Below are 116351 nucleotides of genomic sequence, written 5' to 3'. Positions count from 1 at the left end.
TATCAAAGTTGTTGGTCATTTGAGAAGACCATCTCACTGAACAAAACTTGTAGGTAAACTTTGTTTGCCTTAGAGCTCACTTTTTGCAATCATCCAAAATCCAATATAAAAATACTATTGGATATCTGTCAAGGGAGCCTGCTAACATCTTGGCTGGCCTACAAATAAATGTCATCCCAGCACTATTCTATTCTGAGCAGAGTTTGAGTATGTTGTGGATGTACTAAAAATGCAAAATAGAGTATACTCAATGCAGTCAATATGCATTCTAAAAAACCCTTGATTTTTGAGTGTGCTGTGGGTTGAATTTAATTCAGACTATTTTTGATGTTGGAAAACAGCTTCAGGAACACTTCACAATACCTGTGAAGTTTTGGACAAAACATGCTGCTGCATCTTTGATATGTTTTTTGGCAATTGTACTATATGTGTGATGTGTGAAACTGAGACATGGCATTGGCTTGACTGATTTAGCACCAGAGAGAGAGAGAGAGAGAGAGAGAGAGAGACAGACAGACTGTGTTGAATGTTGCAGGACTATAGAGAGACCCTGTGTCCCATCAGTTGCTGGATTCTCCCCAGTCTGCATTTTGAGACTAAATATGTCCTGAAAAGTCTAGTCTATCCCACTGCAAAGGCACACATCTGTGAAATCCAGCCCTCTGTTGTTAGAATTCGTAGAACACTGCTGATGTACTTTTTGAGGCCAACATTACTTCATAAATCCATTATGAGCCTTACAATTTTTTCATGCCACTGTCCCTGCATATAAGGCCAGGAAATGTGTACATTCAGGTAACCATTTGACACTAATATATTCTACCTACACTATTTTTTCTTTTTTCATCAACACTGCATTTTCTGGGACTTCATCCTTATTTTATAACTTTTTATTGTATAGTGTCATTTTCTCAAATAACATTCGTATACCATGCCACTTTTCTTTCATAAAGTCATGTTTAATAATGTCACTTTTTATTTTATAATGTCAGTTTTCAAAAAGGTGGTGTTGTCAACATCCTTTCGACTTTCAGTCAGTCACATGTCACCGACCTCCAAAGATGCCAAGCCCAGTTAGCACCTGTTAGCTAAATAAAAAACAATGCGTGCTTGTTTTTTTATTCAGCATCCAAGTGAAAAGACAGTTGATGGCAATTGCTAGCTTGTTAATTTAGAGACACTCTCTGTCCCGTAAGAGGTTCCTCTAATAAAGACAGCTTGTGAATAAAAAGACTTTTTTTTTATGTGGTTGTGCAAGCCAACACAGGCTAGATAAAAAAAGCTAACACTGACTTTTTGGAAAATAATTCATTGTTATAGAACCTTAGCTACTTAGCTCAATGCATAGATATCATGAGCAGCATTGCTAAGCTAAGGCTTAAAAGCTAATGGAGTTTAGTAACTATGTCTATGTACTGTGTAGTTATAGCAACAGCCACTAGATGGTTGATTAGGATCAACTTTAACATTAATGTAGTGAACAGGTGCTAACTGGCTAAATTTGAAAGCAGTTGTTTCCTTGCATAGAGGAGTTTCCTTGCATAGAGGAGGGCATGTGATTGGCAGAAAAGTACGGGGGCTGAGACATTGCTACTATCATCACTATCATGACACCATGGGAAAAAAAGTGTTATTATTAAAAGTGACACTTTGGAAAAAAAAGTAAAATTTAAAATTTAATTTAAAATTAAAAAATTTAAAAACCCCACTTGTTAATCAAGTCTTATGTCCTCAAGCTCACTTATCTCTTGTCTCTTATAATTATTGCTGTTATTTTGTTTATTCATTTATGTTGTTTTCTTACTCTGGAAAGTGGCCTGGGGTACCTTGATAGGCAGTTCATAAATATAAGCTATCATATTATTGTTATTCTTATATTATTATTATTATTATTATTATTATTATTATAAATTTATATCCAATCAAATTATGTCTTGATGAAATGTCAGCTGTGTTTCACTATTTTATTCAGTTATTTCTCAAATTGTTGGCTCATTAATTTATTTTACACAAATATCATTTATTTAATGTCTTATTGTTGTCGTTTATTTTTAACAGGGTTCCAAAGTTTTACACTGGTTGGCAGTTGCCTGCTGTAATTTCCCACTGCAATTCATCAAGGCCATTTGAGGTCACAGACTTAAAAATAACATTTATGAATTGACACAGAGTGCCCTACAGCAAATTTGGAAAAGCCTGAGGCTAGACTGACCAGTTAAGGAGGGCAGCACAGAGGTTAACCTGGCCTCTTGGTCCATCGAGGGCCACATCCTACACAGGATCCAGCCCCTAAAGTCGGACATGCATTTTAGCTTTAACACTGGTTTTACCATTACACAGTGTCTACATCAACTTTTGTTAAAGTAGTCAGAGGTTATATTTTATGCTGCTACACTTTCAGCTCCATGCAGAAGTGTTAGAGCTGGGAACAGCTTTTGCCAGACTCAATGTTACTTTGGGTTGCTACAGAGTAACCGCTTGAGTGCTTTGTGCTCATAACTCTAAGCTCCCATCTCACAGCAGCCAGCTGCAGGGTTCATAAGCAACGCAACGTAAAACACAAGTTGAAACCCCCAGAAACTCAAGACTCTGGGGAAAGCACTCCAAGGGCAGCCAGCTCCAGACTGCTGCGCAAACATTGCCACTCCCTCCAGGGAGCTCCCAGTTCACACAATCAGAGGTCTGAACATGTGCAGAAGACCTGCAAAGAATGAACTGCAGGAAAAGGCTAAAGACATCAAATAAACACAAATTAAGGAGCAATGCATGAAAAAAGCCAAAAAAACAACAACCAAAAAACTACTGAATCCATTCCACAACATAGAATAATGAACTGCCTCAAAGTTCTCTATATAGTGCAAATCAAAGGCCTGGCACCATATAAGTCAGTAAAAATTAAAAAGAAATAATCATGTAACACTGAATTTATGTGTTAATAAGCAACATTTTCTTACATATCAAGCAGAAGTAGAGCACCATGGACACACAATTGGAATTCTCTGTCTACTAAACATCAAAGAGTCTCATATTTCTTTTTCTTGCCACAGATGGTTGACTTGGGTACGGATGTTTTCTGCCATTTCATGCTGGGCAGTCAGTGCAGCAGGACAGGTACTGTCTGTTTGTCTGAGCTTGTTTGCAGGAAACAGCTGTCTACAGTTTCATGTGAGGAGGTTAATGGGAGCCTTTGGGAGTCAACTTTGTTGTAAATACAGACTGTTGAAGCAAAACAATGAGCTAAAAGTAGCTAAGAACTCCAAAGAGCTGCAGAGTTTGGTATTGATTCTCAATGGGATTTGCGGTATGAGCGACCCTTTCAGTTTAAACATATAGAAATGTAAAAAAAGAAATAAATAAAATAGTCCTTATGTACAAAACAAGTTGTTGGTTATAACAAAAATGCAGATGTGTCAGTTTTAAAATGAAGTAGTAACATGAAGGAGAATAAGTGATCATAAACAGCTGTTATGCACTTAAACAAGCCTTATGATCTTACACTGATATAACAATGCTGAAGGAGAACGTATTTAACAAACATTTTTCCAGTCACCAATCTGACCCAGTTTTACTTACTACTTACCTTCCTGTCTGTCCTGCCACAACTGCACACTCGAGCTGCCTAAAGGAGATTTGCACCCACCCCTGGGCTTTACAAAAGGAGGTGGCAGTTTCTGAACAATAATGAGGATTGCCCTCATTCCAGTCTGAAAGCTTAGTAGGAGGAAAAGGGAGAGGATATTACCAGCTATAGTCGTCAGGTAAGTGTGACGTTAATCGTGCCATGATATTTTAGTGAGCCCGACCCCTCACCCGCACACCTCCACACTGCTCATGCAGAGAGAGAGCAGTATGCAAAGCAGAGCACTGCACCTGCGGCAACACAACATCATCCAAGGGCGAGGAGCAGCTTCCACACAGTCATCAGTGGCTCCCTAAACACACAAGATGATACAATCAATAATACTGATCTTGAAAAGAAATCGATCATCAACTTGATAAGAAATTGCAAGAAATTAGATTTATTTTTTTCTGTCCCAGGAAAAAATAAAAAACTAGAGAAAAATAAATTTAGAATTATCATAATTAAACTGAATAATTTCGAATTATGCTACAAAGTTATTATATTTTTAAGCACTTTTCCCAGGTCTTGTTTACCTTATTTGTTTGTTTTTTTTTTACTTTCTTTTTTTAAAACAAAATTTCCCTACTAATTTTCTTTTACTTCTGACAAATATATTACTATGTTTTGGGTGATTTCTTCTTTCTTTGCTCATTGCCTTCTTCCCATGTTTTTGAGAGAAATCAAGCCATTTTTTTCCAGGTTTTCCCAGGGTTAACCCAGTCAGTAAGGACATCAAGATCACCAATAACAAATGCACCAACACTAAGTAACCCTTACAATCTCTGTACCCAATTTACTGAGTTTTCTATAGATTCTGGTTTACACTGTGACGTTTTGCATTTGTTCCTGAGACAAATCCTGATTGGTTGTTTGTGAGGTACACCTCGGTAACATATGGGTGTGTGTCCTTTGTGCTGGGAGAGCAATGTCTTACCAGAATTAGACCTGACAGGGTTATTTCATTGGGGTTCTGTGGGTGGACCAATAAAGAGGGAGCAGGATAAAATTAATATAGGAGATTCTCTCTTCCAGATATGTCCACTAGAATTTTCATTAGCAGAAGAGAGGATGAGAAAAACTGTAATGGGACTGCCGAGTTCAAAATTTATGCTTTCACTGAAAGTTCTTTGAAATACTCTAGTTTCTTTACCAGGCTGTCACTGTTGCATTATATTGACATGATTGGGTAATTGATTTCACAGTGAACCAGTCACCTACGGTCACAGTGTATTAGATAGTGGATTCTAGAGGGCCGAGGAGGATCAGTGGCTCCCCCAGAATTTTTTTAAAGGGTTGGCCAGATGGGGCTGCTGAAAACCGTGCTGTGGCACACCAAAACCGTACGCCATAACTGAATTTTAGGATTTAGATTATTTTATTGTAAAGTAGTAGTATATAGGCAAGTTGAAAAGCATAGAGTTGAGGAATTGCATACTGATATATTTTGGTTCATTTACTACAGTTTGTGGTACTGATTTTCTGTATAAGCATGCATTTGGTAATCAGCTGTTATTCAAATAGCCTTGTTAGGTTGTCTAGATGATACCACCAACGATGCGCTTGCTTTAAAACAGTGATCCATTCTAAAAGGACTGCAAGTGACACATGAATGTGTCAAGTTTGGGAAAATAAAAAGTATAGTGAATTTCTGACACAAAGCTTTTATTCTGAAGGGCCATTTCTGTTTATTCTTGCAACATGTTTGTATATTGTTGTGTTAGCCCCTGTGATTGGAACAGTTGGTAACCAGTGCTTGCTTGAATTGGCCATGACCGCCCAGACCCCGTAAACCCCCGTTAGGAGAGCCACTGAGGATCCGCTGCCAAGAAGAGAATGTCAGACTTATATATTACATATGGTTGTGGATATGTGACAAAGTGAAAGAAGGTTAGAAAATATCTGTGAAGAAATAATCTCTCTGATCAGACATGCTTCAACAAAAAAGGCATGGTGGTGCACCTCAAGATGTGCTTTGTCTGATCGGGAGTCATTTGAATGTAATTACTGTCAACATTAGTAAAAAATATAATTCAAGTGGGATTTTTTAAAATATTGCAAAGAAGAAGAAAATACACCTTGTTGGTAATAATTAATCTCACTTCTAAGACACTAGGTTGACATTAAGTAGCTGTTTTGTTTTTGTTACAATAAAATTAAGCAACTCCACTGATTAAAAGCTGTGCCCTGAGAGGTTTAGTCTTGACAAATACTCAAGAGTGAGTGTCAAAATATTCACCAGCTAAAGACAGTCTGATCAGATAACTTAAAACACCTGAAATTAAATTTGATTTGTGCACACCTGTGTTTAAGTATCTGCGTATTTAATAAATGCAGAACAGAGAGCATTCATTTTGTGCTCATAAGTGAACCCACAAAGCAATAACCCACATTAGTATCCAGTGATTTTTGGCTGTAAACGAAAAAGGACAGTATTGACCAGGACTTTGTTTTTGCACAGCGTGTTTAGTCTGGAGTCTGCCACTGTACACATTTTCCATTTCATCTCTTCTCTGAGAGCAGACCATTTCATCACTTATTTAGCTCGTTTCTGGTTCAGCATCTGTCCATCTCCCCCTGTCTCTCCATCTCTCTCCCTGGGTGTGCTTGCAAGTTTGAGTGTGTGCATCAGAGTGGCTGTTATTCACTAAAAGTTGTCTTTCATTTAATGTTCTTTTTATTTATTTTCTGGCTGTCTTGTTTGGTAAATTCATTGTTGTTGTGATGCTTGACTCTCCCTGGTGAGATGTTTACTTTTTGACTTTAAGGGACAGTTCACTCCAAAATCAAAAATACATAGATTTTTTTCTCTCTTTTCCTGTGCTGCTTTTTATAAACGTGAATTGTTTTGTGGGAGCTGCAGAGTGTTGGAGATAGAGATTTCTGCCTTCTATCAAATATAATGGAATATAATGGAACTATGGCTGTCAGCTTGTAATGCTCAAAGCACCAAAAAAACTACATTTGATAAACTCAACAGTAATGTTTCTTTCCAGAGATCATGACCTGATTACTCAAGATACAGACCTTGTTATGAGCAGTTTCATGTAGGAACTATTTTATTTCTACTGAACTACAGTCCCAAAGCATATTACTATGTAAGGAAGCGTCCATCTTAATTCAATACTGCTTGCTCACATTTGCTTGTAGTTGTCAATATTTACGTTTCTGATCAAGTCACAATCATACATCTTGGTAACTTTTAACCAAGCAACAACAAAAAGGGCCAAACAGCTGAAGGAGGGCATTTTTGACACACCCAGCAAATGTAATACTTCTTAATCAACACACTAAATGATGTGACTGTATTAGATCATTCATCAGCTGCAGCCAAACAGTGAGTACCTGCAACGGCAGTAAGATGAGAATCTAGGTCAGTAACTGGGGCTTGTGAACTACAGGAAAAGAAGGGAAAATCGTTGGCTGTATCGAAGGCTGCTACTGGAGTGGATGTTGTTCTACACATTGTGATTGAATGGGAGCAAGAGGTGCTGTCTTAGAGGACATGGCTGATGTGTCTGTGGTACTTAAGGAGCACATTGTTCTTCTTGAGATGGCAGATCTCAAGAGACTTAAGTATTCAAGGAAATTCGATTGATGGTCTATTTAAAGTGTTAATAGTGTACGCAACATATTAGGCACAAACGGGTATGCTATATCACATTTATTCTCACATAATAGACTTACATTCAAATTATAATATGGGGTAGGTTTGAAAATATGAATTGCATTTGGTCCTGTTATATGAAAATGCTTTCTGCTGTACTATGGACGCATTTGAAGTATGCCTTGAATTAACACAAAATTTCATATGTGTTTTTGGCATATTCAGATTATACTAACAATACATCTTTAGTTTATTTGAAAGTATGACGTGCTAACTTGATACACCATATTTAAATACGCTTTGTTATACTTACTTTACACACAGGATAAAAAGCTTGAATCACATTTTTAGGTATTGTATTAGTTTAAGAATGTCAAAAATCTGTTTATTTCTTGATTATACTCACATATGTGATATGATTTCTGCCTCTAAACATACTAACATTGTACTTTAACAGAATAATAATAATATAATGATTAGCTATTTCAAATAAACACTTAAGTACACTTGGCTATGCGATTTTAGACACCATACATTTTTAACTATGTGCAATAAACTTTTTGGGACATACATGCATTTATTTATTTATTTTTTAATTTTTTTATTTTTTTACAAGCTGAATTATATTATACTTATAGCTTCTTTGTAATTATCATTAAAGTGGAAGAAAATGTGTTTCATGCTGGCCTATATACAAAACATGAAAAGTATATAATTAAAAAGTCATATTAAAAAAGATTTGCTTCATTGCAATCTAACAATATATCAAAATAGCACAGTCAAATGCAGTGACATTTACTTAGTTATATTTTGAATTGCACCAATGACATATAATTCATGCATTAACTACACTGTCATTGTGTCAACATTATTAATAATAATAATAATAATAATAATAATAAACAATAAAAATAAATTTAAAAATAGATCAGTTAATAATAATAATAATAATTATGATAATAAAATAGTAATAATAATGATGATGATGATGATGATGATGATGATGATAATAATAACAATCATGAATGCACATAGAAGTATGAAGAAAAAAATAGAGCAATTTATTTTTTGCAAGGTTTAAAAAAAAAAGACCAAAAACCTACTTGGTATATGTAAATGTGGGGAATTGTGCTTAAAGTAAAGGGAGCTCTGTCCTTTTATACAATATCCAACATTATAACATGACCCGGGAAAATTTGTCACTGGATGGAAAGTGTCTGTTAACTTATTAGTGTTGTCTACTGTTGAAATCAGACAACTAGTACAAAACTTCTGGTCACCATAACAACAGCAAGCTAAAGGTTGAATTGATTGCAAACAAGCTTTTAAACATCCCCCTAAAATTAGAAATAGTCTTTATTTTTGCTTGTGACTAATCAATCTGTATAAGATCAATAATACACCAAGAAGTGTCAAAAACATCATTATTTGATGCTGTCTCGACAGATTTGTCCATGTGTCCATTGTCTCAGGAATTAAAGTCTAGTCTAGTCTTATGACCTGTTTTTTTTTCTGTTTACACTTTATAATTTTATGAATTTGCTGTCAATTAGATTCATGTAATTATTTCTAAGTGATTCATTTCTATTAAATTAATTTCACTGCACTTGTTTATTTGACTGTTGCACAGACGCACACACATACTATTATACACACACTTGCACACACACACATGCTCTCACACAGACAGACACAGCCACAGAGGAGAATGAGCCTTGGGACACTGCTGCAGGAGGAATTCCAAGGTGTTTCTCTCCACTCATCGGGCTTGAGCGTTTTCTCCAACCTGTCTCCTGTCACAACACTTATTTACCAGGGGAGAAATTGCACCTGAAAGATCCTCCACAACGAAAGCTCATGGGTAGCCAGGGACAATAAAAAAGAGGAGAAAAAAATGAAATAGATACAGATAGAGTGAGCATGTGGAGGTGGGGAGGAGAAGGCAGGAGCAGAAATGGCACAGAGAGACACAAACAGCTTGGGAGGCAGTGCAGCGGAGATGCTCTGGGACCCCTGGGGATGGGCAGAGTCAGCACCATCCTAATTTTCATTTCTCGGTGTGCAACCCCAGATGATTAGGGCGTAATGATGGTTATTCTAATTGGCCCTTTGTTTCTCCAGTTTCGCATGAACACATGAGCTCCTGGGAACATTAACATACACACATAAAGGGACACTTTGCACTGATAGTGCTATAGGCTCTCACACCCTCAAGGTGGAGATGTCATGTGTATTGCACTACTAAAATGTTTCTCCAGCAAAAACTCAAATGAAACTAAATTCCGATGTCTGATTTTCAATTTGGAAACTGGAAAAAAATCCAAATCCAGCTGCAGTTTCTGTGCTCTACTTTGAGAGCCATTCAGACGAGTTCAGGGTTAAATAACATTATTAAAACTTTTCATGAGTGACAAATGGAATTGGTAGAGTTGTAGTAATTGGAAGTATTACTTTTTTTTTTTTTTCAATAAACACCTCTACCAGGTCATCAGCAATCAAAATTTTTGTCGACAGTGCAAAATTGCTAGTTGACTGGTAAAATGTGTCTGGAGCATTTCAGCCCAGAAGTTGGTGATTTAAATCTTATTTTGGTGATTACTGGAATCTTTAACAATTCACGTTATCACCGCTAATAATTTCAGTTATTACTAAATATAGTGATGGTTGAAAATAAACAAACAAACCTTTTTGAGCAGCTCTTTTCGGTTGCTGTTGTACGGCACTGCTCACAATGCCTGCTGTGATTCATGAATGAGAAACAATTGAATAGAACTCGAGTTAAAGGAGTTTGGCAGCTCTACTAAAAGAACAAGACTAAATGATCTGTTCTCTCAAAGGGGGATGTCTGTTGCTTGTCCAAAAATAAAAACAAATCAATCGTCAATTCACATTTCTGTAATATGTTTTGGGCTTACATGGCCTACTTTTATTATTACAAAATGTAATAGCCTATGTATAATATGCGCAACTTAGCATTCTGTTAGTCCCAAAATATTATTTTATAGCAATAATCACCCCCTGTTGCTTATAATACCCAATGAAAGCTAGCAACTTAAACTAGAACAGCATTTTACCCAAATTGCACTGTTTTTCCTGTTACTCATTTTGTCGTCATGTAGTAACATAGCACAACAATAAAATGCCTCAGATGATGTTTATCTGAAAAATGCAGCATTGCACTGGTGCCCTCATCAAAGAGCATATTGGATTTTTTCATTGGATTTTGGATCATTGCAAAAAAAAAAAAAAAATCTTTTGTGATGACTTTTATGACTTTGGAAGCCTAAATGCAAAAAGGTAAAAAAGCTAATGTTTCAGGGGGCAAATGGTGAGCCAGTGCTTTGTGCATAGCCCACAGATTTTGAAATTTGGTTGGGGCAGTGGACGGGTCACATAAAATGAGAATTTCACAGAGGAGACTGGTATTTGGAACTGTGTGAACTTAGAGTCAATTTCGAGTCATGTTAGGGTAGGTTCTTAGCATATTTCTTGTCCTAAACCTAACCACAGAAACTTTACTTGCCTAAACCCCAAACCCCAGTCATCTTCCATTAATTATGTAACGACATTAAGGACCAACATTTGTAGGGCATAAGAACTGAGCCACTGTATGAGGATACGTTGCAAAGAGGCATCCAGCTTCTCCTCGGTTGGCTGTTCCTTCAACTTCAGGGTATTCATGAGCTTTCAGTTGAAATGTAGAAACAATATGGACTCTACCAAGAATATGTGTTGTATTTCTAAGACTTTTAAAACAACACAATGATTATGAAGAGCAAAGAAAACTGATCAGATGAGAAATATGATGGGGAACTCATGATGTCTAAATATTACAATACTTACAAATGCATCACTGGGCTGCAGAGGTAAGATGTAGACAACAGATCGTTGGCCAATATCATTTCTGTAACATAATGTTGAGCTTACATAGCCTGCCCACATACAAGTGGGATGCTGTATCAATGATTAAAATAATTCATTTATCCTAATTAATGTAAACCTCTACATGACTGGTAATGCACTGAAGAGAGGATTTGTGTTCTGTTTTATGTATCAACTTAAAAGAACCAATACTGTGAAATAAATAGGTTCACCCATCACCAACTAAGTGTCAGGATGAAATGTCGGTGAGTCTATAATCTTCTGTTGACTTTGTATCATTTTTGATGCTGTGCTCATTGGCACGAGAAAGCCTGATTCTACCCTATTGTCCATTGATTTCTGTCTCTGATAATGGCCTACCTCAAGTCATCTATTGTGAAATCTGAGAGGAGGTGGATGACTGCTGTTATCAAACCATGTCATGAAAAATGAAAGAGCAGGAAAAAGCAGATATCCTGCAGATCAATTCACACAGACTAATACATATTGCTCCTCTGGGATTTCTGTTGGTAATGTTGATGTTTGAGTCTCCCTTTTCTGACTAATTAAATCCAATCTGTTCTCAGAATGACATTGGTGTCAGCCGGAGCAGTCAGGTATGTTATGCATATTCAGAATTCTCTCAACCAAGCACACAGAAAAAAGCAAGGTTAGATGTGCAGCTGCTAGCAAGCAGGAGGACCGGTTGTTGAAGAGCGGCGCGCTGAGCGGAGTTAATCCCACACCTACAATCATAAGGGCACGGTGTCACATGAAAGTATGCACTAAACTTAATGGATACTAGTTTTACCATGTGCACCCATGCAGCTGATGCGCTATCTCTTGGGAGCTTGTTATACCAAATGCTCTATAGAGAAAGAGGCATGCACATATGTAGGGACTGGCTGTGTGAGATATGAGGTTGATTTTTTATGCAGGCTTCAATTTTAATGCATTTTTTCCCCCGGAAGAGGATCCTGCATTGTTTTCAGGAGCAGCTGTTTCTTCTGGGTTCAGTGCTTTCTAATGATGTAGCCCAAAACACATCACCCATGAAAGTGGGAGCTGGAGCTGGCATTGCTAAAGGGTTCTGTGTAGGCACTGGGCTTCAGCGCTGACAGTCATCTCTGTGATGTTCTGGAGGCCTCCCAGTCCTTTATCATGCACAAGGGATGAAACCCGGCAGACTGATGGTAAAGGAAGGCTATCATCAGAGGATGCATTTAATTTCCATAAAGATGACTTTGTTTCCTAATTAATCTCCTGGCTCCGTCTCCCCGCTTTGCTCCTGTCACTTCTTCAGAATGAAACATGGCCGGCAATTTGTTAAATCAATTATTCCGGGGAGGAAGCGAGGCTTTCGGCGAAGCCCGTCCACACAAACACACGCGTGTACAGGCATGTACACACAGACGAGGCAGGCGAAGGACACTGATTGTAGAGACGCAGACTGGCCTTCAAGTGAAAAGGTGGACGGCGATGTTGGAATTTGGGATCTGGGAAGCGAGAGAGAGAAACAGTTTGTCCTTGTTGACATGGCAGAAAGCTTTATAAACACTTGGCTGACGAGGACTCTCCTTGGCCCTATGCCCTGAACTCCTGCAGAAAAACAGGACTACTGAGCCCCGAGGGACAAGATACACAGAGAGAAAGAGAGGCAGGAGGAATGAGGGTGAAGTGACAGAGAGGGACATGAGTAGGGAAGGAGAGGAGGCTACAGGGAAAAACAAGGGTGCCACAGGGGAGAAGAAATGAGAGCCAGTGATAAAAGTAGAAGATTTTTTCTCTCTCTTTTTTTTGTTCCACCTATGTAAGAGAAAACGAAAGCCCATATAGTCTAGTATTTTATTTTATGTTCTCAGTTTATTAACCCTTTAACACCTAGATCCACATCAGATTACTTGTCATTCAGACAGCTCTCAAGCATTTAAACCTCCGAAACCTGACAAAATTGGCTTGATTTATCACTTAAAAAAAAAAAAAAGAAAAAACTACAATGGGCGATTTGGCATGAAAAACTGGGAAAAAATATCCAGAAAAGAATATTTTTACACAGATTTTTTAAATAAAAATTTTTAAGCATCTTTTTAGTACATTTTCTCAAGAAAGTATTTTATTGAAACCTTTTTAATCATTTCTTGTTAAGTTGTTTATCACCCTCCTCCCATGTTTTTGAAAGAAATCAAGGTCATTTACTCAGGCTTAAAATCCTCATTTAGAATAAATAGTTTTTAACCTGACAAAATGCTGGAGGTGCACTGGAGCAAAAGATGAGGCTGGGTCTTAAAACAAAAAACAACAAAGCACATTTTAGATCAAGTTTGACTCGTCAATGATCTACAGGTGCACAGAATAGCAGCATGATTCATTCTGGGGGCGAGACGAGAGACAGCGGATTGGTTCCAAATGAAAAAGCTGACTTTCAAATAGGAAGACAAACATAGAGAGGGGCCTGATGGTGGCATCGGCTCTTTCTGGCTGTATTAGGGAGAAGAGGAATAGCGTGGCAGGATGTGTTTAAATCAGAGCGCTCTATCTTGTAGTGGGACACATTTCATTAAGCCCAGCAGCTGGGGCCGCGGCTCCATGCGTCCACACATCTATCATACAAATCCATCAGGCCTGTCTCCTTCCTGCACTGACAGCATGTGTGTGATAGGAGCCCGTCCTCCTGATCAGACAACTCACTGACTGCCCGCACTTATTCATTTCCACTTCCATCTTCTCTTTTCTCTGTTAAGATTTCTCATTTGCACTCTTCTCGTCTCTCTCTGTCTTTCTGTGTTGCTCTCCATTTCTCTCCAACCTTTGTCCTTCATTTCTCTCTTTTGCCATTTTTTTGGGGGGGACAGATGTTGCCCAGCTCTGAATGGATTCTGAACCCTGCTGTTTCTTCTATGTTTCATTCCATTCCCTCATGCGTTGCCTATCTCCCTCGCACAGTGGGATGAGAGGCATTCAGATCCTTTACCATAGTAAAAATAGAAATACAACTACAATATACCGCAGTGCACCTAAAATTCTTGCTTTCAAAGTAAAACAAATTATATATATATATATATATATATATATATATATATCAGTAAAATAAACCTTGGTTTAAGCTGATATGCATGTCATCACTTCATGTATGGCAGATCAGATAGCTGGGCTATCAGATATCAGAATAGCCAAGTGTAAACCAGTGTCAGAAACTGCACTTCAGCCACTTAAGGCTGCCTTCAAAAGCGAGTCAGTCCCCAATGAAATGTCCATTTTTACAGCAGAAAACATGTTTACAGCCTACAGTTTAATGTCGGTTTTTTGTTGTTTGGTTGTTGTTGTTGTTTTCATTGTTTTTTTCTGTTTTCTTTCTTCCATTGTTACATTGTAAAAAAACACCAAAAAAATTATTATTTTTTACCTAGTCTATTGTAGAAATGCATCGAAGAAGAACTAGATGTTGGCTTTCCATCTGAGTAACATTCTAGCTAAATGTTAAAAAATTGTTTAGCAAATTTTCATCACATTTCTGGGTTACTAATTAACCCAGAAATGTGATATTAACATAACTATTCAATTACGTTTAGTCTGTTTCCTGTTTTAACTTGTAGGTTCACTCCTTGTGTGCCATGTTTGATTACTTCCTGCCTTTGTGTGTTTTTCCCGCCTTGGTGATTGTGTTCCCCGCCCTGATATGTTTCACCTGTCCCCCGTCAACCCTGCTGCCACCTGTCTCTCATTATCCCCCTGCTCTTAGAGTGTATTTAGTCGCTGTGCTCCCTCGGTCTTTGTCAGTCTGTCTGCATTGGTCTGCTGTGCTCCTTGTTAGATTCCTTCCCTGTGTCTCTCAATTACTGGATTATTCCCAGTGTTGACTTTATGTTACTCATTGGTACAATTGGTCACTTCAGTCTGCTCCCTCAGCTCTGTTGCCTGCTTGTTTTTGTCTTTAAAAAAGGGGGGGAAAAGGCAGCTTTATGTCATTAAAGCTTGTCTTTTGTTGTTTCAAACCTGCCTGCTTGGTGGACTGCATTTGAGTCCTCCTTTGAACTGTGAAATGTGATAACTATCAAAGGGGGAAATTCTCAAGGGATCCCCACTACCTGCAAGACCAAGGCCATTTATTGATGTTTAGCCAATGCTAAGAAGGCTGTCATACTGACATGTTCATTTTCTGTAAGTTTTGAGTTTGCTAGCTGTTATTGCTAACGGTTAATTGCTTTATCTAAAGTGTTAATTCTTCGTCATGCAAATTTTTGTTAGTAAACAGCTTCAGTGCAGCCAGGTGTCACTCCCAGAGCGTCAAAATATGCTGCTTAGGCAGGGTCAGTATAATGACTCTGTGGGCACTCTTCAGTGTCCATATGAGACACACCAGATTTACATCTAATTCCAGTGTAAACCTATCTGATTATTATTAGATGCCAAAAGCACCTGATAAAAAGTGTGAAAGTCTACTTTGGACAGGAGTTGAGGTGGAAAAAGAGGTGGGTGGGCCCAACAGTCACAAGACTTTATCCCAGAAGACCTGTGTCCATGTTCTGTGTGAATGTCAGCTGTGAGTTATTTTATCACAGTTGTTGGTCAGTTGTTGGTCACATGATTAAAGTCAACTATGCAAGTTGATTCACATGACTAATGTCAGCCACAATCTTTTCCTAAATCTAAGTAGTGCTGCTGACTAAACTTAACCACCTACCCATTCTTATTGAGTTAACTGTCATGACATATCTGATGATTTCGTTTTTTAAACTTTGTTTAAAAAATGACCAATAAATCTACCTTACCTTATCTTATCTTACCTTACTATACTGCTCACTCCTTCTGCAAACATAAAAGTCTTCCACCCAAGAGTCAAAATATGACTAGAGGTGATGAGATCAGGTTGACTGAAGTTGGGCTTTTGCTGATTTACCTGTAGCTTCAAAAATTACAGACCAGCTGTGATCAAATTTGGAATGGCCAATAGAGACATATTTATGTAGCTGAGTGAAATCAAAGGTGTAATAAGCTGCATCTGTATTTTATCCAGATGTGAAATGACGAGTGTAAATGGAGCCTTTGAGGAAGCTCCTTGCAGAACGCAAAGAGAAACAAGGATTCTGCTGCAAGAACTAATTCCACATCAATTAACATATGAATGAGCATAAGATCTCAGCTAAATGAATATACACCCTTCGCAAACTAGGAGGCTGCTAGGATGGTAAGGGGGGCTGCAAATAGTAGCATGAGTGTATCTGCAGGTTAATAGTGTTAAAAGTGCCAGCATGTAATGGCTGTGTGTGCACCTGCATGAATATGATTGGGCATTACTAGTCAGCTGGTAGCCAAGAAGCTGGTGAATCAAGCAGCCGAGGCCAATCTGCTAATGCAAGTCTGACTTCAGTGCTCTGTCTGAGCTAATGCTATGCTCCAAGCCTGGTGAAAAGCTTAATGTAACTACTTTATATTTTGGGTCATTTAACCTCCAATATATCCATCATAATTTACAAGCCTACAATGTTTTGTATGCAAAATATCAATTAGACATAAAGTACTTAATGATATATATATTTATATATCATATATATTATATATCATATATAAAATATCATATATGTGTATGTGTGTGTATATATATGTATATATATATATATATATATATATATATATATATATATATATATATATATATATATATATATATATATATATATATATATATATATATATATATATATTAATATTTCAATTTTTAACAAATAAATGCATGCCTCGGGTCTTATGCAGCATGTGGTTGGTTGTTTTTATGCCATTTATAAATCAGTTTATTAAAGAGCAGAAGTGTTACATGAAAATTATGATGCAATATTTAAGTTAAGGCTGTTCTCATGCACTTTTCTTGGGTACCTACAACAAATAATGCACCAAAATCTGACATAAGAATATAAACTGCATAGTATTGAGCCAGTAATTTATAGAATTCCCTCATAATTGTGAAAGCTAAGATCATGTGACCAGTGCGCTGATGGGAGTGATTAAGGAAGTAGTATAAGAATTGAAAAAAGGCAGGGGTGGTGGATGGGTCAAACAAACATTAGTATGACAGTCTGATGTTTGTGGGACTGAACCACCACCCTTCCCGCCTGCCCTGTAAGCGCACTCATGCTCCTTAAATTATGTCATCACTGGCATCATGCAACCTGATGTCTTCCTTCAGCGTTTCATGCACACACGGCCGGTTCCTTCTGGCCTTGCTCACAAGTGATTCCATCAGTTCACCAATCATGTGGACACACCTGGTGGCATCCACCCATCCACTGGTGTATAATAACAACACCATTGGTTCTGTCCAACCGCGCTCTCAGCTAACATCATCCAGCTCTATTTTAGGACTTTGGCCTCACACTCATACACTGAAAGCACTGACAGAGTGGATGTATACGTATTTGACAAGTTTGGATTGTCATAAGATACCAGGATATATAGGAATGTAGCTTAGGGTTAGTGGTGGGTATAGCATAAAAAATTCTCATACTTAATATTACTACTGAGTAAATGCACTCTGTGTCCTCCTCTCTATCTCCATGTATCTTTATGTCTTAGCTCCATCGTCTGATCCCCTCATCTTTGCCTGATCTGTCTGCAGCTTTCCACTGTACTCAGCAGCATGCAAAAGCTGTAATTGGAATTGGTAACGCACTCTGAGGGGGAAAATCAGCCAATTAGGGGCCTCTGGTCAGGGAGCTTTGGGGTTAGGGGTCACGGTGTAGCTCGTTGTCCCGAGCTCACTCTTCTGGCAGCGCACCAATCCATATGAGCTGCATTGAGCGTGAAAGCTTGGGACTATGCGGGTGTGACTCAGCAAATCAAAGGTCCTCTCTGAGAAGATGAAGTGCATCAAACGCTTGACCTACAAACTACTTATTAATGCTGTTGTTAATGAACCATCAGGATATTTCAAATCCAGTAATGAGGGTTTTTGTGTAAGGGTTAAGATAAATGGATAGGGAGCTCAGAGGTGTTTGTGGCTGGCTACACTGACTGCTAATTCTGCTTATTTCTGATTTTTTTTCTTCATTTCTGCCACTGGTGTGATATACAGGGGTGACCTTCACTCTGCCTGCTATGTCTTAGTCCTGAGAAAGAACTCTCTTGAGCCCCAGATCTGTTTAAAAGCTTAATAGAGTCGAGTCTTTAGAGATACACAGTCTGAATCATCCTTTTTTAACTCCATGCATGCAGACTCAAGAAAAATCTCAAGAAAAGATTAAGCTACACTGACATTTTATGACATCTAAGTAAAGCAGGAACTATTTATGCATGTTTGACTTTATTTGAATCTGTAAAGAAAATAATTGCACATTCATTTCATAATGAGTTCTTTATCCAGTCTTTCTGAAAATAAATAACAAAAGTTTATTTTTCATGTTTTAATTAAGACAAACAATTTTGCAAGGACAATTCAGTTTCAAAAGGTCAAGAGCATATTGCAATGCATGATATTTGCTGAATGAAAAAGACAAAAGAAAAGGAAAGAGAGTCTAAACAAATGATTATGTGTAATTAGCTAAACTAAAAGAACATGGTGTGTGGGTGGACACCACATAATAAATGGAGAGAAAACACTACCAATGTTTAAATCTGGGCTAATTCACATGACTGGCTGACAATTCAAGTGCACACTATGTGTAAAATGAAGGTTTTATTTTAGCATTATTCTCCAACTATGGACTAGTTTGTCTCTGCCTCTTTTCTGGGTGCTCACACTTGGCCTGAAACTGTTTTGTCTTATCTGGCACGGTTGTGTTTTTGTGTCACCAGCATTTTCTCCTGCGATGCAACACTGTCACCATATATTGCTTGAAATGACACTGTGAGCAGATCACATAATAAGCATGACCACTTAAGCTCCAGCTCATCAGATTAGAGTAATATTCAACTTTGAGGCATCCAAAGGCTACTTTATGTTGGGTAGCAACACAAATTATGATAGTCACTTTAGGGAGCAGATGCATCCCAATATTTCTTTTGTAATTTCAACTCAATCTCGCCTACTGTAGGCAGTGATTGGCCAGATGTGTTTAAGTGTGAAAATGTGTCGGGTGGTATTCTGTATACATTCTTCAAACAACTGCTTCTGCCGCACTGTTGACTGCTCCCGTTGCTTACCATAAATAGCTTTGGGGAAAGGCTCCGCATGTGGGGCAATTTTAAATTCAAAGTGAAATGAGTTACATTCTGCTGAACATCACAAAACAGTCCTTTTCACAAAAGCAGAAGGAGATTCACTCCCTCTCATTTTTGATCACAGGTGCCCCAAATATAATCTCTCTTTATGTTGCTCAGTAAAACAGTATCACCAGCACCATACTTTCACAATCCAAACCAGTTGCCAGAGTGAATATTGGCATTGTACATTTCTGCAAACCATAGATATGTTATATTTGTCAGATATGTTGAAACTTCACATTTCTTTACATTTCAATTTTCAAGTGTATGTTGTGACACTGTAAAAACCATGTGGTTACATTTAGGCAGAGGTGGGACCAAGTCATCGTTTCGCAAGTCTTGAGTAAGTCTCAAGTTTTGCAATAAAGTTCTGAGTTGAGTCCCACGCCAAGACTGGCAAGTCACTATTCCTAAATTCTGAATTTTGAGTTATAAGCAAGTCACAATGCAGCCTCCACAAAATGTAATGTCAATGTCATCTAATCATGAATGCTTTTTTTTTTTTTTAAATTATATTCCTTTGCTAAACAAATTTGTTAAAATAGGTGCAACTGAACGTAATAATAAAAAAGTAGTGCTGACATTGCAGTTTCATAGCATACTGCATAATTAACCAGCATCACAACAGAATGCATTTTTAGTATTATTCTGCCCTGTCTTTCGTAAAATGTAAACATAATTGTTATAAAATAGGCATTGGAGTAAAGTCATTGCCTGTCAGGTGTTTTTGCTCTCATGGGTCATCTTATTCACCAGTGTGGCTAAGCACTTTGTAAACCTAGCAAAAATATAAAACAGTTCTATATAGAATGAATAAAATGTGTTTATGCCCAAAAGTTTAGAATAACAACTGAAATAAAATCAGGAAATAGGTTTAAACAGATGATCCCTGGAATCTTTCCAGGTCTTCAGTTATAGAAATCATTGTGCACCATACTGTGCACAACAAGTAGCATTTAGAAGTGAATATTTGCCACTGTGGCTGGGAAAAAACAATCCAGGCAGCAATGATCATAACAATAACACCTGAAGGATATAAGACACTTGCTCCACTAAAGACAGTTCAACAAGCATCAAACGTCTCCCCTGTGCTCTCACATTCAAGAGGCAAATGCTCCTGTTTGCTGTTTGAACACGTTAGTCCCTAAAAACTCTGATTAAATCTCTGATTAAAAGCAGTAGCTTATTGGTTTTATTTACCAGCAACCCATCAGTATGCCTGATTCAAATATTTGCTGCTTACTGAACTCATCTCCTGCGTCATGCACATGTGTGGGTGAAATTTTGCATCTGCATCAAAGTCCACGCAATATGTTAAAAAAATGTTCTTTTCCTCTGTGACTAACATTGCTGTTCTGTTGATGAACTCTGAACAAATTCCAAACAGTGTGCACAAATGTGTTCACTTGCCTGTTTTACAAAACCCCACATTTTCCAGTTAATCAAGTGCACTGCGTTAATTAAATTTAATTAGGGTAGAAGTGTTTGAAAAAAATGTGTCATTTTCAATGGTTGAGTGTGTGTTTTATTAATTTGGTTAACTCGATATGCTTATGAGAAACCACCGCAGCGTTGATCTGCATCTAGGTCAGACCGCACAAATTTCACCTCACCTTCTTGCATGGTTGCATTCATTCATTTCACTACCTGAACTGTCTCTCTGGCTCTTCTGCCCTGTCGCTCGGCACTCTTTTACCTCTGGGTCACAGAGGTTAAAGTTGAACTCAGATTCTTACTGACTCCCTCTTTTCCACCGTGTAATCCCCCAACCATCTGTGGCCCGATTCCTTGTGAGCGGCAGATGTGAAGCTCATCTCAGACAGTCCCGACACGCTCTCTGACTCCATCTGTCTCCAAACATGTCTGCTTGGTGAGCCGCTGTATTGCTGTGAGAGAGCGCTGTGGTTTTAGTGATCTTGAGCCAATCAGAGGATAAAACACAGCATCAGTACCTCCAGGGCGGAGAGTAGGAGTGTGCCCCCTGCTGAGAAGACTAAAGCGATCAGTGTTGTTAGAGTTGAACTACAATTTAAAAACAGTGGTGGAAAAAGTACTCTGGTCTTTTAAGTAAAAGTCAACAATGGGGAAGGGTTTGCACTCTCGACCCCCAAAAAAGTGGTGTCAGATGTGTGTAGCTAAGGTGAACAATCCCATCAAAAGGCCTGAACACAAGTTATTTCATGTACAAAAAGTCACACAGTGAAGAAAAAAACACTGTAGAGGTAAACATTGTGTTTACAGGGCCATGAAAAAGAAAATATGTATTTGTGAATTGTCTTAAGGTTTTACAAAAACAGTGAAGTTGCTCATCGCCCTTTTGCCATGTTTTTGAAAGAAATTAAGCCAATTTGTCCAGGTTTCAAAGGGTTAATGATTATATATGCACATATGCATCCTGGCTCATAGGGTGTTAATTAGTATGTAGTAAAAATGAAAATGAGGAAAAGCATGTGAAGTAATACTACTACAATACAAAAAGAATAAGTCATGCATTTAAAATTTTTGTTGAGGTCCCATTTGAAAATGTGCTTTTCTAATGTTAATGGCCCCAAAAATAAGTGACCTTGACTACTGACTTGTCTATACAGAATTTGTCAGAGGATAGGTATTTTCAAACAATAATTTACAAGAAAAAAAAAGCATTACTGTAATGACCACTCCATTCCACAAGGAGTCCCTACATCCTGGTACTTCTCTCTGACTGTGTGTTGCAGGTGCCGAATGGAGGGTCGTCAGCAGGATGAGCTACACCTGGGCCAGGTGTGCTCTGCCCATAAATGCCTCTCTCCTTTTGGCAGTTGATCTCTCTATCCTTCAGACACAGCTGCTGTTGTTTTTGGTACTGCAGACATATCCTCACACCCATACCTGCATACACAACTGACTGTTAATGTATCTGGTCTCCCGTATATGCCTTTAAGCCAGGTTGAAACAATTGTAAATTTCTATAGATACATTACTTTTACAAGTTACCATCTGGGGGATATGTCAGATCTTTGCCTTTTAACAGAAAAGTGGTTATTCTTAAGAAAAGTTCATTTTTTTTTTTCTTTAAATACCCAGTTTGGGGGGCACAATCACTGTGTGAACAGCAACAATTTCTTGCTTTTTGTGCCCAAAAAGTCACTTAAAAATCAGTGATGAGTCACAACAACATGCTTAAGAAAAGATCATGTTTTTTTTTTTTTTTCCTTTAAATACCCAGTTTGGGGGGGGGCACAATCACTGTGGGAATAGCAGCAATGTCTTGCTAAACTACCACTGCTTTTTGTGCCTAAGATGTCACTTAAAAAACAGCGACGAGTCACAACAACACTTGAACAGTGATCTGCAGTGGTCTAGGGCTCAGCAGATGTCTTGCAAAGGTTTTCAGGCTATCCATCTTGCCCTCCACCCTCAGATTACAAATGCAGTTCACATTTACATGACTTCAGAAAGGTTGATATGTAGCCCATTGCCCAGCTCTGTGAATCAAATGCTTCTGCTTTGTTAAACCCTTTGGTGTTTATCACACACCGTCTTTGGTGTGTTTATGAGATGCACCAGGCTTTTAACAAACTCCAACAAAAACCCATCCTTGGCAATGGCTAACATCTATGTATATTGGGAGGGAGGCTATAGGTAGATGAATAAAACTAAACCAGACTTTCAGCCAGGAGACCACAGTTCCAGTGTAAAACAAAAAGTCAATATTGCCTTAACATGTCATTAGGCAATTTATGTATGGACATCACTAACACTGTAATATATTTCCGGCACATTATGTTCTAATTTTAATCTATCTACCTATCCATCTATACTTAATATTAATATATAGTAGCTCTTTATTTATCTTTTTGTTTTATTTACAACACCCATTTAAAGAACAACTGAATCAAAATCTGAATAACAGCAGCTGACTAAGTGTACTTTACACAATCTGGTTTCCCCCACTGGTTATAAAAACCTCCCGCCGATAGCCACGTGAGGACTCAATCTCTTCCTTTTTCTTTTTCTTTTTTTTCTATCTGTCTCTCTCAGTGACTCTCTGTTCAGCTTTCACTCCCAATGAATCATTATCCATCTCCCTCCCTCGCACCCCCGCTCGTGTATGGGCAGTATTATAAGACTACAGTGCCCTTTCAGAGAGGATAACCAAATCCCCACTGGAGATGCTTGAGTAAATGACCGTGGGAAATGGGTGTACTTTAGAACACAGTGATACTCTGTCCACGTGGAGGGGGAAGCCTTTGCTGGCTAAATCCTCTAGTCCCCTGCCTGGTGTTTACCCCTGGCACCATATCGCTCCAGATCTAAAATCCTGACTATCCTCAAAACCCCATTACAGACGCTAATCCCCTGCCGTGCACACTCTACGCTCCTCGCTCTGGGAGGCATTATGGTTAGACGGAGTAATTTCATTTCCACTGAACCCATGCAAATATTCCCCGTGTCAAATATTTCCCACAATGCATTCCGTCTTTATTTTCCAGCCTTGATCCCACACATGGCCATAAATTACAGGTCTCGTCACAGACAGGCTCGTTTTTGCTAGTTTGCTGGGCTTTATGGAACAGCAGGATGCTGCTGCATGTGGCACCACATGCTATAAGCGAGCGTAACAGCGGCAGCAAAAGAACAGAGAACAAATGCTATAATGAGAATATGATATTCTTGACGTGGTAAAAGTTTTTTCTGTTTTCTACAAACAGGGAGGAAGAGAATATGGAAGAAAGAGTGAATGATGATAGAAAGCACCCTTGGGGCCAGTCAGACTCATTTCTGCCAGATATATCTAAATGGATTTTGCCTTGGTGTTAAAAAGTCTTACGGGAAAAGAGAAATACAGTATGCAAGACAAGATAGGGGCTGTAAACACTTAAAAATGAGCCTACAGATGAAAGGATGGATGCAGCATTTGCCCAAAATCCTACGGTGTTGTCAGAAGCAATGCAGACGAGACAAAAAACTGCACTCACTTTGGGGCTGTGTACTCCTTTGCATGGCACAACAGGGCATTGCTTTTAGATTTAATATAGCAAAATTGAAATAATGAAAGTGAACCAGAAATAGGACAAACATATGCTATCACTTTTGGAAATAGGCTTAGGGTAAGGGAGGGAAGCTGAGTTCAGGCAGCAAAGTCAGATATAATTTCTACAATTAGGATATGTTCTATACTTGGCTCACTGTTTTATTAAGACATGAGGAAATCAAAATAAGTAGCCCACAAAGAAATTACTCATAAGAGATTCCTGTTACATGCCGGAACAGTTTTATAGTCACAAGGGCTCAAGATATGAATGTGTATGTGGAAGAATAAATGTGTCTCCTGACATAGATATCTTTAGCAGTCTGACTAAGAACTGGATTTAAGGCTTTCTCTGTGCAGTTGACCCCAGGGGAGGGAGATGTGCAAGAACAGAGAACTAAAGAAGTACTAACTTTTCAAAAACATTCACTTTTCGTAAGCACAGAAATAATGTTGTATTAATCGGGCTCATTATTATTGATTTGGGTTTAAAATCTGGAGTTTTATGTGTATTTGCTTTCATTTTAAACACTAGTTTAAGCATTTAAGGTTTCCTTCTTAGTGGAACGTAGTAAGGGATGTACTACAAATTAAACTCATGGGGTGTAGTGCGAAGAACATAAAGGTCTGCTCAGGGAGTAGAGGTGGGTCAAAAAGCACAAGACTTTGACCCAGGAGACTGCTGTTTGTATCCTGAACACTGCTCTTTAACGCTGAGTCATTTTATTGCGTCAAGTGTTTTTCATATGATTAACCCTGCTACCTAACCCTAACCGTGGCCCATATTGCAACAAGATACAATGCAAAAGGTTGCCCCCGACATCAGTATAATAGAACTGGAATAGAACTGCTTCTGCCTAAGTGTCGAAATATGACAAGAAAGGATGAGATCATGCTTTTTGATTTTCTGGCCTTTTAGCTGCTATACAGATTTTGATTTTTTTTTTTTTTTTTTTTTTTTTGTTAAAACAGCAGCACACAGTGGCTGAGAACAGCATAAGAGCAGTGAGAGTGAACCAAAATATAAAAGATTTGGGCCATAACACTAAATCTGTGAACCAAAATGTGCTAAACAGCTCCTTAAAACTGCTGAGTTGGATGATAGTTATCTAATTATAACTATCTGAGTGACCCCTTTCACATTTCGCATGGTCATTTAATCTAATGTTATTAAATACATAGATTATATCCAGCATAAGTATTCAATATTAGAAGTACTATATGGGTAAAATGGACATAAAACAAAACATTTCGATTCAGGTCACATTCTGCTGTGAAGCTCTCGTCTGAGCAATGCAAAGCTCCCCATTTTCCTGCAGGAGCTTGCACTTATATAGGATCAACAGTTCCATACAGGCAAGATCCACCTACACTCTAATGCAACAAATGCCTGATAGGAATCACTCAGAGATTTTTGTTTTTTTCTCTTCCTATACAACATTCCATTCCATTGCTTGTTTACTTTTTCAGATGTTATATGCATTGAAATACAAAGAACAGAGTTGTTGAAATGCTTAGAAGAAACCGGCTTGATAAACCAAATGATTGAATCCACAGATTTAGAAATCAGTAATGTCCACATATAAAGGTGAAGATGTTTATTGATCTAAAAGTGAATAGGTCATGGTCAAACACCAAATGAGGGATCTGTCACCCAACAAAGAATCACTAACAGATGCACTGAGGCCTGCTGGCACACTGCCTGTATTGGATCCTCTCGGACCCCCTCTTAAGCCTCCTCAGGGGGCCTTTAATGGAACAACAGCTGTGCCGACGCTATTTCTCATTTAACTCACTTAGAGGCTGCCTTCTTATCACAGGCTCAGAACAAAAACACCAGGTCGCCCTTCCAGCGCTTCCCTCTTTCTCTACAGCTCCCTAACGTGATTGTAAACTTTCAAAATTTAATTGTGCTTCTGGAGAATTGCTTTGTGAATTTGATCGAACCCACGCTAGAAAGCGAATCTGCTGGTTTCCTTGGAGCAAAGCTCCTCCTGGCCGGCCCCTATCCCAGTGCACAGGCAGCGAAGGAACACAGAACGCTCGGCACACATAATCATACACACACCCAAGAGGGCACTCTAATATAATTAGGTACAAACCAATTATTCAAGCAATCAGTCTCAGTTTGATGATGTGTCAACACTCCTTGTCAGTCCTATTTCCCAAACTGTTCTTGAGCTGCATCACTAATTTTGTATTCATACTCCGCATCCATAAAAGCTTGCACTCTCTCCTCAATTTTAATCATTGTAGTCTCTGCAATCAAGAGTGAGGAAACTGTTGACAAGAGGTCACAAGTCGAGTTATGAAATATTATAAAAGTGTGAATTTAAATGAGCCACTCTTCTAGTTATCCTCCCACAGCAAATGCCCAAAATGGACTACTTAAATGCATATTTCTGCCTTATCACGATGGGTTAGGAGGCAGAGCAATTTAAGCAGGGTAGAAATTTTGGAGACAGAAATAAATGTGGATAACACCTTTGAAAGGAAATAGACTACAAGTGATAAACAGTAATGTACCTGTCAAACAGCAAAATAATTTTCAAAGTATAAATGGAAAATGGGTAAAGACAGTGAAATAAAAGATTGAGTGCTCATTAAGCACACACCGTAAACTACTAACTATTGCTCATTGGGCTAAGTTTAGATCCTCTTGTTTTCCCATTAACTGTATAATCATTATTGAGGATGTACTTTTGAGGCAACTTAGTACGACATCATTAGTATATATCTAAACAGAAAAAGACTGATTTTTTTAAAATTTCCCACCGCATAAAATAAGTTTAGCATGTTGTCATTGCTGGCAGCCGAAAACTTTCTAAGTTTGGCAGATTCAGCACCTAAACTTCAGCCATGCATTCATCTATGGAGCATCAGAAATATTGAGTTTACAAAAATTTTTTAAAACTAATTTAAATGACCTGAATTGGTGATCCCATGGTTATCAAGAAAAGCACGAGTTCAGACTTTCAAAAATCCTTTGACACCTCAACGGTGTGGTCACTAGAGAAAAGCAATATGTGTGTTAATACCTGAGTTATGAGCTTTCCATTATACTTTATTGACAGAGAGAGTGATTCTTCTTTCTTTTTGCCTTTTCTACAGGATTGAGGTCAGAGGTCAGCTACAGAGGAGCAAAGCTGTCAGCAGATAAGGATTCAGCATCTTGCTTAGGGACACATCAGAGGAGGATTGAGCCATGGAAATGGAGTTAGATGGGGAAATGCATTTTAAGGATACACAGCATTCTAGTGGTATCCCTCTTTGGGTTTTTATATATTTTAGCCACACTTGTGGTTTGGCTCCAGGGATGGAAATGGCTGTTATTCAATTAGAAAATTAACCACTTTGGTCCAGCCTATGTTCCATATGCTATTGGTTGGATTGCACAGAAATTCATGGTCCCCAGGTGATGATTCCTAATTACGTTGGTGATCCTCCATTTCTTTTCTTTAGACCAATCAAATAGAGCATCAATATTTTTGTTGTTTTTTTTTAAATGCTTGATTATTGAGATAGATTCCCATGCAATTTGAAGCATATCTTTATTGTGCCTGGAGGATAGATCCCAATGGTCTATGACCAATTAAAGACCGAAACTAATGATAACCTCCAGTCCAGTCACCAGAATAAAATGTTGGCACTGTACATTTCTGCAAACCACAAATATATAATATTTGTACATTTTATGTACAGAATGCCGTAGGCTAGTTTATATATGAGCTAAGTCTGTCATCAGGTGATAGGGGCCATGGTGGTTGGTGTGATGCCTCTGTGAGATGGTTGGCAAGCAGCAGGCCACTGTTCAATAACAGCAGAATTGGTATTTTTTTAACAAGAGTCTAAGACATGTTTAGCTTTGTTAGTAGTGACCAGCAGTGTATTTAAATCATAACAGAATGTTTTCCAAACCATACAAGTGGTTTTTGTGCCTAAACATAGCCGCATGTTAACCACTGCATTGTTACGACATAAAATTGAAATTTTGAACCTTAAGTTTTAACAAAGATTTTGTTTATGAAATGTACAAACATAACATGTCTGTTTGCAGAAATGTACAACTGTGATGCAGCCTCAGCTATAGTATGTGTTTACTGCTAATTAGCATGCTAACAAGCTAAACAAATGTCACGAACATGGTAAACTTTATACCTATTCCAGTTAGCAATGTCACTGTGAACTTATTAGCATGCTGACATTTAGTTTAAAGCACCTCTATTTCTATGTAGCTTCATCAGTGTGACTGTAGACTCTTAGTCTTGTTTCCTTGCATTTGGTTATAAATAGATTTGCATGTATCTACAGTTGTTAAAACACTGAATTTAAATAGTCTGATATCCATGCAATTGTATACTCAATGAGAATGATTTCTTTTCTACCTTGCCTTCCTCCTGGCCAGAGTATTTTTTCCTGACACTGCTGAATCTGTACTCTACTTATGTCCACCGCTCCAGCCACCTTTAATGACACTTGAGCATCATCTGGTTTGCCATAAGTCCTCTATAAGCTCTTTCCTCATCGCAGCGTGACCACCACCTCTCCTCATCTCAAAACACACACACTGACTGTGACTTACTCTGTCAACAACCTTGTCTACTCAACTATAGCCTACACACTTGTGGAGGATCACTTGTGCTTCCCATATCACAATTGAAACCCACTAATGATGATGTTTCCAAAATATCTCAGCAGGCTATGTCAACTTCTGTTGACATGCTATCCAGCTAGTAAGTGATTATCCCTAAAATAGGATGCTTTGGGGATCTTCCGTTCAAAGCATCCTCCCTCTCCCAACATCACAGTTATTCCCCAGTCCTCTGAAACAAGATCCTAGGATCCTGAAATAAAGATGAGCGAAAGATCAATCAAGTGTAAAGATGACTGACAAACAGCAGCTAAAGCAAGCTTGCTGGAGTTAGCTTGCTAACTTTTTTCAAATACAAACATTTTGACAAGCTCCACTAGAGCTAAGGCTGTTGGCTCCAGTTTGGTACCAGCCATCTGAGTCTTTTGACAACACAGCCACCTCTTTAATTCAACCACTGTCAGGTCGGGGCTGCATGCAAGTCAGTGCAGCTCCATTTATTTGTGTCTTGTCAAGAAACACCAATGCCACCATTCTTTTTGAACTGACAAGAGCAGACGATGACATATTCGTGCACGTCACCGTGGGACGGTTCTGGGGATTCGGAACAAGATCACATCAAAAGGACTTTCTGAACCTTTGCCATGAGTTGCTCATTTGGGAGATGAGTTAAATTTGCCCTCTATGAATAACCTCCTTTGGTCCCTGATGTAACTCATCCCCTTTCTGTCCCTCTTTTGCTCCCTTATTTCTGTCATCCTTGTTTTCCTTATTAGAGTTTTAACTTGGGGCTAATATAAACAGTTAAGATTCATCAAGGGGAGTAAAATGATCAGTGACTTGACTGTAGAACTTGAAAGCTTTTCTGAGACCAATTACAGCGCAAAGTGCTCCCTCTGCGTTTTGCACATGATTTGTTCCGATTCCTACAAGAAAAGGTGATAAATCACGAGCGTGTAACTCTTGGTCCGAGTAAGTAATCTCGGATGTTTCCAGTGGACTTGTTGCCACCAACAAATTACCAACACAGACACCTTATTGACATGCCACACCAGCAGCACAGGTAAAATGACAGCAGCTCCCCAACTGCTTTGCAGCACATTGCAGGGCCCTGCTTTCATTTTGAGTGGCATAACCCTCCCACATCACCAACCACCCCCCCAAGTGCACACATACACCAACACATACACACACACACACAATCATATGCACCCTTCACACCATCTCATAGCCCATGCCCCTTTTGCCATTTCTCATTCCATTAAACCCTGAATTATTCAAAGCAGATGAAATTGATTTCTTGATAGTTTAATCGCAAATCAAAACCGAACCTTGGGCCCAGTTCATTCCCTTAGGGCAATTTTTGACAATCAAATATTCATGGAGAAATGAAATGTTAGCAGATCATTTCTGCTTCTGGCTGATTAGGCAGACACAATGAAATTCAGATGGAGAAAAGAAGGAGGCATGGAATTAACTTACGCCAATATGCCACGGAAAAAAATTGAAAGTGAGATAAGATTTTCAGACCTGATTCTATGATCCAGCAAAAGCCCTTGTATAGAAGGCATGCCCTTTTCTGTTACACCAAGCCAATTTGCTGCACAGAGGAACATAAGATGAAGTACATGTACATCAAACCTGTTGTTAATTCTTTTTATAATGACTCCTTAAGGTTTATCAAATAGATAAGTTAAATAAATTGTAATGAATCACAATGATGGAAACAGCACAAGCAGCTAATACATTACATTACAGTGTTGATAGTAAGGTATTAAGAGATACATTTTCAGAAAAGAGATTCAGCAAGTTATCACCTAGATATTTCCTGCCATCTCTCGAGTGTAAGATTTATCCCTGACCTGTTTGACCCCAACCTCACCCCATTTCTGACCCCAACTCCAACTCACCTTTATACATTATTCATTAGTCTGTTGATAATAAGTTGGGTTACAGCACCAGGCTATTCAAATAAAGATGAGATTCATCAAAAATGATGATTTACTTATTTAGCTTGTATTTCAATAGTGAACAAAGGCTTTTGAAATGTTTGAGTCCAGGATGGAGAATAAAACATATCACCTCATAAACCTGTATGAATTTAACATTTATAACATTTCCAAGACAGAAACTGAGATATGATATTGTCAGAGCCAGCTAACATCTGAGCTTTTGCATACACCAAATCAAAATGTTTAGTAGATTATTCAAGATCAGGTTGATTTATGATTTAACTAGCATTGTATTGTGTACCAAAGAGGCTCTAAGTTAAATAGAATCATTTCATTGGGATATTGCATTTTTCAGTGCCACATGAAAGGCCCACTGTGTAGGATTTTGTGGCATCTTGCAATGAGGTTGCATATTGCGACTGACTGAAACTTCTCCGGCGTTCCAATTGTGTAGTTCAACTATGGGGGCTGTTGCAAAAACGTATACAGCCCTCTCAAAAGCCAGAGTTTGGTTTGTCCTTTCTGGGCTACTGTAGAAACAACATGGCGTAATCTGCAGAGGAGGACCCGATCTGTACATAGATATAAACAGCTCAGTCTGGGGTAAAGAAAACGCAGTTCTTAGTTTCAAATGGTTAGCTCTCAATTCTTAGTATCTCGGCTGTATTTTGTCAAGGCCAGCTGTTTTCTCAGTCTATATCTAGCTAACTGTTAACTTATAAAGATGAAAAGCAGCAAAACATCCTTTTAGTTTATAGTTAAGGGTGAATAAATTATGTAAATTTGCCAATGTTGGAAAAGTGGTTACATACGTTTCAAAACAAGCCACAACTTAGCTGTGTATGTACATACATGTAAAAGTAGGGGTGCTGTGGTTGTTAAACAAATAGCACTATACCCCTGTCCATATTCGGATTTACAGTAAGCCCAGATTTTGGTGAGTGTTTGGTAAGTCAAAAAGTTGCTCCTAAAATTAAAGCATCACTTTGTCAAACATTTACTGCTTTTTACATCACAGGTGTTAAAATATCATTGTTGCACGTTCCAATCTCAGATTTCACTTCCTTTTCAATTTATATGTGTGTTGTCCACAGCCAGACACAGAGGTGATTTCAATATGACTTCTCCTTTGAAGGCAGGAAGTGCAGATGTTCACAGTTAATTCGTCTGAATTGAGCGGATATGAGGGCGGACACAACAAAGGTTTTCAGAAAATAACAGTGCTATCTCATAAAAACACAATGCCTGCGGGTCAGGAACACTGTCTGCAGAAACATCTTTTCACCAAGGAGTTAAGTTTGCATAAGAACTGATTTTTCACTTTAATAACGGTAATAATTTTAATCTGCAGTGCTTTTACATTAGTGATCATGTAGTAATTGTTTATTTTACTACAATAACTGACTTAGACTTAAATTTCAAAAATCCAAACTAGATGATTGATTTGATTTAAACCATGATAAGGTAATGCTATATCACTTTCTTGAATTTTTCAAGGGCAGGCAAGACTGCAATTACATTTTCTCTCTACTCATCCATATGAATTACCTGTCCATTACCAAACAAAAAGGGCCGAGATATGACTGGAATTCACCTCTGAGATGTGATCCTTGGATGATTAAAGTCCATTTGGGAACCCTGGAACTGCACAATAATTCTATGGGTTTCAAGATTTTTTTTTAGATATGAAGAGGAAATGTGATGGAGGTGATGAACGACGAAGCATGAAAGGGCAAGATCAAACAGCATCACAGGGAATGAGGAAGCAGAGGAAGAATTTTTAATACAGTCCTGCCTACCTGTGTGGCTAATTCACTCACCATCTCTTTTCAGCTGAAAGCAGCTCAGATCAGACTGTAGCTTTTCAAGACACAGGATGACTTACTCACACTGACATGGAGAGCAGTAAAATCAGATATATTAGTTCAACAGATTGCATTACTGCTCAGAACATACTTTTGCCCAGCTGCTTACATCTCTCTGCAGCATTTCTCCCTCCTACCCGGGGTTATGTTACAAAAAACAGTCTTCAGATGACATTTAAAAAAAACAAAACAATAAAAAACAAAACAAAGAAGCATCAACAACCGAGGCTGAAAAATGAAGTCAGTGTGGGATGTGTCAAATAATGCGATTCCTGGAATGGCCACTTGAGGCTGGCTCCAAAATTGAGTTAATCCTAGACCCCCATGTTAACATGCCCAGCTATACAGCAGAAATAAACATGTTCACATGTTTCATGGTTCTGGTCCTTATGGCCTATTCCCACATTCATGACAGCTGTACGGGAGTGAATTTTTATATTACTAAATCATTTTAATGTTTTAAAGGCTTAAAAATTTGAATCTTTAGGGGCATGCCCTCCGTTTGACAAGTTGCTGCCATGGCCGTGGCATTGGTAGGTAACATAACCATTGCGTAACCCCAGGTTTACAGCGTATATGTATCAAGCTGTTGAAAATGTGTCATGAAAATTAATTGTAACATTTGGGTCATCTAAAAAATTCTTGTTGAGTGGTTGATTGTACTAAAAGATACTCTACGGAGTAAGATGTCCAGCTTTTTCCACTATAAGCATATTTTGTTCAATTGGTTTAAGACCGGTTTTTGCCTGCAAAACACTTACATCAGCATTGCCAAAGTTAACAATATCTGTAAATGCATCATGTACCAAGCTAACAGCTAAGCTCCACCCTCTTGCCCACTTCTGGCTCCAAAAATCCAAGATGGCTATGGCCAAAATGCCAAACTTGAGGCTTCAAAATGGGAGTTCACAAACCAATAGGTGACATCGTGGTGGTGTGTCCATTATTTTATACAGTCTATACAGCCCTGCAAGAAAGAAATCAACCATTCTAATGAATTATCTCTAACTGAGAAAAAGAAATTTGCCGATGGAGTTAGACAGTTTTGCTTGGCTAGAATTCTTAAAACAAGCATACAAGTTTACCCACTTTACCCTCTTTGTGCACACCAACCTCTTGTACTCCTGAGAGTTAATGCAGAGTTAATTAACAGCCTTCACTTTCCTCCAGACTCAGGATCTGGTGATGTAAGGCCTCTCAATAATGCAGAAAACCACTGGATTGCTTCAGGACTCTGCCATGCAATGCCTTGGGGATCATGGCATGTATTACAGCCAATAAGCTATCCCAATTTGCCCTCTCCAAGGTCAACATATTGTATCATGCAATTGCAAAATGGGTCAAAGTGAGCGATAGCACTTGAGACTTTTGCATTCCTCCTGGTGCTTGGCGGGACGAGAATCCATTATTTACTTGCAGTCGTCTGTACCACATGGGAACTTTCTTTCATGCAATAAATACTGTATGTGCATTCTCACCGCTGCACTTATGCATTGTGGTAGAAGCAATGAAGCCGGATACAAATGCACTCGAGACTGTGGATTCTACTGTAGCACCAGAGGCTATGTCTCATACCTCACTAGCATATATGAGACATGCTCTAGGGTGCATGATTTGCTCTTTGCATAATGTAATAATGTTTATACTGAATGAATGTCTTCTAATATAGCTCAGCCAGCACAAGAGCATCTATAGGTCATTAAGAAACTAAAGAAGAAAATAAAAACAGGAAGGGTATTCCGTTTAATTTTAAGAATTTCTTAGAATTTAAGTGTTTGTGCATGGCCTGGGTGGCAGACTTCCGCCCTAAGTGCAGTAAGTGCCTGGCAGAGGACCTACTCCAGTTGTTAAAGTTCTCAACAACATACATCATTTGCTGATATTCTGTCCAAGGTTACAGAAGTGCTTGCGTTTGTGGAAAGTATTTCATGAGGTTCTATCAAGCTGATTGAGTCAAAGCCAAAGCCACAAACACACCTGTGGGCTACAGGCCAGTGTGGGTGTGCTGTTCATAAAGAAGAAGGTACAGCTTGTTTTTTTTCTTTTCTTTTTTTTAATGTGCTTATGTTTTTTTTTTTTTGTTTGTTTTTGTTTGTTTTTTTTTTCTGTGTAGGAACTTAATGATGCAGAATCGAAAAGAGGATTTTCTAACTGCTATGGCTGATGCTCCACTGCCATCAAGTGGAGCTACCAGAGACTGCATGCAAGTGAGCATTTACTCATGCTGAAACAAGTGAATACTGGGTAAATCAGGCAACAAGGGGGTGAAGCTCACTCATTTTTTTATGCATGCAGTCATGAATAGTATGTTCTCTCATCAACCAAAATTAGGATGACTTTGAAAATCTATTTTTCCCCCACAATCCACATTGTATTTGCCCTTCACTGTCTTTCAAATATCTTTCATCAAGATGAATTTGAATTTAGAACATGAAAGCCGTAAAGGTTAGTAACTTTCACCTGGATTCACCTGACCGGTCCATTTCCTCCCCAGCTGCCAAAGTACACCCAGTAGAATAAAATGTCTCGTTACTCACAGCTGTTAAGCAAAATGGTCCTGCAGTCTGTAAATTAGGACACATCTGGTTTTGGAATATCATTGACCCCCAAAAAATGCACACAAAATTCTCAAGATGAGCAACTAAATTTACAGTCAGCATTGTATGGTATTGTGTTAATGAGCAAAAATGTTTGGCCCTAGACTTGGTCTACTATTTATGTCAACTTCCAATTCACTGTTATTTTTGCAACCTGCATTGTCTTGAATTTATAATTGAGAAAATCTTGTTCAGAGTTCCACCAGTGTCCAAGTAACATCTTATCACAACAATAAACAAAAGGTCACCTCAACACACAACTCATCAAACCTTTAATCAAACGAGTAGCAGTTAAAGACTGTGCTGGATTTCAGTTCCCTCAGCTAATAATGGGTACAGAGAAAAGCAAATAATCTGCCAAAGTAGTTTTTTTCTAGAACATATATTACCTTTTCTGATGAATTCCAGGGTTCATTGTGATGCAATGATAGCAAAGCGAAATTTGTGACATCCAAAAAATAAATCCATGGCTCTGTCCAGGGTTGTGTCAAAGGAGGAGGCAAGTGTTGTGTAGCAGTGTACAGTGTAACAGTGAAGGCAAGAGGAGTTTTTGGAGCATCAGTTTAATGTCATTTATTAAGAAAGAGCGCAAGGAAGACCTTATTTTTGTTTTCTAATGATAATGCATGTCCAGTAAGAAAATGCACCATTAGTTCAAAATCTGGTGCACAACACTGGTGTCAGTTTTTTAAGTATTGTATTTCTAATCTCCAACTAAACAAACAACTTTATGATATGGAGAAAAAAAAGGAGTCTTGGGGAAGAGAGGGAGAGAGTGATACTTCAGAATGAGCATGCACCAAGTGCTCTGAGGGCAAATCAAGTCTATGTTGTGTGAATTTAAGATAAAAATAAAAGTAGTAGTGTTTTATGGCTTTGTGATGACAAGACTCACAAACAATCTCGGTATCTCCCAGAGCTATTCAAAGGAGGATGCACCCTCTTTGACCCCATGGGAGCTATTGGGTGTGACACATACGCAATGTAGGCTAACTAGAGCTGTGATGTTGGAGGGTTATAGCAGACAGCAGTAGAAATAAATATGTCTGCTTTGGTGCTCTTTGGGTGCATTATTTTTAGCATCCTTAAATGCGCCCGGCCTGACAGAACTTTTGGGAACACTCAAACTGATGATGGCCGATACACAGTAGAATTGTTGCATATAGAAAGAATTTGTTTATGGTCTTTTATTACCAATGCTTTTGTTCTATGATAACGCACCAACATTAGCATTTCAGCAACTGCAGATCAGATTTCATTGTGCATGTGTTGTACCCCATTAATATAACCTGATATGACACTGTGACTTTTTTTTAATCTCCTTGGTATCTCTCACCCCTACCTTAACCTGGACCTCACTCCAACCAACCATTAGACATGGTCTATGCTTGGCAATAGTAAGTCCCGTACGATGACCACTGAACTTTGTCCGTTTTGAAGGATTTTGTTTTCAAGTAACTTTCAATTATCAAAGTGTAGGTTTATGAAATCTAATGACGGCTGCAGTTCCAAGTTACTAATTTTATTCTGGCTGCTGCTGTCACTATCACTGTCACTACATGTCACACTTTATTTCAGAAAATGGTCATTAATATGCGCATTTTGTTACTGCTGGCTGCGTGCATGCTGTGAAGTATGCACGTATAACGTGTAGGCTTATTACATTTTGTTGGTTTTAAGTGGAAGAAGGGGTGGCTGCTGTCATGGACTGCTGAGCATACACATCTTGTGTGATGATACGATTTGTAGGGTGGATTTGCATTTTGCTTAAGAAATGAGCTTGTTGCATTTGCTCCAATAATACCTATGTTTGGTGTAAAAACATTTATATATCATTATTTATGATGCATGGGGGGTCATGCATTTTCCCCCACACCCTCAGGGAGGCTGAAGCTAATTTGTAGTGTCTAGAAAAAGTTAGGATAATAATAAATATTATTACTACTACTACTACTACTACTACTACTACTACTAATAATAATAATAATAATAATAATAATAATAATAATAATAATAATATAATAATAATAATAATAACAATAATAATAAATTATATAGATAAATAAATTTTAAAAAAGAATGCCACACCGGGCAACCCTACTCCTATGATTTTTTTCAGTGATGAAAAGAGTGTGGATATGTCATTAACTATGCTGTATATTCACTACATAATCCTTCACACATTATACTATACCTCGTGGGAATTTAGTTTCATGCAGCGTGTTTGCGCTGTTCCACTTATGCACTCTGCAGAATATATGGGATATAAGTACATGGTACAAATGTAAAAAAGTGTGATAGCTAGCACATCGGGGGTTACATCCCATGAAATCTCATTAACATATGAAAGCTTATTTCTCGGGTACATTAGTGTTTAATGAGATATTACTTGTGTCTTGTATTTTATTTCTAGTTAACAACCAATTATCGTGACAGAGTTATAGCTTCTATGTATTCAGAGAGTTTGCATCATATCAGTTTCCTTTAATCATTTTAATATATTTCTTAAAGGAAAAATCATAGCATCTTATGATGAACTAGCTGTCAGGCCATCCATCATCCATGACACCTTTGTGCTCTACTGCCTTTATTTTTATAAGCACATGATATTTCAATTGTCATGAATCTCCCAACAGTGGCAGCAATTCTGACTTATGTCAAAAAAATTTCCATTTGGCTTGACTGCCTCATGACTGATACAATGCTTTTAGTCTCAGTCAAAATCCATCTTGGCAATATTTCAACACAGGGCTGTTTGCTCTCCTCTGTGCAAATAAGGAGCTCCTGGCAGAAGGTCACAGACAATACACAGATGATGATGTGAAAGGGTGGCCCGAGCACAGTGGCAGACTTTTTCACATTTCAGATATATTTGATTTGAACAAACTGAATCCAGACAAACACTGACTAGTTGCAATAGTGATATTTCCATACTGGGTCTGCTTTCCAAAACACTCAACATTTTTAACCTTGCTGTTTGTAGTGATTTACCACACAGCACTCTATGTAATGCTTGATGTCCAGAGGTGGATAAAACTGTCATTAACCCTTAACAAAAAATGGGCCAAAATTAGCAAGAAATGAGAAAAAAGTTACAAGAAAATTACCAGAAAAAAATCACAGAAAAGAAAATTAAAGGGAAAAAACAGACAAGAAAATGACCCAAAGAAAAAAAGAATCTGTTTTCTGGATATTGTTTCCCTTTATTTTCTTTTGCATGGATAATATCTAATCATCTCTCCGCAGCTTATTTTAAAGTTATTTTCTTGTCACTTTCAACTTTTTTTGTGTGTGTTTTGTTTTTTTTATTTGTTGTTTGTTGTTTGTTTTTTTGGTTTTGGTTTTGGTTAGGTTTTTGGTTTGGTTTGGTTTTTCCGCAGTTTTCCAGACATTTCTTATCAAGCTGCTCACTGCCTTTTTCCCATGTTTTAAAAACAAATCAAACCAATTTTCACAGGTTGCACAGGTGTGAATGCATGTGAAAGGCGCCTAAACGCATCGCAACAAAACTGATGTCAAAGGGTTAATAGATAAGTCATTCAAGCACATGGGGTCTGACTGAGGCCCCTGCAAGCAACATGAAGATGATGAATAAACCTAGTGCCAGATTAAGAAGGACGAGCAGCTTGACTTCCCGTTCCTGCTATTACAGTACATCCTGCTGCGACTTCAAAGACAGCAGGGTTAGACCCGGGTGTCCCAGTTGCTGCCAGAACACATGCTGAGGACCCCTGGCAAAAGGAGCAAGACCCACGGCTGCACTTTCCTTACTCAGCTCCTCCCTAAGCCTTGACTACAGCCTGTAATGGTTACTATGACAGCAAGCACAGATCTCTCGCTCCATCATAAAGTCACCTGAAAAATAGATGCAATTTTCCAAATCTTAATTTAAATAATAGTTAAGAGCAACCCACTCAGACATTCTGGTAAGGCAGTAGTGCAAATTTCACAAGCTAATCTTGATTTCCCAGTTCTCGCTCAGCTAAAAATGATGTGCTGGCATTCACGGTTTCTTTTAGTCTGCTTAATGCAACAACATGCCAGATTATATCCGGCAAATTTTCAGATCACAGCCAAGATTTACATTATAATGACATGGAATCATATCATCAGATTTTAGATTTCCATAACCTCAGGGGAAAAATTGATTTTGTCAGTGTAATGTGAAAACCTGCGTCCAATGATATGAGTAACACATCACGGTAAATATTTAGCATTATGTTATGTCTCTGTACGTGTAATATTGCTGCTGCATATGTTATAAGGTAGATATAGGAAAATAAATTGTACATGACACTCTTTACATCAGGCATTTTACATAAGTGTTCCCATTAAAAACTGGAAAAAAAATAATGAATTTAAAAGAAAAACGAGTCAAAGGACAGAAAATTGCTGCCAGGTTCAAGCACATATTCAAAAGAGAGAAAAAAAAATAGCCTTTAAAATAAAGTCACTTTCATAACTCATAAGACAAGACAATGTACACTATGAAATTACCATCCATCATCATATAATTCATCACAAACAGATTTTACACATCAAACTCCCTTTAAAGGAGAAAAATAAGAAGTCATAGCTGATAAATTGCTTCAAGTCACTTGCTGGCAGTCAAGTTGAATTGTGGGTAACGTAGGCGCCAGGTTTTGACAAGGAAGAAGATGTGTGGAATAAAAAAGGACTATATCTCATGTTCTGCTGCATTGACTTATAAAAGCTAGCAGGACTCTTTCAGTACTCAACCCATATCAGCTACTGTGTGTCCCTAACCTAAAACAACAACCCCACCCCTCAAAAACATACATACTGTGAGAAATGACAAGCCGATTGTGATCAAAGTTCTTTCGGAACAGGTGCCATGCAAAAACAAAAAGAGGATAAAAGAGCCAGTGTCTAGACATAACAGATAAGGCATGCATATATTATACAATCAGTTATGTCAAACCATGTAAAAAAAGTTTAAAGAATAGCAAGTTATCAAGTTGTCCTTGTGATATGATTTTTAAAGTGAGAACTGTTGAAGTTCAGCTAGTCAACCTACACTGTGTTGCTGAATGTACTTATGGTACAGAAATTCAAAATGCGAACATTCCTGAAAGCTGTTTGAAAAAAAGAATTTGCCCTTGTGTCAGTAAAAGCATGAAGGCCTTTGGTTGAATGGAGAGGATTTTTTTTTAATGCATGGCCTTTTTTTCTTGTATTATTTTTATTTATTTATTTTTTGGGTTTTTTTTTTCTCACTGTCCTGTCAGAGACATTTGGCTTTAATAGGAAGAATAATAAGCAAGGAAAGGTACACACTTTTACCTTTGCTGTTTGTAAAAGTGTTTGAAACACTGTCTCAAAGTTGACCAACAATCTCTGGCTGATCAAGTGCTGTCTGAATCCAACTGGCATGTTTACTAGCTAAAGATATAATGGATTGTATTTTTCAAATGATGAATATCTAATTTCAGCCCAGTATTGTTAGGAACTGTTGTGTACTGCAACATCTTCTCTTCCTTTTTTTTCTCTGTAAGCTGCAGGTGAATCAGAGTTGCAGCCCTGCCTACCAGCTGTGATTGCTGATTCCTGGCACCTGGACTGATTACCTGGTTTAAAAACCCCTCCTCCACCAGCCGCTCTATTTCTCAGCCACATTGCCAGCCAGCATGCTCTGCAAGAGCAGAATTTCTCCTCTCATCACTTTCTTTGCTTTTGATTTTTTTTTCATTTAATCAACTTAACGTTTGATTACGTTTTCTTTCTTTAGCAAACTTTCTTTAGCAAACTTTCGTGTGCTACCTTTTGACGAGCACTTCGTAAGAGACATTTTTGACTATGCCTGTCTCTTACAAGTTTCATTTTGTAGCTATTGTATGAGCATTTGATTGCAAAAAAAATTGAAATGGAAATGTGGTGACCCATGCATTTGCAAATGTGAGACAGGAGAAAACTGGTCAGTTAAATTGTATTTTTCTGCTAGCCCCAGATATGTTATATTTGTTTCATATGTATCATATCAACCATTCTAAAGTGATGTAGATCTGATTACATGAACAGTACATGTGCTGACTGTCTTGTGGAGGTGGAGTAGATGGTGGATGGCATGACACCAAGGCGACATGGCTGCCAAGCTGCAGAGCACAATGCAGTGCCAACAAACAAACAATTAGTGAGACATTCTTGTCAATTCCAGCCTTGACTGTCACTATAAATGAGTTTTTTAGTAATACTTTGGCAGAATTTCCAGCTGCCAACAAAATCCACCAGTATCTTCTAGGGAAAACATGATCTGTTCTTAACCATAACCAAGTGGATTTTGTGCCTAAACACAACCACACCTTAACCACAACATTATTAAAACATGGAGAATTATATTGCATGATATGTAGCATATTTGCTACATATCATGCAAATATTCGTTTGCATAAATGTACAGTTCTAACAAATATTTTGGCAATTGGGTTGTGCAACCCCTAATTTGCATTATATTTTATATATATTTGAACTGGGCTTACAGCTTTTGATATTACCCAGTGCAACCCTAAATCATTCAAAGTAGTGAGTATAGATGATAGAGAAGTCACAAACACAGGCACTAAGCCCATTAATTACAGGTTTCACTTTTTTTTTTTTTTTTTTGCAAACTGTGCCTTTGTATTTGTTTGGTTTATGACTTATTGATCACAAAGCAAAGTACAAATCTAACCTCAACTCTCTTTTGAGGGTTTACACTTGTTGATTTTTCTGTTTCACACCCCATTTTCACTGGAAACACCAACTATTGATTTGGCACATTTAACTTTGTTCAGAAAATTAAACATTGAACTGGCAACCAAAAAGTACAGTTCAGTACATAAAGAAAGGCAAAGCCACCGAAAATGGATGCATATCAGCAAACATGGCACACATTCAGCACCTTTACTGCTTAGACCCTTCACTTGCTTTCCTTTTGTCCTGCCAATATCTTGGAGAGTCTTACTGTAATTTGAGACAGATCCTTGTCCTGTAACAGAAGCAGAACACTGAGCCTGCCCCTCTCAGTGAAGAGTCCTCCCCTCTCTTCCCACAGGAGGGTGCTCCTCCCTTATCCCTTCTAGCTCTGTAGAGAGTCAGCACAAATGATGATGGAGGTCCTGCGGGGTGCTATCTTCAGTCAGCTAAGGGTGGTAATGGGGTTACACTGTGCAATTTTCTGCTCTACCCCTGCAAGCTTACATCAGCCTCCCTCATCATTCCTCTTAAAAGCAGAATCCTAATCGTTCTGCCAGCAGAAATACAGTTTTGGCTTTGAAGATGTTATTTTATTTTTTTATTTTTTTTGCCCCAAAAGAAATAAAGTTTTGACTTTGAAGATACTATTATTGTAACTATATATTATTTATTTTCTCAAAATGGACTGGAGTCTCTAAGTGTCTGAGGCATTTCAGATTGAAAATTAAAACTTCAAAAGTGTTTTAGGGCAGAATATTTGACAAATTGGTGTAACATGAAGTACTTCATACTTTCAAATCCTATTAGCTATGGGAAAAGGGCCATGGTAAAAATAAATATTTTAATTTCCTCTTAAGTTTAAATTGGGAAAATTCTGCATACATAAATAGACATCAAGTAATTTCAACAGCAAATAAATAATCAGACATGAAACAATAGAACATATTTCACCATCAAAATATTCTATGATTATATGATATGATATGATTATATTTTTTAGTGGTCTGAACTGAACAGTCTGTGCCGTATGATAATTATGTGTAATTTTGTTTGACTGTAAAGCAGCACTGGTTATGCAGGAAAGCTTTCTTGGCATTGACTTTGGTCATTAAATCAGTGGATTAAAAAAAGAGAAATCTAAATAGTTGGTTACTTATAGTTGTTTAAAAACTGTATCTGCACATATTATTTCCTCTACAATACTTTGTATTCAACTATGCATGAGATGTTTCATGCTCATAAGAATCATGGAGCACATCATGATAAAATTGTGACTTGCAATGCTTTGCAAAACATTGAATTCAGAGTTTGTCTGTTTTCCACCCAGTCCATAGAGAAAAAGTTGGTGTTGTACTGACTGCAAACCATAAATATGATACATTTGGGTGTTTCCTACATATCATATCATCGTTTGTAAAGTGACATAATCTATAAGCTGCCTGTCATTGGCAGATGTAGGGAATGGTGGATGGCATGTCACCTATAGATGATCTGCCTCTGTTTCCAGCAACTTTAAAGGCCTGAAATATGTTTTTTGACATAGACACTGTTGCTTTTCCTGCTGGGATCATGTCCCTTTATTTGGGTAATTTAAGCAAAAACACTTTTTCCTTACTTTAACCAAGTGGTTTAGAGTGTTGTTGAAATGTATGCAGATGTAACTTACCTGAGGTTTGCAGAACACACAATGCCAACATTTATTCTAAAACCACACCACACATTATGTAGCAAAAAGATTATGCAACAAGTAAGAAACAGTTTCTGTAATTGCTTGTAGGTTGGTTTGGTTTATTAAGGAACTCCCATATGAATGTGGATGTTTTGACAAGTGGAAGCGGTTAAATTATGCTGTTGCAAACACATATTTTCACATTCATGTCAAGACTTGAAGGGCAAAGAGGAGCAATCGGTAGTCCTCAAGCGTTAGTTCATCATACACAGTTTGACACAGAGCTGATGGAGGAAAACAGACACAAATGCATAGTTGTTGGTGGTGACAAACCAATAAGTTCATAAATAAAAGTCTGAACACTTACTGGGTCTTATCTCACTAGATACTTAGAGAAACCAATTTCACAAGGGCCTTTGCAATGAAATAAATCCCTCCTTACAAATATATATAAACAAATGCCTCTTTGATCAAACATGTATGTTAATATGAGGGAAAAGAGTTATCTTTAGTCTCAGTGAAAATCAGCCAATAAACTCAATGACAAAATGAAGCCTGTGGGCGAGCATCAGGCGAGCAAAACTCTTCCAAGAAAGACACTAAGAACTGCTCTGATGCATGTGGTGGAAAGGTGTTCTTTTATATCCCCTACACCCAGGTTTAGGAATGCACAAACTCATCCGCAAATAGTGCAGCAAAACATGAAGAGACAGAGCTGGATAGCCCCACTCCAATCAGTGTTGCCTTCATAGGCAACTTTTTTTTTTTTTTGCATATAATAATCTTTTAAATGTTTTTCTAAGCATGCAAAATGAGGTCTAATTTTTTTTGTCACAACAATAAACTGCTAACCTCCAACAGCTCCCTGTTGTATTAGAACAAACAGCTCAGTTTAGCTAGCACACATTTCTAAAGTGTTATAGAGACATTAGTGGTAATTAGTGACAGGAGGTGTGTTTATGGGGGAGAGAGAGAGTGTGTACTGTGCATGTGCCGCTTTGAAATTACCAAAGAACAGTTGATCCCAAAAATTTTCAAAAACAGCACAAATACAAATGTCCTCCCTAAATTAATTTTATTCCATGATAACGACATGCCATGGTGAAATCTAGACAGACAGACGCAGACAGACTGACGTTATAAACTGAGTTTAATGATGCAAGCCATATGACTCTATATGAGCTCACTGAACATCTGCATGCAGCAGACACCAGTAGATTGGAATGCATCATGACGTTCTCACTAACCGGAGGGGGAGACGATCTGGGAGAAGTCATTAGAGATCGGTTTATTTCATCATGTGCTAATGGATACATGACTGGTGCATACCATGATATAATATACAATACACAATGTCCGGTGAGTAAACCAAATTCAGTAAGATAAGAGAGTAATACTGGTAAACAACCACCTGTGTAGTATGTGAACGGTAACTGAACCATGTCTGAATGATAAATATATAAAAGTTATGTGAATTACCCATACATAGCAGCATAGACAGCTGTGCCCTCTTAACAATGATGATGATAATAGAAGCATTCACTGGCAAAAATTGGCACAGAATTTAATTTATATGACTTGTCAAGACAAGTATCTAGACTGTCTGAAGTGGAAAAAGGAAAGTGTTCATTTGACACTCCAGTATCAGCACTTCTTACATACTGCAAGTAATCTGACTCAGGAGCAATTATAGGTTTTTATGATACGAGACTACAGTGTGAAATATATTATTTAAATATAGAAAATCGAGATGCAGGGAATGAAGTTCACAGACACATTATGAAACAGTGTGTAACTGATTCTTTGTACATTTATTGAAATTTAAATTAGATGGAAAAAAAGCATTTGATATCATTTGTAAAGCTGTTCTCAATGGAGCGATTATATTTTTTCCTTATATATGGGATCATATATGGCATAGGATGTTTTTAAGTAAACATTTTGCTCTCTACATGAGAAACAACCCTGATTAAACTGGTTTGTAACCAACCATAACAAAAACTGAAAATGTTATGAGCTAATAGGCTTTATACCCTCTTTCAGTTTTCAGTTCAGTCTCTGTGTGATCCTTAGTTTGGCTGTATGCTCTTTTTTTCTGTTTCCTTGTTCCTACCTAAAAAAAAAAAGTGGTCTGTTTGTGTTGTTGTTGCCTGTGGTTTCATGCATTTGGGTCCACCTGCTCCACACCATATGACAGAAAAAGCAAAAGTGGCTTGGCTCAAGTTTGCTCTAAATCCATATGCTGGGCACTAACAGTAACACTAGCAAACCCATAGAAAACAAATAAGCAACTTACTCTTTCTTCATAAACTTTTGATTTTTGATTCCAAAACATTTAATAAACCAACATGAATACTCTCCTTAAGCATTTTTGGCATCATTTGTTTATGGGATAATCTGCAACAAGGTTCATTAAAGGATTAATTAAATTACACCTCATAATTTATCCTATAAACATAAGTGTGCAATACGTTGAGCATGCAGCTTTTTTTGTCAGAATACATCCTCAATGAACAATAGCTGTAATATACACCTCCTGAGAGCAAGCAAATGGGACTAAACAAACACCACAAAAGAAGATCCCAACAGTCACATACAGACACACACACCAACATGCTTATGTTATTCTGTTTTTATTTGTCTTTACATCATTAAGATCTAACCGACATATTCCTCCCCATTAGATGGTGGGGGACAGACACATCAATAAACACAGACTGAAGACAGATACCAGTGGAAGTTATGTGTAAAGCCTTACTCACTGCGTTGTCTTATGACCTCACCTCACCTCACCTCACCTCACCTGGAAAAATCTGCATAAAGTGCACAACGGGCTGTCAGCAAGTTTATACAGTGTGTATACAGTGTGCAGCCTTCATGACTCTAACCTCTGCTATCTCTGACCAGAGGTGAAAATATCCTGCACTGTTACTTTATTGGGAAAGAAAAGGACTCACCTTCCACATAAATTTGACATTTTATCATAACATAGAACTGTTGACTATTATCTATTTGGTGATTTGTACAAATAATTAAATAATGTGGTAATGAAAGGAGGATTATACAGCAAGGTCACAGGTTCATGAATGAGCTGCTCAAACAAAACTACGTGTCTTGAACAAATGTATCAAAAGGAACATTTCCAGTTGAGGCTTTCCAGTTCCATTTCCAGTTGTGGTCAGCAGTTACAAACAGGTTGGACACTGGTTTTTGGACTGATTCCCCAAACATCAATGCTCAAGCTTGATTTCATCATGCCATAACATTTGATTGTTTGAGCCTGTCATGAATTTACCAGTTCCTGTGAACAGCCCAAGGCAGTGCCTAGAAATCTTTTCAATTCTTTCTCAGTTACCTGCTGAGCTTAATCCAACTTAAAATGCTGGAATGTTCGGTTAGCTGCCAGGGGAACACCATGGTGAAAACTCCCTCCCAGACTGGTCTTAGCCTGAGCAATATAAATATTTTTCTATTTGTAGGACGCTTAAACAAGGAAGAAACAATTAGCCAGTAGAAGAGATTTTCATCTTGGGATTTACCATAAAATTCCTGGCTCACACAGGCATAATATGTACGTCATGTTCAAATATATCACGTTACACCAAATATGTCTTTAAACATTCCTAGTACCCAGTTGTCTCTCTTAATTGAACGACAGAATGGATTGATTCCCATTGACTTCCAAAATGAATTTCATGACTGATCCCAAAACAACATGTTATCATTCTAACAGTACTTTTCAACACATCCTTGACTCTATGAAACAGTCATAGTTCCACTACAAAACCATCTGTTTAGGTTCAAGGAGACCATAAAAGATATCTAATTGTATTCATAGATGTCGTGGTTAGATTGAGATAAAACAACAATGTTGTCAGGTTTTGGAAAAACATAATGGTTTGGCATTTGATAACAGGCTTTTGTCACTAACATGACATATGTTACATACTCTGTGACACAGCACATATGTCTTTTTTTTTTTTTTTTAAATGCAATGCTGACTTTGGTACACGAACACCAGTCCTCTAGGTGAAAGTCCTGTCTTTGTTTGACCCATCCACAACACATTTGGTTGCCCTATGGGGGCTGCTTCAATATTTATACAACATTGTGTGGACTTTATTATGCCAAGTCACCTCCCCCTCTGCTCCTCCTGTGGATGAGCAAGTAATAATAATTTAACAACAACAAAAATGTTTGGATGATACATAATCAGACTCCCTTTATCTGGGAATGGGCAAAGAATTAGGGTGTGATTTTGAGGCATTCCATTTATGCTGTTCATTTTTTCAAGAAACTTGGGCAACAGCACACATGTAAAGTGTATTCATATGTGTCATTACATTCAACTTAATTATTTATCTTGGATATTAACTACCATTAGCTATACATGCTCTGAGTCTGATCTGCAGTGATTAGCACATTTGGTATTTACATTGTCTTTATCAGCATTTACAAAAATATAAACTTGAGCAACTGGATCATGACTTCCAATTCCATGAAAGGAAACCTTTGAGGCTCTACCTTCAGTGCAACAACTCTCTGGGGGCAGGACATAGACAAATGAGCTTCACTTCATTGGCTGAACTCAACCCACATGGTGTCTCAGAAGGTTCAGCCTCATTTCTAAACTCCACACATAAACTCAAGAGAGAGCAGAGACAGACCAGAACAACGAATCTGTCTTTCTCTGTCATTGATTTGCGAGTTCACAGCCCGTAAGTAGGCTTTATTTTGCTTAAAAAAAATAACTCTTACTTTTGTGTGGTGTTTGATTTTTGTATCATTCAATGAGACGTTTTACATATTCATTAAACTTAATTTCTGCTTATAGATGATTCGGACTGTGCTGCAGCCATCTGGCTAAGACAACAGACAAAAAGTATAACATCTACAATCTGAAACATGAATTGTGCAAGGTAAGCTACTGTGCTTTTGAAAAATGTATTTCCTGTTTTGCATTAGAGCACATAAAAGCAACAGAAATATGTGCAACCACTCTTTGAAATGATAGATCTCATTTTAATCCTGCCACCTCTGCCTTCTCAGAGTTCTCCACGCCTTTGGGACTCATCCCCAGCCAGCTGTGATGCCAGTTAACCTCGCGATGTGTCTGAGCTTCAGCCAGCATCAACCTCTTTATCAGCTGCTGTCCATGTCTCCCCTGAAACCCACCCAGTGTTGTTATCAAACGACAAACTGCCCACCGAGGACCAGCTTTCACTCTCCGCAACCCTCATCCTCTTCCCCTGACTCTTCATCCTTATTGCAGCCCCCCTACCCTGTGCCCTCAGAGCCTCGGAGCTGTTTCCGCAAGGATGGCAGCGGCCTGAATAAGAAGCGTGTGGTCTTTGCAGACACCAAAGGATTGGCTCTCACTGCTGTGCGGCTGTTTATCCCTGAGCCCTCTTCCCCTACATCCGCTCTGATTATGAATTCCTCTCTGGCCAAACTGCAAGGCCAAACCTCAAATAAACTGCAGCGCTACAAGTTGCGGCTGGGTTTCCCTCAGCCAACGCTTGACATTAAAGCCTTCCTTGCACGTCTGAGAGACATGCATGTGCAGCTGGAAAGCTGCAACATCTCAGAGCACTCCTTGAGTGGCAAAGTGTGTGTCTTCCATGACGGTGCTGACAAAGCTGTGCATGTGAGGGTGACATTTGACTCTTGGCGCAGCCACCATGACATCCCATGCACATTCCTGCAGCAGCAGCGCTACAGGGGTTCAGATATGGATGTTTTTGCCTTTGACTTAAGCTTACCAAAAAACATTGATCCAAAGGAGCGAGTGGAGTTTTGTGTGTCCTTCAGGCCTGGACCTGGAGCAACGCGACACTGGGACAACAACAGGGGGCAGAATTACAGGGTGTGCATGGCAAAAGATGGATCAAATGGTTGCCAAAGTGATGCTTACGGTTGTTACCCCACACTTTCACAACAGCGACCGCCGTCGTGGCCTTCACATGTGACGCAGAGCTCTGCTGATCAGTATCTGCAGAGGAGTTTATCAAGCAGAGTCAGAGCAGAGTGTAAGACTTTGTCTTCAACTAAGAAGAGCAGTGAAATGAGCCCACACCCTCTCAACCGAACTATGAATGTGAAAATAATGTCTTGATTAAGAAATATTTATAAAAGAGTAATGGACTTTTTTAAAATATACAGTGAAACCTGTTAAAAAACAGCTCACTCACCTGAGCTCAACTATCCTGCTGAAATGTGAATAAAACATGCTGTGTTAATGTTCTGTTTGAATCCATTTCTTTAAAAAGCATTTCTTTCTCTTTTCTTCCCTGTGCAAAAGTTAAATCCTAATCATTTAACACATGCCCTTTCTTAAATGCAGCCTATAGTGTGCAATGTAGTCTGTGCATTGTAGCATGACACAAAAACAATGATTAGGATACAGGAGGCCCTGGAGGGAAAGTTAAAACATGAAACCTTTTGTTTGAGAGAAAAAAGTGCATGTATCGGTATTCAAAAGGATTATTTTACTGTAAGAGCCTTTTCAGCTTATAGCTACAAACCCATGAAATGAATGAACTATGATACTTTCACACAGACATTATTTATCTTGGCACAGGTTCAGGTTTCTGGTATGTCTTTTCATGTGGTACGTCATGCATACCAGACAGTGCAAGTCAACAAACTGAACAATCTTCCCGGCACAGTGGCACACATTGCATGGTGCGACCTGTTCTAGACACTCCCTTATCTGTGGTGGAAGGTGGAATAACAAGCTGGGAAGTGCTACTTCTTGTACTGCTTGTAATTTGATATGATTATATAGCAGGTAACCATCGCAGCACCAGGGCTGGCATATTTCTCCGCAATGTCTGGGCTAGTTTTAACACGCAAAAGGGTGGAGTTATCATGTGGCAAACACAGTGAGACACTTTCTCTGTCCTCTTCTTTTGTTCCACTCATCCTTAGTCACCTTGCTGTTCGACTGGTTTCTTTGTCCTTTACTTTCTTTTTCTCAAACTTTTGTCTTCAAATGACCAACGCCCTTCTGAACTGTCACACTTACACCAACTGGAATGTTACACGTGAGTGGTTTGCACATGTAGCAGGTTTACACAGGTTGCACACTCATTCATTTATGAGGTCAACTAGTGCTGGGCTGGTGTCAGGTGTTAGAGCTCTTCCCTCTCCGCAAATAATGTGTGTTCTAGTCTTTATTTCTAGTTATTTATATCTGTAAACTAGCTGTAACCAGTGTTTAACCCACAAAGATAAATTTTCTGCAGCCCATAATCTGAATTCGATTTATGCACCATCCACATGTTACTGTTCTGTCATTCTGAATAATTAATTATTCTGGGCAACTCATTGAGAACAAGATCTCGGGAGACACCTGAAAACTAATTACATATATATGCAGTACAACAACAGCTCAGTCACACAATGCATTCATCGTACTAATCAAAACAACCACACATATCATTAAAATTAGCAGCAATAGGGGTGTGCTAATATTATAGTTGTTTAGACACATACCGCATAACTTTGTCTTGTAGACATTATGTTTGTATATTGCATTCAGAATTATACAACCTAATTGCTACCTGGTTAATATTCAGAGATGTTACTTTAGGTTAATGAAACACTACATTTATGCACTGTGATGGATTTGCAGGGTGGTGGTCGGATGGATTGCAGGCATACAAAGTGCAAAACACAACTCAAAACACCAGAATCACGGGTTTACATCCAGACTCCTATCTGTGATTAGGTTTAAACAACATAACCCCTGAGGTCAGAGAGAGATCATCATTTTGGTTAAATAAAAATGTAAACAAAAGGGTAGTCATAATAAAAATATGATAATACTAATGCTGTACTGACTACAAATGGATATAGAATTGCAAGAAAGTTGCAACATCCAGGGCTGAAAAAATAGGCAGATGCATATGTGCCAAAAACTGCAGTTCCTTGAATGGCCACTTGAAGCTGGCTCCAAAGGCGAGTCACTCTCCATTTTGACCATGTTAAAATGCTTTTTTTTTTTTTTTTTTTTTACAAAAGTGGTTAATATATCTACAGACTGGTACAAGAATGGTTTTGTTCTCTGAAGTTAAATGTTTATATAACCCACATTTACATTTTTATTATGGCTTAAAGTCACAACAATAGCCAAAATGCCAAACTTGAGGCTTCAAAACAGACTTCCACAAACTGGTAGGTGATGTCACAGTGGCTATGGCCATTTTATTTTTTTTAAAAATATTTTTACAGGAAACCAAAAGTCAGCATTAAGTACATCACATGATGTACATGGCATAGGTTTTGTGAGATAAGTTACATTTTGCAACATTAGTGACAAACATACTTATTTTAAGCTAAGCCATGACCTTTTTCCTCAACCTAACCACATAGTTTTGGTGCAGCTGTTTCACAACAATAACCATATGTTTAAAACTGCCACAGTTAATGTTCATATAGTTTTTCTGTCATCCACGGGAAGAGGTGCTAATTAAAAAAATAAAAACAAACATTCCTATAGGTAGTATTGGATGGAGGGAACATATGAGCCATGTTGTGGGACTTGTTGGAGGACTTGTTGAATAACACAAGTGTACACACAAGAGCAAGGCCTTCCACGGGTCACTATCTATTTTTGTTCCTGGCATTTGTCATTTCTCTCAGTTTATCTCCAGGCCAGCAGCAGCCACAGCTGGCTGAAAGCCAGCAGCCAGCGACTAGCTGCTGGTGCTAACAGTGCTGATGCTTAGTGCTGTCTGAACAATAGCCTGAAGACTGATCCAGTGGTGCTGCAGCCACAGCTGTGATCACAAAGAGTGAGCTGCTGGGAGCAAACAGTGGTGGCTAGCTGAAACAGAGACACCAGACTGCAGTGACCAGATTTGTTTCATTCTGGTGCCAAGTATCTCAAAAGCAAGCAACATTTCACCTGCAACCAACCAGTGTTCCCAGCGATACAAAAGTGGTTGGAAATGGATTATTTGTTACCAAACACTGTGTGTATTGTCACTGCCAAAAGTGGCTTATGGTAGCTGGTGATAGCTGTATTAATATATGTACATAGTTTAGAGTGACCTTTCCCAGGTTCACAGAAGTAACCACTGAGTGGTTTGTTTTTACATTTACTGGCTGATGTATGAAACAGTATAACATCGTCATCCATGCGCTAGAAATAAAATGAAACAACATAAAAAATGCTGCTATCCATTTGTAAGCAAACTTTTTGATTATTATATTTTGAAGTGCACTTATGGTTCTCAAAGGGCATACCAGGACAGCTGACATGGACAAATGATGTGAGTGTGTGCTGTGCTGCACTGCTGATTTCATCATGCACACTAGGAATGTAAAAGATAGACCATAGTGCCACCTATGGTTAAAACAGCATGTGAGTTAAAATGAGAGCTTCAGATCAAATTGTGTTTATTATTTAGCTTGGCATTGCCAATAAAAATCACAAATGTGAGTTACACCTCTTCCTAACAAACAGCAAGGGAGAGAACCTTGGCTGACGAAGAGCTATAAAAAAGTCCAGACTGACAGGAAGCAATGTTGTGGCATAAGGAGACATGAGATTTTCGATTTGGCACTGTTGTGATTTCTCAATATGCAAATGAGTAGGTTTCTAAGGTGTATTGGCTTTGGGACGACATCTGACTGGAAGGAAAAAATGAAACATCAAGGACTTCTGGAAGTTAAGGTTAAATTTTGATCAATGAAAACAGGTTGGTGGAGGAGCAAGTGTGCAAAACATTGTAAAAATGCAGTCAGGGTGTGTGGTTTCTCAAACAAGCAACACAATACAGCCTGTTTGCTGATGCATGGAGCAGGTTAGGTCATCTTTAATAGGTAAAACAAAGACATTCGGATGTCAACTTGTTCACATTGCATGCTGCTGGAAGACATTCACTTAGATGCCTTTCTACTTAAAAAGGATTTCTCGGTTAAGATGAGTAGATTTATCAGGACAAACATCTCCCATCTGTGCATTGTGACCAGTTAGAAAATGTTAATAACAGCCATTACCAAATGGAAACTGGATATACCCACAACCAATCAGAGCAATGTCACAGGTGACGTAGCGCTAAGCAAGCACCGTACAAATGTAAAACAGACTACAGAGATGAGCTGTGATGGTGTAGCATCAATATGTCTGTAAACCAGCATTGCTGTTTTTGCTATCTGACAGGGACCAGATGCATTCGCCAAGGGGCAACTGAAAATTTTGGGGTGGCACACCAAAACCAAAAGCCAACATTGAATTTCAGGAATTCAGTTATGTTGTTGCAGTTGCAGTGTCAATATGTGAGTTAAGGAATCACAGACTAATAAACTTTTTCTTTTCAATTAATTTTACAAATGACAAATGTATTTCTTTTTTTGAACTAATTATTTGATGTTTGTAGACTAATGCAGGTACAGGTGCAATGATTGTATCAGGATGGATGTGGCCCCCCTTTTCCCAATTGGCAGCACCACTGCTGCCAGAGCAAATAAAACATCTACTTGCAGATTCATCTGGTTCCAGGGCTATTTATTACCAGACTAATTCTACAATTACAAACCTAAGAGTTCCCCAAGTGATTCAGAACATAGGACATGGTGGATGGTTGAATCATCAAAATCACAGTGTACTCCTATACAGAGATCATGATGTGTGCTTGCATGAGTGTATAATATTTAAGTATTCTTAAGTATATCTAGAATCCATGACAAATTAACCAAATGATTTACCAATTGATCTTAGCTGTGTTTACTGACACTGGTCACTGGGCAGATGTTCATGTTCAGGGTTCCAGGGTGATCTCGCAAAACACTCGGCGGCCTTCCTGTCACACTCACAGATGAACATCTCACATTCGTCATTTTTCTCTGAGGAAGGATCAAGCACAGAGCACACTGTGATTAACAAAAGGCTTATGACTATTCCTACGAATTAAAGAAACAGAGAATATTATTTGATTATAACAGCAACACAAGGGAATTCTCTTTATATTGTTGTGCTCACCGCCACAGGTGACCTTTTTGTTTTTCTCATCACAGCTGTAGTGATAGAGCTTGATGTAAGGATTGTCAAAGATTGGCCAGCACTCAGAATGCTGCATGGCATCGCTGTAACACTGATCATGAACTTGGCAGCACCTACAGATCAAAAAGTCAAACAAGGTGAATTTCAACAAATTGGACAATTTGGGTGTTTTATGTAATCTTAATATGGAGCAGAGTAAATCATCACCTATCCAGATCATCTACAGGTGTGCCAGAGCCTCCTTTTCCACAGTAGCAGCCATAGTCAGCGTAGTCAAAAATAGGCCAGCTGTCAGGCATCACACACAGGATCATAGCTCTAAACTGGTTCAATGCCTTGTTCTCCAAAGACTGGACTAAAGCACAGTAAGCATACACAATCAGAATTCTATTTATAATCTACTTGAGGATCTATTTACAAATGCCATGCGTACAGATGAACAGCTTTGTCCAAGTTGTACTTACCAACAGAGAGGCCCGCAGCCAAGAGAAATAGAGCCTTGAAGATATTCATTTTGTAAGTCTGAGGACACCTCACAGAGTAGCTGTCACATATTAGGTCCTCTTTTTATATCAAATATGGGACCTTGGGAGGTGCTGTGTCAGCTGTTCACACTACATAGAGTCACACACAGCATGATTTACACTGAACTCTAAAAATCAAACACAAACCAGCATATGTAAAAGCAGGTAAAATTCTCACACTGAAACCCTGAGCCTTGTGTTTGTTTTCTGGCTTGACTACAGTTGCTCCACCTTAAGGTAAGGGATCAGTAGATATACCAATATTGCTACACATTATATTATATATAATAATTTTAAAAGGTTAAACCTTGGTCAGATATTTGTTAATTTTGTGTGACTGTGACACATTATTATGTCGATGACTGACTTTATCAGAAGTGTAGCAATATTGCTTTGTACAAAGGTAGTCACTGAGGTTAGGCTTTCTGCAGACACTTATGAATACGATGTAACACCCTGTTGACCAATATTAGTATAAATAAGAGCCCAAATACGGCCTGCAAGTTGTTCCGCTATATGTAAAGAGACATGGAAAATCCCACACTTAAAGAGAAATGGTGATATGAAAGGTGATGATATTATTAGAGATTGGGAGTACAGTTTTTGAAGGCATGTGTACTGTACAGTAGCTGTGGAGGTGAATGTGTCAGATTTCTCAAAATTCAAAATAGCACTCTCTGTAGTAATTTAAAAAAAAATTACACAGGTGAGGTGAAATGAGAGATGCAGAACAAACTAAGTTTATTGTCAGGATAAGTTCACAATGTCAAACACAACAAGAGCAATCCATGCAGAAATTATGATACTCTATCCATGAATGTATAAGGTCTATGTGAATAGTTCTAATAAGTCTGGGATCCCCAAAAAATTATTATTTTGAAAAGTAAAAAACAATGATGTCATATTATAGCATAATTTAATACAGTTGATTTGTCTTTACTGACAGTGTTCGCTGGGCAGATGCTCGTAATCGGGGTTCCAAGGTGATCTGGCAAAACACTCAGCAGCTTTTCTGTCACACTCACAGATGAACATCTCACATTCGTTGTTTTTGTCTGAAGAAAGAAAAAGCAGAGAGCATGCTGTCATTACCAACAGAAACTGAAAATAGTATTTGTTTAGTTATAACAAAATTATTTTCCCATTTTAAAATGAAATGTATATTATTGCACAGGCAATTTATAGGCAAATTAACAAGTTTAACCATTTGAAACCTGAGCAAAATGACTTGATTTCTTTTGAAACTTTGGTGAGAAGGCAGTGAGCAACTTATCAAGACATGTTCCAAAAATTAAAATAAATTATAGAGGTTACAAGAAAACTATCTGAAAATAAGGAGAAAAAAAAGAGAAGTTAAAACTATACCAAACAAGAAAATGCCCCCCCAAAAAGGGCTGAAAAGTAAAAATATATACGCATCTCGCCTTTTTGTGAGGTTGCTCAATGCCTCTTTCCCTGTATTTTTGTGAAAAATCAAACCAATTTTCTCAGGTTTCAAAGGGTTTAACAGCTGAACGCAGAAAGAATGTCAATACAGGTTTCAAAGGGTTTATGGTTCCACTGAGCAGAAAAATCCCCGTGATTTGTTGTACTCACTGCCACAGGTGACCTTCTTGTTTTCCTCGTCGCAGCTGTAGTCATAGAACTCGGTGTAAGGATTGTCAAAGATGGGCCAGCACTCTGGATGCTGCATGGCATCAGTGTAACACTGATCATGAACTTGGCAGCACCTATAGGTCAAAAAGTCAAACAATTTTAAAACAGACTGCACTTTTTTGTCTCCTTCTTTTTTTATGTGAGTATGAAGCAGAGTGAGTGAATCATGACCTATCGAGATCATCCACGGGTGTGCCAGAACCCCCTTTTCCACAGTAGCAGCCATAGTCAGCGTAGTCAAAAACAGGCCAGCTGTCAGGCATCACACACAGGATCATCCTTCTAAACTGGTTGAGTGCCTTGTTGTCCAAAGACTGGGCTGAAGCGCAAAAAGAAGAAAATCCTAATTATATTTCCACACTACTAAAATATCCATCTATTTACAACTATAATGTATAAAAATGAAGAGTTTTTCTTGAGTTCTACTCACCAACAGAGAGGCAAAACAAGAAGAGAAACAAAGTCTGGAAGTTATTCATCCTGTAAGTCAAAGGGGCAGTCAGAGTAGCACTCACTGTAACATCGGACCTTTTTATATACTGCCTACTACCTTGGAAGGTGCACCGTCAGCTAAACAGCATGTTTATACAGTATCTGAGGGGAGTACATATGTAGTTCACGTGCCTCACAATGTATGGACTGTGAGAATTAAAACACAAACCAGCATATGTAAAATAAAGTAAAATTCTCACACTCCCTGAACTATGAGTAGGGATATGGGGTAGATATACCAGTATGGTTGCAAGTTGTATTTTATCAGGTGGAATGTAAATGAGTACATTACATAAATTCAGATTAAAGGTATTTGCATTTACTCTTAATTCCAAATTAATTATTTGACAGCTTTCATTACCAGTTATTTCAACATTTTTTTTTTTTGCACACAAGACATGAACATGTACAGCCACAGCTGAAAAGATATTCAGTTTATTAATATTATGATGATAACTTAAAAAATAACCTTCATATATTTGGTCAAAAACAAATTGATTACAGCTATTTTTTTAGTTAATTTCATTTTAAAATGCTGAATTTTATACAGTCGGTTAGACCAAACAAGCATTGCAAATGTGAAACTTTAGGTCATCTTGACTGCAATTCTCACTTATTTTCTGAATGCTTAAAATACCAAACTATCAATTAAATGGTCAAGCAATCTTTTCAGAAGTTTTACTTGTAATATTTTTTCTTACAGTGTAGTGTTCGCAGTTTTACTTGTGCAAATATTCTGAATCTAAAAAAATCTAAAATATAATTGTATGCAATGACTAATTCCACACAAATCTAACTGCTGTGGCTGAAACCCAAGGTCAGGAAAGGTTCACAAACTCAGGTCAGGCATTTCTTAACTCTGTGTCTAAACATATATGACACATCATGTCTAACTTTAAAATGATGAATCTTAATGAATGTCATAAAATGATCAAGTGAACAGCATTGTGTAATAATACCTTTGTGTCAAATCAAGAGATAGATGCAGCCTGCTAGTTGACATATTGCGCCATATGTGCAGACACTTGGAAAATCCCACACTTAAAGAGCAATGGTGATATGAATGGTGATGATATGAGACCTCAAGCTTGGACAAACTGTTCAACGTCACGAGTACTATACAGCAGCTGTGCAGGAGAATGTTTCCAGCACATCTGTGACTTCATAAACGTGATGTGTCTTTATTTTGATTGTAGCTCTAAAAGTATGACTTCTAGTTTGGGATTGTGTTTATTGTTAGTGGTTAGTGAATCCACTAATGATATGGAAAAAAAGGAGTCTTTGAAACATTTTGCATATCTATAATCAAATTAATTAGTGTGTGTAATAAAAAATACAACAAACACCAAATATGTTTAACTAAATCTTTAATACAAATGTCTCAAAATGGAAAATGTGCACACCAGCATGGTTCAAGGGGTCAACAACACTTCGAATGATACTGCAAGTAATTTTAAAGTCTTGCATTTTTGCATCAATAAATTATGACTATGTCAGCTCTGAAACAACAGCAGAGGAAACCCAAACAAATGTGACCTTTACTGAGGAGATTGTCAGCGTCTACTGGCCTAGAAAACAAAATAATAAATATCAAGGTTTCAATTGTTAACAGCATTTATACCAACATACCATACGTGACAATGATACATTGATGTCATATCATTAAATTAAAACAAATCCAAAACAAGTCCTTCAGAATTCATGAAATGCATACAGACCACTAATAAACATGTCAACTGTAAAAAAATAAAAATAAAATTTAGAATAAAATCTTTAAACAGTGCAACTGGTCCCTTTATCAGTGTTGTGGTTCTTCAAGTGAGTGTTGGTCACATGACCTTCTCTGATCTACTGTTTTGTTTCATTGTCAAATATCTTTAATAATTTGATTCCTATTACTGTGGAAACTACTTATAGTGATCATGTCTGTCTGGGTCAAACTGATCATGAAAAGCAGTCACTATTTCTCATGCAGATTCCAATATAATCAATATTTGTACACACAGCTTCCCTTTTTTTCTAATTATTTACCATGTCAGCCTTTTTATCACTCAAACCCGCCTATGGAAACTTAATTTTCTGCCATTTTTTCCTCACGAGGGGCTCGCTCGAGGGGGCGTTATGTAACTGGTCATTATCAATCCACCTGACGAGGGCAGCTTCAACCACAGAAACTTTCCACATTCACATTTGCTTTCTGTCTCCATCTCCAGCAGCCAAAGGCTTTGAGGAGACAATGTTTTTCATTGAGGGAATTTTTACTTTCTTTATCCTGTCATCATTTCGATGTGCACGTAGAACTGTCCTCAGTTTGGCAGCTGGAAGCAGACTGCGTACTGCATGGTGCGAGTTAAGTTAAAAAATATAGCTAGTATTTTTTTCCCATATGTGTTATGTTTAAAAAGACATAAAATAAACTCGTATTTCAACAACATTTGTATTGGAATCATTCTGTCCCAAGAGTTTTGATCCACATAACTGTGATTGCTATATGCAGTTTCCACTGTACATGTCTTTTTTTGTCCATCATCTGACACTGGCACTGCTGCTAAAGATTGGCAATGTTTAATGGCACATGCCAATGATGCTACATTGAATATGCCAGCGGGGAACAAATGTCTGATGTGACTTAATTTTTGGAATGTATTGTATGAAAAAAGGAAATTTATGTTTTAAAGACTGAGCATCATTCCTCTTCTAAATTATTATGCTTTAACAGTACATACACTGCATCTATGTACAGATGAATCTACATTAAAAATAAACTTTTCTTGTAGTGCAAAACTAATAATGTAATTATAAAGTTTAGACCACATTAATTTGTCAAAAAGATATAATTACGGTTTTGTTTTAAACTAAAAATCTGCTCCTTCTCAGTCTACCACAACACTGCAACTAACTATAAAACATGAGTTTTGAACGACAAAACAAACCACATCATCAACAAAAGCGTATATATTTTTTAAAAATTTAAAAAATCTAAATACTTCACAAATGATAGAAAATATCTACTGTGTGCTTTGTCATCACCACTAAATAAAACTCAGGATGAATAGGTGAATGAAATCAGTGGAAAACTACCGCAGTGCATTTATTCCATCATTGACCTCAACATTCACATCCTCGATTGTACCGCTGTTGTTTTCCTAATCGTGGGAATCACTCCAGCAGCCTCATGTACCTGAGGACTTTCCGTCAGATTTCCCCAGCTTTACCAGTTCGCGTCATTACATCTGTCTGTTTTGAACACAGACGTGCCATGGAGTCCAACCTTATTACTGCCTCTCTATGTCTACTAAGCAAAGATAGTGTTGGAGAAAACTACAGAGGGCAATCGGTGAACAAATAAAGGCAGATTATGTAGGATTGGAGTGACTGAGTGACATTTATCGTCCTAAATAGATGTGTACAATAACTGGATATACAATGAGTGTACAAGATATAATCTCGGAGCTCTTGAGCTTCATCTAAGATTCTCATCCAGGTGATGTGTCCTGGTTTCACCTGCACACTCAGCATTATGGAAAGAACAAGTGGAGCTAATATTTTGTACACTCAGTGTACAGTTAACACACTCAGACAGGATTGAAAAGACTTCAGTCAGATGGGCTTATACAGTAAGGTGGTGACATACTTCTTCTTGTAGCGATGTGTTGCACTGAGCACCATCACTCCATCCTGTGACAAAAAAAAGTAAAAATCAACTTCAAAACTCTTGAAGAATGAAACACGTGCTTACATTTTGGGCCAATGGGAACAATGGCATCAGTCAAAACATGTGCAATGTCACCATACTGTAAATCACAGCTAAGCAGGAGGGCCACCCACTAATCTCGACAACCCACTCTGCTCACTAATCCCCATCAACAATGAGGCAATGTAATGTTCAGCACTACTTATATTCCTGTTCTAATTTTCATAGAGAGACTCAGAGACTCATTTGCTGTGTAAAGCTGTGACAGGGTGCACTGCTGTTAAGCAACTATTACAAGGAAACCAAACACTTTTGCTTCTTAACATTGCAGGATAAGTTCAAGTTTACAGAAAGCAAAAACCGTTTCAGTGGACATATAGGCATGTGAGTTTTGTTTAAAGAGATACTTAAAAGAGTGAACCCATCATTTAAAGGCATTTCACCATGAACCATTATAGGGATTTTCCTGTAAAGCAGCTATAGACGGTGCAGCCTTATTAGTGGAAATGAACATGTCATTGTTCGGAAAAAATAACTACGGTAAAATATAGACATTGTTTTGTGCTCTGTTGTTAGTGCATCACGTATAACTACTGCAACTGCTAAAAGTTGATTACAGGAAGAGCTACAGATGATTAGGTGAACCTTAAACTATCTGACATGTCATTGAGGTAAACTACACCTTGTATGGAAAAAATACTCATCACAGGCTCTGATTACTGCTGGACGCAGGATGGCTTAAGTTTCCAATGGCATGGAAAGTCAAGCTTTTTCATGCAACACAGCAAATGCTTCCCTAAATTTTCCAACACTTTCCAATGTCCAAAAGAGCATGTGAGCAGAGTGGAGCAGTGAGCATTTCCACTCTTGATCACATATTTGTTCACCCCACCACCCTCAAAGACCGCTCCACTCAAACAGCTCACTGCTTGCTCTGTTTCTTTTGAAAGTACTTTGTAAACTCCATTGTCAAGCTCCAAGTAGCCATTTTTGACAACAACAAAAAAAAAAAAACAAAGTATGTGTGTGCACAAAACACACAGATACATTCCAGGTCAGTGATGCTTTGAATGAATGGTGTAAGCGATACCAAAAATTCAAAATGGAATGGGCGATAAGGCGACGCTTCAACTTTTTTGTAAAAGTTTCGATCGAAAATCCTTCCACTCACTCATGCTCATCTGATATCTTATAATTACACCTTTAATGCAAAAGACACACAGCTGCACAGCTGGTCTGTGTCTAGTGCTTGTTAATTCATTATTTTGCAGATCAAAATTTGGCTTTCTATTAGGTTTTGCTATGAAATCATCTAGTAAGCATGCTATTTTTCAGAATTTTGCAGCTTCATGAGATAACTATTAGAGCTCCAGCGGGGCCAGATCTGCTGATCCCCACTTGCCAGTGTCTCTGTGAAAAATCGGAAAAGTAACTGAGGTTTGGTCCCATTTATTAACTTCAAAGTGTACAATACGTTATTTTTCAAATATAAATTGCAGCGTTTTATCTGCCATCTCTATAAATGTGTGATCACACTTGCAAAGCTCCAAGTACGGAGTCAGTTTTGAGAAAAAGACGCATAGCAATAACAAATTACCACCACAGATGACGCTAATAGGGAAAAAAAAGTCACTGACTATCTGACAAGCTGCCAACTCCTATGGAAAATACTGTGGGTGGTTTGGATGGGGAATCCACAGGCAAGGCACAAGTGTGAGCTCTGCTTGTGTGTTATTTTTTGTTTTTCTTTTTTCTCTAATTGAGTTTTACACTGCTGTTAGTATTTATATCTTGACATGCACATTTAGTTGGTTTTTCTTGTCACAATGTGGGAATAAAAAACAGGCAATTTTCTGTCCGTCAGCTCCCTTATTAGCAGCTTGTTATCATTGTTGGCATTCCATAGATACGATCGGCCCTGCAGGCTATGTGCAAGCTCGCTAACAGCTGCAGCAGCTCACAGTTTCTACTAAAAATGCTAACAAAGATGGTCGTTTCTCAAGTGTCACCACAAAAAGTACTGCCACATTTCAGCAACCATGTGGTGCTGAAAAATAACAAACACTGAACCATTTTAAGACCTTACCTTGATGGAAAGAGCATAAAGGTGGTTGAGCATGACGTGGTTGGGTTCTGGGAGTAACGCAGGGTCACACTGGATAAAAAAAAGGACAGAAAAAGTATGTTGAACAAGATTGTCTTTGTCTTTCTATGTGCAATATTTATGTTTTTTTTTCTTCCCACATTTCTATTGTAGTTTGTAGCTCTCTATATATGTTGCTTGTCTCATTTTGTGGATGTTCTTTATCGGTTACTGATGTTGTAGTTGTCTCAGGTGTTTGTGATTTGACTTTTATAGCGAAGCTGTGTAATGCTTAACAAAGCTCTATGAGAGAAACACTACTTTTTATAAAAAACACAACATTCATTCCTGAAGAGACAGTTTATGTCTCTTCAAATAAATGACAAGAAGGTTGAAATAAGCCTCATTTTATTGCATCACAGCTACTTACAGAAATTCCAGTGTCTTTGTTAAGGATGACCTGTAGCAAGTGTGGAGGGAGTATGGGCGGAGACTTAAACTTCTCTTCCTGTTTAGGAACATAGGCATCTTGATGATACGGCCCCGGAGGAGAGCTGGAGAGGTCTGGTAAAAGAAAAAGAGAAAAGTCGCAAGGGTGGAATATTATGACTAACACAAAACATAATTTCCAACCATTTAACAGACCAGTTTAATAGCTATATTTTCATTTTTAAAGTACAAAATGAACTTAAAGATCATGGTCAATAATTCAACGTGTTTAATAATAGTGGCAACACATTGTGACCAGAAGGACCAAAAATGACACAATAACAAACAAAAATATCTAAAACTCTAACAAGGCGGACATCAAAGGAGTTGTCAACACTAACCTGACATGTCAGAGCATTTCTGTGAGTCCACCATTAGAGCGTCAAACACCTCAAAGTCTGTTTTCTTCACCTGGATGATATTGTTGACTGTCCCAAGCTGACTGGTTACTACTGGCTGTGAGGAAACACGAGACGATCAAATCTTCAAGCTGAGTTCAGAAGTATAAACATGCCAGATACTTTATTATTTTTAAAACAGATAACTGCCACATCTTTTCTAGTTGCATGGTGAGCTGATCAAACAAGAAAAAAAGGTCATATTCGAGAATAATAGCAGACCTCAGCTGGGTCGTGGGTCCACTGCCCGTCCACATAAAACTTGTACTGATGTTCCCCTTCAGGTAGATCAACAATGGCCACAAAGGTGTTCTGACTTTGACAGACAACAAGAGAAAGCATTAACAACAAACTTCTCTTTGAATCTTTGACTTGAAAGCAATAATGTGGATACAATCAAGTCATCAAACTGGACCTTGAAAAGATTGCTCCTAGGCACTTGAGATTTCGGATATCAAATCAGCTGTTTCATGAAAAACAATCTATATAGTCGTGTTTGATTATTATTAGCTTGCATGACAACTGGTGAATCTTTTTCTATATAATAACTAGTAAAGAGTATAGAATTTTAAGCAACAAAATTCCCATTACAACACAAAAAAAAACAGGCTATAGAGACCATAGCGTTTAGGACGCTCCCTCACCTTCTAATAAGAGGGATCTTGTTGGCCCAGTTGTTGAAGGATCCAGAGAGGTAGACCTCCTTTCCATCTCCAGTCCAGCGGAAGACTGTTGGTCTGTCCAGAGTTGGCCCTTTGTCATCTGCCTCCAAGTCTTGCTGCCATGCGAGGAACTCCTCTTTCTCTAAAGGAGCCTAAAAAAAACATCAAAAAACAATTAATTTGTAAAAATGACAACAGGTTTGAGCAGATAAACTGTCTCTGAGAGAGCAGCCCAACTTACTTTCATGTCTTCACCATGAAAAATATCTGCATCCTCAGGGCTGTCCATGAGGATTTTTGGCCCCCCTCCATCCTTGGTGCCTCGGCTGTCCCTCCGCTGAGCCTTCTCCCCCTGGCCCATGGCAGCCCTCTCACTGCTTGTATTCCCCATGGCTGTATCTTCTTGTAAGCTAACTCAAGGTCCCTGTGTGTAAAAAAAAAAGCCAAAGCAACTCAGACAAGAATGCACAAGATTTTAAGTTTTTTTTAAGTAAATTAATTAATCATGAATACCAGGTACTGTAGCTACTGCAGCGATAGACCTCATCACTCATATGAGAAAGATTAAAACAAATAAAAATACACATTGGACAGAATAAGTTCACCCAAATGTACAAAGAGTACAAGCAGCAGTGGGTCAGATCCATGTAGAAGGACTTGAAAAAAATAAAAGCTTTCCTCTGAAAGAGAGACTTCACTTTTTTACTTCACCTTTTCATCTGATAACTGGATTTAGCAGTTATTTGTACAATATGACTTCATAAACAAAACATACTGCACCATCATGAATCAATTCTTGCAACTGGGAAATGAATGGCAGTATACTTTTCGACACACCACTTTAGGGCCTGCAAAGTTATAACCAAGGCATTTTATTTTGTTAGGCTGAAAATGATCCTAATATTTCTTTCACCATGACACCTTCTCTCTTTCAAGGACCAACATTTTGTAGAAATGTCAGAAATATGGGATATGGAGTATCCCATATTTCTGACATTGCTATTATTACTCCTTCAAACTATAAATGTTTACATTCTTTAATTCTTTGCCTATTAGAATATATTTCCATAAACTCTAGAGATAGAAAATCCGTAATAATCGATACACATGTTGGCTTCTGTGTTTTGTTTTCATGTACGTTTTGCTGAAATATGTTACTACTGCAGTAACGTAGGAATGCATTGGTGGAAATAATCTGCACTGCCAGCTGCATGAGTGAGTAATGGTAACACAACCCAGACTAAATAAAGGCAGATGTATCATTTACTGCAATGGATTACCTATTTCCAGGATGTTACAAGTCAGTGCAGGTTCAGTTTCATGCTGCTGTGAAATGAAATGAAACCAGCTACCATAAGTGACACCAAATTTGTTCAAAATTTAAAAATGTACTTTTGAAAAGCAATATGACATTATTCCTAAAGGGTGTTACTGAGACGTGTGATATTGCAATTATTATCATGTGATTACTGTATGTGTCACTACTACACCACCTCAGTATCAGATGACACAGAGGGGAGACTGAGGGAGTTTAAAGGTATTTAGTGTCTGTGTCAGGATTTATGAGAGTGTTTTTTTCAAATACTGTCGTTTTTTTTCTGGTTAAATATTGCATAAGCGTTGATAATGGGACAACGTTACTTTTCCACCGTATCATAGTAATGTTTACAATAAAAATATTTTTTACTTTAAGTACATAGAGTGAGCATTTCCACGACTAACCATGCTTTTCTGAGAATGATAGTAAGTGAGACGATAATATAAAACGAATGAAATGTTGAACAGCGTATATATTATTGTAGTTACGCCGCATAACGGTATGATGTTGATATTAGCCACCAAAGGTAGTGACCCTAGGCTAAAGCTAACGACCCGTTAGCTTATCTAAAAACCTAATGTGTAAAACAAAATAAAAAAATAAGCTCTATGACTAACTATTTGGGGGGTTATATTTTTATTCGCATGTACAGACTGGATGCCAGGCATATGAGTATCAGCCAATGGTAAGCAAGTGGCAACAAGAGGTAGCGTTACATGGTTTGGTAAAGCTAACATTGCTAGCAGCTAGCTTCGGTGTGTTGTGTAGCCGGTTGGACGTCCTGACGGTGATCGGTGCTACCGGCTGCGACACAGAAGAGATACAAACTCAAACCTTGAATGAACTGATTATATACAGACGGTCGTTTCGGGTTTTACCTCAGAGGCGTGTGAGATCGTAGGAGTCCCGTTAGCTCATCTGACCCATTTCACCGGGGGCAGTAAACAAAACATTTGGTCATGCTAAACAAACCCGCCCCCCTGTTTTGCGCAAGCGCAGTTGATCACAAATAAAAAGGTTACATTGTTGGATTCAAAATTTCCGAATAATCGCAAAACATATTTACCAACACGCAATTACTGTTGTGTCAGCAGCTATATGCGGTAGTCTTGTTGTATTTTGTAATCGTTATCACATGTTAAAGACGAAATATTTGACCTATATATATTTGTAATGTAATTTTATGCACTCAACACTAGATGGAGGCGTGAGTCAAGTACAGTAACAATCTCTACAGTATGAAAACACCTCTATTTGCATGTAATGAGTCAAGAAACATAAAATGTAATTTTGTGCAAAACTTACGTACTTTAGACAAGATGTATCAAATTCTGCTATGACAAATTGCTAATCAATTCAAAACCTACAAAAGAATTAGTAAGGAAAATAGTAATTTATTATTTATTTATTTTTAAATAATTTATTTTTCATTTGTGTATTATTATTACTATTATTATTATTGTTGTTGTTGTTATTTATTAATATTATTAATGTATTTATTGGCATAGAACACAGAATATATAGGCATATCAAGATGATACACAAGCTGTACATACACATACATACATATAGGCCTAAAATGTAAAGGACAGACCGTTTTCACTGCTGACATTTTGTCTTGACTTGTCCTACTTGTCATAGTAGGAAAAGCACAGGTGAAACTGATAGCCTTAATGATGGTTCACTTCCATTAAGTGTCCCAGTAAGCTATCCCCATCAACCAACATGCACAATATCAAGGCCTGCCCTAAATGGAGTGCAACTACAGGCCTATCTAATCTTATTAAATACACCTGTGCTTTTCCTACTATGACATGTCAAAATATCTTCTGTGAAAAAGGTCTATTGTATGTTAAGCCGACCTACACACATCAAACTGCACTATGAATTATTACTAATGAGGAGTTATCCCTTTATATTTGGATCTGTGCTTAAATGTCATGCCACTGATTAGTGATTTCTCTCAGCTGGCGATAGTACCTTCTGCTAAAGGCTACTGATTCTAGACTACTGAAACAGCTTTGTGTCATTCTTGACATTTACCATGAGATTGCTCAGCAACATATCATGTGCAACAACTAAGTGCAATTTGCCATTCACACAAAAGGTCTTAAAGTGTCTTATGAACTATGGAGGTCTAGCTGTAACAATGCAGTATAAGGTCACCTTCAAAACTCCAAAGCCACAATTGTCTCCTGTAAGTTTTGTGATGACTAAAATATCACACTCTGTGGCAGTGATACTTAATTTACAGCTCATGGGGCAAAATCTGCACCCTGATAGGGTGCCATGTGGCCTCCCCAGCTTTTTCTTTTTTTTAAGGGCTAGTGGAGGACCCCTTACATCCTCCACTAGCCCTTAGAGGTGATAAGCCCCTAATGTCCTAAAGTCCTAGAAAAGTCCTACAATCCTAGAAATATCATACAATCCTAGAAGTGTCGTAAAATCCTAGAAATGTCCTGAAATCCTTTTTCAAAATTGATAAAATCTTACAAATGTCCTAAAATCCTAGAAACATGTATGGGGCTACTGTGACTGCCCACTGGCCTTCTGTCCGTATCTCTGATCTATAGAGACGAGATGATGTAGCACATAACGTATTCTTATGTCAGGCAATCTGATCCTGATTCAGTGCCAAACGCCACACAGATGTTGTGGTCACAATTGCCCTAAGCAGTGCTGTTGGGCCCAGTCAGTAGATGAGGCAGATATTTTGAGTTGTCATTGCAAGAAAAGTGCAGGTGTGATTTAAAACGCTAACAATGTTCCACTTTAAGTGCATCAGTGAGCCATACAAGTGAGTGAGCCAGTACGCATAATACCAAGTGGCACGCCTAATGGAGTGTGGCCACAATCAGTTTTCTTATCTTATAGCCTATATGTTGTTTTTGGGATTTAATTAAAGTTGTTATGCATGCAATACAAGCTGGGCATTTAAAGCAATTGCATTTCTTTTTTTTGCAATCAGCATTTGCCTTTACAACACTTTTGGGATTCAGTGCAGTACCTTCTCTTACAGTTTGTTTTCCTAACTGTTTGCAGAGTCATGTTGAGCTGCAGCAAAAGTGTCTTTTCATGTTTGTGTTGTCCTCTCACCACCATTACCTATCCATATCAATTCTGTTTCTCTCAAACTTTGACTTGACACAGGTTTGATAGAACTAATGACGCCCCCCCCCCCCCCCACAGCACTGCAACATCCTCCAGACACAGTGCAGTAAATGCTGGAGGCTTTTGGCACATAATGAGGAGCTAAATAAAAAAGTGCCCAGCAGAGATGCGTGAACTGAAGGGAGGTTAGATTTCACTGGACCGTTTAAAAGCAACAGAATCTCCATTTCACAAGGCCCTATTATCTACAATGTCACAGCAGACGCAGCACCAAATTATGGGCATGGTCACAGTTGATTGCAGTACACAGATGTCAGTCCACACCGGGTGTTCAATTACAGAGATTTAATTTTTCCCTTCACAGCCTTTATGCCTCGTAATAAGCAGCTTATATTGTTGGTTTCTTTTCAGCTGTCTTTTTATCTGGGAGAAAATATTACATGTGAAAACAGTCAGGCTGTTATTGTGTGATAAAGTAATTTAAATGCGCATGTTTTTTTTGTGCAGGTGAGCGATATGTGCCATACAACACTACAACAGGAGGATTTTAGTATTTCCTCTAATGAGTTTTAAAAATCTAAGAGCCAGGCATGTTAGACAAACGTCCTGTAACCAGACGGCTCTAATTGCCTCACGACAGCTGAGGAGACTGAGTGGGCTCCAAGGAAGAAGTTGGCCTGGCTGGTGGAGGTGGGATGTGATGTTTTTGCTTGTGTGCGGAGGTGGATCTATAAATGGACTGATGAGATGGTATGGCGTGTTGCTACTTTTGATGTGTTGAAAATCAGTTGGCGGCAGAAAAAGGACTGAGGTGGGAGTGGGTTAACCCTGGATCATCTTGTGTCTTCAAAAGCCATCTTTTCTTCTTTTTAGAGGTCCAATGTGTAGGATTTAGGGGGATACGTTGGCAGCAAAGGAACACAATGTAAAAAGTTTATGTTTTTTTGTGTATTATCACCTTAAAATAACAACTGTGGTGTTTTTATTTATGTTAGAATGATTTGTTTTTATCTGTATAGGGAGCAGGTCCTCAACCAAGGAGTCCACAATGTTGCATTACCATGTTTCTACAGTAGCCAAGAATGGACAAACCACTCTACAAAGAGCTATCCATGTTTTTGTGCTTTTGCATCAGCCACTGTAGTTAGTAACTCCTCTGCAGTGGCAGCGTGGGAAAAACAGTCACATGCAGTGGACTTCCGTGTCGACATATTACGTTCTGGGATGCTGCTATCGTGATGTCAACACAAGCACATGGTGGAATTATGCTGCATGTGGTTATGTTTAAGCATCAACAGCACATGTCAACCAGAGCCAGAGCGTTGACAAACACATGCTGGCACAGATGGTTCAGATGAGGGAGGTTCAAGATGGGAGGTGAACACCAGACTCCTGCGTGAAAATCTGGGGTTTGTTAGACCATTTTCACCTTCCTGCTGCATTTCATGCAGATACGAAAGATGGCTTTTGCTGTTGCGATCTTATGTAAAAAGCACTGTCAACTTGAATTTTACAAGTTTGGAATGAGAATGGGCCGGTTTAAATTACATTCTCAGTTTGTTTTGAAGGAAAAAAGACCTCTGCAGATAATTCAGCTCCTGGGAAATATCTCTTGAACATCTGGATCTTAAGTTGTCAGAGAAAAAAAGGTGAGCACACGTTAGTTGGTGCTGAACTAACAAGCCTAATGATGTTGGAGAAATTTGTGATGTGAAACTGCTTTATCTAGTGTTTTTTAATCACCTGGTCCATCTGTTTTAGTGCGAAGGAGACATATACGGATAATTCAGCTCCCGCTAAGAAACTCCTGAACCTTGAACAGTGAATTAATCCTAACCAGGAAAAGTTTTAACTGGTTGCAATCTGCAATCCTCACCACTAGATGAAACTAAATCCTACACGCTGCTACTTTAATCCAGTGTGGTTTGAGCTCATATTTTCTCTCTCTATGTGTCTATCAGTCTTTCAAACTTATTATCCTATTTTAGCATTGACAGACATTTCAGGGAAATTTTCGTCTTTAAAAAATTTCCACTCTAAAGCCAAACAGACCAGAACTAACACCTAAATTGGACGAGCTTTCCCAGCCTCATTAGAAATCCAGTATTGGCTAACAGACCTGCTGATGAACTCCGTGATGTGACTGATGTGCTGACATTTTACTGCGGCTCCATTCCGGCACTGCTTCCCCAGAGCCATGACCACACTGCAACTGTTGTTTACCATTACTCATCCCTGCTGAGTGAAGCCATCACACAGCAGCAGCCCGCGAGCCGCACCACAGCACCTCGGCCAGCAGCTGGCCCTGATACACTCTCTGTAGGACACGCCAGATAACCTTTGTACCAAGCTCCTCTAGATTACACATGGGGGGGAGGGCGATGACTCACAAAGTCACACTTGTTGCCTTGGCACTACAGGCTCTCATCTGTGCATGCAACACTCTTGACACTTGTATTTATGCAATTGCTTCATTAAAGCACTGAGATTGTAACATTATCAAATAGTATTATCTGCATGTCTAGGCTTGAAGGATGTATTCGGTGTTATTCTGTATTTTTCTTATTGTTAAAAAAAATCTAATGAAAACCAAAAAACACAATGACACAATAACAATGGCAATGCTGTCACTATATTACTCTGCATGACAGCTTTTCATAAGGGATGCCTGACATACCCATTGCATCATATTTACTGCAAAACTAGCCCCTTCATCTGCTTTTCCTTACATTCCTATTCCCTTTCTTAAAGGTTTTCACTACACACCCCTGATATTGATTGATTATTCTTCACTCTATCACCACTTTAAACTATCACCAAACAGCAAAACACGTAACATCATTACTACACGTGTCCTTTTCACTGTGTATATTTAACCCCTGCCAAACAATATTACATCAATAAATACTGTAAATAATACAGTTTCTTCACATGACAACAGCTATCACAATAAGTACACTGAATTTTTCATGAGTTGAAATAAAATATAAAATTGTTTTTCTATGCACACAAAAAGGCTTTTTTTCTCTCAAATTTTGTTCACAGATTTGTTAAAATCTGTTTTAGTGTGCACTTGCACCTTTCCCAAGATAATCCATCTACCTGACAGGTGTGGCAAATCAAGTTATTGATTACACAGCATGATCACTGCCCAGGTGTGGCTTGGTCTGCACACCATAAAAGGCAGCCTAAATGTCTTGGAAAAGGAAATACACTCACTGAAACAGATTTTAAGTAACTTGCCAACAGAGTCTAAACAAGATGAGCCTTCTGTGTGCATAGAAAAAGTCGTAGAGCTTTTATTTTATCTCATGGAAAGCATTGTAATGATGGGACAAGTCAGCCAGTGCAATATTGTGTCTCATTAATGTGTTTTTGGTCGATGACACAGAGAAATAAGCCCATCAAATTTTGTCTGCATGAGCAATACTTGTGAATGGGATAGAATCATTGTCGGTTTTGGTCTTTTAATGGGATTTTGGGACTATAAGACAAATATTGAACATTGCCAGCCGTATCCTTTGAAAGCAAGGCCTTTAGGTAAACAATGAAAACATATATTGTACAGCAGGAGTTTTCAAAACTTGTGAGTTTATTTTATCTGTGAGTTCCACACTGCTTGCTTGATTAGTCAATTGGTCTTCCATCTTGTCAAGATTTGCTATGGTCTGCTAGAAGTTTAAATTAACTGGAACAACTTTGTTGAATGGATGGTTCCACTGACACCTCCATCAAACTAAGTCACACGCACCACTGCAGCCGAATTACATGTCTGTGTAAAACTCTGTTGTACTGGAAATCCGGACTGTCAGCTCTTTTGGTGGAGTCAAAGTCCTCAGTGAATACAGGTTAAAGCTATCAGAGCTGGAAGGTAGCTTCCAATGTTAAACTAAACTATTTTATTGAAGAAATAGTCGCCTTTAAATGAGCTCCATGTTATATTCAGAGAATTAAAATAGCAGCAAACAGCTATTTTCTCTGGAAAGATATAGTGGAGAAATGATGTCCTGAGCAGAGAATGAAGTCACTCCATAAAAAAAATTGGATGTAAGAATGATGATGTCACCATTGGTTTGTGAACTCCTGTTTTAAAGCTTCAAGTTTGGCATTTCAGTTGTTGCCATTCTGATTTTTATGGAGCCAAAGGTGACCATATGTAGGCAAGATGCTGGCGCTGACTCATAAACTGTAACGATGCCTCACAGATCGCCCGTCACTCAAGTGGCCCCGTCCTTAAATATGTGAAACTTTAAGCATTAATAACATGTAAACGTGTGAGTCAGATAAAAAGTCACAACTTTTTCGTATCAGTCACCTCCATGTTGTGAGCCATGTGCAGAGGATCATAGATATGCTCTGAATATTGTATGTAACAAAGCACGTGCAAAGAGTAGAAACTGATTGTGCAACAGGAGATTGCATTTGCAATTTGCTTGGCTATCGCAGTGCAAAGGTGCACTGCAAAAAATGATGTTAGAAATGCCAATGTCTAGAAATAAAACAAAACTGAAAAATAACACTTGAAAGAAGTAGATTTGAGTCTTTTTTTGAAATTGCACCATACTGGCAGACGATTACTTGGGGAGATGTACATTTTCGCAATGTTTTCTTTGTATGTCTACAAAGTGCATTTTTATAAATATAAAAAGGAACAGAGAAAAACACACACATGTCTTTTACTGCTTTATGTGCTACAATTTTCATCTCTAAAAGACAGAGACATGGCCCCTAGTTGAACTAGCAAGTCTGCTTCATTTTCAGCCCTTTAAAACATTTTGTTTCAATCCTGCAAAGTATACTAAGCCTTGTTTGGTGACACAAAGACTTGAATCATAAGCTGAAAATCCCAAATGACATGAGTGCTGCATTAGAGGGCTTAAAACAATCTTTCTCATTAGCCCAGTCATTTGCGAGGCTATTTGGGTGGGACAACCTTGAACCAATTCAGAAGCTCAAGTTTCACATTTGACTCAGCATTTAATGTAGCAATTAGCCCGGTCAAGAATGCCATCATCAAATCTGTTATGAAACAATTACATAACATCCTCATCTAAATGATTTCTCTCCCACACACACACGCTCTCATTCTTTTTGTCCTTTTATCTTGATTTCCTGTTTTGTCTCTGTGTGTGTCTTTCTCTCTCTTTCTCCTGTATGTGTGTTTCTCTCTCTTTTTGTTTGACCTTCAGTTTAGCATTTGGGGAGATGCTACTGCTGGACTCTGCTCAGCAGTAGCAACTTCTACTCTTTGTTTTACTGACAGATAAAAAAAAAAAGTAAGACACGCTTCAGGGCAGCAGAGGCTTTATAACAACACTGTGATATTTTAAAACTTGACAAGCCTTCAAAGCTGCAAAGGCACTGTTCAAACCACAGTTTCTGTCTCTCTCTGGCAAACCTTAGTAAGAAAGCAACCTCTTGGTGGTATGAGATTCTTCATTTTAATTGTCGGCAGGTGAAAGGTCCAGTGGCTGTGATGCTCTAAGTGCGACGTTCTGTCCTCTTGATGTGAGCTTGAGCGGACACCCAGCTCTTATCTGCTCCACAACTGTCACTTGTGACTGTCCCTGTGCTCTGAACCTCTTGACATTCATAACGTATGTTTGAGAATGTATGGGTAAGGTTTTAAGGGAAGGCCCTTCATGCTCTGTAAAATGTATAATCTGTGCAATCACTCTCAATGGAGCAGCAGTTTTATCATGCTATGTTTTCTGCACCATCTATTTGGAATAGTGAGGAGAAAGCAAGTTTTTATTTAAGTCCTGGTTTTCAGTTCAGTCTCTGTTTGATCCATAGTTTGACTGTTTCTTTTTGCCTACCTCAAAAAGAGTGGTCTGTTTGTGTTCATGTTGCCTGCGGTTTCCTGCATTTGGGGCCACCTGCTCCACACCACATGACAGAAAGAGCAAAAGTGGTTTGGCCCAAGTTTGCTCTAAACTCACATGCTGGACACAAACAGTAACAGTATCAAACCCATAGAAAACAAATGAGCAAAGATTTTTTTCTTTAGAAACTTTTAATTCATGGCCCCAAAAATTTAATAAACTGACATGAATGCTGTACCATTACATTTTTGGCATGTTTAGGTTGGGGGATAATCCACAAAAAGGTGTCTCTCAAAGGATTAATTAGCATACACCTCATCACGGTTTATCCAATAAACATGAGTGTGCAATTAATTGAGCATACAGCTCTTTTTTCAGAATATGTCCTAAAGGAACAATAGCTGTAATGCACACCCTCCAGGAGCAAGCAAGTAATAACACCACAAAAGAAGATCCCAGCTGTCACATACAGAAATAACATGTTATTCCATTTTTTATTTGTCTTGAAACCATCGAGAGCTGATTGACATGTTCTCCCACCAGAAATGCTGGAAAGACAGACACAAAAATAAACAGAGACGGAAGACAGATACCACTGGAAGTTAGCATGGGGGTCGGTGGGGATTTATTCATTTTGGAGCCAGCCTCAAGTGGCCAATCGATGAACTACAGTTTGCACTTCCACATTGGCTTCAATTTTCAGTCTCGGAGGTTGCCTCTTGGTGACAATGACGACATTTAAAAATTAGCACTGTGGAACAGGTCAGTAATATAGTGAAAAGAATATTCCTTCAACATGTTGCAATATGTATAATGACCTCACTGATAATACCATCTACAACACAGCCTCTGTTAAAAGTTACATTATAACGACATCCTCCACTGTTGCCTCGTTTGTTGTTGTAGGAAACTTTGGATCTGCCCTCTTGGCCATGGATTGGCTGTGTCCATGCAATCAAAAAGAAGGCATGGAAGTATGATGGCAGCTATGTTCACAACATTTGAAATGGATGTATCTATTTTTGTACGTAAAGGGCGTATAAATGAGCCTTAAGACAGATCCGCAGTCCATCCCCGCCTGGAAAGCCTCCTCACCACAACTTTTTTCTGTCTTTTGTTTCATTTATTTTATCTTTTGCAACACAACACCTCTACAGCATATTTCATTCATCCAGTCCCTAAACCACTGACTACAATTTTTTCATATCTATTTGTGTGACTTATTTGGATTACTTTTAGTTAAAATATCACTTTATATGCTATTTTACCCATGTCTCACACTTTTTGTCTAGTCTAAGAGCCTGGTTGCGAAAACAGAATAGTTCAATGCAATGTATAGTGCAGTCATACAACTTGTTCAAGACTTAGAGCTGAGGGTTATGAGAAGAGTCATTTATTCACTGTGTGTGCAGAGACTTGAGGAGTCTCACAGCCTGAGAAAAGAAGCTGCTCTGTATTCTGGTGGTTCGGCAGTGGATACTCTTATATTGCTTGCCAGGTGGCAGCAGGGTGAACAGGCTGTGGATGAGGTCGGCACTAGCTTTTAGTATCCTAAAATGTGCTCATTAATAAAGGAGAAAAGACACAAACCCATGATTCCCAACAAGGAAACTATATGCCATGCATTTATTTCAGCACTGTGACATATCCCTCAGACAATCAAAGTTCATGTCATAACCATACTTTATTCACTTGGAGGACCTGGCATAGGCCCCTTCTTTACATGGCATAAACACTACATGTTCTACTTGTTACATCATGTTTCCAGTGATTCTATGGGCAGTTTCATGTGCATTTAAATTGTTGTATAACCTGTAACATTATAGAATCCCCACCACGTTTTTCATAACAATGTTTTTTTTTTCTTTTTTTTTTCTTAAACAGTGCTTCTGCATATTAACAAAGGACAAATGTTTGCACCAGATCTCCCATTGTCTTTCAGTATTTCAATTACAGTGATTATGTCACACAGTGGTCCATCCACATCTCATTCCCAAAGTGCAAGTAATGGCACTAGAACAGGAGGGCGGATGTTTCCACCTTGTCAAAGTGCAACTCTGAGCACAACCTGAACAAAATGTACTATATGGCAGTATATGCATGTCTTTTACTGGGTTAACTTTCATTAACATCCTTTTTCACGCTTAGTACTTCAGAAGAACATAGACTGTTGGATGAGACTGGGGAAAACAGAGGATACATCAGAGGATACAGGAATAAATACAGCTTTTTTAAATGCATAATAATAATTTATACTGGCATGAATAGCAGTTCTCATATAATATTATGTACGCGGATAGCTTTCATTCCCGTTTGGTATATGTTCTGATTAATGGCAGCTGCAGGGTTAAATCTCCTCCGAGAAGTCTATCCATTCGTCAAACAGTACCAATAATGAATCTGCATGTGCCTCTGTGTAGTGTGATTAACAATTGTGTTGGTGAATAACACAATCCCATTACAGTACCAACGAACTATTATTAGGACATGATGAGGCCCAAAGGAATGGATGCTTAAAAAAGTAACAGCCTGTCACATTAACGTACCCACACAGAGAGGTGTGTTATGCAGCTGGAGGGCCATGGAGTGTGTGGTATTTGTCATTTAATTGAGTGTGAGCATCCTAGGAGCTTATTTGATTGTGTGCATGATGGCTAGACTCGAAGAATTATCACTGACTGGCTGACAAGTCGTGGGTGGGTGGTTGTCGTCCTCATCCTATTTCTCTCTTACATTTGGAAGCCGTCAAGTTTTTGGGAAGTTGGGACCTGTGACAGCTGCTGTCGCTTGCGTCGTCGATGTCAATCAGCGCTTGTGTTGTCAAGTGTTGTGGGGTTGAGGTGGCGCAGAGGAGGAGAGATCCTGTCGATGGCTTGATCCGCTGTCTCTCAGTGCTTTATCCAGTTCACTCAGTGGCCTCCCTCACGTCATTGTGTCACCACGTATATCTTCCTCCGCTTATCTGTAGACTATGGAGTACACCCTCTCTCCCTCTCCCTCTCCCTCTCCCTCTCTCTCACTCTGCTAAGGTGCAGTGGAGGATCCTGGACTATAGAGGCAGGCGGATATGCGTGGCAGAACTATTCGGACGTGCAGCCAAAACATAGATGGCACTCTCCCTTAAAAAGTCTGCCCAGGTCACTGGCCTGTTGAATAAAGAGATTTTTTTTAGTGTTTTATTAGTCATAAATCACTGATTTTATTCTCAATGTATGACTAAAATTAGGGGTATTGCTAAGGTTAAGGGCAAATACAAAACACAAGAAATACAAGACAACCATGGATAGTTTAAAGTTTCTTCTTTTTTTCTGTCAAAAAAGACCAAAACCAACAATGACTAGAGCTCCACTTTTGCCGCCAAACTATTAAAAATCCATTGATGGGTTGTTAGAGTCTGAGATACATCCCTTCAATGAACACTATGAGCTCAGTAGTTTATTTTGAGTTAATCAATCCTATATGCCCACCCCAAGTAGCACCAAGTAGCAACATTATTTTTCCCAGGGGTGGCACGATAGGGCCACTCAAAATCTTGGGGTGGGACACTAAAATCAGAAGCCCTAACTGAATTTCAGGAATTCTTTTATGCTGTTGAAGCATACAGGCTATAGAAAACTGTCAATATGGAGAATTAAGGAATCGCCAACTGATATACTTTGGTTTCTTGATTTACCATTAATATTACTAATTATCTAATGTGCCTTGACTAATACCAGTACAGTTAACATTTTGAGTTTCACAACAATCCTGTTTTAATGTGTCATATCTGCATATATGTATATGTGTTAGGTAATTCATTGTGTTTCAAATAGGCTGGTTGTTCTCCCCATGAAAAAAAGCAAATGTAATGCTTAAATTGGGGGAGTATTTTGATTTAAAGGAACAAAATATTCACAAGTCTTCTACAGGTTTGTGTTTTGTGAAAAAAAACCCAAAAGAAACAATGTCCTCATAGAAACAAAAGGTTGATTTGATGGTACTGAAGTTGGAAAGAATGAGAGGCAGGACACATTGTTGGTTTTGGTCTTTTCATGGAATTTTTGATCAAAAAAATATACACCCAGCTTTGCCCTAACCATACTCAAAAATTTAATTCTGATCCACACCTAACATGATCATGTGCAGGTGTTAGTAACACAGCATTCATCTCTTTACAATACAATACAATAGTAACCATGCAGTAAATCTGACTTGGTATAATCATTATAGTAAGTACAAGGCCTTTGCTCTGCTGTAATTTGCCTCATGCTGCTTTGAAAATTCAACTATAAAAACAGACTTTGTCAGGCCTTAGTCTGCACGTTCTGCTAATTAGTATTCAACTTAATATGACTCTCTTGTGTAGCTCTCTTTTTAATTGTGGTTCCCTGTAGTCTCTGCCTCAAGTGCTGGTGCATTAGCTGAAATTATTGCAAAATGTTGTAATGTGGCATGAAGAAAAGTCTCAAAAGTCATGATATGCCAAACAGGATTTGTCATCATTATCTGCTGACAGTCAGAAAGTGAGTTCCAGGTCATTTGCAGGGGCAGTGAAGCAAGCAGCAGGAAGGTCCTTATGATCCACGCTGCTGTCTTCTTGGTTATTTGATTCAAAATTAATCCCACTTTTGCCACCCATGAAATGCTTACTTTCTTTGCACAGCGGGGACCACTGAGGGGACATGACAGCCATATGCAGGCTGGTCTAGTGGGAAAAGTCTAGCCTTATTCTAATAGGGTTAACAAGTTAATGTAAATTTCAGTGCTAAAGGAAGTCTGCAGGCCTATAAAGCCTGTTAGAGGCAAGAATCTGTGAGAGGAGAACTTCACCACATTTGTATTCAAGGCATGGCTGTCGTATTGTAAAACTATACACACTCACTAAAAACATGAGAGGACAAACCTGCTCTCATCAGTCTTGCTCCTTTCACTGCCAGAGCTGGCTGGACTGCTCTCACATATGGGGCCAACATGACTTATACTGTACCAAAGGATAAAACTTATGAGTTAGATAGCAGGCTACAACAACAGTCAATGACAGGACAAGACATCCTTTTGCTGGAAAAAAAAAGGGAAGAACAAGGGGATTTATGACAAAAAAGAAAAGAAAATGCACCATAAATTATCTAACCATTCAAATGTTTTGAACAAGGCAGCACCCATGGTGATTTTTTGTTAGAAATAAAGTCATCAGATGGCATAAGAATCAACCTAATGTAGTCCAACTTGAGCAGACGGAGAGAAGTCTTTTCTGGACTGTGCTGTTATCAACTGCTCCAACAGGAAACTTTGACTTTGGAAAATTGGAAAGTGAAAGTCACAAGCTCCATGAAAGTCATCTTGCTCCCATAAATCTCAAATTCTCATCTTTGGATGGCATTTTGAGTGCCACGCCAACAAGAGATGGACCAGGAACCAGACAGTGTAGAGACAGAATGGTATGCCTACACAGGACTGATGGTGAGCCGCCACCTCACTGATCTCTTGTAGCCTTTGTGTTGAAAGGCCATAATCCCACAGTCATTCATGAGCAAATGCAAGCATGACTATGATGTGATGGACATGGAAAGCTAGCTTACTAGCCAGTGTTAGCTGGCTTGCTAATAAATAACATGAAATATAGTATTATCTGTATATTTTCCATTTTGTTACGTATCATGTCCTCCCCCAACTAACTGCCAGCCAGGCATTTTTTTTTTTTTTTTTTTTGGCCAATAGCCATCTAAGAAGGCAAACATCTCCACAACATATCCATCTTCAACACTCAGCAACTCAAACAAAATTGATCTAGATTAATAAATAGCACTGCAGGTTTGAGACCAAATAAGTACTTTTATTTTAGGGTTAACTTTCAGACCCCATTTGATTTCTTTTTGTCAGGGTGGATTTTCTTTTGGATGTCAAATCATATATAAAAATATGAAATAAGGCAATGTCACTTTACATTTCACTACAAACCAAAATGACTTGTCTTCCACGCCTACATGAGTCAGGAGTTTTTGATCTTCCAGAGTCAGATAGAATCTCTTCTGATGAAGCCTCTGACTGATGGCTCCTTGAAAAAAACAATTTTTCACTCTCACACTGCAGTTTGTGAAGGTCTGTAATCCTGCGATCAAAGGGAGCAGAGTTGTCTGACTCACTTGATTTTTATTTGCTTTTTAATGAGCATAAATGAGGTTGCATTTTAGTGTTATGTGTGGACTCGATGTGCACAGCGCACACTCACACCCATTTGGTCCGCAGTGTCCTCTTACATTGATAAGTGAGCCTTTTAAAGTGAAGCTCCCCTAAAGAGAACAAAAGGCGTTCTTCTGATCCCTATAATTAGAGGCCGGCCTGAATCTTACCCGTGCCTCAGTATAACAAGACCTAATCATATGAAGGGCTCACATTCTGCTCATTAAACTTCATTCAAGGGTGCATGCGTCTTTGATTGCCGTATGTTCGGAAAGAGTTCAAGTTTGCTGTAAAGAGGCTTCTCTTTTTTTTGCAAGGGTTAAATTACAAATGAAATCTAAATCGAGGGGTTGTCTGAGAATATTTGAGGGTTGCAGAGAGCTTGAGGGTGTTGGAGTGAGGAAAAGGAGACAAGCCATGCAGTGCTGAATCACACTCACCCACAATTCATAGGAGAGCAGAGTCCCATGAGTCTGTGGGGAATGCCGCATGTTGAACAGGCGAAAGGGATGGAAATGGTACAGCATAGGAGATGTGACAGCACAAGAAGGTTATAAGCAGTAATGGGCACATGCGCATGTATATGCACACACAGTACTCACACAACAACGGTGCAAAGTAGGTTTGGACGGTATCGTGGTATTATGGTGTATCAGGGTATGTAAAAATCCTGAGGGTATGATTTTCAATTATGTCAAAAATACAGTTGCTTATCTTTCTATTAAACTCTTGAATAAATAGTGTTTTACAATGAGTTAACAAGGCAGTTAAGCAGGTCATAGATTGCTGAAAGAGAGTTTAATTCAGAAGTTCATATTTCTCTGTGCAACAAGGAAACATGGTGTAAGAACATCACGTTACTTAATATTTTGTGACCTAATAAATAAAACCACCAATACCCCAAACACCTGTGGAGGTGAAGGGGTTGGGTAGCACCGTACTCAAATACCCTTTATGCCCATATATACTGTAGATACCACCCAAGCCCATAGTGGAAAGTACATTTATTCCAGTACAACTCTGAGGTACTTCTACTTTCATTTAATGTTACCTCATACTTGAACACCACCACACTCCAAAGGAAAATATGATATCATCTACTTTGTAATGTAGAGTTAATAATAATCAGTTACAACTCTAAAGGGGGTCATTTGGAATATTGAGTACTTTTAATCTTGATAATTTTCGATACTACATTTTTCTGATTTTTAAAGCACGACCTGTAAGGGAGTACTTCTAAACTGTGGTATTCATACTTTTACAAGGGTGATGGATCTGAATGCTTTTTTACCACTGACACACTCATACAAAAACACACAATGTTAAAGGAACACACAGTGAGTACAAACAAATTTGACCTCATCAGAGTCGGTCAGAGCTAATTTTCCTTTCATTATCACTCTGATGAGGTCTGTGTGTGAGCATAAAACTGAGAAAGGAGCGATATTTTTTGAAAAATATCCCAGGTATTTTGCAATACTGAATGTGATTCCTTATTGCATTTTCTGCCATAAAAAATATCAGCCATCAAGTAGACATTACAGAGGATGGACACCATAAACACCAGAACTGTCCAATACAATAATCATCCAGTAAAGGCAGCTTTTTTGAACTTTTGCTGTTTGATTTTTGTTAAGACTTTAACAGATGAGTTTTGATTCAACTCCTTGGTCATTTCTGAGGCTGTACTTTGCACTGGAGTTGCACTGGATTGCATTATACTGTGAAATGTATCTAACATTTTGTCTTACCTTTGATCCAGTACAAAAAGCTTCACAAAGGTAGTATTTGTTACAGGGTTGTTGTATGGGATTGCCCGGTACTGTACATAATGTTCCAGTTATTGTGTCCATACCCTGTAGCCATTTCAGGGAGCTGAACCTTTATTGAACTCAGCCAAGCAAAGTGCAAACAGCTCTGTACAAAGTCTCCTTCAGCAGTCTTCAGAACCAATCCTCAGAATAAATGTTGGCATTGTATGTTTTTGTAAACCTTATATAGATATGTTAGTACTTTTCATTTCAACAACGCTGCCATTAACACGTGGTTACATTTAGGCACAAAAACTAATTGGTTATGATTTGGAAAACATTCTGTTCTGCCAAAAAAGCACCAATTTAAGTGGCACAATTTCCACTGGAAATACCACTGATGCCCTGCCTAAAAACACCCAATTTCTGTTATGCAATCATTCCTAGAAATGTCTTACAAAAAAACACTCAGTTTTGGTGGCACGATGGCTGCTGGAAATGCCACCAATGTCTTGCTAAAAAAAAAAAAACACTCTGTTTCTGTGGTACAATCAATGATGGAAACCCTGGTGATGTCTTGCTAAAAAAAAAAAAAAAACACTTGCTCTTTGTGGTATAATCATGCCTGGAATCTCTGCCAGTGTCTTATCAAAGAGGCAAATAGTTGGTTGAACGGTGGTTGAATGTATTTCCAATACATGCCAACATTTTCATGGCAACTGGGCTGACCACGGTTCCACGCAAAAACAATCAGCTTTATCAGTCTAATACGTGACAATTTATTGATAGCAGGAATTCAGTCGTACTCAGCATCAAACTGGCGGTTAACTAAGTGCTTGCTAATGACATGAGTGGCAGCACAGAATACATTATTCAATGAAACATATTAGTGCCTTTAATATGAGAAGAGGCTATGTTTACTTTTTAAATTTTTTAATAATTTTGCTTGTGCAAGTCCCTTTGCAATCTCTATCAGTGTTACACTGGGGTGAGCATTTGTTGCACTCTGCACTTGACAATGTTTTAGTCGAAAACAATGCCTTCTATTCTTCAGTGATCTCATTCAGCTGAGAGCTTGTCTGCAGAGCGACAGAGAAACAACACTGTTGTTGTTGCAGTACAGAGTTGGACTGGGAGGTAAACAAAAAGTCAAGTTTGTGCTGGATGACCTTGTAGGGAATAGTAGTCAATGCAGATACCTTAAGGTCATATCTGTGGTTTTTGATTGGGCACGCTGGCCCAAGGATTTGTTAAATAATAAACGCTGGTAGTGCAAAAACTGAAGGACGTTATAAATTTTCTGTAAGTTTATGTCATAAATAATTTATGCTGCATAAGCAGATATAGTACTAGTATAAGTTCAGGAGCTTTTTGAGTATTTTTGTTTACTTGTTTAATTTATGGATATCATCTTCCCTTCAAAATCTTTGAAACAAAACAGGATGGTATGCAAATGATGTAATCATCAAGCAGTGCTACAAGAATGTCTGTTAACTTTAAATTCCCCCCTCCATCTCTAAAGCTAAAATAAGCTTTTCTGCTTTGCATACAAAGACAACATTTTGTTGACAGCAGCTTCAACAACTGTTGCAGTTGAGCCCTGCAACCTTGTGAGGTTGAATATAACTGATTAATGTAGATGTAGATGTAATTGTAGGGAAATCAGGGAAAGCTACTGAATGGATGCCCCGTTGACAGACAGTGCTCGTTATCCCCTTCATTGGAGGCCAGACTTCTATGGTGAAATACACTTAGTTGATTACTTTCGGGTGTGATTTAAGGCCTATCTACTTACAGGAAATTTGTCAGTGTAGATTAAGAAAATAAATAGCATGCTGATGCATTGAAATTTCATCTTGGCAATATTATAATTTGACTTTAGCCACTTGGGGCCATCAGAAATATGTTGTGAACACAACACTGACACACTGTATCATCACCAAGTTGAGACAGTTAACTTTTTAGAGTTGTGTTTGTGTTGGCCAAATGAATGTAAGCCAAGCATCTGCTGTCTTTTAGCTCTCTTTGGACTAACCCCTAAAGCAAATATCTGGCTCTTTGGCTGCTAAACGCAAAAATCATCTGCTGGTTAATAAATGTGTGAAAGTAGACCAAAACAGTTCAGTTGCAGCCAGACAGCCTGCAAATAAGTGATGAGCCTGAGATGATTCTCTGCATACTCAACACTACAAGGTACTCCTTGCACATGGTCACAGCATTTTCAAATTCTCATTTAATGTTGTTTTTTTCTTTTCTTTCTTTTTTTTTTTTAAGAAAAACATCAATTATAGCTTCTGTAAAGTAAAGAAAAGAAATAGAAGGCAGACACTGGATAACAAGTGGTAGCAAATATACAATAACTATGTTATTCATTAATTTGTCTAGTTATTGCTATTACTGTCAGTAGTTTCTTGACAGTAAAATAATTCCTTTAAATGCAGAAATGAATGTAAATGCTCCAATAAATGCTCTCTTGTAAATTGCGATTAGGTGCTACTATATAAACCTAATCTTACTTAATGTGATTTTAAACTTTATGAGATACAGTGGCTAAAAAAATATAAGTAGTTCATGAGTTCTATTAGGTTTGCAGCCCAGGTTTGAATACTGGACTGACACCAAAGTCTGCAGTTATCTGTAAACGCAGAAGACTGTCTCAAGTAATTTCATCGTTTGATATATTGGGCAAATAAAGATGTATGTCATCTGCAAAGCAATCATAACGGACACTGTTACTGTGAATCATGTCAACCAGAGGAAAATTTGTAACGAGAAAAGAACACAGCTTGTCATCCGGCTTCCAGTCTTCTTTCTGACTGTCTCTACTCCCTCAGCAGCCAAACCCATTTTCACTCTGCCAGCTGCATTTTGCATACAGATGAGATCCTGACTCCCCAAACTCCTGCCAGACTTGTACATAGACATGCACCTTTTTATCTCAGTCTTGACATGGAATACTTTGATTTTCACAAAATATTCAAACTAATGTTCTCGATTTGATTTTTCTAAGTACTATTGGGATTCCTTGACCCTCTTTGGGTGTGCTCACCTCACATTGCACGACTGGGAGTCTTTGTTGAGCTTGTTGAACCAGGATTGCTGGGCTTGGCGGCATTCCGCTCTGGTGATCAGACCATCTTCATCCAGGTCCAGACCCAGGAACACTGATCGTGCGGTGTTTCTCTCCTTGGCAGTCAGCAGACGCACCATTGAGTTCTGGAAAAAAATAAAATAAAATCCAGAAAATGTCTGAGATCAGATGGCCCAGATTTACACATAATACAACCCCCCCTCTATGTTTTTGATTGCTGTAATTTAGAGGCTTGAAAAAGGTATTTTATGGCCGATTTCTTTGGCTTAAATCATTCTCAATCACATTAGCACTGTGTGATTTAATCTGCCAGTGCTGCTTTACCCCAGAGTCACACATAGTCCACAAATTTAATCTCCCAAGCCAAAACAAAGCACATTACATTATGTTTAAATTGTTGTGAAGCGACAATAAAAATGAGTAATTCAGGAATGTGGATGCAAGCCAACAGTTTTGGAGTATTTGCTCCTGTGCCCTACTATCAAACTAACCTCAACATAAAGTAGTGCTTGACCTCTGTCACTGCATTCACCACAAGTCTGATTAGAGAGTATTTAGCCTGACTGGAGGAAGGTATTGCCAGATACTTGCACACCGACTCTGTTTAAAGATGATTTGCTGATCTCTGCCACAGTACACAACAGAAGGCAAACACCATTTCTGTTGTTGTAACATGGATTCTGGACTCCAAACGGTTGGAAGGAGTGAATTAATTTGGGTGAAAAAAAAGGACCAGGGAAAAAATGGGACCAAAGGAATAGCCTCTGTGAGTGTGTGTGTGTGTGTGTGTGTGTGTGTGTGTGTGTGTGTGTGTGTGTAAGTGTATGTGTGTGTGAAAGAGAGAGAAAGAGAGAGAGAGAGAGATACCTAGCATTATCCCTGCTTTAATGATAATGTGTAGCAGGATGCTAATCTCCTTTGTTCCATATACATTGAGTATGGTCACAAATTAAGATCATGATTCTCCCAAAACTCCTTGGTCAGCCTTGTGAACCTCTTCCTGTTGAGCTTGATGTTGCCTAGCAATGTCAATGCAGCAATATCCTTAGGCTCGGGAACTTTATTAAAGTTGTAAGAATAATGTTAAAATCAGAATAACCGGTTTCAAACTAGTCATATATATATATATATATACACATATGAAGTAGGCCTATTATAAGCCAACTTATCACATTTGGTTTTACCTTTAGGCTACAAAGGTATTATTTCTGTGCTTTTTGTTGATAAATAAGTGTAGGCCTTATTGGGCTATGAATTAAGAAGATGATCATCTGTATACGATAGTATAAGTCATTCATTAGTTGTAATAAGCCGCACTACACACTAGTATTTCAGTATAACTGTAACTTATAATATAATGTAAGAATATATAAAGCCACCAATAACTTGTACCAAAGAGGTTATATTAACAAAATTTCAGCAAACATTACTTTGTGAATGTCATGAGCATAAAATTTAACATTTGCAAATGCAGTTATTTGCACACTGATGTCATTTCAGCTATAAATTAGTTTACTAACAACATTAGCATTGCTAGCTAATGTTTGCAAACTAATTAGGTTAATTTATACACTGCTTAATGTAACATTACCTGCCTTTGTTAGTTACATTTACGTGGAAATATAAGGTTGTGTTTTTTAACAAGGTGCTTTTGGTAGAGGGCATGTGGCTTATTCACATGAATGAACTCATGTTGTTGTACCCTTACGATTATCTTTGGGGATAATACACAATTTCAGACTTCCCTCTCCAATCTCTGAACCGGAGAGGGTACGACATGGATGTTGGGCCTGACCCTGGAGCTCTGCAGCTGGACCCCTCTCAGAACTCTGGGGATATTCAGAGCACACGGGTGCTGTAGCTAATTCAGTGAATACGTTTTTATAATTATGTTTTGAATACGTTCAACTTGTTTCCTCATTCTAATACTTCACCTCTGTGCGAAACTTCCTCAACACTGCCAGAGACTCAAAGTAAAGGAAGTCCGACCATTCAATGTGACCCTTCTTCTCAGGATCCAGTGCTGCAAACTGGGCCAGGACTTCTTCCTCTTGCTCATCAGTCAGGTCCTTATCGAACTGCTGCTTGGATACAAAGTGGCGGTACTGCAGCAGCTCATCTGACACCAGGCATGACTCTACAGCGGCATGGAACAATTCATTACATCAGAGCTAATTAGTCACAGAGCAGTCCTACAGATGTAATTAACTTATTGTGACTCATTCTCTATAAAGGCAAGACCAACCTCCCACTGTTTGCCCTCCATTCAAAGCCGCAGAATAATACCACATATTTGAAAGTAGACAGTGGTGATGGCAAGTAATATAATAACTCTGACTGAGCAGTACTATAAAAATAGTATTTTTTTTTTTTTTTTTAAATCCAAGGAAAAGGTTTTGCAATACTCAAAATGTTTCTTTCATAAAACTTTTTGAAAGACATAGTACTGTATGTATGTATGTACTGTACTTAAACATTCAGCGTGGTTGTCATTTATGTATGTAAAGCTGTTTGGCAAGAAAAGAGGTACTGGGATCTGTCTTTTAATTATGGCATTTGGTGACAATGAGTAACATGAATCCTTTTTTTGTATTATTATTGATATTATTATCTTTTGTTTTGTGTTCAAATTGTCTTTCATTTTTAATGAGGAAAGAACAATTCAGATTAATCCTATTGAAAAATGAAAACAAGACCACAACCGTATTTGTTACAGACCTAGTATTACCAGGGGACCTCCAGTAATTTGAAAAAATTACAGGGTTTCTCTGTTGTATTTGTTTCATGCAAATCTGCCATGTCTGCAATTTGTTAAGTAAAATGCATACATTACATTGCATCATTAATACAAGTACCATGTGAATCAGAATCTTAGTGGGTCATATTTAGATTTCTTTTTTGTTTTCTCCTGGCCTCTTTTCTGCGTCTTTCCCAGTCGAGAATTATGGAGGCTGCGGTGGCAATCATAAATGAAAGTTTTGACAGCATTTTGGTTGCACGGGGCTTATCTCGCTACACAGCATGGAGACCCATTTGCAGAAAGAGTCAGCTAAAATCCATCAGGAGAGTGGAATCTCAAAAGATTATGAGATTGATGACATGTGACAATGTGTGGCAGAAATGGCTCTGTTTTGTTTTGTTTTTTTTCAAGAGAGAAACCGGTAGTCATGCTGTGCAGTATTTCTATGTTGTGGAGTTCCAAATGACTACGAGCATCATATCACATAATGTTCAGTAAAATACAGACTTCCCTTATCCTGCGCAAATTTGCTGCAGGAAACACAGACGTAGGGGGTATTTTCTAAATCATAAAGTCCTCTAATTATACTAACTCCATGCAAATGGGGTTTAACAGTCCACAGGCTTCATTGCCAACCCTAGCAGTATCGTAAAAATTTCACAAACTGCCAAATGTTTAACCAAATGGACAGTGTAAACACCTTTGACCTTGATTCCGTTACTTACCTGGGATGATCTTACACTGCTTGAAGGTCTCCATGAGGCTGTACATCTCTTCCTCTGTTAGGAGCAGATTAAGATTATCCTGCAGAGAAGGGTGAGACGAGGGCAAAAAATTACACTTAATAAAAAAAAAGAATACTCACATAATTTCTTTCATAGTCAAGTGGTACATTACTTGACATTTAATAGGCGAGCATGCTCTAATTACACCAACTTAGTCCCCGATGGGTTTTCTGCAATTAGCCACAAGCATACAAAGTATTGAATTGTGAACCAATTTCAGCAACTTTTTTGTTTCCCAGGTGACTAATGATGATGCGATTTTTTTTATCTCTCATTGTTTTCATAATTCTATCATTGGGGAAGAAAAGAGGGATTTCCAGCTCGTTTCAATTAAGACATTTACTGTAAGTGCAGACAGAATGCCATATGAGACTTGATAGTTCATAAACTTTCATATAATAAAAATAACTTTTAATAACAAAGAATATGTCATGAACTTTGCAAGTACATAGGAATCTTTTTTTCTCTTTTAAGAATTCAATTCAGAACTAGAGTACATTCATTTCAATTTAGTGGCAAAAGGAAGAGTTTAATTTAATGTGCGTATCCACTTGGTTATTATTCACACAGCGTAGACTTCAGCTACTTATATTAAAATACCATTTTGCTAAAGACATGACAAATTGGGCATTTAATCCAAGTTATATAAAATTACCATGATGAAAGATGTGTATGATATATAAATTTCTTCCCAGATCAGCAAATCCACCGGCAAGTAAAATCACATGAGACGCTGATTTGAATATTCATATGTGTATATTAATTGTACATTATTTATCAAATAAGTGGCATGATGAAGCTTTAATGGTCCCTTCGCGATTACTGAGGTAAATCAATTCCAGTTTGTTTATGTCGGCCTTAATCATTGTTACAGTCTGTTAGGGCTTCATAAAATCCACATAATGGAATATGAATGAAAATATGCAACCACCCACCCTTAAAAGTCAAATAAAAAATAGAAAAAAACACCCTCCAGCTTAGCAAATAACTGCATTTTTTTTTTTTAAAAAAAAGGGATATGTAATAACATAAAAATTAATAATAAGACTAAATAAAAAGCAGATATGTCCGCCAACAATTATGACAAATGGGAAATACTAAATTTCACTGAAATAAATACAAAAATATGACAAGAAGTTCAGACATGACTTGCCATCGCCCACACACTGCCCCTAACTGAACTCCTGAACCCCATCTATCTTCAGCCTTTTCTATGCAAAAAAAGTTTGATTCACCCACAAACACCCACAAACATGGTCTCATTATAAGGGGCCACTGGGCCCGGAACAAGTGTGCCAACAAGCTGTGTAATGTACCCCTGCATTTCTTCAACCTGTCATCAAGATCACAGTAACTGCCAACACCTTGCTGTCCCACTGTGTTCAGCATTTACAGATCTAGACTGAGTGCATCTAATTATGCATTTATTGATTTACACCGAATGCTATCCAGTCATTTCTGCTGTTATCTGGGTATTGCAAGTGGGTGGTTCTGTTTAATATATATAATATTTTAATGGTTGTAGCAATCTCACTTATATAAAGAAACTCGCTTATATGATTCCCCTGTCCTTCCGCTATTCATTTATTAATTTCTGGACTTAATTATTTATAATAATACCCACACATGTCCACCCTTAATGGCAAAACAAGGCACCTTTATTTGTACAATAAGAGAGTGAAGGAGTAAAAGGTGAAATTAATTACTGAATAATTAACTTTTTTAAAAATAAACCATTAAAAATAGCAAAAGTGCAGGCAACAGGTGCAAAGATAAAAAATAAATATATTTAAAAATTGATTTAAAAGCAAGTTTAAGAAACGTTTTGCAGTCATTAAGGTGGTGTGGGCAGTGTAAAAAAATGGGGCTTGTCTTACATCATCTGGGAAGTTATTCCAGGTTTGTGCTGCACGTTAACAAAACACGGCTTCACCATGTTTTGTTCTAACTTTTGGGATGGTCAGTAGGCCTGTCCTAAGGGCCCCAGAATGTTCATATGTCACAAGAATGTCATAGATATACTGGTTTTGGGCCATGAGCCACAGAGTGATATATGCACAAGCAGTGAGATTTTCAAATTCATTCTCCGAGTGACAAGTAGCGAGTATAAAGATTTTAGAGGTGGGGTAATATGATCATATTTTAGCAGCAGCATTATGAATAAGCGGAAGCTGTCTTGTTTTAAAAGGCCTATGACTTTGGCCATTCCAAAGACACAAAACACTGAACCAGAATAATAGACTCACGTCCTGTCTTTTAAAAAAAGGGTAGGGATGCAGTCTGGGACGCTGCGTCCTTGTAAAAAATTGATATATATCATTTTGGCAAAGTGGAACTATTAGAATAAAGTGCCTGAGCTCACTGAGAGCGATGGCCACCTACGAGCCGACAAAGGGCCGTTGTTGTCAGACTGAAAAACCCTCCATGCTTTCCTCCACATTGTTTTGCAGTCATTCTCTAGTGGCTTCTCTCTGCAGTTTTGTAGTTTTTTGTACAATCACAAAAGGCATTCAGAAGCACAACAGACAGTACAGTCACTTCAGAGTAAAATATGCAGCCCATTTGTCAGAGGAAACATTTCATACATTTCTTATCACCATTTCTAAAGTGACGTAATTCTCGTCACATGTGTATGGGCTGACTTTATGTGTGTAGGTTGAAATCAGAAGGTGGAGGGCATAGCGGATAGCGTGACACCTAGGCGAGATGGCTGCCAAGCTGCAGACCACTGTTTCAGACCCAAGTAAGATAAAACAAGTAGTGTTTAGCATGAAATTGGTAGTATTTCCATGCTTCTTTTAAGTTAGACATTTGTTGCCAAAACATTGGCAGCATTTCCAGCAGTCAGCATGCCACCACAAGTAGGTGTTTATAGGCTAGACAATGGTTTTATTTCCAGTATCGATTGTTCCACCAAAAGCAGGTGTGTTTTAGCATGAGTGGTGGCATTTCCAGCAGGAAGTGTGCCACCAAAATCATGATTTTTTAGCAAGACATTGGCACAATTTCCAGCAGAAAATGTCCCAACAAAAGTATGTGCTTTTTGGCTGAACATTAGCAGCATTTCCAGCGGCTATTGTTCCACCAAGAGCGGTTGTTTTCTAGCAAGACATGGCAGCATTTCACACCATACTTCTGCCATCAAAAGTGGGGTTTTTTTTTGTATTTTTTTATTATATCATATTTAGTGCAGTGCTCACTGTGGTGCATTTTATTAATCCAATGATTAAACTAATATTCTTTCAGAAATTCATAAAGCATTGATTTATCTGCATTTGGCTGTCATTCTAAAATTGAGAAGAGATCAATAAAGAACAAAACAGATTGATCGTGCTGTCATAAGACAACCACTTCCTCTGTTTGTTCTATGCCAGACATTGTCTCTGTGCATCTCTAATCTGCAACATTATCATTTTCTTCAAGCGTTACCTGGTAACACCAGCTGTCTGCAAAACAAAGGAACTAGCCATCCGCTATGGATGCTATAATTATATTATTATGTCTGTCTGATGACATTTTCCTCCAAAATGAGTAACCTTAAAAGTGATTTAAGGCTTTATGCAACACTTACTGACAGCATCTGGAAAATGGACACAAAAGGCCCCGGGGGGGGGGGGGGGTATAATAATAACAACACATTCTAATCTTATTCTGGCAGCTTGCATAAATAGTCATTTGAGGTTGTCCTGTTCAGAAAAATGACAGCTTTGATTGCGTGTTCAAAGAGCCATAAAAACCCACAGTCAGGCTAAGCGCTGCAGCAGAAAGTCTTTTTTTATTGATTTCAAAGCTGCAGGAATCAGTGTGTCCATGTGAACAATGAATCAGGCGACTGTGTGATGTGACAGACATCGCTCGTCGTGACATATAACCTAGATCATGTGATAAAGTGATAAAATAAGGGAATTATTACCAAACCTGGCAGTTTTTCTCATATCTGTGGAGCCTGGAAGCAATGTTTAGCTGATTTTTTTTTTTTTTTTTTTTTTTTTGCAAACTCTCCTCTTGGCTTAATTTATTTGTAAAACATGGAGAGAAGAAATGAAAGAAATTACCCAAAAATGTGTGTAAAATTAATAAAAAAAGAAAAGTACTAGAAAATTTCCTGAAAACACAATAAATATAATAAGTAAATGGCCTGAAAAAATATAGTTATTCTGCAAAGGAATTTCTAATATCTAATATCTAAAATACTAGCTTTCTAGAAACATCTTGAAACTTGAGAGTTAGATATTTTTCTCAAAGGTTGCTTGAGACAAACCAAAGCTAAAAAACAGAGTGGATATTGGACTTGCAATTATTATGGTGGACACAAACAGAACTCAAAATGCATGTCATTTACACATCAAGCATGTCTGCTATAAATGGGCTGGCAGCAAGCGTCAAAAAGAAGTTATAGAGAAGGGTCACTCTTGTTCATGAACTCTTGTCTGATCGGCTGCCATTGAGCCATACATGCAGCATTCTGCTTTGAAGGCTGCCTGTAAATCCATTTTCAAAGAAACTCAGTCCATCTGCCAGCAGCGGTCTCCAGTGTATGTGTGAAATTTAACGTCAGATGCAACGAAAGAGGGGAGATTTGTAACAGCTGACTGACATGTGCTAACAAAAAAGCAGGTTTCTTCAGCTAAGAAGACCAGAATTCACAATCTGAATAAAACATTCCTCCCTCATTGAATTGTTGCTTCCGCATCCCATTCCTTGCACATCGAAGGAGCCAGCCAAAGAAAGAGGACACTGAAAGGTCCTCTCGCTGATTGTGTGAAAACATCCCCCTCTAAAGCATGACTTTGGCAAGTGAATTTGCTTCTCAGGGCTGGCGAAAGACAGTAAAGCCCCCACTCCTTTCTAAAGGGTCCTCAAGCAAAAGCACTCTTCAGCTGTTTGTGCCTGAATTAATACAGATTGCATCATTCCTCTCCTCGATCACCAGAGAGTCGTCAGTTTTGGCATAAGCCTTGTATTTTTGAGGAGGAGCTGGGGGTTCATTTCATTGCTTTTGGAACAATGTTGAAAAGTAGAAACACAAAAACAGCATACCAGCTCCAACAAATATAAGATTTGATGTCAATAGCTCAATATTTAGAGGATTCCGTGTTTCTGTTAACACAGGTTAGATGCAGAACTAACTGTCTGCTTTGTTAGCTGAAGCTAACACAGCTGCAGCAGCTCACATCCAACACTGAGCCATTAAACCAAAATCCTTACACAAACACCGAAATGGTGCTGTTAGTTCCACCTGTGCATTTCTTGCCATGTAATGACATAATGTGTGTTCGGAAAAAACATGGCTGATGTATGGTTAATATGCTCTCTGAATGTCGTTGTCGGTACATTTACAAGTATGTCATTGTTTAGCACTCAACACTTTAAAAGCTCTGAATCATGAATTGCCCTGCAGCACTCTATGACGTGAACGCAAGCTCAAGCAGATTCAGTAAATGTTATCACAACCTTATCAGATGTAAATTGACATTAGTTTGTCATTATTACCATTACTGGCCATCTAGCCTTTATCAATAATGCCACTTTAAAATGTCACAATCAGTGTTTAAGGAAAATTACTTTCCTTGACCTTCTCTAATTGACAGGTTTAAAATAAGAAACCTGGGAGGAAATCAAGAACATGCAAAGTGGCATTATATCTTATCTGATTGCACTCCTGAAGAAACTTCATTGTGCATAGCATATTTTGGTTAGTACCCTGTAAATTTCTACTAAAACAAACTCAAAGGCTGAAACAAATTGGTATTTTTTTGTATTTGTCCATGCATCTACATTTACGAAAACTGCATGTTTGTTGTCCAGCAAGTGATGGTGGCTGTGAGCTGTGCAGACTTACACAATAGTAGCAGCTCCAGCCAGGAACAGTGTGGGCCGTATCTCTCATCTCCTGCAAGGCCTCAGCACGCAGGTAGCCCAGCTCCCTCAGGCAGCCGTCGTGGAATACCCGAGTACAGATCCTGCAGGGGTACAGGTCGTCGGCCGTCCACACCTCACACACGTCACACATCTCATCGCTTACTGGCTGAAAACAGAGTCAGAATGCATGATTTAAATTTTGAAGATTTTGATCTGAAGTAGGCAGACATGAAAATTACAAATACACACAAGCAAGCTTTATCCCCTGTCCATTAAAGCGCTGAAAACAGGTCAGAAGGAAGGATTGGGCATCAGTCTTCTGAGTGTGGTTTGATGTTTGGAAGGGTAGTGTATAACACATTTGTAGTTTGTGTTGTGGTCTTTGCTTATGGTAGAAAGCACTGCCTTTGATATGACAATGATAGCGCCTCCCTTGTCTAACATGTTCATTTCTCCCCAAACTTCTCTGTAGACTCCATTTACAGCCAGTATACACTCAGCTGTCAAGCCAGTGAAAATGATTGCAGAATTGCAGAATTGCAGAATGCTTGGCTGGTTAACCATAAAGAGATATTGTCAGTTTCCTTGCTTTTCTTTATCTCTGTTTCAGTGCCTTGGAACCAGCTTCTGGGCTGGAGGCACATCACAGATGAGATCATGTAAAATTTTCTCAGTCACAGTTTATCTTAACGTTGTGGCCTATTTCTTGTGACCTGATGACTCCATTTACATCAACAAGCTTTCTGCATCAACACCCCAGTCAAAATGAGATCTAGGGTGCCATTATAACTGTTGAAGAAGGTCATTTGTCAACTTCTAAGATGGGGTAATTTAACGAAAAATAATTAAAGTGTCCCTGCAGGCTTCAATTTTCATGATGCCAGACATGTGCACTGGATATAACAGCATACTGACTTTAGCTGCTCTTAAACTTACAGATAATTAAGTCTTGCCAAAAGATTGTACTAAAGGAAAGGCCATGTTCCTCACCTAAGGAGCATGATTTCTCCAAGCATATTTCCTTTCTCTTTGCGAGTTGTCATGAGATGTGTCTTGTATGTATCATTGACATTTTGGCCTAAGGGTAGTGAAGCCCATTGTGTGTCAGAGGTGGAAAAGATTCAACGTCTTGGAAGCATAAAATGCACTCAAAAATGTCAAAGCCGCCTTTGACTTTTATATTTCATATGGGCAAGGGACTCTAAAGTTCAAGGAACAACAAACTAAAAAGCAAATAAATAGGGAAAAAAAGCAATGAATCCACTGGTGAAAAGAAGATATTTATATGGGCTAAAGAAAAATGAAACAATCTACATTTTTGTCTGTTTAATGTGATGGTGAGGAACATTTCTTTATGACATTTTAAACACCAACATTTATCATCAACATCTAATGTACTACCGAGTGTCATCGGCATAACAATGAAAGTGACACCATGTCTATGAATGTTGTTGGTAAGGAAGCACATATGTGGAAAATGAAACTGGGGCCAAAATGGACCCTTTAGATGCACCTCACTTAAATGAAAATAAGAGACAGCTTCTAATGGAGATGCAAAACTTTCAATGTGACAAAAGGAGAACCCCTTTACTGTCATTGTAGATATACCATGAAATTATGTTTGGTTACTCTGAGGCTATGAAATAAAACAGAATGGCAGCTAAATTCAAAACACTGGGACAAGATAAAAAAGAAGGTAAAAACAACGGATAATAATGGAATGAAACTGTGACAAATAAGGCTTGGCATAAATTATACTTATAATGCAAAGTGTGTCTGAAATACATGGCAGCAGCAGGTTTAAAGTGCATTGTTTTTTTAAAGTACATAATTTTTTTTTATTTTCGTAAACTGCACTTATGTAACTTTGTTTTTTCTGAGCCTAACCTATATAACTTTACTTTCCTAAACCTAACTTACATTGCTTTGTGTGAAATATATATGATGCCTAACCATGATTCTTTTCCTAAACCTAACCTACGTAACTTTTCCTAAATCTAATCTACGTAACTTCTGCTTTCCTAAAAGTTTGACATTAAATATAACCTGATATCGTCCAACAATGATTCATGTTCTAAACCTAACCTAACTAATAGTGGCGCAATTTTTTTGGGCGCTAGTTCGTTAGATATCATATCAACTCTATATATGGATTTGTATTTTCGTAAGATATCATACCTACTGTTGTATAAGAATACGTTGAATAAACCCAGCTGTCAGAAGCATTAACTTGACAAAACATCCCAAAATATTGCTTTGTAGACTAGATACCATATATGTTCAGTTCCAGTTTTTGAAAACTTCCAAGTACAAATCTATTATTATTGCAAGGTAGACACTTTTATTTCTGTACCTCTTGTTAAAATGCAGCAGTATAGCAAGTTGCCAGGCAATGTTTACTCTTTGCAAAATAGAAAACCTGATGGTGTCAGTGCCCCTGTGAACTCCTTCCCCTGTTAGTCAGCGTCGCCCTGAATATGGTCACCTCTCTGAGCAAGCCAGCCCGCCCACAAGAAGCTCGCTGTGAAGAGCCCTCGCGCACAACAACAACACATCTCACAGCTAGTGTGGAAATAAAAGGCCTTAGAGAAAAAAAATAATTTAAGCAAATACTTTCTCACCTTCAACAAGGGTGTTTAGATAAAGTTTAAGAGTCCCTTTACAGTCTGACTAAACTGCTTTATCATAATGCCTAACTTCAGGGAGGAAAAGAGATAATACGCTGCCGTTGCCATGGAGACACTTTGACATCGTGCAGACATCTCTGTAATCCCAGACTTGGGGATTCATAATGTGTTTTGTCAAAGTAAAAGATATTTTTTATATATTCCTGATTTAAATAACACCCTGGCCATGAACTGATCTCTTGCCACTGCTCTATTTAGGCCATCAGTAATACCTGCTCTTTAATTTTCAGGTCCACCTCCACAGGCTGGTCATCATCGGCTTCCCTTTTGGGACGCACAAAAGCTGGCGGTGTGAGCTGATGGCTCTTGTCAAGATCTTCAGGCTCCACTCCTTTTCCATCCCGTAACCTCGACCAAGCCTCCTGGTTGACCTTACACTCATCCTTCGTCGAAGCCGAGGCCTGCTGAGAGGTCGACGGACCTGCACTATTGTCTGTTTCCTCTTGCTCTGCCTCTTCTTTGCTCTTGTCATCATTATTGGCTGACGGTTTGGCAGGGCCTTCGCCTTCCTCTGCTTCCCCCTCAGCCTGCTTGGGTGGGGCAGGACGGTCTTTGATGCCCGCCTGGAAGGCAGAGACGACAGCGTTGCACCTCTGCACTTTCTCCACCTGCTGCTTCTTTGACATGAGCACCCCCATGGCTGCAGACAGAAGGAGAGACAAAAGGACAAAGAACAGTTAGACAGGTACACTGCATTTATGGCAGAACCGTCATTATCCAAGATAAAAGGTCTATTGTGTGGGATTTCATAGCATCTAGCATAGACAACTGCAGAACTGAAACTTCTCCCATATGCAAAGCACGTAGGAAAACTATGGTGGCCAAAGCAAAAATTGCGATTGGCCCTTTCAGGAGCGAGTCTTTGGGTTGTCTACTCTGGGCTACTGTAGAACAATACTGTTTACAAGTCCCTAAATCCTTCAGGCAAATTTATAAATTTTAGGGCGAAGGAATGACCTACTCTCCCTCGGACTGCCTGATACTCATTGTCTGTGTTGGTTGGATTGATAAGGTTTAGGCAAGTGGTTAAAATTGTTGTAACGGGCCATACATATGCTGCATATTTAACCAACTGGAAAAAACGCAAGGCTGAGCACTGGGTGCTAGTCTTGTGTCTTGTGTCTACCCTGTGCCAACTTTCATGTGCACGGAGGCAGGTTGAGTCTGAGGTTGCAAAGCGACCATAAACAGCCCTATCATTGCCCTTTTACCAGAAATCCTGAGTACATAGCTAATCTTCTCCAAGGTGTTTCTTAAGTGTGTATTGGACCTAAAATAGTCCTTGAGAGAGATGTAAAGCTCAGGTTATCTCTAGATGAAAATGATCAACTTCTCCTCCTGATATTTATGGAAGAAAAGATTGATATCTGTTGGCTTTGATTGGTTGTTTCTTGTCACATGTGGTGTACACTGCTGCGTTCCAAAGTTGAACTCATCACAGGATGCAGCCATTGCGCCCTGAAAAACAGGTGCTTTGGAACATGTGCTCGTTGCTATGGCAAAGACATCCCTGAGTATCATTTCTCAGGAGATAAACTCTCAAAAAGTCAGTCGGTCTGTGTCTGTGATTGGTGCATGGAAATATGTGACATTACCTTTTCCAGTTAAAAAAGGCAAAACAAAAAACACAAATACAGGCCATGCCCTTCATTGTAAGAGGCTGAACAGTTTTACGGGGCTTTTAACTAACCTTGTACTCAATACCAATACATACACTGTCACAGCTACAGTATGTGTCAGTGAATACTCAGTCATGTATAGTGCAAAGACACATGGATGTCATTTACCTCCCATCAAAAGGATATGCAGACATGCACTTGACCAGATCAGCCATTTTAAGAATGAGTAAAACTAATAAAATAAAAATAAAAACTGATAAAGGTACATGGCATGGATGGTAAACGAACTGAAGAACTTTGTGGTGCAATCATGTTTTTCTGGAAAAATAAGAAATTAAAAACACAATATAGACAATGTAACAACTAGCAGCAGTCATACAGATGAGATTATTAATCTATGAAAAAGATTTACTCAATCACTTTACTCACTTTCTCTTTCTATACTCTCTTTTTAAATCCCCCGAATCTCTTTCCATCAGCATCAATGTCCCTGCTCTCCTCTCCTTATTACTAATAAACCCTGCCCAGCTGCTCCTTTTCCCACATTTCTGTGACTCACTGCTAGTATTTCACTGTTCACTCCACACTAAAATGTAGATATTGACTCAGATTAGGTTTTGCTTGCATGATTCAAGTGATGAATACTAAGGTGTAAACTAAGAAAGTAGGTCCCACGCCTCACAGCACACTGAAAGAACACTACATTGCACATTTTTATATACACCACAAATGAGATTCCAAATCCCAAACAGGGCCCCTGCAATGGCAACAGATGTTTGAGAAAACATAAGCAAGCGTGACTATGTTGCCTTGCAAACAAATGTTCCTTTTCATACCATTTTCAGTAAGAGATACTGAACACATTGATGCAGAAATCTATACTTTGCTCTAATGTGTCTGCGGCTCTCCACAACTCATCATGCAAACTGTGAAGAGTTCTTGAAAACTGTTGACCATGGACAGATTTTCAGCTGATGCTTACGCACATGCTTTTCTCTTCCAACAATGTCTCACAGCAATAAATACTCAAGGGGGGCTTTGATTTTATGCCGACTGAGGTGTTTTTCCATTCAATGTCTCCAACCTAATTTTCTAAACTGGTCAGGGATTCATGCAGGTGTTGACCTTCCAACCAAAGGTCTTCCTCTTCAGTCTGTGCAAGAAACATCCCCTGCTTTCTGATTGGTTACTTAACTTCCACAACTATGTCAAGAGGCCAGATTTTACCCATCATTCAGAGAATACCTAGAAAGTTAACCTTTGGTGTGTGTGCATATGACATATGCGCTTCTTTTTAATGGTCCCACGTGGGAATACATACACAGCATCAACCTACAGAGTTCAGCCAACCGTCAATATCTAACATCACTTCTCCTCAATTCCGACTGTTCGCAGAATGAAGTGAGTTGAGATGAGAAAGGATAAGATAAGATCAACTTTATTGATCCCCAAGGAGAAAATTAACTTCTCTCTCTCTGCAGGTTTTCAATGAGTTTTTGCTGGTTATTAAAGTGAATGCCTTTAGACTGCTGAGCTTTCATCTGAAACAAAAAGACTGTTTGTTTTTCACAATTCTAGTTTGATTTTGGCAATAAAAGAGTAAGGCTTATGAATTCAAGGCATTTGTATGCAATAAGCTATATGCCATGACATGTTGTCATGCAGAAATCTGCAAAAACTGCTAAATCTGGAATTGTAGGGAACACTGTCCCAAATATTTTCACATCATTGCATAATTCCTGAACATATCAAGATGCTGTAAACAGTGCAATAAAGTAAAAAAAATGCAGACACCGACTTAGTTCTCATTTCCACTTAAGTGAGACACAACCATGAATTCCATTATTGAAAAAAAGGCGCCTGTTGTGGATTCAAGTTGATTACATGGTACTTATGGGACATGTGTATTTGCTCTCAAATGCAATCCCATCCATCAACGCTCCACATAAGTGCTTGAGTGAAATTCAATCGCATTTATCTGAGGTGAAATTGGAGTCATTCTCTGTCTTCCTCCCAGGCTAACACTCTAATAGCCTTCCAGGCCTCATGTTCTCAAGCTGCTGGTGGACTCTAGGCACTTCATAGACTGTAGCAGGTACAGCACTTATTTGTAGACTTCGACACAGGCTTCACTGTCTCTGGTTTCATGCATTTAAATGATCCAAAAAAGACATCTAGGATACAAACACTGACATGATATGTTGTTACTGTTCAAAAGAACCAAAAGTGTCTCTGTTTCTCTGTTCTACTTTGGTTTGCTTTCATGCAGACAAAACAGAGGTAAAGTGATACTTCAATGATTACTGCGCTGAATATCTATTTTGGCTGGTGTCTCTCTCTCTAAGGGAGGTCAAAGGTCAAGTCACAGAAGAAGAAGCATAAGAAGTAGCACAGCAATCTTTTTCTCATAGTGGTTTTTGTGATATCTCACAAATAAGTGCCCCACAAATGACATTATGTACTTAACGAGTTAGGTAAGTTAGGCTTAGGCAAGTACAGTTAGAGAACTCCAGTAATGAGTCCTAAAACCTGGAAATGAATTTCAGCACCTCCGGTTCCTTTGTCTTAAAGTCAGGGGGTTTTCTGAATGTGTTTTGTGCTTAGATGTCTGAAATAAGATCTGTGGTAAACACTATTTTAAGAGATTTTCACACATTTTGTTTTTTACAACATAAAATATGTCAGTACATAACACACTTGCAAACTTTGAAACTCTCAGGTGTTTTTAAATATGCAGTTGCTAACAAGTGGCTAAATGAGACTATCACATCAAGCCACGCTGAACAACGCAGTGGCAATGCGATCATAGTGTAGTAGTAGTTCATTGCCTAACAATAGCTTTTAACTTCAGGCGATTACATTTAGGTTCCAAAAATCCTGAAAGTGATGTTTATTTGTGTAAATTGTCTTGCTGAACAAAACCTGTGAGAATCATCCAAAATCCAATGGAAAAACCCCATAGGCCTTTTGACAAGGGAACCAGGGCCAAGTTACCATTGTTATTTTAAAACACCCATGTACTAACTGTGCAGCTTTGCTCTGATCTGTAGAAAAACTGGGGCTGACTATCATCCTCAAGGACAACCACTTCATTTAAAAGGTCAGTGTTCCGAGTTACAAAGCCCTCCTGCAGTCTAATAAATGACAGCAGCATGCTGTGAATATACAATGATTAAAAAGACACATATGCAGGCCTGTGGAATACTAGATAGGCTGGTATCCTTACTGCAGGAGTGACAATCAGCTCAGTGGGTTTAGCGTAGATAAGCCTAGGCTGAAAGGATCTGCTCCATTATTTTAATGCAGGTGTAGTTTAGATTAGTTTTGGGATAAGAGGGAAAAGAGGAAATAAAAGGATGCTTTATCATAATGTCTATTTACAATATAATTCACAGTAACAGAATCCAAATGGATCCACCTCCAATAGAATAATCTTCTGGAAAGAATCTCTTTCCAAATACTTTAAACTTCTTCTTTTTGATAGAAACAGCAAGCTACACACAACAGTCGACTCATGACTAATGACTCAAGTCACAAGATAACTTGACTTTTAGTTTCACACTGGACATGAACACCAGCCTCCTGTACCTAAGTCCTGTACTTGGTGGACCAATCCACCTGTTCTCCTGGCTGCCCTAGGAGGACTTTTGCACTTTTATATTATGTCTGTTGCTCTGATTCCGATTCTGATTCTGATTCTGAAGTTATCTGAAAGCCAAGTCTCATGCAGATGCTAAAGGGTGTGTTTTGCATCTATATCTGACACCAAGGGCCACTGCACAGGCCATGCTTTTGACGCCCTTTGAGTAAGGTCAGGCTGATAGGAGAGAACCAGCAAAACCACCTCCTGCCCATGTAATATCTGTATTTTTTTCTGATTTTTCTAAAACATTTGCTGATTTGCTTTTAGTTTTACCTCTTAACATGTCAAAGGATCACAAGTAGGCACTAATCACAAATTAATCGCAAGAAAAGCCAAAAAGGCTGGGAATCTATTGTGCAAACTATTGAGTAAAGTAGGTTTCTGCAAGGTCCATGACAGTCCGACAGAGGTTGCGGCATTTTACTCATAAACACAAATATCAACCCCATTGTGGTGCTAAAGATAAAGTCTGAATATCACCACCTCTATAGGAACCATGAATGTCTGTGCAGTATTTCATGGCAATTCATTGATATTCAAGTGGTTGTCGAAAACACTTGAATGTATAAACATCTCTGAGCAGAAGCATCCAAACAGATGCATTGTATAAATACAGGCTATGTAGTGACTGCAACAGGATGGCAGACTGATTATTATAGGGACTTAATTATCCACTGAAGTGACCTTCCCACTCTGGCTCGGAACAGCGCTGGCATAGACATGAGACAGCAACAGCCTTTAGATGCCAGAGATGCCAACTTGTGAACTGCCGCCTCTTTCACATGAACCGTATAAAAAAAAAAAAAAAAATCATGTTTGAAAGCTTTTGCATGCTTGAAGACAAAGCTTAAAATAATGGTATGGTTGATATATTGGTTAGATGCCACCACCACAGCTTGATCCTCAATTACTGTGCAGTGCAGATAATGGACCGTGCCATTTTAAATGAGATAATCAACAATAAACAAATTGTTCTTTAATAGCCAGAAAAGGCTTCGTAAACACTGGGAGGAAAATGAGAAACAATAATAATAAACTAAGAGCTATTACAAGCCCCAAGGCCTTTGTACACTCCATCAAATCAATATCAGCAGTAAATAGCCCAAATATGTTTTTGTAATCTTTTGAAAAATCAAGCAATCAAAAGTCACATACTCATTCCTCCACTATAGAACAAAAAATATGTACAAACAACAACAAAAAGCAGATAGGGAATAATGGTGTCTTTTTTTTTTTTTTTTTTTTCTTTTTGCTGCATAATAAACAAAAAACAAATCCATAACAATTTTTAATGGACATAAACACTCGTGTACATACAGAAGAATTGCATGATGCCAGAAGGAGGATGCAGACAGGATGAAAATTAAGTACTTCTCATAAATTAGCATTTTTCAGACAAAGCTGTTAGTAGAGTCAGTAGTGATGAGGAAATATCTGTGCACACGAAGGACCTTGTCACTTTTAGGTTAACTTATGAATTTTAAATAAGGGCCGTGTGTTTTTTTCTCTCCCTTGATTCTGACACAAATGGGTCAGTCCTTGGCTTTGATACCTGAGTTTATTAGATAGCGCGAGTAACCTGCTTCTTGGTTGCTTTGCAAGTCTGCGATCCTAAAGCCTTTGACCACAATCCTGTCAAACTGCTCAACCCTTCTTCCTACATGACTGACAGCAACATTTGTGCAGCTTAATGCTTGCATGCGCTCCATGCTCACAAAAGAGATAGCTGATGTGTTTGTTTTTCATCCATGACAGCACTCTAGTGAGTGTCTACAAAAAAGATACATAAACCTGTGTCAAGAAAACTATCACGATCTTATTTTTGTAGTTTTGGCTATCATTCCAATCCCTAAAGCCTATTAACATCGTAATTGCTGAAATCTTTAAACACTAAAATTATGCAGCACATTCTCATCCCAACTCATCACATGGTGCTGCTCTGTCAGTGATGACATCATGGTGGGATGACATTATGGTGGGATGATGCAGCCCGTTACCGTGATAGCAACGAATGCACATTGAGGTCCGGTTGGATACGGAAGGTGGCTTTTGGCATCAACTTGTATGCTGAAAGCATTGACAGAGCATCACTATTTAATGAGTTTGCAGTGAGAACGGGCTGAAATATGCCTGAAGGGACTAGAAACACAAGCAGTTTGATGATCATATAGCTTTGAAACACATATCCAAAGTTATTAGGAAAACACAGTTAAAGGCAAACTGTAGCTTGAAATAGTTGTACAATTCTATATTGTAAACATTCAGTACAATTATAGATTTATATGCATAGTTTGAGATGTCTTATAACAATATAGATTTCAGTAATAAGCCACTTTGATCTTTAGAGGAATGTCTTGTAGTTGTCCCAAGATTAAGACCGGTGGGTAAGGGAGATTGTGGCTTTTCAATAACTGCTCCAAAGCTTTTTGCTCTCAAGAAAATGTTCTCCCTGGTGGTTTTTAATATTTTATCATCTTTTTCCATAATGTAATTGATCTTACCAGTCTTATTTTGTCCTATATTTGTGTCCACAAAATAATGCTTTGTAATTTCTAATACCTCTTTGTTGTTGTTGTTGTTGTTATGCCTGTTTAAAATTTATCTATTTGTGTGCCATTCACTTTTATTTGTACAGCACTTCAGTCAACTGCGGTTCTTTTTAAATGTGCTATATACATACACTTGATCTGATTTCATTTCATTTGTTTTTGCTGTTTCTGGTTCCTTTTTTCATGGAGGCTTGTTCTGTCCCTCATGTGGGAATGTCAGAGAGCATCAGCCAGCTCTGCTCTGATTGGTCCGGACTGATTGTTTCAACCTGACAATGAATGAACTCTCAATCAAGCAGATCACAATCACCTGGGAGATGAATGTGTCTGTGACTACATATTGCCTGCTCTGATTTGTGATGGTGGTTTGATTCTGCCTGAGGAAGATCTCTGTTAGACTGAAATCCTGCACAGTTTAAGTTACCTGGAGCTTCCAATACAATGAAAGGAGCTCCTGTCTCATTCTTGCCTTAGTTTGACTTTTTTTATCCAGCAGCTGTAAAAGTTGTTAGAATAGGCAAACCTTCACCCTGATGTTCCATTGGACTTAACACCCATTTCTCCAACAGCCCATTATCCACAAAACAATCACCTATTGCTCTAAATTCCCATTTCTTTGAAAACACAAGTGTTTTTCACTGACCTGTCCCTGCTTTTAGAGCAACTTTTTCTGCCACCAAACATGAGTGCTTTAAGACCATACTTGATCTTTTCCTAACCATGGCTTTTGTGCCTAAAGCTAATCACACACTAACCGCAGTGTCGCTGACAAATTAAGCATATTCATGGTTTCCAGATATGAATAATATGAATATTTTTATTGGGCTGTCTGACTGCAAAAAGTGTGTATTTTCTGAAAAAGGTGACCTTGCTCAGATGTCCCAGTGAGCATTTGTTTTTGTCCAAAAAAAAGGGGGTTTCAGTCCAATGGGACATGTTTTGGACTAACAGAGATGTGGAATATTGGACTGTCAAAACAATAGGCAATCCCCATTCATAATGTCAGCCACTAGCATGCTGACAGGAAATACAAAAATAATTAAATAATTTGGTTTTGTTCAGAGTTCTTTTTTCCTCACTTACACTTCCTTAAAGGGATTTTGCCACATCTCCAATATAGCAATTACTTTAGTGTGCACAATGGTATCATACTTGATAGAAATGATGACTGAAACTACAAAAAATCAGACACAAGTTGTGATGAATGGCAACTTCTTCTTCAAGGGCCAAATAAATCAAAAAAGCGATATCACCAAGACTCAGCAGTCACCCAAAGTCACCCCTCATATTACATTTGAGGGCAATAGAAGCTGAGGAGGATGGGATAAATCTCCCTCAGGCTTGACGTTCACTAGACTCCTGCAGGAGCAGCTGCCTCTGCTGCTTTGCTCTCCTTCCCGGACCCCTCTGAATGATTTAAATGCCCCTGGATAAAAAAAGATCTGGACGAAGCGGAGGAAAACAGGGCCACTCCTTGGGGCAGAACCTGACATATATGGCAGAGGAAATGTTATTCTGTCAAGCTGCACTGCGACAGAGTATTCTCAAGATGGTGAAGTATAGCAGCACTTCACTCATTCGTGTGTCTCAAGTGACACGATCTCGGATATTCATCCATATTCTTAAAATGGAGAAGTGAATCCTTCCTTTTGTATCCCATTTTCTCTGACACTTTATTTTTCTGCGCATGACTCCAAGAAACATTTTAGGTTCAATATATATTCAGACTCTTGATTCATGTCAGCAGTTGAGTGTGACGAGCTCTCAGATGATGAAGCTCTCTGGAGCATCTTGATTTAATTAAATATTGATGATTTCAGAGGGAGGTGGCACCAAAGTGCTTTTCAAATCCTTCAGATTTTTTTCTGCTCCTCTGAGTAATCCTTTTGTAGCCCATGTACACCTCACTCATTAATTTAACACTACCAGACCATGTCGGGCAAAACACACTTGTTCCGGCTGTATTGGTTCACAACAACAATAACATCCAACACACTGGACTGCTGCTCCATCATTGCTATGTGAAGTTTCACCTGAACTCATTTTGTGATTGTCATTTTGTGTTATGCATCTCAATAAATCATGTTGCTGGATCTATTTTTGTCACACAGACTGGTGAAAAGAGATGAATATATTATGCTTAAACAGGAAATGAATCTTTCCATCTTCTCCTGTAAGCAGCAGTGTATTAGAGGCCAATAGGGACACCTTAAGGTCTGTATTAGTATTCAGTCCTCTGCTGCCCAAGTGTCACCATGGGGATGTTATTGAGATCTACAGGAGCTCATATAACAGCCATTCATTAGTCTGCGGAAAGTAGTCACTACCACCAGATGTAAGTGTCAACAGTTGCTCGCTCTGCCAATTCTTTTGCGGAAACAGATTTTTCCTTCAGTTAGAATTACTTATATATGTGGTGCATTTGGCTTGCCAGGTGCCAGAAAGAATACTGCTTTAAGATCAAGGTCACAGTGACTACGTGACAGAAAGCCGCATTCAACAATTTAGTTCATGTAGCTTCACCTTTAAATGTGGATCTTATAATTGCACATGATCTACAGAGAAAACAGAATTGAGGTGTGTTGTCTAACAATCCATACATCTGAACATATCTGTAACGTATTTGGCAAAACAGCCTTAAAATAAGTATTTTAGGAGACACGACTTATTTTGAGTCATCTGAACCAGCACAGCACTCCAGCAGCATGAGTGGTTTCCAGCGTTTTGGCTCGTGGCCCCTTAAAACCAAGCAATTTTGCAATCATTCATCACAGGTTAAGTGTGAATATGTGTTGTTGGGAGTTCAACCAGAGTTTTTGTTTTTCATTCTCAGGTTTTATTTTCAGGGTCATGGAGAGGTAGACGTATTCAGTGCTTCACTAGAAGAAAAGTCAAGAAGAAATACGAAATAGAATTTTTTTGTGATCTTAAAGGACAAGTGTGTGGAATTTAGTGGCATCTGGCGGTGATGATTACACATTTCAACCAGCTGAAACTTCTCCCATGTGTCAAGCATGGACTCCTGGTTAAAATTCCCTCATTGTTCAGGAGGTTTCAACCAGGAGCTGAATTATCTGCATAGGTCTATTCGTCCCCGAAACAAATGGACCAGGTTATTAAAACAGAGGGGCTGCTAACTGTTAGCACAGCACCTGCCGATGTGTGATCATCTTTCTTGTCTGATAACTTAAGATCAAGACATTCATGAGATTTTTACTGGGAGCCGAATTAACTGCAGAGGTCTCATCTTCAAAACAGATGGATACGGTGATTTAAACTTGTAAAAACACAAACTAATATATTTTTATGTTACAAATCAGTGTTTCTCCAATGCTGTCTGGCTTGCTGCAGAGGGGCTGCTAACTAAGGTGGTCAGTGCCAAAACAGGAATGACCCCATCTAGAGCCAATGTTTGGTTAATGCATTCTGGGCTACTGTAAAAAGGTGGAGGACTCCTTGGACAAGGACCTGTTCCCTTTGTAGATATAAACAGCTCATTCTAAGGAAACAAAAACATAATTGTTCTCATTTTTAGGTGATTATACATTAAAGAAAACTTGAATTCCAACAAAGTCTAACTTTGGGACCTATTAAGTGGCCAGGTTAGGATAGGAACCAGTGCTCTACATGACAAACAATACAGCAAATACAATCATTTTAATCTGCAATTTTTCATTCTTTGTACCCCACTAGACAACAATCTTAAAAGCCCTCGTTTACAAGCTACATTTGTCAAACACACTGTTCCGTTAATGTTCATTTTACATCATAATAACTTGAAAAGGATGCTAATCTGTATCTGGCTTTCCTCCCATGTTATGTGTGTTCCTCTCACTGTATGAGTCTCTTCCCAAAGCTGTTGGATGTCACTGTTATGTGCTGATTAGAATCCCAACCAGCCCTCCTTTTCATTCCTTGTTTCAGGGGAGGAGGGGGGGTGGATTTTTTGAATGGAAGTACCACAAAGCATGCCTTTTCATGGGAATGAATCCCCCCTTTAGCCGAAGATCTCACCCACGGACCAGGCAAGCAAAGACCTGGAACTAATTACACTAACGAGTTCACCCTGATCGCTGTAATAGCGAGTGAGTGGAATCATTAACAGCCATTTAAAACATGCAGATGGACGTGCACTTCAACACACACACAGCTAAATAAATCAAATACAAGGGCTTAAGTGTGGTTGTAAGTATGGCTCTTGATGCTCGCTGGTCAGCCCTATCGCTTGTGGAAGAAAACCACTGCTGCATGCATGAAACTCCTAGTACCTGAGCACAACAACCTTTTCCAAAAAATGCTCAGTGCTCAACAAATGCATATGAATAGGGTTGAAATTCAGTTAGTGAACCAACCAAAAAAGTCTCTGAATGGAGGAGGAATTTAAATCTCAATGCATCGTTAGACTGGAGACATCATGTTGGCATTCAGGCACTGCCAGGCAGAGAGGCTGTGCCAACCGAAAAATGCTCTGAGAGAGTCTGACAATAACCACCGTGCAGGCGGCAGTGAAGCAGCTCGGGGCTGGAGGGATCTGTCACAGACTGAGGAGCAGGACTCACTCCAAGGTTAACACCGAAACTGGCTTGTTTGTGGACCTGTGTGGGCTGGGAGATAACAACAATAGGGTTGTATGCAAAGACTGATGGAGACCTTAATGGACAGCAGCACTTCCTTGTAGGACAGTGCTTTGGAAAAGTGTACAGAGCGGCTGGGGACGAGGCAAAGTCTGTGTGCTGCAGAGAATTATCCAGCCATGCCATTAGTTGAGTCTCTCATTGGTATAACTTCCTGTATAAGGTCATAGAAGAAAAACAGCAGCCTGGTGCTTTACTCTCCCAATGATGTACATGCACCAAATACTCCTAGAACTCTGCCATTTGTGTCTTTTGATTCCAAATTATTATTATTTTTTTTAAATTTTCATGCATTGCACTGCTACAAACGGAATAAGAAAACAAAAGCAGCAGCCGTGTGAACTCTCGTAGTTTGATAACAACCATGACGCGTATCCACACCCATGTGGATGCTGACCTACATATTCATCCCATGCAAGCATCTGTAATGAGGCTTTCCAGCAAACCCACCTAGTCCCGTCCTGTGTTTGCAACCTCAACAACAACAAAATCTAGACCAGCATAGCGTCCCGCATGGCAGTTTTCAGTTTGTTATGTAACCCTTTAAAAAGCAGCGCAGGGAGAGATGCGTGTGTGGACTCACCGTAAAGAGTCGAATCTTGTGTTCACCTCGACTTTATGTGTATCCTTTCTGGCTCACGCCCGGCCGTCCAGCATGGCAAGACTTTGCTCAAATGAAGTATGTGCGCCCTTACTCGCCTGTCGGAAGCCCCGCAGAGAGATGATGGCACGGCAGTTTATTATTCCTTCCCCCCTCTCACAGTCCCACAGAGGAAAATTTACAATCGGAAGCAGCTTCTGGCAGCGATAGAGAGTTCTTCCAAGAGCCGCGGACAGCTCCGGTGCTGAAATCTTTTTCCTTTTTTCTCTTCCTTTCCCCTCCTTTCTCTGAGCTACTCCCTCGGCATCTGAGGAGACGCGCAGCTCGCTGGCAGTTGGAGGCAGGAGGAGAAGACCTTGGTGCAGACTCACAGGCGGCCACTGAAGTTCAATCACGGATTTATAACCATCATTTTTGCAGCCCCCTCCCCCTCCCGAGAGCCCTGGTCGTGATCGTTTTAGGTTAACAACTTGTGGGCTCGAACTTGGAGCGTGTTGATTGGACAGGACCACCAGGACCCCGCAGTTCCCAAAATAATGACGTTAGAAAAGATGCTTCCTCAGCAGCCAATTACATCTCATAGACATCTAAAGCGTAAAGGGAGTCATTAGGAGACTGGGCGATTTTTGAATTCCATTTGAGTCATTTTTTTTTTTACCATAATGGGGGGGGGGGGGGGGGGTATGTTTCACAGCAAGAGGAGCCTGGAGTCAGAATTTAGCATTAGTGTGACATAGAGGCATCTTATGCATGCAGAGCTGCATCTGCACAGTGCAGATTAAATGTACTGCTGTGATTCTGAGAGGAGAGCTTTAGTAAGATTTTTAAAAATCTGCCATAAAAATTCAGATTTATAACCACTTTAATTTGGGGATTAAACAGCAATTTATGTGGCTCTCAAATCTTTTAACATAATTAATGGAGTGTTTCCGCTTGTATTTGGTTTTTGCAATTATCCCAAAACAACCTCCACTTAAAGAGACAGTTCACCCCAAAATCAAATATATATATTCTTTAGTCTATATATATATATATATATATATATATATATATATATATATATATATATATATATATATATTTATTTATTTTTGCATGCAATATATTTTTCAGATCAGTAATAATTACATTTTTTTTCTGTCATTAACAGACAACAGAAAAAATAACCTTGCTTACGCTTTGCAACACTCTTGGTTCCTTCTAGCATCAGTTCTACATGGAGTTTTACATGCAGTGACACCTTTGTGCAAATATAATAAATAATCCTCCCCAGGGAGAGTAGATAAAATTGAAATCCATATACATCAGCATTTTTCAATACAATCAAGATATCCACACAGTATATCAAAGCATAAATGTGTTACTATTTGCACATAATATTTAAATCTCCAAGCACAGAAAATTTAGGTGTATACGTGGTGTGAGAACTCACAAACATAAAGAGCTGAGTCAGCATCATTAAAAGAGGCTCTCCAGGATCTACAGCAGGGTGTATGGTTAATGTATGAACAACTGGTATGCACCATGTCCCACTGTGTTGTTCCACAGCCTGCTGGTTCAAATGGAAGGCCATGCATTATTGATGAAGACGTAAGTGCACACTGACCCATTGGTCTTGAAGGGAAGAGGAAGAAATGGCCAGCTATGGTATGTCACCAGGGAAACCTGACCCCTCACCTCCCTGACTGTGACACTTTTTGCCGTGTAGTCACCTCTACGCTTTACAAAACAAATGGAACATGGATTTTCTTTCCATGTCGGCTAGATTGTGTTAGGCTACTACTGACTTCTTGTTGATGAGCGTAACACATTAAAAGATACATTACAGATCTGACAATCTGAATGTGTGTCTCATGTCCTTTCTGTTTTGATTTTTTTTTTTTTTTTTGCAAGTGGAAGTTGACGTGAAAAAAAATGAATCTAAGTATGCAACCCTTAGAGACCAGAGCAATTTGGCCTAATTTCTGTCAAAAAGATGGGAAGAGGGCAATGAGTAATAAATGAAGAAATTACCCAAAAATTATTAAAAATCACACTAATGGCAAATATCATGACAAAACTTATGGGTTGCAATGAGCCCGAAATTACCAATACCTTATACACATAACATATGATAAGAAAATAATGAATACATATCTGGATGAAAACAACTAAAAGAAATATAGCAAACAAATGAAGCAATGCAAAAAAAGGCAAAAAGCAAACAGTCACACCTAGTTTTTCAAAATAATTTTCTGAATCTACGACTTTTTCTTGCACTTTGTGAAACAATTATTACCAAGCTGCTCGTTGCCTTTTTTCCGATTTTCTTTTGAAGATATCAAACCAATTTGCTTTGGGTTCAAAGGTTTAAATACTTGCGAAAGGTGTTAAGAAGCAGCACAAGAAAAGTGATGTCACTCCAGATTTCAAAGGGTTAAGAGCAGGGCGAAAAAAGTGTTAAAGCTCACGATTAAAACTTTTATTTTTACTTTTTGCAGAAATGGGATCTAAATGAAGACAAGTGGCGGAGGCAAAGCCAAGCTTGGAACGTATTTAAAAGAAGAATTAGGCTGGGAAAGCAAATAGCAGTAGCCTCAGTTCCCCTTTCAGAATAGTTGTAATGGTCTCAGTGGGACAGTCAGTCACTATTAGCAGTCCATTCACAGTCCAGTTGCATTCTTACCATAATGGCATTCCCATGGATTTGGAGTTGGATTCTTGAACACTGCAATCACTGCCTTTTCAGCATTGAATAACCTTCCCTGTGGGTTGAGAACAGTGGATCTGATGGCACCTGATTGGTCTGTTCAAGTGAGCAGTAATTGCACTTTTCTTTATTTTGTCACTTGTTCCAGTGGTGAACGAATTTTTACTGCAAGAGCAGCAATTAGAGAAATGACCCCTGAATCAGTAGCTGTCACATTATTAACCTCCCACCTGAATGTTAATTATACAGTTCTTTAAGGTTAATGTATAACAGCCATCAGCAGTATATTCTGTAGTAAGTTCAACCACACTATTCTGTGGTGAAAAAAAAGCTTTAATATAGCTTTTGGAGATATTTGATGACTTGAAAAATATTTTTTGGGGGTTGACAAGTTTCCATTTCCCATCCTTTTTTATTATGCATTTGGTGGAAAGCATTCGTTCACACAGACATCTCATGTTTGAAATGTTTATTACAATATTGCAGCAGAACATATATTTGGTCCCAAGACTCTGGCCTCATTGCTCTCCCGCAGATATGTTTACATGATTTATTGGGGAGTGATGATAAAATATCTTCCCCTTATAGCTGCAGCCTGCAGGCGGATGCTGGGGTGGAGGTGGGGTTGGAAGTGCATGCAATACTAATGCAGGGCAGCAGTGGCATTGACAAGGCAAAGGGAGAGGTGGGAAATTTCTGCAGCTTAAATGGACCACCAGTTCACTGCAAGAGCACCAATTAGATAAATGAGCCCGTATTCTGTAACTGTCATGTTATTAACCTCCCGCCTAATTATTTACAATAATTTAAGGCCGAGGTACAACATTCATCAGTATCAGTGTATTTTGGAGTCAGTTTAAAGCAACATATGCAACTTTTAGCTAATAGATGAGTCTCGTTCCCAGGTTGTCAAATACTGACGTGTTCGCATGATGGTCGGACCGAAGCACCAGAATGCTCCACTGTATGCTACTTTGATGTTGTCAATAATCAGAGCTTCAAATAGTATCCGATCCAATAGCCAGGACATAATTAGCCTAGTTTAGCACAGAAGATTGGAAACATGGGAAAAAGCCTTCCTGAGTCCAAAGGTTAAAAAAAAAAATCTGCCAACACCAACACATCTAAAGCTCACAAAATAAGACTATATGTCTCTTCCAGCAAAGAGTTCAGGAAGTCACTTCAACCGGCCAAAAGGCAGGCCAGTACATATAACGCATGGCACAAGGATACTTTTGTTTAACTATGGAGAGGAAACATGTTTATTAGTGAGCTTTAGACTCTAAAGTTTAAAGTTGCTAGGAGACAGACTTTTGTTATAATGGACAGGATAGCTGTTTTCCCGTGTTGCCATTCTTTGCATTAAGGTAAGCTAAACAACTGTTGGCTGCAATGTCGTATTTACCAGACTCATTAAAGTGTGGTATCACTCTTTTCATCTAAATTTTAACCAAGAAAGCAAATTAGTATTTTTCTCTCAAAATATCAAGCTATTCCTTGAACAATACCAACAAACTGAACTCATAAGGAAAAAAAAAAAAAAAGAATCAAAATCAGAATTGGCACCATGACTTCAAGGCATTCAAAATTCAGACAAGTTCATGGTCACTACACTACAAATGTCTGAAATTAACAAAACAATTCAAATAAACAAAGTGATTACATTATTTACAGCTGTTGTTTGTTGTGCTCAAAGCAACGTTACACATGTCCCTCTTTTGGGCACCGACTGGCCAAGCTTGGTTTTTTCCAGGTGGGCCCATCTTGAAAAGACTGATCTTATTTTTTTCCGCAATAGAGCATTAGATACCCTTCACCTTATTTTGAAAACTAGATGAAGTCTCACACATATTCATCAGCTTACTTTGCCAAGCTCTCCCACATTGCTTGATCTGGGTCATTTGCATTTGCCATGAGTGTCAGTTCATGGGTGCACTACACTTGTAGCACTGTTTGATTTGATCACAGAGATGCGGCTGACGTCTGGCTTGACCGCAGGTATTTATAGAACTTGTCCTAGGGGCGAGTCATCGGCTCCCTGAGGGCGACCATGGCAACTCCTGATAAGACATAATATCTGATGGCCAGCCCAGAAAAAAAGAGGCTAAGAACATACTGGGTGTATATGTAGTGCTGCTTTGTGTAATATTTGGTGTGAATATATTGTGCTCCCGTGGATAGAGTCTGCTGGTTCTAATTTAGTCCTGTGTTTAACATTCACTGTTTTGCAGTACAATTCTGAAAAACAGACTATTAAGTCAAATTAGTCATTACGTTAATTAAAGATTTAATTTTTGTGTTCTCTTCACATAAACAAGGGGTGGAAACCTTGGGAATTAGTTTTGTTTTACATATTCACCTCAAACAATACAAATTAACAGTTTGTGTAATAAAATTATTAGCTGATTTACAAATGTGTCAGTTTGAATTTTGTGCATCAAATGGGAGGCGCTTGACTGCAAATTTCTGGGCTGCATTCGTTGCCAGTACACTCCTGCCAACTCCCAATTGCACTGAATTTAATAATTAACTTAAAATCTTAAATGGACCTACAGGACTAAACGAAGGAGGTGGCAAAGCCCCCCGGGATGGAGCTGTGCTGTGATCCAATTTGGTTTAT

The 116351-nt window shown here is 38.5% G+C and overlaps 5 protein-coding genes across 5 annotated transcripts; 1 reads left to right on the top strand and 4 right to left on the bottom strand.

The window, feature by feature from the left end:
• The first annotated feature begins 48283 nt into the window (after nucleotides 1-48283).
• ppp1r3c2a (protein phosphatase 1 regulatory subunit 3C2, duplicate a) lies at nucleotides 48284-49902 on the top strand. Its single transcript, XM_042509759.1, has 3 exons — nucleotides 48284-48376; nucleotides 48493-48577; nucleotides 48708-49902. Exons 2-3 carry the CDS (start codon nucleotides 48564-48566, stop codon nucleotides 49771-49773), a joined length of 1080 nt encoding a protein of 359 aa, XP_042365693.1. The 5' UTR covers nucleotides 48284-48376; nucleotides 48493-48563; the 3' UTR covers nucleotides 49774-49902.
• Nucleotides 49903-53450: 3548 nt separating this feature from the next.
• On the bottom strand, nucleotides 53451-55239 carry LOC121959930 (phospholipase A2-like). The gene is made up of 4 exons (XM_042509483.1): nucleotides 55134-55239; nucleotides 54877-55024; nucleotides 54649-54782; nucleotides 53451-54512 (listed from the first exon to the last, which is right to left on the bottom strand). Exons 1-4 carry the CDS (start codon nucleotides 55180-55182, stop codon nucleotides 54394-54396), a joined length of 450 nt encoding a protein of 149 aa, XP_042365417.1. The 5' UTR covers nucleotides 55183-55239; the 3' UTR covers nucleotides 53451-54393.
• Nucleotides 55240-56129: 890 nt separating this feature from the next.
• LOC121960226 (phospholipase A2-like) lies at nucleotides 56130-57328 on the bottom strand. The gene is made up of 4 exons (XM_042509857.1): nucleotides 57280-57328; nucleotides 57021-57168; nucleotides 56790-56923; nucleotides 56130-56248 (listed from the first exon to the last, which is right to left on the bottom strand). The coding sequence occupies exons 1-4, from the start codon at nucleotides 57326-57328 to the stop codon at nucleotides 56130-56132; spliced, it is 450 nt and encodes a 149-aa protein (XP_042365791.1).
• Nucleotides 57329-58691: 1363 nt separating this feature from the next.
• Nucleotides 58692-66953, bottom strand: prkab1a (protein kinase, AMP-activated, beta 1 non-catalytic subunit, a). Its single transcript, XM_042509762.1, has 8 exons — nucleotides 66864-66953; nucleotides 64909-65091; nucleotides 64650-64819; nucleotides 64228-64321; nucleotides 63949-64063; nucleotides 63549-63682; nucleotides 63122-63190; nucleotides 58692-61019 (listed from the first exon to the last, which is right to left on the bottom strand). Exons 2-8 carry the CDS (start codon nucleotides 65056-65058, stop codon nucleotides 60942-60944), a joined length of 810 nt encoding a protein of 269 aa, XP_042365696.1. The 5' UTR covers nucleotides 65059-65091; nucleotides 66864-66953; the 3' UTR covers nucleotides 58692-60941.
• Nucleotides 66954-76640: 9687 nt separating this feature from the next.
• Nucleotides 76641-111480, bottom strand: phf24 (PHD finger protein 24). Its single transcript, XM_042509480.1, has 8 exons — nucleotides 111025-111480; nucleotides 98209-98636; nucleotides 95290-95475; nucleotides 89388-89466; nucleotides 87857-88059; nucleotides 85881-86047; nucleotides 79804-79881; nucleotides 76641-78067 (listed from the first exon to the last, which is right to left on the bottom strand). The coding sequence occupies exons 2-8, from the start codon at nucleotides 98632-98634 to the stop codon at nucleotides 77971-77973; spliced, it is 1236 nt and encodes a 411-aa protein (XP_042365414.1). The 5' UTR covers nucleotides 98635-98636; nucleotides 111025-111480; the 3' UTR covers nucleotides 76641-77970.
• Nucleotides 111481-116351: the final 4871 nt, after the last annotated feature.

This window comes from Plectropomus leopardus, chromosome 20 (assembly GCF_008729295.1).
Source record: "Plectropomus leopardus isolate mb chromosome 20, YSFRI_Pleo_2.0, whole genome shotgun sequence".
Classification (NCBI taxonomy): Eukaryota; Metazoa; Chordata; class Actinopteri; order Perciformes; family Serranidae; genus Plectropomus; species Plectropomus leopardus.
The sequence above is the reverse complement of the archived record's forward strand: the minus strand, read 5'-3'. Positions and strand labels throughout refer to the sequence as shown.

Coding starts and splice junctions, on each gene's coding strand:
- LOC121959930 (XM_042509483.1), bottom strand. CDS start 55,182: ATGAATATCTTCAAGGCTCTATTTCTCTTGGCTGCGGGCCTCTCTGTT. Junction 55,025..55,133: donor GGCTGCGGGCCTCTCTGTTG/GTAAGTACAACT, acceptor ACTGTGCTTTAG/TCCAGTCTTTGGAGAACAAG. Junction 54,513..54,648: donor CAAAAAGGTCACCTGTGGCG/GTGAGCACAACA, acceptor ATCCTTCCTCAG/AGAAAAATGACGAATGTGAG.
- LOC121960226 (XM_042509857.1), bottom strand. CDS start 57,328: ATGAATAACTTCCAGACTTTGTTTCTCTTCTTGTTTTGCCTCTCTGTT. Junction 56,924..57,020: donor CCCGTGGATGATCTCGATAG/GTCATGATTCAC, acceptor TTTGACCTATAG/GTGCTGCCAAGTTCATGATC. Junction 56,249..56,789: donor CAAGAAGGTCACCTGTGGCA/GTGAGTACAACA, acceptor TTCTTTCTTCAG/ACAAAAACAACGAATGTGAG.
- prkab1a (XM_042509762.1), bottom strand. CDS start 65,058: ATGGGGAATACAAGCAGTGAGAGGGCTGCCATGGGCCAGGGGGAGAAG. Junction 64,322..64,649: donor AAGATCCCTCTTATTAGAAG/GTGAGGGAGCGT, acceptor TGTCTGTCAAAG/TCAGAACACCTTTGTGGCCA. Junction 61,020..63,121: donor TTTATGCTCTTTCCATCAAG/GTAAGGTCTTAA, acceptor TTTTTGTCACAG/GATGGAGTGATGGTGCTCAG.
- phf24 (XM_042509480.1), bottom strand. CDS start 98,634: ATGGGGGTGCTCATGTCAAAGAAGCAGCAGGTGGAGAAAGTGCAGAGG. Junction 88,060..89,387: donor GCAGTGTAAGATCATCCCAG/GTAAGTAACGGA, acceptor ATGCCGCTGTAG/AGTCATGCCTGGTGTCAGAT. Junction 79,882..85,880: donor TCCCAGTCGTGCAATGTGAG/GTGAGCACACCC, acceptor CCTTTGGTACAG/TATAAGTCATGTTGGCCCCA.